Here is a 144,179-nt window from a genome sequence, read left to right on the forward strand (position 1 = left end):
GAGCCCAGAGTATTGCCCACTGAAATAATCATGTCCTGTAAGAAAAAAGAAAACCACTTCTTCCCAATTTCCTTATTCCCTTTCTCTCTTCTTTCTCTCTCCCTCTATACCCTGACTTCTCTCCAATGGAAGTCCTTACCGAGAGTCTTTCAGTAAATTATGACACATACTTCTGCCTAAACCATAAAAGGAAAGAAAGTGAATTGAATTTCCACAAGTGGGGTGAGGTGGGGAGTGGCAGGGAGCCATATGACTGGACATTGTTTGGCTGAAAGGTAGCAATGCTCCTTTCTTTGAACTTGAGAGTAATAAAGGCTCCCGTGTTTTCTGTACACACAAATGCAAGTAACGCTTACTTATTCTATCTTTAAAGATTCTTTGGAGTGGAACAATACTGTATAAAGTAGAAATGTGTCAAGGATCAAGGAGAACTAGCAATTCTAGACTTAGATTGTCAGATGATAGCCAAAAAGCACATTATATTCTCTCTGGAAAGTACAGTGATAGCAATTATTTCATATAGCTATAGGGAAATGAATATACAGCTGTTTTCAACTGCTGCTCTCCTAACAATCCAACAAAATTAGAGTTACAAGAACAAGTTCACTATCAGAATTCACATAGAAGAACAAATAGGCATTGGTATATTAATACAAGCTTGTTAACATACTTCCTATATTGAATGATTAGAAGTCACTTGCTAAACCACTAAAAAAAAAACAAACAAAAAAACTCATTGAAAGATGCATGACTTAATATTTTAGTATGTCCATATTGCATTATGAAAAGAGGCTACAATTTTGCATTAATTTTCTTAGTCTAAGGCAAAGAAATTGCTTTGTATATTAAATAAATGTATTCAGGCATGACATTTACTACATAATTGATATCTTGAACATTGTCATAGAAGTGACCACATTCTAAAATGCAATCTCCGAGCTTTTAATTTGTTATATCACACAGCAAAGAAAGTGGTAGAAGAAAATATAGGAGATGAATTACCCCAAAAAAGGTCAGTTATCACTCTATTGACATTTTTGGTCACCTGAAAAATACTATTTGATTTTTAAAAACAGCAAGGGGTGCCTGAGTGGCTCAGTTGGTTGAGCATCTGACTCTTCCTTTCCACTCAAGTCAGGATCTCATGGGTCGTGGGATCCAGCCCTGTGTCGGGTTCCTCACTCAGCCAGGAGTTTGCTTGAAATTCTCTCTCTGCCCCTCCACCCATTTGCTCTAGAGAGAATGTCTGTGCGCACGCTCTCTCTCTCTCTCTCTAAAATAAATAAATAAATCTTTAAAAACAATAACAATGACAATAACAGAAAAATCAACTGCACCATGAAAATAACATACTGAATACTTAAGGAAAAAAAATTCCTTTATGTGATATTTTTACCACGATTCCCAGGTAGAATGTAATTGCATTTAAAGCCTATTAGCAAAGGAAGCGTTGTATACTGCAGTGTGGCATTCCTGAAGAGCCAGACACGAGATAAAATTCCAGGGGCTCTCAAACAGCAGGAAAATAAATTAACCTAGTGGGTTGGGGAATCTCAGTTAAAGTAGACCATAATTATGAAATATATGTTATAATATTTTTATTTGCCTACAAGTGGGAAAAATGCTTTCATTAGAAATCATTGTTTAAAGCTAATCAATTGTTATGAAATAGAAACAAACTCCTTCATAGAGAGAGGGCAGGGGCACAAATGTATAAGCAAAGGTATGAGCTTCAACTCTTAGGGGACACATTTCTTTAAAAGTTTCTAGATCTGTTTCTATCATGTTAGACTAAAAGAAAAACAAAAACCTATAATTCCGAAAAAAAAAAAAACTTTTTTTATTCCAAGGTGGTTAAAGAGAAGATGTAACTTTTCAAAATATGTAATAGAGCTAACTTAGAAAGATTTCCAGTGGACTTCGAATTTTTTAATGATTAATTCTGAAAATGCATGCATGTGACCAAAGACTACTAAAAGGACTAGAGTCAATTTATGAGAAATGGCAAATATATCAAGAAAGCTAAACACTAAAGTTATGTTTGCCAAGAAAATGACAATATAAAATGTCAAAGAGAGAGAAATTTATTTCTCTTTATTATGTGAGTATAAAAAATTCCAAGAATGTTCTGGACCACTTTTGGGGAATGTGTAAAAAGGTACTTACTATAAGAAAGCAGAGAAAAGACACAACAACCCACTGTGGTGACAGAGAAAATGCCAACTGCTGAGTTTGTTAAGTTATGACAAGACACATCTCAGGATAGAATTAGGGGTCTTAGAGATTAGTGAATTCGCTGTCAACAAACATGTTCAATACTAGATAGTACCAACGGCAATATGAATTGTTAAGCTAGAGGAATTTTGAATTTCCTTCCAGCGTAGAGAATCTTTGCCAGTTGCATGATTATTGATTGGTTTTTCTGAAACAATGGGAGTGTTACAATCTGTAAAAAGAGCAGTTTCCAAACTCCCCAGGCAAATGCCCATAATGCCAATTATTCTGCATCTTAAATTAGGAAACTATCACAATCAAAGATGTCTCCTAACATAATTTGAGATCCTTAAAGTGTTGCTTAGTGAGCAAAATCTCTATGGACCACCAAAGAATCCCATATTTTACAGGAGTAACAAACTACAAGGTAGCAACACGCCTGAAAATCATGAGATAGAGAACCTGAAATTGCATATTCTTTTGGAATAATAAACGGCCTATACGTGGATTCACAGTCCTTCATAGATTAAAATTTGTCATTTCTAGGAATACCGCTCATTGTCAGTGAAAGGAGAATATTCACAAAATTTCCAAGTGCTTTTCCAGTGGCCCGACCATTCTGCGTTGGAAGAGCAGCTATGATAACATCACTAAGGTATAGACGTGGTGATGGACTTACTTTTCCTATTAACAAGAAGAGTAATCAACTTCAAAAAAAAAAACAAAAAACAAAACTGATACAGGAAAAGAACCAGGCTGAATCCATCCAATGGCTCCTAAATAGCACTTTCCCAGGGGTTTACGCTGCACCGATCAATAAACCAAGAGCGCCTACCTCCTGCAGAGCACAGAATCACACCAGACTCTCTTCCCTCCAGAATTCTAGGACTCCAGAGCCTAAAAAAAGCACTAGCATATCAGATCCACTTTAACCTATATTCAAAAGCAGAACAGTATTTGGATTTTTGAGACACATAACTGCTGCCAGCTGTTATTTACACTGTTCCCTATTTACACTTTTCCCTACACAGAGTAGCTGTTCTATTTAAATTAGAATCCTCTGCAAAGTTTCCCTTTTCTGTTCTCCAGATAATTTTGCCAAGCGCTATCAGGGCCACACCTGGCTAATGATTGCAAACAGCCAGGCTCTTTTCAGTCATAATTTTATTTCACGTGTTCATGCTTTTGAAAAAGCACATTATTTGCTGGCCTGCCATCATCCTCTTCCTTCTCATTTAATCCCATTTCCTTACCCCACGTTAGTTTCTTTTCACGATATTTGTGGTTTCCAGAATTATAACTGGGGGAAGAAATAAAATGAAATTACATCTTCTATTTTTAAATTTGGCAGCCAGTTAGAGACTATACCTTACCCTTGGTTACAGTCACCTTCTTTGGATGTTATTGTTATTTTTAGCTTAACTGTAATGCTGCTGAGGGCAGGAGTTAGGTTTTGCTCATCACTGCACGCCAGAAATGGTCGTAGCACCTGCTGTACGGTAGGGCAGCGATGCATATGTGGGGACTGCAAGGACAGATAAATGAACAGCCAAATAAGGGAACTGAATACTAAATAAGTGTATAAAATGAAAAGAATGGAAGTCGATAATCTTTACTACTTTTTAACATTTCTCATTTGTCAAACAAGCTCTTCACTGGGTATGAAACCGACTCTATCCGAAAAGTAATTTATAGCTTGTCACGCCTCAGCATTCCCAGGAGGAAACAACAAGACCTGCAGTGTTTTTATTTTGTATTTGGTCAACATGTCATCATAATATTTATCTAGGCCATCCTCTACTCAACACAGAAATTATTTATACTTCAGTTCTCCCCTTTTTTGTATCTTTACACTGTTTGACTTAACAACTTATAAAGACAGGAAATACAGCATAATAAAATTATTATGTCTTGCCATACCCCAGTTTATGTCCTTTTCAAAAGCATTTATTGAAGGCCTGGTCTCTCTAGGCAATACTCCAGAAGATAACATCTCATTTAGTTCTTAGAGAACAGTAGTTCTCAAAACTCTTCAAACAGGGTCTCGGGACCCCCTACACTCTTCACAATTATTGAGATCTCCAAAGAACTTTTGTTTATGGGGATTGTATCAATATTTGCTGGTAAATAAAATAAAAATAAATAAAGTCCAAATAAAATAAAACCGGTAAATACTTAAAATGTAATTTCAAATGAATTAATTAACTCACTATAGGTCAACATCATACAATTTAAGGAGACTTTTTAATAAAATAGTAATAATGGTGACAGTTTACATTTTTTTTTTAACAACATCTTTAATTTCTGGCTAAATAGAAGACGGCTGCTTCTACTTTCAGTTTGTTATACACGTCATAGAGCCATTAGAAAAATCCCACTGTACACTTGGGAGTGAATGGAAGTAAAAAGGGCAAATAATGTCTTAGTATGACCATGAAAAGAATTTTGACCTCAAAGACTCATGAAAGGGTCTCTGAAATTGGCCACGTTTCCCAATCCATGTTTTGAGAATCTTTATCCTAAAATTAGCTTTTGAGTAAACATTACCACACTTGACCTATGAGGAAATTGAACCTCAGCTACACCAAATGACTTGCCAAAGATGGCAAAGTAAGCGATGGATCCAGAATTAAACTGCAATCTCCTGATTCCAGGGCTTAATTCAATCCCAGTTATGACATACCTCCCAACACTTCTAACCACAGCTTTCATTTCTATTGGTTTTAGAGTATTCATTGACCAGAGGACTAGATTTTCAAATGGTTATTTTTATCTTTTTAAAGATTTTATTTATTTTTTTCATGAGAGACAGAAAGAGAGAGAGAGGCAGAGGGAGAAGCAGGCTCCATGCAGGGAGCCCGACACGGGACTCCATCCCAGGACCCTGAGGTCACACCCCGAAGCCAAAGGCAGATGCTCAACCAGTGAGTCACCCCAGGCGCCCTGATTTTCAATGGTTAAATCTCACACAACTGCATTTAACATTTTGGTTCCAATTTAATTACATATGTTCAAAAAAACAGAAAGGCCACAAGCAAGTTCTGTGGAAGGTACCACTAGAAAGTAAGTCCTACCCCTGATTAGCAAAAAAATCTTTAAGTGATATTCTGATTAGTAAAGGAGTAGAGCCCAGGACACCAAGGAATAAGCAGAAAAACATGAGCAATCTGTGAGAAGAAAATAATAATTTCTTTTCTGGGGAGACACTGAAAAATTCTATCCCTCTGAAACTCAGAGTCTACGTGGCCAGATAAGGCTACTCTGAAATAGAAGACCGATGTCAGGAAAGCAGATGAGATTTGCTTCAGATTCAGTCATTGATAAGGAACAGAGAAATCCCTAAGAGATGAGAAACTTGGCAGCACATAAAATGGAAGGTTCTCAGTGTCATTTGCTAAGCACTAAATTAATGATATATTATGTTAATTAATGTATTAATATAAATCTGTGGTAAGAAAACCTGTCTCTGAGCTGTATTTAATTATTCTCAAAAGTGCTATAAAGGACAGTGATATGCAAACTCAGCAATATTCCTTGAAACTAATCACCCAGGATTATTTTTCTAAGAATTAGCAACACAGATATTACATAGTTGCGTGTGTCAAAACTTCCTTCAAAGCTTTGCAGTTGAATTACTCAAATGAAAGATTCGCTTTTTAAAAAAAAGTCTATTTTGCCCAACGTAATAATATGTAAAATATCTAAAATATCTAATTACTCCATGTTGGTGTGTGGTAATAAAAGTTAAATACCGAAAAATTATTGTATGCTAGGCCTTGTACCACATCTTTTATATGGATTTGTAGATTTGATTCTCACACCCTGTTTATGAGGGTGGTATTTTATAGATGAGGAGTAAGTAAGCAGCTCAGGAGAGGAACTTGCCTGGTATCCGTCAGGTAATGAACGATAAGGCTAAAATCTGAAGCTGTTAACGGTCAGGCTTTAACTAATTTGACGATATTGAAGCAGAAGAATCAGCTATGATTTGATGGAATCAAGGTCACCTTTTTGGCTCCTATTTAGATCTCAGGACCTGTGTGCCCACACACTCCCTGCTTGGAGGCATCACTCTTGCTTGGTTGTAATGTTGAATCTTTATTTTCAGACTTTGATATATTACTTTTTTACTTTTTTTTTTTTTTTGGAGAACCAAAGATCAAGGTCTGTTCAGAAGCCTTGGTAAGCATATGTGTATGTGTGTTTCACCCTTTCCAAGACAAAAAAAAAAAAAAAAAAAAATGGGGAGGGCAAGAACCAATAGAAAAAAAATGCACAATACTTTTGATGTCTGGCATTTTAAAAAATGTTTCAGTCTAACCCCTAAGGGAACTAGTTTCTCCCACCTTCCCTGGTTCCGCCCCCTTTTTCTCCCCATCTCCTCTTCTTGGATAGAAATCCAGTCACCTAATCTAGATGTCTGACCATTGGCGAGTCACACTTCTAACTCATTTGCAAAATAGTTTGGTTAAACTAGATAACAATAATAATGATCAAGATGATAAGAAAGCTAACAGTTCTGAAGTATGGAACAAGTGCCAATTACACACTATATTTCTCTTTTTTAAAATATTTATTTAAGTAATCTCTATAGCCAACATGAGACTCAAACTCCACCACCCCCGGGATCACGAGTCCCTGCTCCATGAACTAAGCCATCCGGGCACCCCATACACGCTATGTCCTTCTAAGTGTTCACATATAATAACTAATCCTCACATTCATCCTATTAAAGATATCATTATGATACACAAGCTACAAATGAAAAAAATAAGGGACAGAGAGGTTAAGAGATTTATCCAACATCAAACAGTAAGTGGCCGAGCCAGGGTCAGAATCAGCCTGCTGTTTCCAGAATACATGATTTTAATGACTATGCAATATTGATTTAAAACCAACTATCTGTGCTAGTAATAAAATAAAAATTAGGGCTACACTTTTCTCGATCTTTCTAAGAGATTCTCTAATTTTTCCATCTAAGAAAATGAGTAAAAAACATAGAATAATGCATCTTAATAACCATTGGAAGTACAACATACTACAATAATGGCATAAATTTTTAATATGTCCTGGAGATATCTTACATTTAGAATTTCGGCCAAAAAATGATTGCGTGGAAAAACCACAATAAAATAGCAGAGTCATAGACAAGGGACATATAAACCGCAATGTCCGGTGAACCAACATTTTTGTTACAAATTTTCATTAGAATGAAAACGTAAGCTGTAGTTAGATAACATGAATCCATATTAATTCGTTTTCTCTGGTTCTCAGACACACCAGGGGCGTCCTCCTAGGACACCGGAATCCACTCTCATTGATCTCAGAATAGTGTCTAAGAATGGGTACAATTAAAGTAAAAATGCATTTGTCCTGTACACGAATAGCAGTAATTAAACAATCATAAATCACAACGGGGAGGGGGGGCACGGTAGCCATGCAGGAAAATAAATGTTATATACACAACAAAGCCCAGAAACAGGAATTAAAAAGCACTTGCTTTAGTTTGCCTTCATCAGTCTTCCTATTACAATGACATAAAAACTCCACCAGGTGGCACAATAAAAATAAACCCCGACTTCCCCATTTACAGTTTTTATTACCCTGACATTCACATTCTCAAACATATATTTGCAAAATCGAACTCTGATTGGTCCATGATCAATTTCAAGTTGCTTTTTGTTTGTTTACTTGCTTGTTTTTAATCTGTTTAGGTGCTCTAATAGTGCTACGCCCAGTGGTTTTCTCTCTCAAACATTTATGAAGTATCATTCCAGATACTTCATATATTTATGAAGTGCCCATTCCAGGGGCACCTGGGGGGTAGAGCATCTGGCTCAGGTCATGACCCTGGGATCCTGGGATCAAGTCCCGCACCAGACTTCCCCCAGGGAGGCTGCTTCTCCCTCTGCCTGTGTTTCTGCCTCTTTCTGTGTATCTCTCATGAATAAATTTAAAAAATTTTTTAAAAAAAGGAAATGAAGTATCACTACATTATGAAATTCAAGAGTCCACAGGTGACTTCAAACAAAAGTATGAGCTTAATTTTTGGTAACAGATTTTATTCCCATTATAGATAAATATATATTACTGTAAACTTAAAATAGATCTTGTGGAATTCACAATCCCTTTGTGCCATTGTCATTATCTTTGCTGACCTTGGTATATATATTTTAATAGCACGTTAATGTAGTTAGCAGAACCATTAGAGTCCTCCTTTTATATGTAGTATATAAAAACCTATATATTAATTATAAAATGACCATTTTACAAAAACAGCATTTGCTTTGTAGAAGTTTTTGAATTGGGTCCCTTTATATAGCAGTTTTTATAGGGTCCCTCCACTGCAATTTACATTCAATTGATACTTTTCTAGTTATTTAACTGTAATATATCAGAGTCCTATTTACTTGCTGAAATGAGACACATCTCTTTTTGGTTTGGGATTTAAAATTATTTTTAGTATATTATACATTCTCATAAAGATTATACATTTTTCAGGGCACCTGGATGGCTCAGTTGCTTACGTGTCTGCCTTCAGCTCAGATTGTGATCATGGGGCCCTGGGATCACGCCCCAGGTGTGTTGGGCTCCTTTCTTCTCCCTCTCCCTCTCTCTCTGCCCCTCCCCCTGACCATGCTCCTTCTGTCGCACAAATAAATATTAAAAAATAATAATAATAATAGGGCAGCCCGGGTGGCTCAGCAGTTTAGCGCCTCCTTCAGCCCAGGGCGTGATCCTGGAGACCCTGGATGGAGTCCCACGTCGGGCTCCCTGCATGGAGCCTGCTTCTCCCTCTGCCTGTGTCTCTGCCCCCTACTCCCTCTGTGTGTGTGTGTGTGTCTCGTGAATAAATAAATAAAATCTCAAAAAAAAATGGAGAAAAAAGTCATACAAGATCCCATCTGCCTACAGATAGTTACTCTTACTGGTAACTTCTAATTCATACTGAAAGTGTTGATTTTCATTTCTGAATCCCCAACATGACGATGGCCATCATATCTTAAAGCAATGTCCTACCATTGTCTCGCATTTATTTAGTAGACATTCCTTTAATATGACTGATTTTTATGATTCTTTCAAACTTAAGGTACTAAGAGGAGTAAGTTCTGTGTTGGTCTATATTGCACGTTGATTTCTTATAATAGCAACAGATACTAAAAGTCTCTCCTCGGTGTTAAGGGAGGCCCGGAGCACTTGTAATTTTTAGGCTTCCATGATGTTATTTGTAGATAACATCCAAGCATAAATTTAAATTCCTTCATAAATATCAAGCCAATCTGTAGCCCTTCACTAAATGGAGCAAATCTGTTCTAAGCCTTTGTCCTCAGTGTTTAATTTGAAAGCATGTACCTTATATTCAGTGTGGCTTCATTGAATATAAAAAGTTAGAGACACGTTCAGTGGTCATGCAACAAACTGTATCTTAATTAACCTTATGGTCTTAAAACTGCTTTCTCAGCCACTTTGTTGTAAGCAATTGAGCAAAATATGCCTGAACTGAGTAAACTTTTATAAGTTGAAACAACTGAAAAAGCTCAGATAGACAAGCATGAACCAGATACAACGTGCAGCCGTACCTCATCTTATCTTGCTTCACTTTGTCATGCTTCACAGATAACTGTACTTTTTACGAATTGAAGATCTGTGGCAACTCTGCAAAGAACAAGTCTATTGGTGCCGTTTTTCCAACAGCACCTGCATTTATTTCCTTGTTTTGTATACCTGTGTCCCATTTTGGTGATTCCATTTGGAAAGTTCCAAAACTTTCCATTATTATTAAATTATGGCAATCTGTGATCAGTTATCTTTGGTGTTACTATTGTAATTGTTTGGGGGCACCACAAACCGAGCCCATATTAACAGTAAACTTATTTGATAAGTGTTGTATGTGTTGTGACTGCTTCTCTGACTGGCTATTCCTCTGTCTCTCCCTCTCCTCAGGTCTCCTTTTTCCCTGAGACACTACAATATTGAAATTAGGCTGATTAATAATCTTAGAGTGTCCTGTAAGTGTTCAAGGAAAAGCTAGAAATGTCAACCCTTAGTGAAGAAAGCTTGCCAAAAGACAAGATAGGCTGAAAACTAGGCCTCTCATGCCCAACAGCCAATTTGTGAATGCAAAGGAAAAGTTCTTAAAAAAAAAAAAAAAAGAAAGAAAAAGAAAATGAGAAAGAAGAAAAGAGAAAAGAGAAAAAAAGAAAAGAGAAAAGAAAAAAGAAAGAAGAAAAGGGAAAAGAAAAGGAAAAGAAAAAGAAAAAGAAAAGAAAAAAGGAAAAGAAAAGAAAGAAGAAAAGAAAAGAAGAAAAGAAAAAAAGAAAAGAAAGAAAAGAAAAGAAAAGAAAGAAAAGAAAAGGAAAGAAAGAAAAGAAAAGAAAAGAAAAGAAACGAAACGAAACGAAAAGAAAAGAAAAGAAAAGAAAAGAAAAGAAAGGAAGAAAAGAAAAAAAGAAAAGAAAAAAGAAAAGAAAAGAAAAGAAAAGAAAGAAAAGAAAAGAAAAGAAAAGAAAAGAAAAAAAGAAAAGAAAAGAAAAGAAAAGAAAAGAAAAGAAAAGAAAAGAAAAGAAAAGAAAAGAAAAGAAAAGAAAAGAAAAGAAAGAAAAAGCATTCTCTGGTAAATACATGAATGATAAGAAGCCAATAGAGTCTTATCACTGATATGGAGAGAGCTGTAGTGGTCTGGATAGAAGATCAAACCAGCCACAAGATTCTCTTACACTGAAACTAATCCAGGGCAAGGCCCTGACTCTCTCCAATTATATGAAGACTGGGAAGGAAGCAGAAGGAAAGTTTGAAGCTAGCAGAGGTTGATTCATGATTTTTTAAGAAAAGAAGCCAACTCTGTAACATTAGAAGTATAAGATGTTACAGCAAATTCTGCTGTCGAAGCTGCAGTGACTTACCCAGAAGATCTAAGATCTTTAATGAAGGTGACCACACTAAATAACATTATGTTCCCTGAGGTCTTATATTGGAAAGGGATGTCACCCAGGACTTTGATAGCTAGAGAGGAGAAGTCATTGACTGTCTTCGAAACTTCCAAGGGCAGACTGACTCTTGTTAGGGTTAATGCAGCTGGAGACATTTATATTAAAGCCAGTGCTCATTTATTATTCTGAAAATCCTGGGCCCTTGAGAATTATGCTAAACCCACTCTGCCGGTGCTCTGTAAACGGACCAACAAAGGCTGGATGATGGCACAGCTCTTTACAACACGGCTAAGTACTTTAAGCCCACCATTGAGATCTGCTCAGAAAAAAAGATTCCTTGCAAAATTTTGCTGCTCACTGACAATGCACCTGGTCACCCACGAGCTCTGATGGAGATGTACAATGAGATTAATGTTATTTTCATGCCAGCTAACTCAACATCCGTTCTGCAGCCCATGGATCAAGGTGTCATTTTGACCTTCAAATCTTATTATTTAAGAAATACATTTTGTAAGGCTAGAGCTGCTATAGTGGTTCCTCTGATGGATTGGGGCAAAATAAATTAAAAACCTCCTGGAAAGAATTCACTCTTCTAGATGTCATTAAGAACATGTATGATTCATGGGAAGAGGTCAAAACGTTGACATTGACAGGAGTTGGGAAGAAGCTAAGTCCGACCCACATGAATGACTTTGACGGGTTCAAGACTTCAGCGGAGGAAGCAGCTGTAGCTGTGTTGGAAACAGCATGAGAACTCGAATTAGACGTGGGGCCTGAGGATGGGACTGAAGGGTTGTAATCTCATGACAAAACCTGAACAGACGAGGTCTTCCTTCACTTGGATAAGCAAAGGGAGTGGTGTCTGGATACGGAATCTACTCCTGGTGAAGATGATTTGAAGATTGGTGAAATGACAACAAAGGATTTAGGTAGAACACTACACAAACTTATCTGAGAAAGCAGCAGCAGAGCTCGAGAAGGTTACCTCCAGTTTTGAACGAAGTTCTTTTGTGGGTTAAATGCTATCAAACAGCATCTCATGATACAGAAAAATTGTTTGTGAAAGAATCAACCAAAGCAGCAAACTTCATTATTTTCTTATTTTAAGAAATTGTCACAACCAACCTAACCTCCAGCAACCACCATCCCGATCGGTCAGCAGCCATGGATACTGAGGCCAGACCCTACACCAGCAAAAAAGATTAGGACTCACTGAAAAGCCAGATGATGATTACCGTTTTTTAGCAATTAAATACTTTTAATTAAAGTATTGTCACTGTTTTTTATTTACACATAATACATTTAATAATCTATAGGATAGTATAAATATAATTTTTATTGAGAAACCCAAAAAATCATTTGACTCACGTTATTATAGTGGTCTGGAACCAAACTCAGAAGACTTCTGAGGTAGGTCTGTATATGTGATAAGGATATACTTATCCTCCAATAATATATATGTATGTACACACACACACACACACACACTATATATATATATATGTTATATAAATATACATACAATAAAAAATTAAAAATAATAGTTATTATCATATATGAGAAAACATCCTATCAAATGTAAAGAATAGGACTCTTCTCTGCTACAAAACTTTATTTCACTTTGTATTACTTTCAAGACACCTAAAGCCGTGTTTGTGTGTCTGTATCCATGTACACTCAGGTAAGTGTGTCCTGCCACATATATAGGAGTCAGCTCTGTGTTACCAACAAATGCAAAATGCATGTCTATCGACCACTGTCAACTTATCCATATAATAAGGTAAAACATACACCAAGACTGTAAAATCAAAATGGCAAAATCAATAAACTAGGGCAGCCCGGTGGCTCAGCGGTTTAGCGCCTGCCTTCAGCCCAGGGCGTGACCCTGGAGTCCCGGGATCGAGTCCCACGTCGGGCTCCCTGCATGGGGCCTGCTTCTCCCTCTGCCTGTGTCTCTGCCTCTCTCTCTCTGTGTCTCTGTCTCTCTCATGAATAAATAAATAACATCTTTAAAAAAATCAATAAACTATGTTATTTTGTTAAATAGCTCTTGATATCATACAAAAGGTAGCACAAGTATTAGAAAAGAAGCAGAAAATAAAGTGTGATTATGAGCCTACTTCATTATCACTCCTGGAAAACAAAGGATGGATTAGCAGAATGATATCACTCAGAAAATGTACTTTTGGGGGGCTTTATTTTTTCCTAAGCTATGTAAGTGTTGGGGTAGACAACATTCACATGATAATGAAACAAGATTGTCCAGCTCTAAATACACCTCTGAAATGCTACGTTTGATATTTATTTTTATTGAACTTATTTTTATCAGGTTTTCATAAGAATAAGGTACTATACATGATTGCTGCAAAAAAGTGGTATAACATAGAACATAAGGAAAGACAAAGTAAAAATAGTATATACCTAGTGTATGTAACTCTGTCATCTGTTTTACTCAAGACTATTTTATACGTTTACATAATTACAGTTATTTTTAATACAAACTATACACATACACACAGACACACACACAGAGATTATTTTGAACCATTTTTTACAGGTAGTAACAACAGAACCTTCATATTCTTATGTACCTAAGATATGAATAATACTGAAAATTATGTAAGATGTGATTGTATGTGTATACATACCTTAATTCCATATATATTCCACATATATACATACACATCTATGAAATATATATATACATTTCATATATATGTATCTACATCTCTATATGCATATAGATACATATAGAGGTAGATTTCCAAGGTATAGATATTTCCAAGTTTTTAAAATGGTGAATATTTAAGTTATATCCAGATTATTGCTATATTAAGCAATAGTGAGATGAATATTCTTATACAAATTTTTTTTGTAAATAACCGTTGTGTACTTACAAAAATATCTAAAAGAGACCATACTAAAAAAAAAAAATTGCTGGAACACACAATACAATGCTAATTACGTCTGGTATGTGTTTTTTATAGTTTCTTCATGATTTGAAGTTGTCTTTCAAGAGGCTGCACTCGGAAGGTAATTCTTTCCCCCCCACACGGCTTATGAAGCTTGGGTTTTATAAGCCACACAAAAGGGTTGAGGCCATTTTCCTAAGTTTGTGTCATCCGTCTTCCTTAATAACAGGCTTATTATATCTAATTGAATGATACATGCACTTAAGTGTGACATGTCTGTCATGGACATGGTTACAAATCTGATTTGTCCAGTTACATCTTGTTGGGAAAGAGAACAGATTCTTATTGAATGTATGTAAATACATTTCCATCAAAAGGAAAGTAACTCAACAATGGCGCTTTGTATGATATTTGCTTTAGCCTTGCTTCTCCCAAAAAAGTAGAACTTGAGACACAGATCCATGTCTATACCTACATTATTAAGCTGTGTACAGGTGGGCCGCAACGTTTTACTCAGTTTTGTTAAGAATATTGTCTATTCAAAGACCATTTTTTTCTAAACCCTTTTGTCATTTATAAATTTTCTTTGATTTATGGCTTAATTATTCTACGTATGTATATTAGATATCCACATATAATTAGGTGAATAAAGTGTTTAAAATATGTTAATCTTAATATACAAGACAATGCTTATACTACTGGGAATTAATCATATTAAATGTATAACATTTTGCTTAATATGTAGACAAAATTGTGTCCATTATATTTTTAAAGATTTTTTATTTATTTATTCATGAGAGACACAGAGAGGAGCGGGAGGGTAGTAGAGACACAGGCAGAGGGAGAAGCAGGCTCCACGCAGGGAAGGGAGCCCGATGTGGGACTCAATCCCAGGTCTCCAGGATCAGACCCTGGGCCAAAGGCAGCACTAAACAGGTGAGCCATCCAGATGTCCCTATTATTTTATTATGACTGAACCTATTACACTTTCAACCCTAGTATACTACTCAGACCCTCAGATCCCTGCTCGGTGCCCTAAACCTCAGGACACCCCCCCTCACCCCCATTTGAAGTGCCTGCCACCTTCTGCCTAGGCTCAGCTAAGGTCGGCAGTGGTGTGAGACAAGACGTTCCAAGGCCAGATCTGACAGGAACCAGTCTGTTTTCCCCATCCAGAGCACTCTCATACCCTTTACTCCATGCATGGATTCCAGATCCCTGGAAGATAATTCTGTGGTGTTCTCTCTAGGCTTTGTGGCTTGGCCCTGACAGTGGATTCCCTACCGTGGCCCACTACAACATTTCTTTCATAGAAGCAAACAAGACTGGATCACCAGAAAGGTGAAGACATTGATGATAACGGTGGTTGGGATACTTCTACTAACATGGGATGTGGCACATGTTCATATATTCCACTGTCGAACCTTGACTTCAAGCCACACACAGGGGTCTACTTACCAGTGTTCCCACTCTGGTACCACCACTTGTCTATAGCAGCCAAAGGCAGCAAGGGTGACAGGAGGCGTCTTTTACCCTGTGTGTCCACTCCTGCTCATTTCACTGGCACTCAGATTAGCCATTCATCCCCTCCATGGCTCCTCACCACATGTCAAGTTGTCCTCCAGAGGTGGTTGCACCCTTTTCCAGCAAAGACCTAAGGACTGTTGAGATTGTTGTTCTGCAATGCCATGGGTTCTTCCAATGACTGTCCTCTTGTCTTTAATCAAATGGCAACACCCTGCTCTCTAAGGTTGGTCTTAAGCCAAACCTGAGGAGGGATAATCATTCTTTGAATGAATGGTACTAATCTTGTTCCACCCATGGCCCCCTGCCTACCTCTCTCAAGAGGGCAGGGCCTGCAGAAGGTAGGGGTGTTTGTACATTCAAGACTGAAAGCGACCACAGTCTGGTGATGTGGCAATTACAGCCTAAAGGGACCAAGAAAAGTCATGATTCAATAAGAGGCCAACCTACATTTATACTATAAAAATCTGAATGAGAAATTTAACATGACCAGGAAACAAAGTCCATTCACATTTTGCTGCATTCCCTGGGCAAGTGTTGCATTTGTGGATATTATTAATGAAGCACAGTGACAATCAGAGAGAGTTATTGGAAGGCAGAGTTAATGGGAGGCACAACAGATGATGGATGGTGCAGCGTCATGAGTAACGATGGAGCCAAGTCTAAGTAATGGCATTGGAGAACTGTGGAGGCAAGATCTATGTTATTTCACTACAAGGTTTCCCAAGAGCCACGGCCTTGTAAGTAGTAACCGTACTGCTACCATTTTCATTTGCTGGGAGTTGGAAATTTAGCTATGAATGCACAATTGATAAAGAACATGGAGAGACAATTTCCGGATTTGAAGAGGAAGAGATGGTGCCCGAACAATCTGAAAAATCTTCACATCCACAGTCAGGAAATATTTAAGTGCATTTCTCTATTAGTCTAAATCTTTGTTGATAAATTACAATATATTATACCTGACCGGGGCCATGAGTTTTGTAATTCATTTTTTAATTAAATTGTATAGTTGGGGAGACTCACAGAACATTTATGCCCAAGGGCCCACATCTCTTAGAGGTAACCCTCCTAGAGGACTAAACTATGCATCACTTTTATATTTCTTAAAGTGAAAAAAATAAGTGTATGAACATCACTCTATTACTTCTCTGTTGATGTGCAGCAAATTGCCCCCAAAAGTAGCAGCTTCAAACAATGCACATTTATTATCACACAATTTCTGAGGGTCAGAAAGACAGGAGTGACTGAGCTGACTGGTTCCGGCTTGGGGTGTCTAAAGGAGACACCGTCAAGTTGTTGCCCTGTGGCCCCCTCCATGGGGCTGCTCACATAATATGTCAGCTGGCTTCCCCAGGGCAGATGGCCCCAGAAAAGTCAGTGTGTTCAAGACAGAGCCACAGATTTTGTATATTCTTCCCAGAAGTGATATCTCAACATTTTTTTTTCCATAGTCTATTATTTAGAGGTGAGTCACTAAATCCAGCTTATGCTCAGGGGAAAGAGAATAAAGACCTACTTCTTGAGGGGAAGAAGTTCATAGCATGTGTGTACATGCTTTTTTCCAGCCCTACTGAGATATAACTGACAAATTAAAAGTATATATATTTAAAGTAAAAAGTGATTATTTGATATACATCGTAAAAGAATTATTATAATCAAGTTAATTAACATTTCCATCACCCCACATAGTTAACTTTCCATGTGTCACGTGGTAACAACACTCAGAATATGTGGTGTATATATATATATATATATATATATATATATATATATATATGCAATGTATATATGTGTTTTTTAAAATGCTACAATGACTCATGCATTCTTTACAAGTTATTCAATAATGGTCAATTAACAATGCATAAAAATAAGAAAAAATAAGAAGCAAGGGTATATGTAGCTTGGCAATCCAGTGAGGTTTTGTTTTTATAGTCTCTGTAATTTTGGAAATTGTTCAGGCAGGCAAATGTTCTATGTGAATAAACTCAATTAACTAATATTCTACAGTGGTGTTATTAAGGATCTTGGGAGTTATCTTTTGGTCTTTATGGAAAAGCACTTATTATTGACATGATTTTGTTTGCAAGGTGATAATTTGTATGTTATCCATATATTATAAGTGAAATAAATATTTTATAGGATCTTCTATCCTAAAAGACAATACAAATTTAAACATACTTGTTTTTATACTTGTATTATTTTAAATACTTTTGTAAATGATTACAACTTAATAGAATCATGTAGCTATTATAAGGAATTTGGGAGTTCAAATTATGATTTTTATCAAAAATCACCCAAACTTTGTACAAATTATATTACACGAAGATATTTTTGCACTTTGATAAAATCAGAATGACATAAAAATTAGCTAACCAGATTAAGTATTCTCTTTGATTAGAATTATTACTTTCTAATTGCAATGTATGTTGTAATGTATGCAATGTTTCTAATCTAAACTTGAAGTTTAAACTTCAAGTTTTAACATTATCAAAATTCTCAATCTTCTTCTATTAATTTTAATTTCTTTGTTTCTTGTGCTGTATCCTGGCAAGCAGTCTATACCAGTCACTGGATCATTTCTCTGAGCTAATTTTTTTTTTAATTTTTGCTTTTGATTTTTAATTTAAAGAGCCAACACTTTTAAATCATTTGGATTTTTTTTAATTGCTGGTATTATTTTTTTTAGCTTTGATTTATGTGAGTACTTTTTAGTCTCCATAAGTCAATCAAAACAGGAACCCCAAGAGGCCTTATTATCTAATTTATTACTTTTCCCAGAGTTAGCAAAGGGATATGAATCCCTTCATCAAAGATTTCATACATATAATAGAAGATTCTTATTAAACTCTCAAATAATTAGGGGAATTTGGAAATCGTTGCTTTCTATAGGATGCAAGCCATTTATCACTGGGTAGAGCCCAAGTAGAGGTCATAGCACAGGTATAGAGGCTGTAACAAGAAAACCTCAATATGAAGATTTGCATTATTAGAAATTGTTCCATTGTTTTCTCTAGTTTCTGTACAAATAGGCTATGGATCAAGATATGGACTTAACTTTAAGGTTTAATGTTTATTAAACATCTATTTATTAAAAATTACTGTTAATTGGGGGATATGAGTGGCTCAATTGGTTAAGCATTTGCCTTAGGCTCTGGTCTTGATGCCAGGGACACAGGATCGAGCCCTGCATTGCGTTCCCAGCTCAGTGGTCTGCTTTGCCATCTGCCCCTCCTCCTTCTCATGCTCTCTCACTTTCTCTAATAAATAAATTTAATAAATTAATGTTAACAAATGTTTATTTGACATTTTATTCTTGTTAGCAAAAAAAATTTGTTTTGATCAGATCTTTATTTGTCTCATTTATTTACTTTACCGGACTTCTCCAGTTCTTTCAACGGAAAGAAGAGGAAAAAAAAAAAAATAACTTACACTTAGGCTAAAATCTTTGAACAAGCCAGCAGTGATTTTTCACAAACATAAAAAAAAAATGGAAAGAAAAAAAAAAAAGAAACCTGAAATTATAAAAACCAACATGAAAATATTTTTTTTGTGAGAAAAAGAAGTCTTTTTTTTTTTTTTTTTTTTTTTAACACCTACTCACATACTGAAAACTATCAGGCTCAGTTCTACAAGCTCAACCAAGGGTAAATGCAGCACACATAACTTTTTCAGCAAAAACTCACCTATTATTTGTTTCAGCTGGATGACAGCAAGGTCTGGAAAGCACAAAGGGTATCTGAGAGGCATTTGTTATGAGTTCCTTGACCCAACGGTTGCTCTCCACTCTAGTGGGCACAGAGCTTTGTTTTTAGGGGCTTTTGTTTGTTGTCTTTAAATGTTTTAAGCTCTTAATGATACACAAAAAGTCAAGCACCAAAAAGCATGCTATCAAAAGTTAAAAGACAAAATAACCTCTATATTAAAAAGAAAATGTGACACAGGCAACTTTTCAACCTCACAACTGAGACTGTCCACTGGTCCTGCCAAACTTACCTCCTGTCATGTCGTGTAGCCTAGTGGCAAGGATATGGGCATTCCTAAAGATAGTGATAGAATAACCAAGAAAGAGACTAGTGTAAATGACTATACCAAGAAAAACCTTCCCTTTCTGTCATTTGTTAACTGACAAAGACCAGTTAAACAGATCCCACAATCAAAACTAGGCTCCTAGTGCTTTATCACTAGCAGATGTCATAATTTGGCAACCAGCTACAAAAGAGAATCAAGGAGGAGGCACACTCTAGAAACAGAAACAGAATTAGAATCTGAAACAGTAACACAACCATCAAGAGAGGAACTTTTATCTGGGAATGATGAGATTTACTCCTCCTGGAGCTGGAAAAGGCTGACCTGCATATGAGTGGCACCTGAGCTACACATCTTGGACAGTAAGTGCCCACTCCGTGGTTAAATCTATCTGAGCGTTCTGGTGGGACCGACCTCCAACTTTGGATGGAAAACCCATAGATAAAATCACTAAGAAAATTTAAAAAATTGTATTTATAACTAAATTTGGAAGAAGTTGGAAAGAGAGTCCAGATTTCAGAACTGACTCCTTGACAAAAAGGTACAACAGATTAAAACACACACACACACACACACACACACACACACACACACACACACAAGTATTGTCATTGGGTTCATAGTGGGGGAAAGCAACATGGTGTTTGTTTTTTGTTTTGTTTTGTTTTCCCCACAATGTGATCACATCTGTGTTTTATCTGTAAGGACAGTCACACATCTGTAGATGTCAGTGTTGCAAAAGTCAGAGATAATGTTGTTTTTGTTAAGAAGTTAGCAACTGACAGACATGGGCTCAAATCTGCATTTACTTGGAAACTAGTGCTAGATAAGATGTGACGTATGTTTAGCTTCTCTCGGAATGTGAAAATCTTTTTTATTATTTTCCATTATTGCCATTATGAAAATAAAGGCAATCTCATATCAAATAGTGTTGGGAGGCCCTGAAGGGGGAGCTCCCATAAAGGACCACTCACATTTAAAAAAGCATACTTTGCATTCCCAAAATAAATTTACTTAACACACCCCTCCAGGAGGAGGAACCTCTCCTTGCCCAGCAACAGCTCAGCCAATGAGAACTCAGCTAAAGAACCCCTCTCAGTCTCCTTGTTTCCCCCAGAAAAGCAAGGCTCTCTCTCTCTCTCTCTCTCTCTCTCTCTCTCTCTCTCTCTCTCTCGGACGTTGTCAGGATATGCGAGGATTTGTCATAGCTTGCTCCTCCCGGGTTGCAATTTCTCTGCTATTCCTGAACTCATTTTGCTGATAAAATAATTGGCTCTTTTGTTTTTTAAGGTGAACATTCTGAATATGATATTCTTAGCTATAATGGTATGAAGGCAAGGTTCAGTTTTACTGCTTTGAATCAAACACATGCATTGAGCAATAAGCCTTAGTGGCTACTTGAAAAAGAAATGCTACAAATTAATCCTTCAAATCTGGTGTATTTTGACCCAAATACATGATCCTAGATTTAAAGGTCATAGGTATAACCTACCCCTGCAGGATCCCTCTCCTGCTTTCTTTAAAGTACACCGAATCATCAGGCTAGAAGTTATTGGACATACTGGCCAACAAATGCCATGATAAACTGTGGCATCACATCCATATTGTATTTTCTTTTTTTCTGTGAAAAAAGTGGCAAACAATATTAAAGCTTATGGTAGAAAAAAGCAAACAATTTTTTGAGTTTTGTAAAGAGATATATTTTAGAGTAAAAGTAGAATTATAGCTCAAAAATATCTGGTTTTTGACTTTAGGAATGTTGATTTTTATCTTTTTCCCCTGGGGCACCTCAGTCTCTCTCAGTTAATCTCCGACTCCTCACCTAAGCTCAGGTCTGGATCTCAGGGTTGTGTCTCAATCCTTGCATTGGGCTCCACACTGGATATGGAGCCTACTTAAAAAAAAAAAAAAAAAAAAAAAAGGGAATTTTTTTCCCCCATAAAGATATCTTTAATGTCTATGTAGTCAGTTTATTAGACTTTCATTCTTTTGGGCAACTCTGTAGTCTCAAAACTATTTTCTGAATCAACATGATATTGAAGCCATAACACTTCTGACATGGCAAAGGTTGTTTTATTTTCATCATAAATTGTTTTTTCAACCTGAAAAGTTGCTGTTTGAGATTACCAACTTTGGTGTATTATTCAAGTCAAAAACACCTGTGATGCTGTATCACAAATGAAGACAAGATACCCTTTTAACATCCTAGGATACTTCTGCATAATAAAGTCAACAAGAACTACCGAGTCCCCTCCAGGAAGTACTAGTAGTATCTGATAGACCAATGAGTAATTCTTTATTTAAAGAGATTTTTTTTAATTTTTATTTATTTATGATAGTCACAGAGAGAGAAAGGCAGAGACACAGGCAGAGGGAGAAGCAGGCTCCATGCACTGAGAGCCCGATGTGGGACTCGATCCCAGGTCTCCAGGATCGCGCCCTGGGCCAAAGGCAGGCGCCAAACCGAAGCGCCACCCAGGGATCCCGAGTAATTCTTTATTTAAAACAACTATTAATTAATCTTGTACCTTTTGCATCTCACCTATTATGAAAAAATATCTTTAAAATATTTGGCAAAATAAATCATTTTGTTAATAAAGGCTGCATACCCTTTCTGTCATTTATGTCATGAAAAGTCTAGTTTTCTTTTAAAATATATTTTAAATACTTTCCAATTATTTCCTCTGATAACTTTATAATGCTGTTGCTGTTTAATTGGAGCTATAAATTTCTCTTGAGTTTTTTAAAAAGTTAAAAATGTGGGACAAGGTTAAGAAAAACACAAAAGTAATTACTTTGTTCTTCACAAACTAAAAAAACAAAAACAAAACTATCGTTATTAATAAACACTATTAATAGGGGAAATGCTTCATCTAAACTGTTTTCAACCAACTTTAAAAAGCTAATTTTTTAACAAAAATCCTGAAATCACTCTTTTGGCTACAAGAAAAAGTTTGTTGAATTAGTATGTGCAAACTTTTCATGGCATACTATGTCACAAGCCAATATATATGTCCAGAAATTATTAAAATGCTAAATGTCCCCCAAACAGGACAGCCTTTCCACCATACTTCTATTGCCAGCTTTGCAACATATGAAAAAAAAAAAATGTCACAAATAAGACAGGACTCTCTTCCAACCAAAACGCAATATTAGCTCTATAATCATTTTCTGACAGACACATACATCCAATCCTATCTTCTCTGAAAAAGACCACTTTATCTGTGATTATCTGCACTAGGCTGAAACGTGTTTTCCCGTCGCAACCAGATCTTGTCGTCCAACATTTCTACTCATTCAATTCCATCCAATACCTCTATTCCACTGCTCAGCACCATTAGCTATTCATTTCTACAATAGGACTTCTTGCCAGTGACAGAAGCTGTCGGAATGAAGGATCATTTATCCCATCAGATGTTAACAGAAATTGGTTTAGAATTATAGTCTATCCAACCACACCACGCAGGGACATAAGAGTGAACCTAATACAAATATCATTCGATTTTTGCATGGAAACACAGGATAGGAAAGTCAGAACTACAATTTTTTTTAAAAGGTGCTAACAAACAAGAAACAAATAATAGCCCTTATAATTTAGCCATTATTAAAGGTAAGGTACAGATGTGAAGCAGAACCAAGGGGAAAAACAACAACACTGAGATGATTGAGCTAGGTCTAAGCTCGCTGGTTCTAGGAGCAGCAACATCCACATTACTCACAGGCTAGTTAGAGATGCTGAACTTACAGCCCTTGCACAGACAGGCTAAATCCAAATCTGCATTTCACCAAATTCCCCATGTTGTTTGTATACATAGGACAGTGTGAGAGGTAGTAAGCTAGATCAGAATTTTCTATGTGTTCTTTCTTTGGAAAGCATTTAAAATATATTTTAAAATAAAAAATAGACTTTTCATGACATAAATGACAGAAAGGACATGCAGCCTTTATTATCAAAATGATTTATTTTGACAAATATTTTAAAAATATTTTTTCATAATAGGTGAGACACAAAAGGTACAAGATTAATTAATAGTTGTTTTAAATAAAGAACTATTCATTGGTCTCTGTTTATCAGATACTACTAGTACAGTTATATTTTGTTACCTAATGCATTGGAGACTAAGTTTATTAGCTAAGTAGAAAAAAAAAGGTAAGGGCAGCCCAGGTGGCTCAGCAGTTTAGCATTGCCTTCAGCCCAGGGCGTGATCCTGGAGACCCGGAATCGAGTCCCCCATTGGCTCCCTGCCGGGAGCCTGCCTCTCCCTCTGCCTGTGTCTCTGCCTCTCTCTCTGTCTCTCATGAATAAATAAATAAAATCTTAAAAAGAAAAGGAAAGGTAAAAATGATCCACACTCCTAATTTAAATGTTTTAATATAAAATTACATGTGCATATGCATTTTAACAATATTTTCATGTAGACTCAAGATCTTTTCTTTGAGTACAGGTGTGTTGACAAGAGGTTTTATTTTTAATAATTTTTCTTACTTAAAATACATCTAAAATACAGTAGCCATTCTTTCAGTTTTGTTTTTAACCATAAAGTAGAGAGGACTTAAAAAGTTTTATTTAAGTGAATTTATCATGTTGGTAAAAATTTCACAAATCTTTTGCAATTAAAAAAAATTTATAGTTATTTCATACATACTTAATTCTATTACAAACTTGTTCAGTGGAAACAATACTCAGCAAAGAGGATTTTTCACATTCATACTTCATTTGCTGACATACTCTTCAATCAAATTATATAAATGCAAAAATAATTACAATAAACTGATACTAGGCGAAACACATCTGACACTCGGTAATTACACATAGTTTAGCAGTAGTGATAAACATGTAGGCATGCTCAAGAACAGACAGGGGGCCAGCACATTCCCGGGGAAGCCCAATCATACAGAGGTGAGCAAGAGAAGTTACTAGAGACTTCTGGGATCATCTCCTATGGAAGAACAAGAGACGGAGGGAAGCAGAATTGGGTGGATGGAGAGTGTGCTGGGCTGATAGTCTCAGGAAAGGCCTCGGCCAACCCCTCAGAGTGCTGAGGAATGGATGACACTTCAGAATAGTCCTGAGTTGGGGGAAGGGGACTTAACCTTACACCACCACCCCCCATTAATTCATTATTGGATGAAAATTGAGCCAGAAAGGTGGCTTTCTGGAGAGGACATCTGGGTGGCATAGCACAGGGTTCATGCATTATGACTGGTCAACAGTTAATCTGTTAATGAAATGTTATGATTGATTTTCCCCTATAAGCAAAGAAAATAAGGAAACTCGTATAATCCCGGAAGTCCACTAGGTTGAGTAGATTAAGAGCTATTTTGCTGTGATTCCACTAGGTTAAAAAAATATATAAAATTTAAAGATAAATCTTAGCGTAGTTTATTTTGTCATTTAAAACGAACTGAAAGAGCCATTTACAAGACACAGCTACTTATGGTAAGATTTGCTTTTCTAAGCTGTAAAAGTCTATAGATTTTGTTTTCAAAGAGCATTGTATTTCACTGAAGCAGAGGTTTATCACCTAAATACAACCCAAATCTTTAATTTGCTCATTTTTCCCCATGGACGGAGTTCAAAGTATTATTTCATTATATCTGAAATTGCATATTTCATATAGAGACAAGAATATATTAGAAAACTGTCAGTCTAAATAAATATTTTAAATTATTAAAATTTGAGCATTTTAAGTGTAATTATCTAAATTTATGCTTTGAAAATCAACACATCCAAGATGCCTTGAACGATTCCTTGAAAACCATTTATGATAAAATGAAAAAAAATACTATAAAAAAGAGAATTTCCTGTAAAAAAGCTTATTATGATAAATAGCTCTATGCCAAGGTTTACCCTGTTTAAAATGTCAATAGAACACTCACTGTTTTACTATCAGCATTGCTTTTACCAACACTGCAAACACATTAGGAAAGAATACTTTTATATCTTTACAATGTAATGAATTTCCACAGATTCCTTAGAGCTTATATAAGAAGTAGATAAACATCCCTAGTGTGTGGGTGCAGGTGCGTGCGCATCTGTGTGTCCCAGAAATAAACTCTAGTGACAGTTTTCCTAAAATTACTGCATTTATTTTCATGGTAAATAATTTAGAGGCTCTAACACCACCAGACATAATCTCTCTCTCTCCCTTTTTCTCTTTAGCTATTTAAACAAACATTTAATCGATACCAAGTAATATAAGCACTTATCACTATGTGAGGTAAAGACAATTTAGGAAAGACCTTTTCCTAGAGCTCCTAAACATTTTTAATTTGTGTGAAAAAGTATAATCTGGATAAACTGTGCCCTTTGAAACTCAGACAGAAGATCTTTAGCCGGGGAGATTGAGGATGATTTGAAATTTAGCAGCCCTAAGAACAGTGTTCTCTGCTTTCTCAAGTCACAGCTCCCGTATTCAATTCATAAACCCTATTTGCCATTCCAGGGACAAAGAAGGGTTTTGGGAAAGCTGGGTATTTTGAGTATCTGGAGAATAATTACTATTTATTAGGAAAACATCACAACTTCTGAATATCCCTTGGTCTCAAGTGAATATGGTATAGGTATACTGTTCACATGTTAACCCTAAATTAATTTAGATGTAGTACTCCATAATAGCAACTAAATAATTTAATCAGAATTCACAAACCATAGAAATACAAACATAGCACAGAGAGACTAATTCTATTAAAGCAATATGAAGTCCGGACCCTAGGAAAAACAAGCAAAGAATGGGAGGGAACGAAAATAATGAAATTGATTCAAGCCACATCAATTGAAACAAAAGACCTCTGTCCTTTGTGAGTTAACATTTCATTAAAAAAAAAAAAGGCATATCTAACTAAATGGAGAACCTATAAATTAAATCTGCATATTTGAAATAATTTATAAAACTGAATTGTTGTTTGTCTTTAACGTTGTGACTACAGTCAAAAGGCGTATTCGGCTACATTATTTACTGTTCCGTGAAGTTAGAGACACAGTTGTGACTGTAGTTTGCTTCATCACAGTCTTCTATGAGGACACACTTCTTACAAGCCCCAGTGGTAGGGAGTTTGACTCTTCCCAGACAATTTCTCGTTTTTAACTTAAGGACTGTAACTACAGCTTTGAAAATGATTGTTTTCTCTCTGCTGCCTCTATGCTTAGAGTCCAGTTTGCTGCCCATCCGTAGAAAAGGAAAGAATAACCTGCCACGTATTTTATGAATTGATTCTGTGTATATTTTTCACACAAGTTGAATCCCTTAGGCCCACCAGTCATATCACTATTTTCCCTAATATACAAGATGGGGCTTTTCCAAGTATCTTTAACCACCTGTCCCAGCCCAATCAGTCCATAAGCACCATGGACAAACTTGGCTTATTGACCAATTGCAATGAGAAGACTACACACCAAGAGAGATCTGAGGCATTTCATAAAATAAAGGAAAATATAGAGTTTTATATGACTAAGGGGAAAAGTGGAGTTCTAGAGAAATTTAAATAAAGCAGAATTTTAATAGGCATAAAGCAAGGTATATGTAAACATGTATGGCCTACGAAGTGGATTCCAAATCCTGTTTTCCTGAAAACAATGAACTATAATAAATGTAAAATGTTGTGTTCAGAAACTCCACAGCTGAGGTTCTATGACTGGATATCAAGCTTCTTTTCTCTACATCTAAGTGACTTAGAGTATTGATGTATTTAATTCTTGATGTGATTTCAAGCAGGAAACTGGACTGTCTATATAGGATTTTAGAGGACAAAATTTCTCAATGAGTGAAAAAGCAGTTAAAAAAAAAATGAAGGGGGTCATTATGACACTTTCTCACTGTAGTGTATCCTTGGGAGAAATACTGAATCCTGATAAATCTGGTAATGGTCTCTGTGTCTGTTATTCCAGCCCAATGAGCGGTTGGGTAGACTTTTACTTTGAGTCCAAGCTGAATTTTACTTTCTCCTATGTTTGTATGTAACAATATATAAGAATAAATATTAAGTTATTCTTTATTATGTTGCTGAATTTCATGAAAAGTCAAAACGCAAAGGAAAAGCAATTAAAATTCCAGAACAGAATTATCTGTTTTTAGTTTCACCAATTATACCAGATACATTAAAAAAAAAAATAGTAGCTATTTTTCCAATAAACTTCCAATTAACCCATACTCACCAATGCTATGCTTTTGGCCTCTCTCCTTCTTGTACTATACCATCTATCACTGGTTTTATAGGACAGAATTTGGGGACTTTTACCATCTGTGGGATGGCATTCATTTTTATGGGCAAGAAAAATAGGTGTCAGTTCACTGGAGGTGGGCCAACCCTGAAAACCTGCTTCCTGTACTTCAGTCTAATGTGTTTCCACTATGCAATTCAGAATATTATGTACACACACAAACACACACTCACCTGTCAGGACAGGAGACAGCATGGGAAGGGGGGTTGCTTAAATTGTACTGTAGGCAGAAGAGCGATGGACAATCTAACTTCATTAGTTAGGGTAAATGTAATTAAAGTCTGTCTTTATGACTCACAGCCATTTTCTGTAACAGAGTGTGTATGTTTCTGGATCCTTGCAGCTCTTTAATAAAAATGACACCATGTACCTCTGACCACTATGGACAGGCCTAAAATCTAGAAATACATTGGTTATCAATAGGCCACCAGGCTATTCTTCAGTGACTTTTCAAATAATGAACGGTAATAAGAGCTCTACTGACTTCCAAGGGATTTTAGCATGAAAGCAATGAAACACAATAACATCCCCTCAAATGTCAATGTTTAAGGAATCAAGCAAGGCTGGAGAGCTTTCTCTTTTTCTTTTGTCTTGAGTTCCACATGTTTCTGGTCAGTAGTTGCCTTAGAATGAGGAGACCTCATAAAGGTCAGGAGAGAGGCACTGTAGCAGTGCCTCAGACCCTGGATTTGGACTAGTGGGTTCAAAGTCTGCCTCCATCAATAGCATATCTGGGGCTTTGGGGAAGAGCCTTCATATTCCTAAGCTAAAACATTCAACACTGCAATTCTGCTATTTATGAAACAGTAACGATGATGGTATTACTGTAAGAAATTTGAGTATGTGTACCAAAGTTTTACACAGTGCCTATAATAGTGTTAACACTCAATAATTCTGTGCTTTATTTTGAAAACAAATACAAGTAGAAGTACAGAACAGTTCGTGTAATATGCTATATATGTGAGTAAAAGAAAATAAAACTATGTATTTATATTTGCATAAAACAATCTGAGAAAGACACCTTTGTAACCAATAAAAATCATTAACCATGATATTTTAGGAAGAAGTTAAGGTATTAGACTTTCTACTGTGTAGCTTTGGAGCTATGATTCTTGACCCATGTAAATTCATTATCTTCAAAAGTAAAAAGAAATATATATATAAAAAAGTAAAAAGAAATATATATATATATCCCTTTATTGAAAGTGAACTATAGTTTATTGATTATCAATTTATTCAATTATCAATTTACTTGGTTTTTGTCCACCATTTTACCAGGCTGTGTGTATTATATACAATGATTTATATTATATATAACTTAAATGTTAATAAAAACTTTAAGATATCAATGGTGTATAAGTCAAATAACTGGGTATCAGTGATATTAAGTAATATATTATCTAGGTTTGTTCAATTAATAATAGGAACACTTAACACACACTATTTTACTATCTAAACTATCCTATGAGGTGGCTACTATTACTTTTTCAATTTCGCACAGAGGAAACAGAGCACCATAAAGCTGTGATGTGCCCTGGGCCCAAGCTCGAAAAGTGGCAAACTAAGGTTTCAAACCTTGGAAATCTGGCTCTACAGTACATATTCTTAACCACTTTGCTATTATCTAGGTATTACTACTAAAGCCCAGGCTTTTCTTCGGCAGTGTGCCTTACTTATACGCTGAAATGTAAACACTCGAAAATTACCTTCATTGGTATAAATTCTGTAAAAAAACACTAAAATCATGATGAGCCACAAGGACATGGAACTTACTGTCTCCAATCAGCTGAAATGAACAACAAAGTCATTTTCTAAACAATAGTCGCTCTTTCTGAATGCACTGAGCTATGAGTTGGTGAGGAACTGAACTAGGGACTGGAGGGTTGGGTCCTGAAAGCAGTTTTGTCATGATGCGCCAAGTTGATTCTCTTCTTTTTCCTGCTTCCTCAAAAATAGATGGATGATCTCTTGCATCTGTCCCCAATTTGATACTCCATAGTTCCAAAATTAAGCAAGAATAGTCATTTTCCCAAAAAAACTGACACTACAGAGGAACATTTTCCAACAAATTTTTCTAGAATGTCCCAAGAAGGCCTTTTGCAAACTCATACTAAGCCTATAGCACCTTTACAAAAGCAAGTTCTTAAAAGCATGAGGTCACAGAACACCTGGTTCCTTAAACTGCGAAACAGTAAATTTTTATTCCATTCTCATGAGAGTGATTTCTAAGAGACTGGAAGAGTGTGAGATGTCAAAGCTGAGCCAGCCAGCAAGCAGCAAAGGACTGAGCTATAACTCTGGGTCCAGGAGGGAGACCGAGCTGTGAACTAGTTCTTCTGAGCTGCACATTTGTTCTCTACCAAATGACCTTACTGAAGAAAGCTGGAGGCCACTTAAGAGCACAGACTTCGAGTATTAAATACCATAAAAATTTCTGTGAGGTTTTTACAATATAAAAGCACTCCAATCTCCAATTCAGAACAGCAAAGGAAACATACCATCATTTTAGATGTTTGCATGTTATTTATCTTTGAATGAATATTTACAAACCATGGAATCCAGGGTTTCATTTTATTATAGAGTACTTTAATTAAATCCACAGATCTAAAGATTTAAGTGTTTGTTCCAGCCAGCTGCCAAGTCATAGCTGACACATCTAGAGGCAAGAGTTTAAAATGGGATTGCATGGTCACAGCCAAAGCTTAATGCCTGCTGCCGAGCAGGATGCAGGATGTTAATACTGCCGCCTCAGCAGACTACAGCTTAACTGCCAAACCCTAACAGAAAGGCTGATTTTCTTTAAAGGCAGCTAAGTGTTTTAGGGGGTTGCACTGGATTGAAATCGTAAAGTATCTACAGCATCTTTTCATTTGAAGTATAAAGCGCTATATGAGAACTTCATTTTAGATACATTCCAGAAAGAACCCAAAATATATGTATACAACACGTTAAGATTCATTCTAAAGCACTTTTGCGAGGAATTTTTTGGAAGCCTCTCAATCTGCACGCACTCTTTAAAAATACAGAATTATCATTTACCCTGAAAGTCATCCCTAAGTCAAGTGAATGGGTGACCTTGCTTTACACATTTTAGAGCATTAAAACTACAGCAGTTGAAAGGACAAAGAGTTGTCTTGGCAGTAATTGGCCTTTTGTTCATCAATAGTTAAAATCTGCCCCAAAATACAAACAGGAATAATTATTTCAGTCCTTGGAGACAGCAGGATACTAATTGTTAGACCTTTTATAAACAGGAAAGGAAAAGGGAGCAGTGAATATGGGAAAATATGCCCAATATTATCTGTTCAAATCCTGGTTTTAATATTTGTGCAAACTTAGGGAAAAAAATGGTTATTTTTTTCTGAAATAGTTGCTAAATCATACCTACATCTCTAAACTATGATAGTTAAATTAAATGTGAAAGCAATATGCATGGTGTCTGGCACCCAGATGACAATCAACAGACAGTGGTTGAATCTTCTTGACACATTTATCTTGTACTCATCACATACTCTTATTACAGCGTTAGTGGATAAAAAGTTTCCTTTTCACAAGTGATCATAAGTAACTTTCAAAGTTGTAAAAATAAAAGAACTGTTGACACATATCCACGAGAATAATGAAATTTCTATTAAAATAAATGCCCAGTACCAAACCCCTTTGACATCGGGGAACAGAAAGAATCTCATCTTTTCTATTTTAATGGAATAACTAATATCTAAGCTCTTGCCCAACCTTTTCCTCACTCTTCCTTCTGACATTTCTCAATTGTGGACTAACCCCATTTCTTAGTTTTACGCGGTTAGATATGCAGTCTTTGCTTCCCATCCTGTGTGCTGGGCTACTGTGATGCAGTAATCATAGACCCAAACTTCCACTTTAGGTAGTCTGTAATAAGACACAACAAGGCCGTTAGCTACACATTTAAAACGATATATTCTCTCAATCCTGGAAGTTAGTGTTGTTAGCAATAAAGCTGACGTACCTGGCTGACTCTCATCTGGTTCTGAATTCACTAGGGGTGATGGGTACTATTTATTGATTCCCTAAAATCTCATAGATGAGGGTAAATCTCAAGCCACAAGTGCAACTGTAAAAGCCTATTGAAAAATACTTGTCCAAGGTGCCTGGGTGGCTCAGTCATTCAAGCATCTGCCTTAGGCTCAGATCCTGGGATTGAGACCCCTCACTGGGCTCTCTGCTCAGTGGGGAGTCAGCATCTCCTTCTTACTCTGTCCCTACTCCTGCTCATGTGCATGCTCGCTTTCTCTAATAAATAAATAAATAAATAAATAAATAAATAAAATCTTTAAAAAAAGAAAAAGAAAAACATTTGTCCAACGTGTAGGCAGAAAAATGATGTCATCCTCTAGCGTATGAGAAAGAGTGAAGAAGAGGTCTCGAATGAAGAGAAATCCCTTATAGCATTCTCCAGGACTCTCTCATTTTTCACATAAGATAGACAGTATTGGTACATATTCATCTGTCTCTTCCATTATGCCATAATATCTTACAGGGCCAGAGTAGATTATCAGTAGAGCCTGTGGGTCAGAAATTTGGCAAGTGTTCAAGAACCATATACAGAAGAATTTCATTTCAGCTCAAGATGAAAAAGCTTATAAAACTCAGAGCCTTAAAAATTTTATGAATTATTTCACAACGAATGGCAAGTTCTCTGCCATGGAAGAACAGAGATTGGGCAATCATTTCATGGGATTGAGATAAAGGAACAAACTAGCAGATGAGTGGCTGGCTTTTAATCATCTTTCCAAGAACGGTCTCCTATGACTATAATTTTTTAATGATCAGTTCCTTCTCTTTCTAGGCTAATGACTATCCTAACTTCTTCATTGCTCCTTCAATTATTTCAGTCATTCAATTCTAATGTTTCAGGGAAGGTGGCGAATTGTTTATTAATTCTGACTTAAAACTGAAATACCAGCAAGGATAGTGCACAAAGCAGAATTGAGTTTCTGTAAGAAAGCTGAGGATGAGAATAATTATACCAACTACTTTATGATTCTGTAGAGAAAAATGAAAAACAGACTTCATCAAAGTGACAAAGCTTTATAGAGCAGCCCTCAAAATAACTGGTTAAATGCATTTTGTCTATAGTTCAGAGATTCTTTACTTATTAATATATACATTCCAGAGCAAAGCCACAAATTCAGTTATCTGCAGGTTTCTTTTTCCCTGAAGGTAAATGTTTAAAATTGGAACAATCTGATCAGTTCATCTGACAGTGGTAATAACCCTACAAAGGAAGGAGACACTGGTACATAGCCTCTGGACCATCACTATATAGTGTAGCCTCTTTAAAAATTCATGGAGAAAAATAATCATTGCATGTGGATGATGTCTTATCAGAATCTTCCCAGGTATTTGAATCAAAATTAACAAGATGGTGAAGCCTCTTTCTTGAAGATTCAAATTTGAATTTATAAATGCTTATTCTTCCTGCTTTCTCTCTTCCTTTCTGTCTTTCTGGCAGGAGACTTTTCTGATTTTCCTCAAAAAGTATAAAGATGTGCATACAGAGAAGTGAAAATTCTACTCCACGACTTTGTCAAAAAATTTTCTATAAAATTTTATATGAAATAAATTTAGGAGAGTTAAAATATTTCCTACTTCTCTTGTTATTTGAATACAGATTCAAACAATTACCAAGAATATTAAAATTCAGCTTTATGGCTTGATGGGGCACACTCCATGGTACTAAGATTGATGAAAATATAAAATTTTAGAAAAAAATTTAAATTACTATTATCATTATTATCTTCATAATTATTGAAAAGTTTAGAATAAATAAGTTGCACTGGGCCACAGGGCTAAATAGTGTAGAGAAATAATAGACTACTGTTGTCATAATACACCTAAGTATGTGCCAGAAACATTAAAGATAGAAGTTTTTAAATGTAATCATAAAGGTGAAAATTAATTTTAAAGTTAAAACAAATGGGGGGATGTGTCCTAGCAATATGTGTTTTATTTTTTCCAATTTTACTGAGGAATAGTTGATAAAACTATATAGTTTTAAATTATACAAATTATGATTTAATATACATCTACATTGTGAAATAATTACCAAGATCAAGTTAATTAACATAACTATCACCTCACATAGTTATTGGGAGGGGGTGGTTGAGAATGCTTAAAATATACTTTTAGCAAATATCAAGTATACAATATTGTATTAACTACAATCACCAAGCTATACATTAGATCCTCATAACTCATTCATCCTAAAACTGAGTTTGTACTATTTGGCCTACACCTCCCATCACTCAGCCTCTGGTAACCACCATTCTATTCTCTGTTTCTGTATGGTCAGCTTTAAATAAATAAATAAATAAATATATATATATATATTTATATATATATATATATTTATTACGCATAAAAGGGATACCATATAGTATCTGTCTTCGGTTTGTTTCACTTTTGATAACAGGATTCTAACAGACTTGAGATGGTTTCTCATTATAGTTTTAATTTATATTTCCCTGATGCTTAGTGATGTTGAATATACCTTTTCATGTACCTATTTACCACATGCATTCAGACAGGAAAATATCTATTTAGATACTCAGGTCTGCTACCCATTGTATAATCAATTTTTTGGTTTTTTTGTTGGGTTTTTGTTGTTGTTGTTTGTTTTCTGTTTTTTTGGCTCTTGGGTTATTTTAATTCCTTACATTTTGGATATTAACCTCTCATCAACTATATGGCTTGCAAATATTTTCTCCTTCTCAAGTTCATGGTCATAAATGCCTACATTAAGAATAAAGAAAGATGGCAAATAAGCAACTTACCTTATACTTCAAGAAAAGAGAAAAACAAGAATAAATCAAGCCCAAAGAAAGATCAATAAAACTATAACTTATCCATTCATTTATATAACAAGTGTTTAGTGAGCATATACTGTGCCTTGGAACTATCATAGACACTGGGGAAACAATGAAGTGTACACAGATATATTTCCAATACTCTTAAAAAAGTAAAGACAAAAGATTAATTAAGCAAATACAGGGATCCCTGGGTGGCGCAGCGGTTTGGCGCCTGCCTTTGGCCCAGGGTGCGATCCTGGAGACCTGGGATCGAATCCCACATCGGGCTCCCAGTGCATGGAGCCTGCTTCTCCCTCTGCCTGTGTCTCTGCACCTCTCTCTCTCTGTGACTATCATAAATAAATAAAAATTAAAAAAAAATAAAAAAATAAAAAATAATAATAATTAAGCAAATACAATGAGGTAAAGAAGAAGAAGATGACATAGAAAGAAGACTCAATGCAGAGCACTGTGGGCACACCCAAACAGGCCTAGGGAGTAAAGAGAAAGTCTTACAATGGTATTAACATTCTAGCTGAGACTAGAGCTATTATTCAGGCAAAGATCAGCAAGAAAGAAAGGAAGCATCTGTAAAGGCCCAAAAGCAAGAGAGAGTATAGAAATATCTATGGAACTGGAAAAGTTTTGAGAAGGGAGTGAAGAGATGCTAGAAATATGGAAGGATTAGAACATTAGTTCTATACAATATTGCACAGAACTTGGATTATAAAGATTACAGTATAATCCATCAAATGTCATCATCACAACTGTGCTAATAAAATCATTGTGCCTGCAAAATGGAAACCGTTTGGAAAAGGAAACTACTAGATACGATTTTCACTTCTGAAGCCACTGCTATTGCCCCCATTAGAGAGGCAAGCACTGATAGTGAGATTACATAATGGAGGGGCTAGAGAGCAATTCACAAGCTAGGACTGAGGGGTGAGGGAGGTAATAATTACAGTAAAGATACTAAAACTTAATATTAGTAGGACAATAATGATGTGTTATGCAGTTTTAAGACAGATAAATCAGGACTATAATTGGATGAGGAGAGGGAGAATCTTACCAAAGTTGATTTAAAAATATTTACAGATGAAATAGCCAGATATAAGTTACGGCCCTGATTTAATCAAACCAATACTAAAGGCCATGTTGGCAACAGGGGAAATGTGCATACAGACTGGGTATTCTAAGAAAACATGTTAACAGTGGGGATCATTATCTGGAAAGGGCGGCCCATAAAAAAGCAGATACAAATGTCATCTTTATAATAAATAATACACATATATTTACATAGATACACAGAGAAGATCTAGAAGAGTATAACTTCAAGTGTTAACGGGGTCATCTATGAGTTGTGGCATATTATATTTTCATTTCATTTTACTCTTTTGTCTAATTTTTAAGTTTCCATAATATACCAAAATTACCTTTGTAATTTTAAAAATATTAAAAATAAATAATAGAAAACAGAACTATGATTTTAGAAGATAGCATGTGAGCTCAGGGCCGATTATATACTAGTTCTACTCTATATCAGTACTTCCATAGAGGTACCCAAAGGAGATACATGTCCAGGCAAATAATCAGTACAAGCGATATATCACTTTATTATAATTCGTGGTCATGTCATAATGTTCCCAAAACAAAACTCTACTACACAGGTTAGGATTCCGAAGAAGCAGCCCCTGAGACAGAGATCACATTAAAGAGATTTGTCAGGGAATCCTCTCAGGATTAAAACTAGGGGAAGCAACAATAAAGGAAAGGAAGAGAAAGGGAAAGAAGGAGTGTTGGGCAGATGAAGAACTTGACTGTGATTCATTCTCAGGTTAAGACAACCAATCATATGGAGAATGTTAAAGATGTGGTGACCTCTCAAAGCCGTCCTGAGTTGAGTGGAGACAGCCAAGTCATTATAACCCTATAATGATTATCCACTGGGAATGGGCTATCCCAGGAAGTAGGCATGATATTGAGCAAGACTGAAGCAATGACCCAAGGGGACTAATAGCTGAGGGCTATCTGCCAGCAATACTCCCAGGAAATGGAGTAATTACTCTTTGATTTCTAAAGGAGGACACAGGCAATCCATCACATTGTTCATACAAGATGATGCTTGGAGCACTACCCTAACCTAAATGGCCTCCTGAACACTAACTGCAACCCTGAAAGTAAGAATATACAAGTGTACCACTTGAAAGCAATATCCAGAGTGCCAAAGCACAGAATGATGAAGCAAGAGAGAATATATTTGCCCTAATGCCCATTCCATGACACATAAGAGAATAGAAGTCCAGCTTAGCCCCCCCATCAAAATAAGATATAGGATCAATTTACCACTCTCGCTGCTTAGACAGAAGACAGAGATGAAATACTATGCCCGGTGCACATTAAACTCTATCCCTTTTGAAAGTTCTATTTCCTAAACAATCGAGCTCAACCTGTCTGTGTTTGCCCTTGATCATAACTCATTCAAGGAAGTATACGAAAGCTCTTTTGGGAGCAGAGAGAGGAGACATTGTGAAAAAGAACTTCATTACCTTTTCAAGTCAATGCTTAAATTCTACAGGGCTTTGTGATTAACTGGATGAAGGGGTAAGGAAAAGAGGAATCTCAAAGATAACATCAATATTTTTAACTGAAAAATGCTAATGAAAGAGGACATGAAAGATTATTCAACCAGTGGTGTTAGAATAATTAGCTACCCCAAACTTCTGGGGGAAAAGGAAGAGAAGGAAGATCCTAACCTCATCTCACCCACGAGAAAACTAGATAACACCTACAACAGTGTAAATAACCCAGAGACAGGCAGAACTGATGATCCACAGCTAAATGTAGAGAAGAAGCAACAACAAAAAAGGGCAGAGATGTGGTCCAGAGCTAAATGGACCCACAGGAGGCAGAGAAGCTGTGGGCGTAGAGGATGGTGAGAAACAGACCCTTACACCCAGCAACCCGGGCCTGGGGAATCCATAAGAAGATAAATTCCCATAACATTAGACTTTGAAAAACAGAGGGGCTAAATTTTGCGATTTCTTACAATTGTCAGGGTTTAACACCTGGAGCTTTAAAAAAATCAGTGGGCTTAGCTCTGGGACAGCCAGGAGGATGACAGGAAACTGAGTCCCTGCCCTTAAACAGCACAATACACAGCCCCAGTGAGATACAGCACAGAAGTAGCAGTTTGAACAATGCCTGGGCTATACAGGAAGGAGATTTATTTACAAATCTCACAGCATGTGCTAGAGGGGTAGGGATCTTTAGGAGACTTCTCCGGAAATGAAGGATCTGGCAGTTGCTATTTCCCTCCCCCAACCCCCATCTTAGACACACAGGTACATGCCAGAACCAGCTCAGTTCCAACATTCTCCAACTAACTAGCTAACAGTCCAGTTAACTCTGCCCTGGAGTTCGTCTACAGGCAGGCCCCCTCCAATAATGCACTTGACCTGAGGCCCTCCAAAGAAGTGCCGCCAGCCCAGCTGAGCACAAGCAGCCCCAACAGTGGCCAGCACCACTCCAAAGTGACTCCTGCCCCAAGAGGGGGAAGATAACCACATACACCAATATGACTGTGGCCCCAGCAATGGACTGGGGCAGACATCAGGTCTGACCCTGCCAACCAATGAAAGCTTCTCAGTGGACAACACAGGAAAACTGTGCTGCATGTTAGTGCTACTGCATGTCTGGCAAATGCCTGCCCTGACCTACCTCAAGTCCAAGGCAGCCCACGAACAACACAGGTATCAAACCCTGCCCCCAAAGCAAGCAAAGAAAGCCACTGCAGACTACTGGACTGAAGGCAAATGCACTCAGCTACAACTGTAGGATGAATGCAACACACATAGGAGACACCCTGAAGCACCAGATTCAGGGGACTTTGTACTGCAGGTCACTACAGGACCTTTTCTTCATAATGCCACTATTTTCAAGAGCAGAGGACATAGCTGACTTTCCTAACACAGAGAAACAGACACAGAAAGTTTGACAAAATGAAGAAACAGAGGACTATGTCCCAAATGAAAGAACAGGACAGAATCACAGTAAGAGAGCTAAATGAAATGAAACTAAGTAATGGGATCCCTGGGTGGCGCAGCGGTTTAGCGCCTGCCTTTGGCCCAGGGCGCGATCCTGGAGACCCGGATTCAAATCCCACATCGGGCTCTCGGTGCATGGAGCCTGCTTCTCCCTCTGCCTGTGTCTCTGCTTCTCTCTGTGTCTCTCATGAATAAATAAACAAAATCTTTAAAAAAATAAAATAAAATAAAATAAAATAAAATAAAATAATAATAAAATAAAATAAAATAAAATAAAATAAATAAAAAAAAGAAACTAAGTAATATGCCTGATTGAAAACTTAAAGAAATGGTCATAAAGATACTCCCTGTACTTGAGAAAAGATTGGAAGACCTCAGTAGACTCTCAACAATGAGATAGAAAACATAAAAAAGGACCAACCAGAGATGAAAAACTCATTAACTGAAATTAAAACTATACTAGATGGAATAAATAGTACACTAGAGAAAGCAGAAGAACAGATCAGCGACCTGGAGAACAGAGTAATGGAAAGCAATCAAGCTGAACAGGTAAGAGAAAAAATATAATACAAAATGAGAATAGACTTAGGGAACTCAGAGATACCATCAAGCATAATAACATTTGTGTTAATAAGGATACCAGAAGGAGAAAAGGGAAAAAGAGGACAGAAATTTTTTTTGAGAAAATAATAGCTGAGAACTTCCTGAATATGGGTAAGGAAACAGTTATCCAGATTCAAAAGGCATAGAGAGCTCACAACAAAAGCGACCCAAGGAGATCCACACCAAGTCACATTGTAATTAAAAGGGCAAAAATTAATGTCAGAGATTTTAACAAGAGTAAATAGGGAAATCCCATAAGGCTATCAGCTAAATTTCAGCAGAAATTGGCCTTTTCCAGGTCAGAAGGGAGTGGCATTATCTATTCAAAGTTCTGGAAAAAGAAAAACAAAAACAAAAAACCCTGCAACCAAAAAAAAAAACAAAAACAAAAAAAAAACAAAAACAAAAAAAAAAAAAACAAAAAAACCCTGCAACCAAGGACGCTTTATCCATCAAGGTTATTATTCAGAATAGGAGGAGAGATAAAAAGTTTCCCAGACAAAAAGAAGTTCAAAGAATTCATGGCCACTAAACCAGCCCTACAAGAAATACTAAATCGGCCTTTTTGAGTGGAAAACAAAGATCATAAGCAGTAATAATAAAAGTAGGAAGCACAAAAGCAGTATAATTAAGTACATCTATAAAAATCAGTTAAGAGATTCATGAAATAGAAGGATGTGTACTATAACACCATATACCTAAAACATGGTGGGGAAAGGAGTAAAGAATGGGTTCAAACTTAAGCAACCATCAACCTCATAGAGACTTCTATGCACGGTAAATATAATCCAAATTGTAACTACAAATCAAAAATCAGTAATACATATGCAAAAAAAAAAAAAAGAGAGAGAAAGGAATCCAAATATATGACTAAAGAAAGCCAGCAAACCATGACAGAAGAAAAGAGAAAGTACAGAGAATTACAAAAACGATCATAAAACAAGTAAGAAAATGAAAACAGGTACATAGCTACTAATAATTACCTTGAAGGCAAGTGTAATAAATGTTCCAATCAAAAGATGTAGGGTAACAGAATGGATAAAAAAGCAAGACCTATCTATATGCTTTCTACAAGAGACTCATTCATTTCAGACCTAAAGACACATGCAGATTGAAATGAAGGGATGGAAAAGCATTTATCATGCAAATGGAAATGCAAAGAAAGCTGTGGTAGCAATAAATCAGACAAAATAGACTTTAAAACAAAGACTATAACAAGGGACAAGAAAGACAGTATATAACCTGTCAAATATAATCAAAGAAGGGACAGTATATAATCATACAGGGAAAAAACCACAATAGGAAATTATAACAATTATAAATATGTATGCTACCCAACATAAGAGTACCCAAATATATAAAGCAGCTAATAACAAACATAAAGAAAGTAATTGATACTAATACAATCATAGTAGGGGACTTTAACACCTCAATTACATCAATGCATAGATCATTTAAACAGAAAATCCACAATGAAACACTGGCTTTGATATATTGGACCACATGAATCTAACAGATATATTTAAAACATCCCATTCTAAAACAGCGGAATACACTTTCATTTTGAGTACACATCAGACATTCTCCAGGATACCATTTGGGGCCACAAAATAAGTCTCAACAAATTCAAAAATTTGAAGTCATATTATGCATTTTTTTGGTCTACAATATTATAAAACTGGAAAACAACCTCAAGAAAAAAAATCTAGAAAGAATACAAATACATGGAGGTTTAATAACATACTACTAAACAATGAATGGGTCAACCAAGAAATCAAAGAGGAAATTTAAAAAAATACATGGAAACAATGAAAAATGAAAAAAACAGTGGTTTAAATTCTCTGGAAGGTAGCAAAAGCTGTTCTAAGAGGGAAGTTTAAAGCAGTAAAGGCCTATTTCCATAAGTAGGAAAAATCTCAAACAAGCTTTCTAGCTTTCACCTAAAAAAGTTAGAAAAAGAACAGACAAAATTCAAAATCAGTAGATTGAAGGGAACAAGGTAAGAGGAGAAATAAATGAACTAAAAAAAAAAAAAAACACACACACACAAAAAGAAACACAAAAAAAAACACATCAACGAACCCAGCAGGTGGTTCTTCAAAAAGATCAACAGAATGGGTAAATCCTTAGACTCATCTAAAGAAGAAAAAAAATGACTTAAATGAACAAAGTCAAGAAAGGAAGAGTAGAAACAGCAACCAACACCACAAAAATACAAAGAATTATAAGAGAATATTATGAAAAATTATATGCCACAAACTGGACAACTGAGAAGAAATTAATAAATTACCTAGAAACATATAACCTCCCAAACTGAATCAGCAAGAAACAGAAAATTTAAACAGACTGATTACCATCAATGAAACTAAATCAATTACCAAAAAACTCCCAACAAACGAAAAGTCCAGGACCAAAGAGCCTCACAGGGAATTCTACCAAACATTTAAAGAGGAGTTAATGCCTATTCTTTTCAAACTATTCTAGAAAAAGAGAGAGAGAGAGAGAGAGAGAGAAAGGAACACTTTCAAATTCCTTCTATGAGGCCAGGTTTACACTGATATCAAAACTAGATAAAGATAGAACCAAAAAAGGAGAACCACAGGCCTGTGATGATGCAAAAATCCTCAACAAAATATTAGCAAACCAAATCCAGTATATATTTTAAAAAAATCATTCAACATGAACAAGAGGGATTTATTCCAGGGATGCAAGTCTGGTTCAATATTCACAAATCAATCAGTGTGACACATAACATCAATATGAGAAAGAATAAAAATTATACGATCATTTCAATAGATGGAGAAAAAGCATTTGTGAAGTACAACATCCATTCATGATAAAAACCCTCAATACATTTGGGTTAGAGGGAACATATCTCAACAAACTAAAGGCCATAAATGACAAACACAGATAACATCATAATCAAGGGTGAAAAGCTAAGAGCTTTTCCCCTAAGATCAGGAATAAGACAAGGATATCCACTCTTACCACTTTTATTTCACAGTTCTAGAAGCCATAGCCACAGGTATCAAACAACAAAAAGAAACAAAAGGCATCCAAATTATAAGGAAGAAGTACAACTTTCACTATTTGCAGATGACATGATACTAATACATAGAAATCTCAAAGACTCCACTAAAAAAATTCTAGAACTGATAAATGAATTCAGCAAGGTTACAAGATTCAAAAATCAATATATAGTAATCCATTGCATTTCTATGCACTACTAATGATGCAGAAAGAGAACTTAAGAAAACAATCTCACTTACTATCACACACACAAACACACACACAAATACCTAGGAATAAACTTAACCAGAGATGTAAGTGAAAGACCTGCACTCTGAAAATTATAAAACAGATGAAAGAAATTAAGGAGAGCACAAACATACGGAAACATAGTCCATGCTTAAGAATTGAGAAACCCAATATTGTTAAAATGTCCATACTACCCAAAGCAATCTACAGATTTAATGCAATCCCTACCAAAATGCCAAAAGCATTTCTCATAGAACTGTAATAAATAATCCTAAAATTTGTGTGGAACCACAAAAGACTCCAAACAGTCAAAGCAATCTTGAAAAAGAAAAGCAGAGGCATCATAATTCTGGACTTCAAGTTATATTACAAAGCTGTAATTATCAAAACAGTATGGCACTGGCAGAAAAAAAAAAGACACATAGATCAACAGAACAAAATAGAAAATCTAGAAATGAACCCACAAGTATATGGCCAATTAATCTTTAATGAATCAAGAAAGAATATGCAATGGGAAAAAGACTGTCTCTTCAATGAATGGTGTTGGGAGAACTGGACAGCAACATGCAGAAGAATGAGACTGGACCACTCTCTTAGACAACACACAAAAGTAAACTTAAAATGGATTAAAGACCTAAATGTAAGACTCGAAACCATGAAAATCCTAGAAGGGAGCACAGGTAGTAATTTCTCTAACATTGGCCCTAGCAACATTTTTCTAGATGTGTCTCCTGAGACAAGGGAAACAAAAGCAAAAATAAACTATCAGGGCAACATCAAAATAAAAAGCTTCTGCACAGCAAAGGAAACAATCAACGAAACTATGGGACAAAATACCAAATAGAAGATATTTGCAAATGATAGATAGGGGGTTATATTCACAGTATACTAAGAACTTATACAACCCAACAGCAAAAAAAAAAAAAAAAAAAAAGATAATCCCATTAAAACTGGACAAAAAGCATGAACAGATATTTCTCCAAAGAAGATATGCAGATGGCCAACAGGCACATGAAAAGATGTTCAACATCACTCATCATCAGAGAAATGCAAATCAAATCTACTTTACCCCTATCAGAATGGCCAAGATCAAAAATACAAGAAGCAAGTGTGAATGAGAATGTGGAGAAAAGGAACCCTCATGCACTGTTGGTAGGAATGCAAACTGGTGCAGTCACTGTGAAAAAAAAAAAAATAGGGATTTCTCAAAAAATTAAAAATAGAATTACTATTTGATGCAGTAATTCCACTACAGAGTGCAATCACCCAAAGAAAATAAAAACAAATTCAAAAAGATATATGCACCCCTAATTCTACTGCAGCATTATTAATAATAGCCAAATTATGGAAGTAGCCCAAGTGTCCATCGATAAATGGATGAAGAAGTGATAAGAAGTATGTGTGTTTGTATATATATACATGCTCACACGCATGCGTGCGCACACACTCACACACACACACAAAGGGATATTACTCAGCCATAAAAAGAATGAAATCTTGCCATTTGCACCAACACGGATGGATATGGAGAATACAATGCTAAATGAAGTAAGTCATTCAGAGAAACATAAATAATGTATGATTTCACTCATATGTGGAATTTAAGAAACAAAACAAAGGAAAAGAAATGAACCAAATAAAAAACTCCTAACTGTAGAGAAGAAATTGATGATTACCAGAGGGAAGTGGGTGAAATAGGTGAAGAGGATTAAATGTACACTTACCACGATGAGCACTGATACAGTATAGAATTGTTGAATCACTGCACTGTACACCTGAAACTACTATAAAATTTTATGTTTACACTGGAGGTAAACTAAAAAGCTTATTTTTAAAGAAATGATTTTTAAAAAGAATAGTTAGCTATCCCTTGGGAAACAAAATTGAAGTAAATCCCTGTCTCATAACATACAAATTAATTTCATGTAGAGTTAAATACCTAAACATTAAAAATGGAAGATAACATTTAGAAATTTTGAGTAACCTTTCTCTCTCTCTCCCTCATAAACACACATTAACACACACACACACCCTGCCACATACTCCAAATGCCTATAAATGATAGAAAAAAAAAAGGAAAGATAAATAGATGCATAAATATTCTGAAAGTGAGGAAAAAACACGTTCATTTAAATAAAAAAAATACATATCGAGTTGCCAGATAAGAGACAGGATGCCCAGTTAAATGTGAATTTCAGATAAACAACAAATGTCTTTTTTAGTCTAACCAAGCTTCACGGAATATTTAGGACATACCTGGACAGAAGAATTACTATCAGCATTTAATATTTAGTATATTTAATGATTTAGTCTATTTTTAATCTTTAGAGTATATTTACTAAATCTGGCAAACAAAATGGGGTATTAAAAAGAAAATAAGACTGGATAAAACTTCCATAGGGACACCAACATGGGGAGACTCATATAAAAGGTATTATCTATACTGCCATGCTGGTTCTCGAGAGATGGTATATGCCAGGGACAGGAAAGTAACCCAGAAGTAACTTCCAGGGGACTATCGAGGTACAGCAACAGGGTATACAGATGGTTGTCTTTTATTGCATCCCTCTCTCCACTGGCTTTGTCAAGTAGGTTGATTGTATGCCCTAAGATGACAGCAGGGGAGGTAGGAGGTGGGTAACAAAGGCAAGGTTACACAAAACTTCTGCATACCTTTCGTTCTCACTTAAGAACTGGAACACTGGGGGGCACCTGGGTGGCTTAGTCGGTTAAGCATCTGCCTTGGGGTCAGGTCATGATCTCAGGGTCCTGGGATATGGCCCAGCATTGTCAGGCTTCCCGCTCAGAGAAGAGTCTGCTTGTCTCTCTCCCCTGACCTTCTCCCTGTTCATGCATGCTCTCCTTCCCTTAAACAAATGAATAAAATCAAAAAGAGGAGGGAAAGAGGGAAAGAGGGAAAGAGGGAAGGGAAGGGAAGGGAAGGGAAGGGAAGGGAAGGGAAGGGAAAAGGACTATACATCACTGAAAGTCCACGTCATTTATCTCCAAAACAACAGGGACAAGCATACCAGGTAAAAAAGAACTAGTAAGAAATCTCAAATACAAATAGAGTCCCAAATCAAAAATCAGAAAATATTTATAGAAACTCAGGACCTTTAGGGGAAAGCAATTCAAGAAGCAGAAATGATACCTGCGGGGCAAAGATTTAACACAGGAAGAAGGACAGGAAGTTAGTTAGTATAATTATTTTTCTGACAAGGTTGTGAAAAAAAATGAATTTAAAAATGGGAATCAACTAGAAATCATAATATTAAGAAAATAATCACTGAAGTTAAAACAAAAAGACAACCCGCAATTTATAGAATAAACAGCAGCTGGACCAAAGCCACAGAGAGGAGTAAAGCCAAAACATTCTCTGAGAATTAAAAACAACAGAAGAGATGGAACATAAAAAGGAGAGTAAGAATTATAAAGGGTACCTGAAGGGTCCTAAAGATACCCAAGAGAAAGTCCAAAGGAGAAAATAAGGAGAATGAAGGCAAGGCAATAACAAAAATAAGCATTAAAAAATTTCCAACAACTGAAGACAAAGGTGCTCAGGCAGTTCATTGAAAGATCCTACAAATACATACAAATATTTGCACACATGTGCACGTGCATGAAAAAAAAAATATGCTCCAGCCCAGAATTTAATGCTTGACCAAAATGGAATTCAAGGGATAGAGCAAATTAAAACATTTGGTTATTCAAACATATATTATTCATAGATATCTTCTGAAAAACCAGTACTGGATGCAACCTATCAAGTGAAAAAAAAAAAATTGGATTCAAGAGACAGTGTAGGATTCACATGCAATCAAATAATTCAAGATTACACTATAAGAACAAGTTTTGACTGTCAATTTTTAATATTAGCCTATAAATAAAATTTCAGGGGATAACCCACACGGGATCAATACATGAAAAACTATTTTCTCATATTTGCATAAGAGGATGAATATAAACGCTGGTTAATTCGGAGTTCTTGAGGAAAAATGTTAAGTACGTTAGCCATTTAAGAACAAGCAATAAAAAACTGGGTGCAAAATATTTAGCTTCAGAACATCTAGAGAGAAGGAATGCATAACTTCCCACCCATGGAGACCATGAAAAGTAAATAAAAGGCAAGAATAAAGGGCAAGAAAGGAAACCAGTAAATAGGTGGGGACATAATTCACTTATTTTAAAAGTGTAAATAAAAACCCAGCTATGTGCTATATACTAGGAGTGTATTAAAAAACAAATGACACCTTATACCAGACGCTCCGATGTTCCCACGGCCTCTAATTTGGGGCCACCTCTAAGTTTTCCTGAAGCTGAAGTGGGCTGTTCTCATATCTGATGGACGCTCTCTCTTACCAAGTGCCTGGAACTTTCTCCTCTGTCCCCAGAGTTTTTCTCCACCACCCCTGGAGCTTGCTCAGACTACATCCAGGGGAGCCCCAAAGACCAGAGGATTTCGCATTTCCAGGAATGACCTTCAAAAATATGGGACTGGATTTTGTGGATAAATAGACCCAACCTTCATCCCCCTCTGGGAGGAGTCTGAGGTTCCTTAGGGGATTGAGGAGCCCACAGTGGTAAACCACTCCTTGATACACCCTTTATTGAATCGTTCTCTTTCCCTGTGTGAGTTAGCTCACGTGCTGCTTGGGCTCCCTGGGATCACTTCCTAAATAAACTTCTCAGCACTGACCCCTTGTCTTGGGGTCTGCTTTTAGGGCAACCCAAAATGAGACCGTTGTTACCAGAGCTGGGGTGATGGTAACCTCTCACGCGACCTAACACTCCAAACACCAAGACTTTCACTGGTGGTGGGGTGGGGTGAGGCATGGGGGATGGAGTGCACATACTTACAACATGTGGGAGCGGACGTAATTATAAAGATTGTGGAGTTGGGGTGGCAGCTTCAGAAGCCTTGTAGGAGAGAATAACAGAGCTGAGGTAGCCAACGACAAATGCAGGGCATGGTGACAAAGGCCAGGAAACCCTAATGATAATACCTAAAGAACCCTTGCCTTCTGCAATAACAGGGCAGCTTTGCTGAAAACAGACACAGGATTTTGTACAGACCAGACAGATGGAGGGACTGTGAAGACACAGCCCGGCAGCTCGCCTCTGCTACATCCAGGGCCCCGAGATCTGGCAATATTTGGGTACGTGTGCCTGAGACAAGTAAATCTTTAGATTCCAGGTGAGCAGAAGTAACCTGCTCCCTGCGCTATAAAGTACCGTTTCTGCTGTTGCAGAGAGATGACAAAAGGACACCCCTTGGGCAAACCTATCATGAAATTATATTCACCCTTCTTATCAGAACTGAGTCCTGATATTAAAAAAAAAAAAAAAGAGCTATAGGAACTGACTCATAAATTTCAGCAGGGCCTGGGGAGTACATATGGGGGTGGAGCTTGAATGTTAGAATGGAGGAGAAAAAAATAAAATACTCAATAGGAGTTTGTCAATATGACCCAGAATATCATTTCCTATAAAAGGTCACATGGAGCCAATCTTGGTATGCTTTCAGGAGGCTTTTCAAACTCAGACACAGAGATACTCCTCAGCAAATTAGGTAGTGATGCCCCAAATGCTTTGGGAGAGGACCTGCGAAAGGGGTCCGAAGGCCCAAGAAGGTGGGCACGTGAAAATGAATTTACTATGTGAGACCAGAGAACCCACCACGAAGAAAGATAGCAAGGAGCAAGAAGTCAAGAAAGGGACAAGCAAACAAGGAAAGAGGAAAGCAGAACATCACAGATGCTCAATAAGCATGTGGTGATAAAAAATAAATGAATACCTTAAAACCCAAAATTTCAGTAGAAAAATTGTTACATGTTTTGAATAGCATAATTAACGGTAGCTTGATTTTTATCATATGAATTCATGTGCCTGTTTTATTTTTTTTTATTTTTTTATTTTTTTCTGACATTTTATCTTAAACCAAGTAACATACTAGCAATATTGACCATTGATTAGACCGCAGAAGAAATCTCAACAAATCCAAAGTTTCTTTTTTTTTTTTAATTTTTATTTATTTATGATAGGCACACAGAGAGAGAGAGAGAGAGAGGCAGAGACACAGGCAGAGGGAAAAGCAGGCTCCATGCACCGGGAGCCTGACATGGGATTCGATCCTGAGTCTCCAGGATCGTGCCCTGGGCCAAAGGCAGGCGCCAAACCACTGCGCCACCCAGGGATCCCAAATCCAAAGTTTCTGAATTATAACTGACCTCACTCATTAACTACAATGCAATACATTTAGAAAATGAAGACCAAAAAAAGAAAGCTCCACCAATGCCCGAACCTTGAGTCTAGAAATCAACCATATGTTAACAAATCACACGGGTGATAACAAGGACATCAAAATTGAATTATAAAGAATGTAGACCTGAATGAACTATGTATGAAAAACTAAAGTTTCAGAATACAATCGTGTGGTACTGGATGTATTTATTAAAGAAGAAATAAATGAGATTGGGTTTTTAGATAAAATTAAAGAGTCAGAAACATAACAACCCCAGAGGAAACAGGAGAAAAAGAAATAACATAATTAAGTCAGTAGAATAAAAATATTTTAAAAATAAAATAGCTCTTTTTGGAGGGGACGTAGACTACCTAGTAATAGCTAGAACTTCGGTAGATACTATCAAGAAGGAAAACATGAGAGAGACTGACTGCACAATTATAAATATTAGTAAAGGCATGTGAAATTAGGTATGGTCAAATGATATATGGAGACATTAGGAATACTGTTTTTAACTCTAGAAATCACTGGTATAATTTCTAATCAGGTCTTTCTCAAATTCCCTCTTCCTTCCCATAGGTCCCCTCGCTCACTTGAGGCAAAAAAAAAAAAAAATAAAATAAAAACCTTTAATTCCTTGACTCCATGTGGGCTTCTCTTTTGAGTATTGAGAACTCCTGGGTAAAGCAGAGGAAAACAGACCCTCCTCCACTGCCTCCCCACATCCAGGAGGCGATACACAATTCTGACAACACTCAGATTTATTGACAACCATCTCCATGGAACCTTGCCCTTGGCCTACACGGGAATGGTCTCCTTCGAAAATGTTCTCCATGATGCAATAAAACCAACATTACCCTTTAACGTAGTTCCCATGACAACCAAGTCTGAAGCCAATGGCATGTGAGCAAAGGTTATGTTGTCAACTCGCATTTTCCTATTCCACAGTGTTTGCTCATGATTAATAATAATAGCTACTTAGAAGTATTCTTTGGTCTGAGCAAGATAAATATTTTTGGTAAATGCGGTCGGAAACTAATACATTGGAAATTGATCAAGAAATTCTGCTAACTTGGCTTATTAACAACTTTAAAATCCTCCTGGAGTCTACTATTCTTTTAGCCTGAGCTTTTTCAAGGACTTCCCTTGGTCAGTATATAGCATAATCCAGGCTGTAACTATATACTTACTTTAAAAGTATCCAGGAAAATAGGCCCCGGCCCAGGACCAAGAAGTTCACTTTTTTCCTAAGAACAGTGTTGTTAATTCTAAGAATATTACCTCACCTCTCTTTTCTAGTATTTTACTTGTTTGTTTATAAGTGCATGTCAATGGTTAATAACACCCAACATTGCTCTCCCCTAATGCAATTATTGTGCTTATTTAAGATCTCTGCTCACAGTGGTTTATTTTTTTTTACATCGGCTCTGGTATTGCTTCCTAGAATGTAGTCCTGGATTTTTAAAATTCACGGAATGTTCTGTTTCAAGTCAAACAGCAGGATAAATTTTTGACGAAAATATTTTAGATGAACTAAAAAAGCAAAATACCAGTGTCTTAAGGCAAAATTTATCATATTGTTACACCCATAGTCTAGCAATGCTTCTCTGGGTTTTGTTGCCTTTTGAATGAATCTAAGTTTTCTACATGAATATGCATTGTGTTTTTAGAATATTTTTGGGAAAAAATCATCTAAAATATTTAACATTTTAAGCCTTTCTTCTTTCTATAATTGGAAGAGTCTTATTCTGAAATTATAGGTATTTACAAGTACAATTCAAATCAGAAAATATGAACAGATAATAATTACAATAAAATCATAAAATTACCAGAGACCAAAGGAACCACTGAAATAATATGTATATCTTTTCTCTTTTACCTTTCAGAGGAGGAAACTGAGAATCAGAAAGTTTATTGACTTGTTTCATTATACCTCTCTAATTAGTGGGAAATTTGACACTCTAGCCTCCTGAGTCTCATATAAGGTTCTGTCCATTATCCTCATGAATGGTTTATGTTTCCTAATTGTTTTTGTCCCATCATCCCCATTAGGTAATGAGTTTTTAAAGGCAGAACAAAGTCTCTTCTTAGCTTTGTTTCAATTCCCTGTACAGCAGTAACCTGAACGGTAAAAATTCAATGCATGTCAATTTACTAAATATCTGTGATCCTGAAGACAACAAAATGCTTTTTAAAGAGGTAGAGTGCATAATGACGAGAGAAGTAGTAGTAGTAGAGTTGAGTTGACTGCAATCAATTCAATAAAAAACAATTTTACAGAAGTATTTCTTAGATATTAAAAACAATCACTTAAAACTTCTCCATAAAACATTAAGCATGGAGACAGAAAAAGATAGAGCAATTAACATAAGCCAAAAATATTCTCCAAAATGTGAATCCTCATGAGCTTTAGGGATTTCTTGTTTTACAAATCCATTGCTTTTATATAAAAAAGATGTCCTAAAAAAAAAAAAAAAGATGTCTAAAGAGGTTAATTTCCAGATAGAATTCATCTGCATCACCCTCTCATACTTGTTTATATCAAATACCCTGCCTAAGGTACGCGTGTATCTCCCAAGCTTACATTATTGATGAATTACACTCGCCAGAAGTAAGGTCTGTGTATTGAGGCAAGATTTTGAAAAACATACTTAACAGGACGAAGACCTGGCCCTTAGCTATATCACACTACATAGAATAGAGATTTGCCAAACCATTTTTTTTTTTTTGCATCAATTCTGCATCAAATCTCAAAAATCAAATCTAAGAGCCAGGAATTAATAAACTATTTAACTTGGTGAGTAGGAGGTAATGAACGGCAACTATATAATTGTGAAATATGCCTTATTTGTAGTATGGAAATGTTAATTATAAATATGGAGAGTGTTTTTACTTTTCTTTTGATTCACATTATTTTACAAAAAAAAAAAAAAAAAACCTACAAAAACAAAACCTTCCCATATTCCTTGCAAGTTAGAGGCACTAGGATTCTAATAAATGTTGCTAAAGATTTAAACAATCTGTGACCAAGAGAAATCTAGTATGGTAAGAAGCCTCCTGGTTCTTCTCACTTTTTATTCAAGTGGAGCACTTGAAATAAACTCCAAAGATCTTTTCCCAATGACTTCTGGACAATCCAAATTTCTTTGTTGTGTTTTAAGACTAATTTATTTATTGGGAGGAGGGCGGTGACAGAGAGAGAGAGAGAGAACTCTCAATCAGACTCCCCACTAGGTACAGAGCTAGAAGCAGGGTTCAGTCCCAGGACCCTGAGATCATGACCTGAGCCAAAATCAGGAGTCGGAGGCTTAACAGACTGAGCCACCCAGGCGCCCCTGGACAATATAAATTTCTAATTAAAATCACTTACGGGTTTTATGTTGCATTTGTGGCACAGTGACTTCTCCCCCTCAAATAGTAACTAATTATAAATAAATAGATTGGCCAATTAGATTATGAGCTTTCTAAAGAAAACACACCTGCTTATTTATGCCTTAAAAATAATAGATTTTGGGGATCCTTGGGTGGCTTGGCAGTTTAGCACCTGCCTTTGGCCCAGGGCTGATCCTGGGGTCCTGGAATCGAGTCCTGCATTGGGATCCCTGCTTCTCCCTCTGCCTGTGTCTCTGCCTCTCTCTCTGTGTCTCTCATAAATAAATAAATAAAATATTTTTTAAAAAATAATAGATTTCAGGAGTGCCTGGTGGGGGTGAGGTATGCTTAGTTGGTTAAGTGGCTGGCTCTTGATTTTGGCTCAGGTCAGGATCTCAGGGTCATGGGATCGAGACTCACATTGGACTCTGAGCTCAGTGGGGAGTCTGCTTAAGAGTCTGTCTCTCTGCTCCTCTCTCTGCTCACTCTCTCTCAAAATATAATAAATCCTAAAAAAAATAATAATAATAATAATTGGGGCACTGGGGTGGCTTAATTGGTTAAAGTGTCTGCCTTCAGCTCAGGTTACGATCCTGGGATCAATCCCACATCGGGTTCTCTGCTTAGCTGGGATCCTGCTTCCCCCTCTCTCTCTGCCTACTGCTCCCCCTACTTATCCTCTAATAAATAAAAATCTAAATAATAATAATAATAGATTTCAGAGATGATAATTAGTAGACTCAGAAAAATAAATATTTTAAAAACAAAATTTTACCTTCACATGAACTGGTTAACTTAACAGGGTCTTAATAACACAAAATTAAAATGAAAATTTCATATTTAATGATCAATGCAATTGAAGAATTATATGGAGGCACCACATTTAGTTAATGATACTTATTTATCACGTCTCATCCTTCTTGTGATGACACCAACAGAAAGAGGGTTGGAACACTATCTTGAAACACCATCATTAGAATTAATGAAGTTACTAAACAGTATCCCTAATTATTTCAGGTGAAATCTAGACTGTGCCAAAATAGAAATACGGGCTTGACACTTAGATCACAAAGGGCTTTTGCTCCCAAAGGTGAGGCAGATCTTAGGAACGATTCTTAATTCTAACCCATTTTGTTGGGCCTCATGAAAGTTCTACTTTCTATGAAATTAACATTCCTCAACCGAACATTAGGGATCTTCCTCCCTGACCTAGTGTAAGAGAACCAGAAATAGATTCATTAACAAGTTTTATGGCTTGCACTGCATTTATCTCCCACTAAATAAATAATGGAATTATTTCTTTTACTTCATTACTTTCAACTTAGAAAATCATAACTTTGATTTGATGTAAAAAAGCATACTCTAATTCTAGAGCATTCCAGCTAAAAGATCCAAAGACCATCATAAATTTAATAGTGACTTCACTAAATCTGGTTGCTGTGAATATTTTTCAGGATGATCAATTTGAAGTAAGAGTCATAAAAAAAAAAGAGTCATCATTAATTTCCCTGATTGCAGAACACATGTTCATCATAGAAAACTCAAAAAATATATAGAACATATGGGAAAAAAACACCAAAAATGTAAATGAACAATAACAAAAATAGTCCAAATCCTCCAATCCTGCAAATGACAACAACTGCAAACATTGTCAGCCCACTTTTTTTCCACTCCTTCTAAGCACGTATATTTTCAATAAGACAAACTCATAGACCAGTTATATATACGTCATCATTCCTGCTACATTTCCACTTTTTACCTCTGTGAAGTTTGTAAGGAACACTATATTTCTTTCATAGTACACTTGGATTAATTTATACTGCAGAAGAAACTTCATGTCTCCATTTTTATCTAAATCTTTCAAAGATATTCTTATTATTAGATTGTGTGTGTGAGTATAATTTAATTCCCAGTGACTAAAGCTTCCAATGCAGCTCTTAGGAAGACAGCCGTGAAGAACGGAGTTTCCTCTGGATTGTTTTATGCACCACCTCACACAAAATGGCCAATGAGCCCATATTGGCAACCACGTCCTTCAAGCTTCTGAGAGCTTTCTGTTCAATACCAGAGCTCAAGCACCTGCAAAGCACGAGGAAAGCATCTAGGAGTTTCCATCTTTATAACCAACTACCTAACAGGTTAGCAAGGTTTGTGTCTTATGAAATTAATTGTATTCAAGATAGCATCCAGCTCACTCAGGGGTAAAAATCAAACTGCACGTACTACAACGAAGGAAGCAGAATGCTGTTTGACTCATAATCTACAGAAATACAGCTCCTTGTCCAAAAGACTATGATAATAGGTTAAATATTCAGTGTTTAATAGCTTGAAGTCAATGCAAACAGGCTGCCCTATTTCTGCTCAACATAAAAAAATCACTCTTACTGGACTTCACTACAATGTCTTGTCATCAACCAATCCAAAAGAACATTAACTTTTTTAAAGTTGTATTAAATTCATTATTTTATTGGGATGCCTGGGTGGCTCAGGGGGTTAAGTCTGACTCTTTGATTTCAGATTATGATCTCAGAGTCATGGGAATCAAGTACCATGTCGGGCTCCAGGCTTAGTGATTTTAAGATTAAGATGAAGATTAATTTTAAAATTTTCCCTCTCCCTCTGCCCCTCCCCCCTGCTTATGCTCTCTCTCCCTCTCTCAAAACAAACACCAAAATGCCTGATCATACTTATAAGGCTCCATTGAGTATATTGTCCATTATGTCACAAAGCATCTTTTAATTTTGTGCATTGTCTAGAAGATTTCACGAAAGAAACGTATTACTCATGAGTCTCAGTTCCATAAACACCTGTTTTCTCATTAACAGTAGGTTTAAATTTATCTTGCTAATAACATATTTTGTATTTTTATCTTGCTTTCAGTAAAACAGGGTTAAATGTGTGCCCCACCGCCAATAACTATGTAAGGCCTATGATGTGCATTTCTACCTGTGTTCTTTGAATCCCTGCTTTTGTTTTCTTCCTAACATTATTTTTCATTTACCTAATTTCTCATTTATTTATTATTCATGAGAGACACAGAGAGAGAGAGAGAGAGAGAGAGAGAGAGGCAGAGACACAGGTAGAGGGAGAAGCAGGCTCCATGCAGGGAGCCCGACGTGGGACTCGATCCCGGGTCTCCAGGATCACACCCTGGGCTGAAGGAGGTGCTAAACCGCTGAGCCACCCGGGCTGCCCTCAACTATTTATTTTAATCATTTTCATGGTACCCATTATTTTAAGCAGCTTCAATTCCTTTGTTAAACAAGTATAAATTAGTGTTATTTATATTATCAGACAACATTTTTAAAGGAAACTTTGTTCCTATTTTATCTACTTTTATCTAAATACTTTAATGATACGTATGTGCATGTGTGAATTTTAATACCCAATGAGTTTGTACAGGAATAAAGACACACTTAAAACTATTTTAATAGCATTCTCCTTATCTGCAATTTCTATTGAACTAGGCAACAAGAAAAACATTAAAAGCCCTTTTATTTTTCTTCTAACTCAAATACTCATAAGGATTTTTTCAAGCAAATGTAAGAAATAGATAAATAAAAAGATTTCTAAAGGGGATACAAATTAATAAACCATAAGAACTTTCACTAATCCAGTATAGAAAATTAGGTCTTAAGAAATCTCTCGGTAATCCACTTTCAAACCTCTCCAGTTTGTTCAATAATAATTCAAGTTTACAATGGTCCCAGAGTAAGTCACCTCTCTGTGCCATGATTTCAGTGTTTAACTTATAATTAAGCACTTAAAATGTTTGAGAATATACTTCTCAAGCCATCAACACATTGCATAAGTTTTCTCTCCCTCAGATAAATAAGTGTGTCAGCATGAGCCATAGAGTTACACAATGCATTATGCAGAGCAATTTGGTCAGCATTATCTTCATTCTGTTCTGCTTAGGAGACAAAAGTTGACATTACGTAAATTAAACCACTTTGTCATGTTTTGATTCCCTTACTCAGTTCTATCTGCCTAAGAATATAGTTATTTCTGAAAAACTGAAATAAATGACAGATTTTGCTCTATGGGTATATGAGCATTCATGAAAATATGAAGGTAATATTCCATTTATTTAGGAAAGCATGATATTTAAAGTGAAACTAATAGAAGCAATATGGCAGAGATGATAGCATTTTAAAGATGGAAACGTCTTTAGAAGTGATTTAATTTGGCCCCCTTATTCTGTAGTTGTTGCTGTTAGCCAAAAAGCTAGGTAATCTTCTCTAAAATCACAAAGCATGGAATTAAGCTAGAACTCAGGCCCTCTAATGGCCCAAATCTGCAGGTAAATTATCAATCTCTCTTTGAGAAAAATGCTTTTATAACTTTCAATCACAGAAAATATTTGTTATATAATCACATTTACATTATACTAAGTTCAATGTATGGGATATGGCTGGTCAGGAGAAATGTGCTAGGCTGACGGGTGGTAGGTACCACCTCCGAGCCCAGTGTGCCATCCTAACTCTTGATGTAACAGCAAGGGTTGCTTACAAGAATGTGCATAGAAACAGAGAGATCTGGTGTGAGTACGTGGAAAATCCCTTCTGTGCTGTGTGGCCACAAAGCGGACAATAAGCACAAGACAGGTAAGGCCAAATCTATTGTCTTCCACCCAAAGAAGAACCTTCAATAATACTAGAACATTTCTGCCAGAAGTAACTACAACTTTGAAAAGCCCTTCCTCTGTCTTTCTAGAAAACCATTTGGAGACTCTAACTTGGAGTCGGTTGCCATGACTGCTCTTGCCCCACCAGACGTTGTCTGGACTCAGCTTTGCCAACACAGGATGAGCACAATCTAGAGGTTGCTCAGACAACTGCTCACCCAGATGACAACCTATAAGAAAGTTACAGCTGGAGCCCAGGGTCTGAAGTCTAGATTTATAGGCAGCTGTCCTATGACGGGAGTGGTACACCATTTTGGCCACTTTATTATACAGCTAAGCAGAACATATGCTTAATCTTCGGGACGCTGAAGGAGATGAATGAGCTTTGGAGTGAATGTGGCAGTGTAAAAAGCTTCCTCTGTTTTTTGGATCTGCGTATTTAACTGTTTTGAAATGCAGTTGTCTCCTTCCTGAATTTCAAATCTAAGACCACGTTAGTCACATCACAATATCCAGGAGTGAAATTTTGTTTGTTACTGTCATTCTCTTTCCTTTTCATTTAGAATCAGGATAAACTGCGTTTTAAAAAGAAAAAAAAAAACTACTTTGTGGTAATTCCTTCCCAATTGTGTGCACCTTCTTTTTTTCTTTTTTAATAGGCATAGGCTTTATAAAGTTTTGCTAGATACTAATGATAACTACATAAAATGAAGACACTAATACTAACTAGTCAAGAAGCCATTTTGTAGTAAAATGACAAGCAAAAAAAAAAAAAAAAAAAACCAACAAAATCACCCAACCAAAACCATGAATTTCTTGACTCATCTAATTTGAAAGCCTTGGGGTATTTTCGGGCTTGTTTGGATACAGAGAATAAAATAATGACACAAGGACTCTCCACTTTCACCATTCCATTTTCTATATAGCTGGGCCTGGTTAAATTCTCAACTCCCCTCCACACAATGGAACAATGGCTGCCTATACTCGTCGACGTATATATCATCCTAACACCAACCCCAGTAAGGCAGGTAGAGAGGACGCTTTCTTTCCACTTGTTCCAACAAAAGTTCTAGAATAGAGTTTCCAGGGCTCTGATTCACCTTCTCACCCCTGAATTAATCACTGGGATACAATGTTTTGATTACTCAAGCCTGGGTCACATGGCCACAGAGTTTGAATCAATCTCACTCAAAACACATAGAATACAAATGGGGAAATAATGGTTTTGCCAGAAAATGTGAAAATAAGTGCCAGGCAAGCCAAAAAAAAAAAAAAAAAAGGACAGATGTCCTCTAGTGCTCTAGTGCACTGGTTAAGCATAAGCAGAGAGAAAAGTTTCGGGCCTCCAAACTTTCTTTACCCTCCAATTTATCCCAGAAATAGTTGCTACGGATTATCTTCTAATACATTGACAGGAGCACATCCTATCACAACGCGGTTCTACATCTTACATGGACAAGGTTCTCTCTCCAACTCCCACTCTGTCTCTCTGTCCACAGGACAGAAATAGTAAGTGGCAGCAAGTCCAGGAAAACCTGGACTTCTCAGGATTTCTCATGTTTCTCTATTCGGCTTCTCCTGTGCGACCTTAAATCATGGTGGGTGAGAGCCTAGCCAAGGCTTTGAGGTTGTAGTGGACGGGGAATTTGGGAAAAGAGCAATCTTTGCCATAGAGTTAGGACTGAAGCCTTTTAAGCCTAATTAGTTTAAGAAGAAAGAACACTCGTGTGATCCAGCCCCAGCTTGGATTGCTGCTATCAGCTCTCCACTCTCTCCCTGTAATAGAATTAGGGACTTCATATCCTTTTCCATTTGCCTCTGCAGTGCTTTCCTCTTGGGGTGGAGCATACTCCTCTGTCACTCCCACTTTGGGTTTATCTCTAGGATCCGACCAGAGCCATGTGAATATAACATGCGCCGCATCTAACAAGAGTGTCACACCAGCTGGCGTGGCCTGGTTTGTGCCTTTGTGCTTCTGCCATCTGCCATCGGAAGATCTCACCTGGGCCTCAGAATGAAAGATCTGCAGAGCAGATGTGAAGCTGACTTGCTGAATGAAGAACAGCCATCCCGCCCACCTCCCAGACATCAAGACCACGTCTCTCACCGTAAATCACTGGCCCGGCTGGGCTGTTTGTTAGGCAGGTTTATCGTGCAAAACTCACTAAAACAACATATTACACAGTTGTCTGCATTATGGTTTTTGACTAGACACAAATCTAAGAAAAGTGTTATTTTTAAAACATCAGGGCCATGACTCAGATGGTCTCTTCAGAGTACAGTCTTGGTATTAAAGAAAAAACATGAAGTCCGAAAGCCAAAGAATCAAACTATGGATCTTTATTTGTACGTCTCCAACACTTTGAGGCTGATATGTTCATCAATGCAAGGATTTTAATAATGTATCCTCTTTCTTCCATCTTCTCTCCACGCATGGTAAGCTGGCCTTACTACTGCTCACACCAAATATCCTTCCCTGCAAACCCACATACTTCGCCTTAACCTACAGCCTTTAATCCTATGCTACGCTCTTGTTTTTTCTTTTTCCTAATTTAACTGACAGAACAAAGAACCGTTTTGGCAAACAAGAATTTTCCTGCAGAACTAGGTGGGAGTTACTAGGTCAGAATGGAATTTTCCGTCTTCGTCCAGATTTTCCCCAGTGCTTTCCTTGGGAACAACATGGGAAGAAGTGACTGGTATGTGGTCATATTTGCTCCCCTGATTCTGTTCATGTCAGTCAGCAAATATCAGCTTAAAGTTTTTCAAGTTATTATTTGTGTGTTCCTGTTTTTATTAATTTTTTTAATTAAAGAAATATGGTTTTAAGAAAGTGAACAGTGCAGAGTTGTAAAAAGAAAATGTTAGTAATCTTAACTTTCCTCCTCCAATCTCACTATTCCTGAAGTAATCAGTGTCCCCTATAGTGTCTTCTGTTTGAAATATTTATCCATATAAATACATCATGATTTTCTATTCTTCTATAAAATGAATTCTATTATGTAGTTTCATCTAATATGGGTTCTTTTCCCACATATAATAGACGAATGACATCTCTTCATGGAAATATGTCTAATCTAATTTTCATTAAATCTAATTAAATCTAGCTTTCATTAAAACTAGTTATATAATATGCCATGTTATATATTTATCAAAAATTCTTCAACCAATCCTTCTTAATGCTTATTTCTTTTTTTGTTGTTTGCTTGCTTACTTTACCATTACATGGCAAAGCAAAGTCAATGAGTTAAGAGGTGCTCCATTACAGGGAAAAGAGAACCAATCGTTGAGTTGACCATACAATTACCATATATGGTCTTTCATAATATGTACATGTATGATTCTGTCCGGATCTTTGATCTTTCTTTTTAAATTCTTTTCCTTTACTGTTTCTGAACTTCCAGACTGCCCTGGGACCAGATGAATGCATGCTGCCCATGGGCCAGGAATATTAAGCAGAATAGGCAACTACTTTGTTTTCCAAATTCAGAGAATAAAGACTTGATTTTCACCTCAGATCTCTCTTAACTGGCTTGCTAATACCTGACATTTCTTTGTCTTAAAATAATTGCAGATATCACGGAGAGCTAACGCATTAAGTCTCATTAGGCTTTTACATATCATTTTTAATACTTTTGTCAAATCTTGCCAGAGTAAGTTTTTATATGAGAAAAACGAATTGAATAGCAATCTTAAAAAAAAAAATTGTCTAGCTAGAATAAAAAAATGAGTAAAAGGAGATTGAGTGCACTAAAGACAAATTTCACCTAAATTATAACTTTATGGAAGGAAAGACCTAAACAGATGACTTTGTGTTGAAGATATTTTAGAAATCAAATACAGTTCAACATTTTGTATCAGCCAATGGCCTGAGGTTATTGTAATATTCAAATCATGTTTTATGTCCTTCGGCCTGGTATCAGATTGGTATTAGAATTTCTAAGGCACAGTATACTTTAATCTTTAAGATGCCCTCAAATTTCATGGCTGAGAGAGTCAAATTTTGTGGTGTTTTTTTTTTTTTTTTTCCCCAAATGCAAGACATGGGATCACCACTTTCCTTTCCCATGGTAAGAAAGTAGTAAGTGTGGCAAAAACAAAGCCTAAGTTCCTGTTAGACCTTAGGTAAATTTCAAAACAACCATTCTCCATCTGGTTGTCATGAAATAAATCCCAGAAACGAATGTAAGATTGTTCCTTCCATCATAAAATTCTTGACAAATAGAAGAGGTCATCATTAACCAGACTAAGAGCATTCTTATTTTTAAAATAAAATTAAAAATGTTTAAATGTGAAGAGTTCCTGATTTTATGCAAGAGATTGGCTTAGCAAACTAACTCCTTAGCTTCTCTTAAAATATTAAATCTCTGAATTTTTATATCCTCTATGACTAGGTTTTCCCAAGGGCCTTGAAGTGCATTGTAGAAAGACCTAAGTGAAACTAGCTAAATAATACTTTCCTTCTATATCCGGTCAGAAATCTTTATAATTACTCTTAAAAAAAAAAAAAAGATGTATTTACATTAGAGAGAATGAGCATGGAAGCAAGGGGAGGGACAAAGGGAGAAGGGTCTCAAGCAGACTCCCTGCTGAGTATAGAGCCCATTGCAGGGCTTGATCTAACACCCAGAGATCATGACCTGAGCCAAAATCAAGAATGGGCTGCCTCACTAAGTCACCCAGATACCCCTATAATTGCTTTTATAATCCCATATTCATCCTTCTCAATCAAACTTTATCTTCTCAGAGACATTTCCTTAATCTTAAAAAAAAAAAAAAAAAAAAAAGGTCTCTTAAAGGCACTGGGCACTACTGTGGCAATGGATACTGTGAAATACATCCTCCGTGTGAAGGAAAGTGTAACACGTAACAAGCGTCAGGATTTCAAATAATCTGATTGAGAGATTACACACCAAAAATAACTGTGAAATGGAACATGATGAAAGAAAGAAAATTAAGATATTTTCTTTACTTTTTTTTTTGTTTAATGATCCTTTACTGAAATGCTTTGCTTTGTAGTTCTTAACTAGCTGGGCATTCTACTGCACCACTATTAAGGCCACCTATGACGTCATGAGGGTGGTGGCCATCAACATGCAGCCCACAGACTGGGCAGTCCCCAGGATCTCTTTAATGGTGCCAGAAAGTTCTCAGGGTAAGGAGTGGGGCCACATTTGTCAGGCAATGTTGACAATCTCATCAAAAGTGATATTCCCACTGTGCTTAATGTCTTTGTTTTGTTTTTGCTTCTTCCTGTCTCTTGGCAGGTCCTTGAGGGCTTTGATAATCAGGGTAGAAGCAAAAGGACCCACTTCAATCTGGGCCTGCCTGTTATGAAGAGTCTGTTTCACTGTACTCCTCAGACCCTTCCAATCGCTGGTTGCCTTGGTGAAGTCAAACCAACCTTTTTTGGAGGCAGACGCAGTTGGCCGATCTTTGGGGCCAGGAAACATGTGGCACCGGCACTGCCACCAGTGTCTCAGGTACATGCTTCGATCTCATGGAGCTTGGACCTAGGCAGCATGGTGGAGGCAGCTGCTGTCGGATGAACCCGGGTGCAGGATGACCCAAGACAGTTGCCCCTTTGCCTCCTCCGAGCCAAAAGCCAAAAGCAAGAAGATAGTCTCTAAGGATTCCCAGAGGATTACCAAAATCAAGCAAAATTAATACAACCCTATCATTATACAAGGTATTAATTAAAACAGGGTACTGTGGGGTGACCCTATGTGGTGAAAGCCAGTGGCCTGGGTGGTGAGAGAATTCACCTGAGGCAAAGGAGATAGAAGTTTACTGAATACACTGCAGAGAGCAGCAGGCAAGACAGCAGAGGAGACCTTGCCTGCCAGGAGACCGTCGGGAGGCTACAGTTAAGGGGGAAGGTGAGGAAGTAGGGAAACCTAGGGAATTTTCCTTTCTTGATAACTGTGTTTGGGTATAAATAACTCGTTGGTCAGCTAGAGCTTATGGATAATGGAGGTGGGTGCCCTAATGGGTCTGTTTGTATTCCAGGTGGGTCACCGTGGGCCCTTCTACCCCACTCGGGGTTCCGTTGTTCAAGCGGGTCACCTAAAAGCAGCCTCTACAGATACATTTGGTTTTAAGAGGGTCTGTAAAAAGGAAGGTTCAATGACTAACTTGCAAAGACCAATTCAAAAGTCATCGTTAAATAGAATAAAATTTTAAATATACTTTTCTAAAATAATAAAACTGCATTAGTGAAAGCTGGCATCAACAGCATTCAAGGACAACAATTTAACCTTTTTTTCTTTTTTTTTTAATCATAGCCCTTCTAACTAGCTCCACCAAATTATTTATTTTCTGGTAATAAAAATCCAGTCTGATCGAACAAATTTCAAGGTTTTAATTTTTCATTTACTTCTAAGCTTTCTTGCTCTCTCCACTTGGGGCCTGTGTTAGGATGGGAAATCTTCAATGTGAGAGGGCCATGACTGGATTTCCAGTTTCCCCACTCTGTTCTTCTCACCCTGCTCCCTGACTCATTTGTTTGACTTTTGGGTTAGAGTGAAGGAAAGAAGAGCAATATGAAAGTCACTTAGTGTTTCTAGTCCCTTTATTTTTTCATATATAAAACATATCAAAAAATTACATTTGGTCACCTGAATAATTACAATTCTTCCCTCTTTTATTCAAAAAAAAATAATGAGTCCCTAGAAGGCAGTGAAAAGCCAAATGCACATTTCACTAATCTGGCATTTTTTTTCTAGGGCTCTTGTCATAACAGCAGGCTTCAGATCACCGAGTGTGTGTATGTGTGTGTGTGTGTGTGTGTGTGTGTGTGTGTGATATATTCTGGCCTTACACACACAGTCTTCTCTCTGGCAAATTGGTTTTAATAAAGACAGATAGATTAGGACTTCACAGATCAACTGAGATCAACGTGAAATAAGTAGTGAGTAGCTAGTGTTTTTTTTTTCCTCTGCCCCATGCTTATCACCAAAAAGCGCCTACCATGGTATCAGGGGATATTCTATTCACTGTTGTGTGAACAAGAAGAGAGCAACAGTCCTGATCTCACAAAACTTACATTCTGTAGACTGGTAACAGACAGTAAATAATAAATAATAATAGAAAACAAACATCAATCAGGCTAAAGAGGAGACGGCACGTGCAGTTGGTGGGGAGAGGGATTAGTTGACAGGTTGCAATTTTAAATGGGATGATTCCCCCTTGGCCTCGTTGAGAAAGTAGCATCTGAGCAAAGGCAGGAAGCAGGTGAGGGAGCCAGCCAGAAGGCAGAGGGAACGTTCTATGCAAAATTCCTGAAGTTGGGGCTTATTCAAGGAGGAACCAGAGGGCCTGGTGGCTTGATGCTCCCTGAGAGAGGGGAGAAATAAATGCTACAGCCACAGAGCTAAGGCTGAAAGGGAGGAGGCCCATCAGAGGGGTCTACTCCGTCAATGCAAAACTTTGTCTTTTACTCATGTGGAATGGAGAAGCGTGTCAGAGTTTAAATGAGGTAAATTGGGCAAACTGATTCAGTCTTAAAAACTCACTCTCGCTGGGCGCCTGAGGGGGTTCAGTCAGTTAAGGGCCTGCCTTTGGCTCAGGTCATGATCCTGGAGTCCTGGGATCAAGCTCACCTGGGCTCCCTGCTCAGCGGGGAGTCTGCTTCTCCCCTCCGAGACTCTTGTGTGTACATGCTCTCTCAATTTTTTTTTTCAAATAAATAAATCTTTAAAAATAAATTAATAAATACTCTGGCTACTGCACTGAGAAAAGACTGGGTGTAGCGAGAGACGATGACTCAGTGTTGACTAAATTCTACTATAGTCGCAGACAATGCTACAATTTCAGAGGCTTAAAAAGCAAAGAAAAATAAGGGGTTTTTTTGTTTGTTTGTTCTCTCACATCACACAGCCATTGTGGGTCAGCTATAGCTCTGTTCTATGTTGACTTTCCTCTGATATAACAGTTGCCCTCTGAGACAATACCGGTCTTATATCAAAGGGGGAAAAAAAAGACAGGCTGGACCAGGAGCTGGCTCTTAAAGTTTCTGTGCAAAAGTGCTCTGAGTTACTTCTAATCACATTTCATTGGCCACAGCAAGCCATGGGGTCAAAAGACATATCTATAATCCTCACAAGTAGGGGCAAGTCCTCAAGAAAGGCATGCAAATATTTGGAATAAAAATACAATTCTCCAAAATATGGGAGAGAAAAGAAGGGAGATTATTTGGAAAGCTATCACAGAACTCTCAGTGAGAGGTGATAATGACTGGTTCCATATCAATTATATCCCCATCGGTGGAATCCTGAGATTGTCAAAGGTATCAAATGGAAAAGAGCTAGGGAAGTAGCCAAAAAGAGAGGCTCACATGAGAATAAAAATGGCATAGAGGCCTATAATCAGAAAAAGAAGATCAAGAGAGGGGTGGAGGGAATTCAGTGAGAGAAAAACTAGTGAAAACAAAACACAAATCATAGAAACAGTGTAATTATTACATCAAAGCGTTTAAAAAATGAGTTAGTTTCATGAATACTTACAACTAAAATTCATAAAGGGGAGAAAAAGATCCCAAATAAAACTTAAATTCTAGGGCAGCCCCTGTGGCTCAGCGGTTTAGTGCCGCCTATGGCCCAGGGCATGATCCTGGAGACCCGGGATCGAATCCCACATCGGGATCCCTGCATGGAGCCTACTTGTGTCTCTGCCTCTCTGTGTGTCTCTCATGAATAAATAAATAAAAATCTTTAATAAAAAAAAACTTAAATTCTAGAGAAAACACTTTGCTGACCTTTGTATTACTTTTTGTAGGTTCATCCGACCTTGTAAATCGGATGGAACAATTTGTTACTAGCCAATTTTCCCTCCTTTATTCAACTTGCTCTGTTATCTTAACTTGACAGCAGGATCTCTCTGTTAAATCAAGTATTCCATTATCCCTGATTCCACTAGATGTTGTTGAGGATGTGTAGAAAGGTGAGAAAATTCAACTTCTAATTTCTATTCCTACTCTTCCAACATCTTTCCTTTGTAGACTCTTTGGACAACAGTGAATCCCAAAGCTTAATGTCACTATGTCCCTCCTTTTATCTGCTATCATTGACTTATTCATTTATGTACATTGCTTATATATACCAAGAAATAATGCTAAATGCTAGGAATGCTAATCTAAAAAAGAACTACCCCTGAGTGATTCTTACAGTCCATCACTGAAGATAAATAAAATTTATTAAGGTAAATGTTATTTTTGGGAATACATGATATGCAAAGATGACAGAGAAAGAAGAGATGCTTTAGGTAAACCTGGAGTTTTTCATTAAAAAAAAAAAATGACAGTGAATGAAAGTTCAAGCAGAAAAAAGGCATACTAAAAAACAAGTGATAAAGTGAAAAATATTTGAGTAATAGAAATAAATGGATGAAAAATAACACATAAAAGGGCAGAAGATGTGACTAGTCCAGATAAAAAGAAGCCCTCGTGCCATGCCAAGAAATCCATTATTAAGCAGGGACCGAGGAGCCGTTGAAGAGTTTCCATGATTAGAGCAGTTGTTGGTTGCTTTAAGTAAATGATCACTGCCTTTTTTTTTTTTTTTTTTTTTTTTTTACTTATCACTGCTTATGAAACACACAAAAGCATCTCTGCAGAGAACACTCAGTCATGGAAACATACAGACTGGCGTTCAAATCTCAAGCCAGACTGAAAGGCCCACCAGCATCCTGGTGCTTTGCCAGTCTCAGAACTCAAGTTTTTCTCTGTTGGTTTCTAATGTCTCGGGACTTCATGGTGTACACCTTTCAGATTCCCTCTTCATTTCACAGCTCCCCAACTTACAGTTTACTGAGTTAGATCTTCCAAATTTTGGCACATTTATTATACAATATTAAAAAACCAGACATTTGTTAGTATCTCATCAGTGAAGTCTAAACTATTATACACTTTCAAGCTAACACTGGAAGATGCAAATTATACAAAATTTTAATTTTTTTCTTGAAAGCTTAAATCTTATGACAATTTTTTTCAAGAAATTTAATAAAAAATATCCAAGCTGAAATAGCTATAGTTTATCATTTTTCAAATGAGATGGTGTTTCATTAAAACAATGACTAGTTCAGCTCACAACTCCTCACTGGAGGGCTTTTCCTTGAAACAGGGATCATAATTTGGTACACAGTAGAAGTGCTTCCCATGCCATCTTATACACTATTAAAGCTTTTTTCTACTAGCTTGTCTTCTAAAAATTATATGTGGGAGTGATCCATACTTTATTCATTGGATACGGAACTCCCTTCACTGGATCTATGTTATAAACATCTTCTTTTACTTGCTGGCTTGCCTTTCCACTCTTTAAATATCTTTTAATAAGTGTTAAGTTTTGAATTCTCATGTGGTTTATGATTTTTTCTCCTGTATTACTGATTTTCTGTCCCATTTAAGAAATATATATATATATTTATCCTAAGATCATCAGGATGCTTTCCTACATTTACTCCTTAAAAAATGTTTTGTAGTTTTCAGTTTAGAGCTATTGTCTATGTTTAATCAGTTTTATTCTTAGGTATTATATATATATTGATGCTATGGCAAAAAAAATACCTTATTTTCTTACTTTATTTTGTTGGTCTTATTTAAGAGTATGATTTTTATATATCTTTGTATCCATCGACTTAATACATTCATAATTGCAATAGTTTTCTAGTCTTTTGAAATTTTTACATATGCAATCACATCACATGCAGATGACAAGTTTTCTTTTTTCATTTTCTTCAAATTATAAACTTTTTATTCCTTTGTCATGCCTCACTTTAATGGCTGGGAACTCTAGGACAGCACTGGATGAAATCAATGATAGAGGTATCATTCTTTCAAGAAGATTTTTTTCTTAAATATATTTTTATTCATAGTTTTATTTTTTGTTTTTGGTTTTGTTAGAATCATAATCAAATGGCATGGCCTATAAAATTTCTTATGTAAGAATGAACAAGTAGATTATGGACAACAGAGTACAGAAAGGAAAAACAAGTTATCTAAAAAGAAATCTGCTATTTACAAAGGGAGTCCCTAGGACTGGCAACCCAGTCTTACAGGTCTTAGGGTGCTGACAGTTACAGGTGTAGCAGAAAGGCCATACTGGATTCCATCCCCAACCCCTGAAAACACATCAGAACAAAACAGGTATGCATGTGAAAGAGACGTCCTAATAAACTGTAAACATAGAGGGCCAAATAAATCCCCGCCTAGCATCTCCATTTCCATCCTTAGATCACACTACCAATGTATTACGCTACTGACATATTCCTACCAACATGTCAATACCTATTTTTAGCTGGAATGAATCAGCAGGAATCAGGAAAATAGCAAATGCAGCCAAGTGCATACATTCTGATATGCTGAAAAATCTGTGGATGCAACTCCTTAAATTTGAGTCAAAGAATATGAAATTTTAATCATGATATATCTTACCAGGTTGTCTTCCAAAAAAGGTCATAGCAATTCACATTCAGATCTGCAATAGATTGTTTTTTCTTAAGTCCATCAGTATTTATGTTTGCAAATATTTTAATAGTTTTCCAATCTTCCAGATAAAACTTTTTCTTAAATTTGTTTCCCTGACTACTATGAGGTTGATCATGTTTTTATGTATTTATTGCTCACGTGCTTTTTCTCCTCCATGAATATCTATGGAGACTTCTTTTCTATGTTTATATTGAAACCTATTCCTCTTTAACAATGTATTTATAAAATTTGTTTATTAAAGATATTAGCCTTCTCCTTTATGACTTGCTTTAGTTGACTTTGTCAACCCTTTGCTATTTTTCTCCGAATAAGCAGTCAAATTAGTATATCTTTTGTATGTCTTCTGAGTGTACAGACATTCTTATGATTTTCCCACTCCTGAAGGGTCAAAATATTTGCCTTTATTTTCTCTGATGATTTTATATTTTAGTTTTTACAAAAAACAAAACAAAACAAAAAAAAAACCTCCTTAATGCATTAGTATTTCATTTTTGCCCATGATGTGGGTAGGGATGAATATTATGTTTGAGAAGCATAGGCCTTAGAGGTTATATAAAAAGAGGATATTCAAGAAGAAAAAGGATTGTAGTGGAGGAAAACCACATTGAAGGATTATTGGGTTTATCTCACTGTGCTCTATGCCGGGTTTTTTTTATTATTTTTTTCACCTTAAATTTAGCCCACAGTCTTTCCCAGGCCAAAAACTAGATGATGTGAGAGACTGTAGGATTAATGTAGAGTAAATACATGCATGTCCCACCCACATTTTATTTGGATACTAAATCCCCTATCTCATCGGGTAGATGTTGGAGAACTGTTTGAGGACAAGAGAAAGGTTGACAGAGGTCAGGAGTATCATTGGTGAGAGCATCTTCTCTCTCAGTCATTTCAAAAGTATAATTATAAAGCTGCCATAAAAATGAGAGCTCTCCCGAGCTCTAGTTTATTGAATACAAGGAAATGTTTGTCAGCTTAAATAACAGAAAAAAAAAATGTAATATATTCACCATTACTAGAAGTTGGAAAAACCATTTTAAAAAATCACTGTAGGGAAATATAAAGTAAATAAAAAGCTAATGTAAAATAGGCTCACTGAGGCATACAGCCATGCTCAACCTGTTCGATTAATGAAGGATTCATGGGGGCTAAAGGAGCAAAAAGACAAAAAGATTAATTGGTTACGATACCCACTGGCAGTCAAATATAACATAGAAATATTCTTTCAATTAATGGTTTTAGTATTTAGGGGAAAAAAAAAAACCTTCTTTCTCAATATATATGCTTACAGCAGAAAACTGCAGTGTCTGGTTAGATAATCAATCATTAGATGCAAAGGATGAAAACAAACCAAAACTGTATTAGTTTTCCACTGCTGCATAACAAATTACCATAAACTTGGTGGGTTAAAACAATGTACACTTCTTCTCTCTCAGTTGCTGTGGGTGAAAGGTCATAGTTTAAATAGGTGTTCTACTTACAATTCACAAGACTGCAATTAGCCCCATGCCGGGGCTGGGTTCTCATCAGAGGCTGGACAGAGGGAGCTGCTTCCAAACTCCCTCAGAGTATCAGCAGAATTCTTTTCCTTGCAGTGGTACAAAAAGTTGCTTTTTCGAAGCCAAGAACAGAAAGAAACTCTGGCAATCAGGCACTACAATGTCATGGAACCACCTACACATTGCCAGCACATGCTACCTGTTGGAATCACCGGTTCCACTCCCACTGTTGAGGAGCTGACAAACAAAAAGCATGAATGCCAGGAGACAGGGATTGTGGTGTCACCTTAAGGTCTGATTCTCACAAAAACTAAATTCAATGTATTTGGAATTCTCTTCAGTTTGATATGTGAGGCTTATCTAAGTCTATATTTTTCTAAATTTGAAAATAAATCAATTTAATGATTTTAAAAATACTTAACTTCATCACTAAAAAAGGCTTACGGTAAACTCATAATTTACATAACAAAGTAGTCAATCAAATACAACTAACCACACAGCATTACAAGAAAAGTATAGAATTAGGAGCCAAATTTGAATTTTGGCTCAGCTACTTGGGAGATTTATTTACTTAGGATATGTTCATGAACTTGTAGGGACTTCAATTTCTTTATAAAAGTAGAATGAAGTTATACTTACTTTACAAGGTTCTTGGGTCAACTAGACAAAATATTTATTGAAAAAATATTGAATAGGTTTGGTGGGTAAGAGTTATTCAGCAAGACACAAGTCAGTACTAAAATCACAGTATTTTTTTTAAAGATTTTATTTTTGAGAGAGAGAGCATGAGCAAGTGGGAGGAGGTACAGAGGGGTAGGGAGAGAGAGAATCTGAAGCAGACCTCATGCTCAGTGAGGATTCCACAATCCCAAGATCATGACCTGAGCAGAAATCAAGAGTCAGATGCTTAACCAGCTGAACCATCTAGGCGCCCATATAATTACAGTATTTAAAGCTCATTGTATATAATATCTTTGTGACATAAGGCTTTTAAAGAGTTTAATATCCCCTATTTCTGAAGAAAATATAATTTACAAAAGGAAATGAGGCAGGCAAACTGACTGAGCATGCACCAAAATAAGCAGTCAATAGATTTACATATATACACACACATATATGTATTAATACGTTCACTTGAATACCTTATATACATTAAACTTGAAGTTGTTTCTTTCCTTTTGGAATCTCATTTCCTCCAATAGACATCAAGCATCCTTGAATGAGTCTAAGAGTAGTCTTAACCCAAAGTACTTGCAGCGATGTTAAATACACAAATTCTCAGTCTTTCTGAAGATGGAACAGATGGAACAGAGTCTACATTTTAAATAAGGCGTCCTTATTTGGAAGCCTGGATTTTTACATGGAATAAAAGTTTAAGAACCACTGGTTTACGGTTAAACAATAGGAATAATACATACTTATCTTGAAGATCTAGGGAGTTAGGACATAAATATCACTGATGCTGACTGATCCCTCTTCTGATAACCAACCATTCTGATCCCCAACTCCAGTGTATGTCAGGAGAGAGAGGTTTTCCCACACCATCAAGCAATTTTGGACACCAGCAGGGTATCCCACAATTCAACTCAATTATAACACTACCTACCTGGAGATAGCATTAGGTTCCATGGGTTAAGAGCTCAGTTCCAAAAAAAAGGTCCTGCACACCCCACCCACTTCAGATGCCAATCACAAGTCCAGGTTGCCATCTGCACTTATGACCAATCGGCATAGAGCTGGGGTTCCAAAGACCTTCACCTTGGGTTCAATTGACCTACTAAAGGCAATTAAAGAACTCGGAACAACATAGTACTTTCCAGATAATCTGCTTGTTATAAAAGGATATAAGTCAGGAACAGCCAGATGGAAGAAATGCATAGAGCGAGATACAGGGAAAGGGCATAGAGCTTCTATGCCCTCTCCAAGGGCACCACTCTCCCAGAATCTCCACATATTCACCAACCTGGAAGCTCTCCAAACCAGGCTTTTGGGTTTGTTTGTTTTTTTTAATGGAGGTTTCATCACATAGGTATGATTGATTGGACTCAATCTCTAGCCTCTCTCTCCACCTCCCAGAAGGTCCTGAGATGGGACTGGAAGTTCCAATCCTCTAATCACACCTGGCAAGCAGCCCCATGCCTAGATGGGATTCAAAAGTCACCTCATTAACATAACAAAAAACCTATATAACTCTCATCACTGGAAGTTCCAGTGGTTTTAGGAGCTCTGTGCCACATTACTATAACAAAGACCAAATACCTATTTCTTATTATAAATCACAATTATCACAAGTATGTGAGTCCCTTTTCATCAGCTCACTTCCCTCTTTCTGATTTTAGGGACATTGAAATAAAATATCAGTATGAAGATGTGTATTAGTAAACACTAGAAAATATAATTTAAGTAGCATAAAGAAACTTAGAAATGGAAGAAAACTTAAGATCTTTAGGAGGAAAAATGGTTTCATAATATTTCAAAGGGGAAAAAGTGTGGACACTACTTACAGAACAAAAGACTATGATAAAAGTTCAGATGAGAGAAAAGATGGGGTTGTAGACTAAGGTTGAACAGACTACAATGAAGCTGTAATTAGAAAAATAATGAGTAATGACCTCCAGGTACAGAATGAGTCCCAGTGATAAACAACGCTTTTGATCAGGAAAGAGGTCTATTTTGCAAATAGCTTTACCCTAATGACTTGAAAGGCCACTTAGGCCTAGTCAAGTATTTCTGTGCAACCTAATCCTATTGAAATTAATTGTTTAATGGAACAATCTCTATATAAGCCTGGAGGTTAAAGGCAAACCTAAAAAGAATCAAAGGTTTTTATTAGATAGAACCATTTCAGGAATCAACTTATGGTTCTGAAGAGAAGAACAAGGTTGCAGAGAAAGTTATTAGAGAAATATGGAACAACAATGCATAATACAGATAGTAGGATGACCTAAAACAAAGATCTGTAATGTCATTGGTATATTTGAGGTAACAGGTTGCACAATCCAGGATAAAACTAGTAGCTGCTGAGACAGGAGAAAATGACTAGATCAGGGTGATAGAGTGAAGGCAATAGCTACATCAATTCAGTTATTTGTAAAGGTCAGAGACACCCTACATTTTAGATCATGAGGTCTGAAAATAAAAATAAAGATAATGATATAATATGATGTTTGGAAATGTTACGGTTCACAGGGGAATCAGCAAAGACTTGTTAAGGGAGTGAAAGCTTTAATTATTTATTCAACTTTTAAAATATTTCTTTTTTATGTTATATATGCAACAAATACAAGTTAGGAGGGGAAACTGGAAGCTATAATCAAACTAGCTGAGCCCTGATCTCTAAGCTAAAGTGAAGCAGAAATTTGAAAAGCTATTTTCACATTAATCCATTTATATTTTCAAACCCTCTTCTAATAGCTTTTGTTACCATTTTTAAAATACAATATAATTCTGGCCAAAGTATAGTCTGGAATTGAGCTCTATAGATTGTCTTCTAATTTCACTTCTCTGTCGAAGTCATATTTTTTTGAAAAATCAAGAAAAAAATGGGTATTTCTACCAGGCTGTGTATCAGGGAACATTCCAGGTAACGAAGTACAACCTGATTCTTTCACTATAATCCTTGCTCAGCGAACGTAGTCTTTTATTATACTAAATCAACCATTCGTAGTCCTGAAGAAATAATAGCAATGTACCATAATCCACTGCTAAGATTACTATGACCTAGAATTAGCTGACCCACTAGCATTACACAGAAATTATCAAGGTGGTAATTACTAAAAGCAGTTTGATACCTGATTAGTTACTTGATCATTCTTCATTATGAAACAAAGAAAAATGAATTTGAATAAAATTCACATCACTTTTTGGCAACTGCTAATTAATTTATTGTGCTTTCTATATGTATTTGGATCTTGTTTTTTGACTACTCCTTATAAACTTCACAAGTAATACGTTATTTTTTACTCAACCTTCCTCATGACAAGAAATGACCTTGTGTGGCAATTATTTCTTATTATACTTGATTTTAAGGGTATGTAATTACAGGCTGCATGCTGATTCCCATAAAATTGCATGGGGTAAAGTGTCAGAACAACCATGTAATTTCAAATGTTGCCTTCCTTTAAAATTCTTTTACTTTTTGTCCTCTTTATTACCTTTATTAGGATGACATATACGTGGTAGAAACTTATAAATATCTTAGAAAGTTTAGTAAATAGATAGTACTGTATTCTAATCTTATAATATCCATAGATATATTCCATCAAATGTTGAGTAATGTTGAAATTAGAAGTATTGGTCAGCAAATACATTTCTATCCAACTTGTTTTAGTCCCAATCATATATGTTTTTCATAAGGATTTTACATATTTTAGTGTTAAGAAAATAACCTGAATTACATTGATCCTAAAAGTGCTTTTAAAACCTCCAAAAATTTTTCCTTCATTAATGAAAGGTATCACAAATATACCACTTATTTTAAATAATTATCATTAAATAGTAATGATTTCTTCTTTTTTTCCCCAAGTCCCTAAGCGTGTGTGAGACCTTGAGAGAAGAGACTATGGCTACCATCTTCTGGAGCTGTGAGTAGCAAGAGGCTAAGGAACAGAAAATATAAATTATTTTAATCAAGCAAGTAAAGTCAAATGAAAATAAACCAGGCTCACTAGTAGACACTCCTGACAACATCCAGCTGAGAGCAGAATCAGCCTCCGAAGAGTATCAACCTAAATAAGATCACTCTGGGAAAATCACTGGGTTTTTCAGAGATGGAGAAGAGTCCGATAAACACCACAGTAGGGATCTACGCAAGTAGAAGAGGTTTTAAAGGGCGACATTGCTGAGAAACATGCTCTAATACTGTCTACTTGATTAAACCATTCAGCACTTTCATTGCGCCTTGAGGCTTAAATATAATTGTATCCCATCATTGAAGCATCACAGTGGTATTTGATATTTGGAATGTTGCTCAAAAAGAATGCAACTGATAAGAATCATTTCAAGGCTTTTGCATTCTCCTAGAAAACGCTTTCTAATCAGAGAGTCATTTTATAGCTAGATTTCATAAATGCAAATGAAATTATTCTCCTCTTAGGGGACCATAGAAAACCATAAACATATGTATATCCACTTATATGTAACAGCTATCCACTTTGGCTTGGCTTTTGTTATTCTCTATTTTATTCTACATTATTGTCATAGACTCTCTGTCCTTTGTGAGTTCCCACTGTTCCTTTCAACTTCACTGACAGTTATTTTTTCCCCTGAGAGCAATCAATGTTTACCATACCTGGCTACACACCTTGTGTCTTCCACTGATAAACAATGACTTAAACACCAATGTCAAGCAATGTCACTCAACACATCTGTTTCATTAATGCAAATTGTGATGGCAATCTGAACCCTCCCCTCCGATTTCTTATTACATAACTACAGCAGAGGCAAATCAAGAGGAAGGTTATCATGAGCACATAAATGATGTGGCCCTACCACAACATCAGTGAACACAAAACATTTTTTAGAAGTGTCCCCACTATTTAGCTACTTACCTGTATTGACGACTGTAGTCAATAATACTATAAAGTTGCTTTAAAAAGTGTTCCCAAGTAAAAACAAGTTGGAGTTTTGCTTTAAAAATAAAATGCCATAGGGGATCCCTGGGTGGCGCAGCGGTTTGGCGCCTGCCTTTGGCCCAGGGGGCGATCCTGGAGACCCGGGATCGAATCCCACATCGGGCTCCCGGTGCATGGAGCCTGCTTCTCCCTCTGCCTATGTCTCTGCCTCTCTCTCTCTCTCTGTGACTATCATAAATAAATAAAAATTTTAAAAAAATTAAAAAAATAAAATAAAAAAATAAAATGCCATATTCTTAAAACTCTATAGATAATATGATTAATAAAAGAATGTAACCTTATGGGTAAAATAACTGAATCTCAAATACTTGCTGTATTTGATTTTGTTAAAGTCTGGTGTCCTGATCTGCTTTCAGTGGTTGGAATTTGGAAAAAAAGCAGTCCCTAAAATTCAACTGGGCATCAGTAAATGTGAATCTGAGGGCTTTTTTTTTTTTTTTCACACGAATAAATCACTTCATAGTCCAAGAGTGGAGAACGAGATGAAATTGAAAACATAGAACAATTTTTCATAGCTTTCTCCAGCTTTCACCATTAGTCTTCACCTCTTTCAAATTTAATTCCCTGTACAAGGAAATATAGTCAATAGAGTTTTGTGGCACAATGTACCTGAAATCACTCATCCCTCTGTACCTGCATGATTCTCTATAGTATAGGGTATTTTGTTTGGGTATTTACATTCAAAACTCCAGAAATGGACATGTCTGGGGTACATATACATCAAGAAGAATCATTTTAAAATTTAGGCCCAGAGTTCAAACTGAAGATTAGAATAATCTCCCAATTGAAAAACAGGCTCTGCTCTTCTATTGTCACCGCTTTGTAATAGATCTGTTACCGTGTAACTGTTCATTTTTTTCTAATCTTAAAAGTTCTCAAGCATTTTATCTGACTACTAGCCAATAATGTCAGTTATGAAATAATGTATCTTGTCAGAACATAGGCTTTAAACCTAATGAGAGCATGATATTCATGTTTATTGGTATGGATTTGGAAGGCTAAAAAGTTCTGCTTAATCACAGGGAAAACAATTTTGGATAGTTCCATTTTTCCAATTATTTTTCAGCACGGTAATTGCTATTGAGCATTAATGATATATTAATGTTCAAAGGCATGGCCCCCATAGGCCCATCTAGGTGAAAGCCAGGCTTGCAGATCATTTTTAGTTCTCACAAGAGGAACACATCATGTCCTCAAACACCATCTCAGTAAGACTTCTGGCAATAAGGTGATTACAAGAATAGCTTTCCAACTCGTTTCTTTATATGACTTCTGAGGGAGGATTCTTATCTAGATAATCATCCATATATCTCTTGATGTAGGTTAAAAAGGAAAGGGAATATTTTAGTAAAGATCAAGTGAAACGTGATCTTGAATATTGCTTCATTTCAGATTTTCACTGTGAGCCCAAACTGATGGCAGTATTGTTCTGAAGTTGGTAGTTGCTAGGAAATGCCATGTATTTCACAGATGGATATACAGATGCATATGTTACAAGAAATTGCCCATGGGGCTGTCCAGCTCAAATGCACTGGCTTTTATATAAGATTATATTACTTTTACAGAGAAGCATTACAATTCATTGTATTCACATCAAAAACAGCAAAAACAAACCAAGTGTAATCAAAGTCTTTTGTGTCTTTTTTTAAAAAATTGTGAATCATGTGCCACCCAACATTCCTAAATTCCTCCATGCTTAACTCATGGGTAGCGAACCCAGCTACCTTATGAATATCAGATAAAAATTGATATATGCCACAATTTCCTCCATGAGTTTGAAACAGTTTTTCTGGTATGCTACTTTATCAAGTTAGAAGGTGAATTGTTCTAATGCTAAAAGTGGGTTTTCATTTGGTGTCAGATGAAAAAAGTCTATAAGATAAAGTCTATGAGATAACCGTGGCTTAAAGATAATTTAGAGGGATCCCTGGGTGGCGCAGCGGTTTGGCGCCTGCCTTTGGCCCAGGGCGCGATCCTGGAGACCCGGGATCGAATCCCACATCGGGCTCCCGGAGCATGGAGCCTGCTTCTCCCTCTGCCTGTGTCTCTGCCTCTCTCTCTCTCTCTCTCTGTGACTATCATAAATAAATAAAAATTAAAAAAAAAAAAAAAGATAATTTAGAGATAATTTTATATAAAATGGGGAGTAGAGGATCCTTCCTGTTTCCTACAGTCTCTAGTCAGTGTGTGTGTGTGTGTGTGTGTGTGCGTGTGTCTCAAGGCAGCTTCTCAGAGAGTAATAATAAACATATTTTTAAAGCCTCTTCCTTCTATCTCAACCCATTAAGTCAACGGTGCTCTAGAAACATGTGTAACATCTATGCTATGTATTGGGAGGAAGAAAAACTGTTTACTTTCCATGGAGTTAAAAACAGTTATCCTAATGGAAAAGCTAACTATAATACAGTCTAATAGTCGAGTCCCATGTATTTTATTGAAATAGGTAATAAATAGATGAGATACAGACAAATAGACCAAATATTATTATGTTTCTAAAATATAATAACTAGATAAAAAGTCTATATAGACTTTCAATTATAATAATCCATAAGTCTATATTAGACTCAATTAATAATTTAATTTAGAACATTCATTAGGTATAGACACTAACAAACCTTAATACATCAACTAAAGGCAAAAGATCTCTGAGATCAGAGAAGTTAATTTAAAAAATTATGTAATCTATTGGGGCTACATTTGAAATGAGAACAATATTTCCAGTTAAAACTCTGTAACTAATTACGGTAAAATTTAGCATAATCAATTTGTTAATCAATGAAGTAAAATAGTAAAGATTGATGATTGCAGATCTCTTGGAAATATGAGGATGTGACAGTGTTAAACCTATAGCAGCATCTGCTCTTAGGAACCAAATTTATATTCTCCTAGGCTGGACATTATGTAATGATCTTTCATTCCTTTTTTTCAGTTTATGCAAAATATGCAAATAACTTCATGAATTATCCTCTTTTGTTAATCACTTGCAAAATGGTTAAAGGTCATCTTGTATATTATTCTTTCTGGAAAAGTGAAAGGGACTGTACATTTTCTAGGCCGCCTTGCAGACTGCATGATCACCTACGTAGTTATCTTTATTTTTTAAAAGCATTTTGTATATCAAAATCCAAGGGAGAAGAAGATAAGAAAGAAGCTATCTGTACCACATAGCTATGGCAATTTTGTAAAAGTTTTGTAAAATTGATGCCACTATGGTCCTTAAAGTGCGTGTGACAGTCGACAGGGTATAGAAAAGACTCTCCATGGCATCATTATTGTGGTACCACAGTTATTTCTCCTCGGCTAGAACTGGAGTAACCAGTCTAACAAAGTCAACAGCTATGTTATGATGCACCTTAGGAGCAGAGGGCCATACCCCACCAGCAGTTATATTGTTTTGCTTTTTATATATAATCTACACTTTCCTTAGGACTAAAGAAGAGTATCTTGGGGTGAGCAAATAGTGTGTAATCATAAACCAATTCGGCTATGAGAGCTGGCTATTCTGAATCTAATCAAATAGGATCTTGAATTGAGGCCAAGTACATGGCCTCTGCCACACTGCCCAATAAACTCTATCCTCAAATCAAAGAGATAAAAAAGAATCCAAGTTTCTTATGGACATAAAAACAAGAATATAATTGAAATCCCATTCTCAGAACACTTTTTTTTAAAGTGTGTATGTAGGGCAGCCCGGGGAAGCTCAGCGGTTTAGCGCCACCTTCAGCCCAGGGCGTGATCCTGGAGACCCAGGATCAAGTCGCACATCAGGCTCCCTGCATGGAGCCTGCTTCTCCCTCTGCCGGTGTCTCTGCCTCTCTCTCTCTCTCTCCGTGTCTCTCATGAATAAATAAATAAAATCTTTTGAAAAAGTATGTATGTATGTATGTATTTATTTTTTTGAGACACAGAGAGAGAGGCAGAGACACAGGCAGAGGGAGAAGCAGGCTCCATGCAGGGAGCTCGACATGAGACTTGATCCAGGGTCTCCAGGATCACGCCCTGGGCTGAAGGCAGGAACTAAACTGCTGAGCCACCCAGGGATCCCCCATTCTTAGAACATTTCTTAAAATTTTTGAAGAGATGTCTTAAAGAGGAGTCTCATATATTATTATTGTATGGCTTTCAGTGATACAAAGACTCGCAATGCCTAACTGAACACTTTGGGAAACTGAGATACTCATTTTTTAAGCCACTAATGTCTTATTTATGAACTTTCTGTCTGAGCGAACCGATGTAGTTTAGCTTTCCAACATTTATACGATTACAAGTCAAATGTCTAAGCTAGCATAATTCAGGAGACATTAATTGGATTACATGGCCACGTTCTGTAAAGTTTTCTAGAAACTAGATCCTCCAGCTTTCTTCTATCACTCTTGGCGGGGGGCCCTCCGTTTTAAGAGTATGGATTTAGGAAGACATGCACATACCGGCTTCCATCAATGTCAACTCTCCATATGTTTGCAATTAACTTGCAGTAGACAGTCATTCTGGAAGACTCACTTATCAACATAAAATGTCAGAATGCTTCCGTCCCCAGGGGAGAGGCACGTTGAAAGACAGACTGCAACGTTTGTCCAGTTATATTTGCCAGTTCTCTGTAGCTGCCTTAAAGATGAGGTGGATAGGTCTTCCTTAGAATATAGGTTCTCAAGGAATAATTTTACACAGTACTCCAGCTGTGAAGCCACTGAATTAATGCAAATTGCCGGTGATCGTAAAGATGGTAAAGTAAGTGGGTTGGCATCTTGAAAAACTTAGCTTCCAATTTGAAATGGTGCCTAAGTGACTGCCTCGACACAGACCAGGAACGTAGCTTAGGCTTGGGCGTAGCCCATCAGAACGGTGTGAATTCACGTGGACACCCACCAAAAGTAGATGTGGTGACCTAGCTGAGCACTGTCCCTGGGGATGACCTAATTCTGTAAAATGTGCAAGCAGTGAGGGCTCTTTACCCAGCCAGGCAGGATGGCAGCCTGCTGCTCCAGTACATTTGCACCCAAGAAAAGTAATAATGTATTCTAGGACTATTTCTCTTTAATATGCTGCCTTTATGAAGTTGACCAGGTATTTCTTTTAATGAATGGTTCTATTCATTTAATCTTTAATTCACTAAAAAAAATATATTTATTGATAAGACAAGCACTGGGTGTTATACTATATGTTGACAAATTGAATTTAAATAAAAATAACCATATTTACTGAGCGGATTCCATGGTACACACAGGTGCTTGATATACAAGAGTTTGATTTTTCCAGGTGCTTGTTATACATAAGTTTGATTCCAAATATCATAAGTATATTGGCCCAGATTCCTGACAGAGTGGATGTTCAAAATTATTCATTGAATAAATATTATGAATCCAAATTAAAATTTGACAAAATTTGATAAAAAAATATCTCCTGAAGACAAGAGAGGGTAAACTAAGTCCTTTACCTTCTGAACTACTCTTCGATTTAGAAATATGGCAAAACTATTTTACAAAAAAAAAAATAAGTCTTATGATTTTTATCAAATTACTATTATCATCCCTATTTTATTTTGCTCAAAATTTCTTTTTGGAAATCCATAGCTATATATTTGCTAGCTTTTACTCTACCATCCCTTACAGGAAATTATATTAATGAAGCAATCTTGAGAAGTCACCTTTTCCACTTCCTATAAACCTCCTACTTATTGAATACATTTTAATTCAGTGAACTTCTAAAGACCTGTAAGACATATCACCATACATCATTTCACCTCTGACTCACTTCTGCCCAAACCCAAAAGCTTAATTTTCTTTTCTTTTTAAATAGCTAAATAGCAGACAAGAATTCATAGTTGGAGAAGTTTGAATTTTGCCTATGTTACCACAAAACAAAACCGGGATGCTATACAATTATGAATCCTCCTGAATTACAAGAAAACAGTAATAGGGAGGTGCAGGCCTCATTTTATGTCCTGATAATATATGAAGCTCTAGGTCAGGAGCTCTCTACATGTAATTCCCCAAAGGAGCAGCATAAGTATCCACTGACAACTAATTAGAACTCATTTCGGGGGAAAAAGCAATCTATATTTTAACAAATTCTCCTACTGATTCTGATTCACTGAAAATTTTGATAACACTTTGCATATTATCTCCCTCCTTCACCCTGTAGCATCATCTATCTGCTCTTTTAGTTTAAGGAATTATCACATATCAATGTTTAAAAAGAAAAAGAGCTACTACCCTTAAGTAATAATCTGTTTTTAAAAGCATTTTTCAATCACTCAGCGGAAGTCTACACACAAGGTCATTGGGAAGGTAAGATTTGGCCTGTGTAGAAGTCCTGAGAAGGAACCCTCGAGAGAGTCTGGAGGTGCATTACACAGTTTGTGAAGCAGAAAGTACCTTCAGTAGATATCAGTGAATCCGACAATAAAAAGTAATATATTATTAGTTAGGAGAGTTCAAGCACAAAGTGCATCAGTGTGTGAGATATCTTCAGATTTAAGTTTTTCTCATAATAATACAAGGCCCTAATGTGAATTCAGAATGAGCCAATGGAACACAGGAAAAACATTTCATTTCAGTAAGTCAGAAATATGTACTACGAAAATTGGTGGAAGTGTCCTATTGGTTCATTAAGAAATACAGAAATCACAAATTCAGCCTCTATTTTTCTGTGGACTATTAGCCTCCAGTGTCCTACAATAGTTTGGAGAGATATAAACACTATTTTTTCCCATCAATTCAGAGAGGTGACAACAAAAGCCTCAACAGAGAAACAACTGAATGCAACACCAGATTTCTAAGTCTATTTTCCAAAAACTTGCGTCAGCCTTGTATGATATAGTAGCAAGAGAGCATAGTGGTAAAGAACAGAGAGTCTACAGCCAAAATGACAGGATTTGCTTCCTGGGTCTACTACTTACAAGGCGGGTGACTCGAGCAATTATTTCACCTCTATCTACCTCAGTCTCCTCACCTATAAATTAATACTTACTGCCTCTTAGGTTTATTCTTTTGATTAAAAGAGTTAATGTTTGTATTTTAACAAATACTTAAAACATTTGTAAAGACTAGTATCTGGAACATGATATGAATTATGAAAATATTTATTAACAAACATATGTTCTACAGTATTGTAATTATAGTTTTAAGGCAATATGTATGTGAACATATCTTTGCAGTTAAAAATAAAACTATACAGAAAATTAAGACATATGTAAGATACAAAAATCTTACATCGCTTTTACTGACTAATCTTCCTAACAATTCTTTGCATTGAGACAATGCAATTTGTTCAAGACATTACTTCCTTTGCAAAACATTACGCAATGACTATGAAAAAGGCCAAGAATGAAAGTGTATTTATATTAATAATTAATAGATGATAAGTCCAAGTAATTAACGTTTCATAGAAGTGAAAATCCATTTATTAGTAGCTGGCCTTGGATTGCTAGTATAGAGAACTATAATGTCAACAGATAAAAAATTATTATTAAATATATATGTTAATCAAGTGAAGTACGTTGCTTGTATAAATTGTTGAGGTATGTTTCTGTTTGCAATAACCCATTTTAATAACAATGGAGAATCAGTAAATGAGAAAACTTACATGGAAGAAAGCATATTTTTAAAAGAATCACCTATAAAAAGTTATATTTGACTAAAATTTCTTTTCAGTGCCCCTATTAAATACTGCCCGTGGGATATATAAGAAATATGATATTGTTAACGAAGTGCTATCTGTAATAGGTGAAACTCAACCTATGTCCACACAAATGAATACAATCAGTTTGTTAATATTAAACAAGTTGACCATTCAAACTTCAATTTAATCTCCATTTCCCAATCTTAAAAAAACCTTGTTTAGTTTTACAATTTCACATGTCCAATTTACTTACCTGACACTGAAAGAGCCAAAACTCCATCTTTGTTACACATGTGAATCAGCAACTTGTAACAATGCTTCCTGTCAAGTAATTTGCTGATCTAACTACAGCAGCTAGAGAAAAGTCACACCTTTTGTCTTTCTCCCAGATAATTTGGGTTCCTCCTTGAAAGACTATCATCAATCATGTCCAGAGTAAGGCTCTAGGCATTCCTTCGCTACAGTTAAAGCGCCACCTTTATAAAATAGCCCTTTCTCCCAAGAGAGTCTAAAGCAGTATCATTGCCAGAAAAATCCAGAATTAAAAAAAAAAAAAAAACACTGTCCCCTTAAAACAATATTGCCACATACAGATGACAAAGAAAGAAAACATTGCTTTTGACTCACTGTGAGCTCTTCTCCTTGCTTCTACATCTTCTTTCTCCTATTTTGTTTCTGAAAAACAAACAAAAGCTAAAATCTTAAAATGAAGAAAAACAGTTGATGATGCATATTTTACACGATCTGCTCATGCAGATTATTTTCTATAATTATGAAATGATTAAACAGTAAAATGTTGTGGTGTTGAAACACAAGGGGTATTAGAGATACCCATGATTCCCCAACATAAGAGTGTTCACTTTAAGAACAGGCACACTTATTTTTTCCATCCAAAAGAAAGTCTTCAGGGAACCACTCCAGAGGGGACATAGCATTGAGGAAACTGGCATAGAAGAAACAAACAAAAAAGATCAGAAGAAAGACAAAAGGCTAAAGGACTAGACCTTAATTTAAGATGAAATCATTGATAAATAACAAGTAATTGGCATTAGGCATTTTGAGAAAGCAGTAGAGGAACTCTGATCATTCACAGAATTAAGATATTATTATATAAAAATATGAATTCTGAGCATATACTGATGCCGGGATTAACACTGCTGTGCAATCTGGGAAAACAACTAAGATGGTGATGACATTACTAATGATAAATGCTTTATAATATGTCAGACGTTGTGGTAGGCAACTCGCAGATATCATCATTTCAGTCTTCAAATATTTAATCCCATTCTACCGTCCCATCCTGCAGACACCATGGCTTACAGGAGACGGGTGGCTTGCTCAAGACCACCGAATCATTAAGGAAAGAGTCAGTACTAGGAACGCAGCTAACACCATAGCCAGTGCTCTTAAATCACTAAGCAACAGAAGCACTATTTTACCGTAGAATACTATGGGCTACCAAAACAAAACAAAATCACCAAAATCCCAACAACGAAGAAAGGAGATTGATACGAACAGATGGCACATTTTTACCCATATATAAAGAAAACATGAGAAATAAATATAAGAATCCCGGGTATACTATTTATAATTTGTCAGATAAATTGTGTTAAATAATGGTATACTCTTCTCATTCTTTACATTGGTAAAGGTTTACATTGGTAAACCATTCTTGGTTTATCCATTCCATTAATCTCTTTGTTAATTTGAAATGTCCTGAATTAATGGTAAGATTTCATATAGCTATCTGGATCTGAAGAACTCCGATTTACTCATCTTCAAAATTCTGGTATACAGAATTCAGAGATAAGTACTACCGGTTTTATTTTTTTTATTTATTTTTTTAAAGATTTTATTTATTTATTCATGAGAGAGAGAGAGAGAGAGGCAGAGACACAGGCAGAGGGAGAAGCAGGTTCCACGCAGGGAGCCTGACGTGGGACTCGATCTCGGGTCTCCAGGGTCACACCCTGTGTTGAAGGCGTGCTAACCCGCTGAGCCACCCGGGCTGCCCCCAGTACTACTGGTTTTAGAATGCTGTCTTATCAGGTTTGTAACATTAACATCACAGAGCACATATTTTATATTTTCTGAATTTTGTTAAACTTTAACTCCTTGGGGGAATCTATGTACATTGAAGGCAATCTTCATCAAAATTTTTTAATGTTATGTAGAGATACTAAGCTCACTTCTTTATTTTCCATCTGCATGGTGCCAGCACTGCAACTGTCCCTTCTCCTACTTGTCCTTTAAACCTCGATGGAAGAAACTACGTCCTGGACAGTGATTACAGTAACAATTATCTTTACAAGGAAGTGAAGTAATCAAACAAGCTTAGCCTACCTTATTATTTTTGCCTTGTGCCATTTAAACCCAGATTTAAACATTTTTAAAAAGATTTTATTTATTTATTCATGAGAGACACAGGCAGAGGGAGAAGCAGGCTTCCTGTGGGAAGCTGTTGCGGGACTCGATCCCACGACCCTGGGATCACACCCTGAGCCAAAGGCAAGCGCTCAACCACTGAGCCACCCAGGTGCCCTAAATTTAAACATTTAAACTTCAGTTTATACTATGAATTTTATCAGCAAGAAAAAAGTATAATAAAATAACCATCTATCTCCACTTATATGTCAAATCAGATGGAGGCTTCTCTCGCCTGCTTGCTCTAAATACTGGAATGAATGACCAGCTATTCCTAATAATAACATTGAGAAACAGTTGTTGGCAGCTTACCATGTATCAGGCATTGTGTCTTATTTTACTAAATTCTTAAAAATTGTAAGAGATGTCAATCATTATTATCTCACTTTTATAGCTGAGGAAAATGCGACTCAGAGAGAAAATCATTTGCTAAGTTGTCTTACCCAAGATCACACTATTAGTAAATTGTGGTGGAGACAACTCTTAAATCAAAGCGGTTTGTCACTGGGATTCATGTTCTTATCCACTCTGCTTTTCTGCCACTCATTTGAAACTCTTTTCCATTAATTTCTAGAACATGGCTCACTCGTGTGTTTAGCCATACTTTTAAGAAGCAAACTTACTACCATTGGTTCCACTTTCTGTACCTGTTCATTAAAAGCTGTAGTTATATATTTTTTATTACTTCACTGCTCTCCCACATTTACTAATTGACCACAAATTCTTCCATCCTTAATCACTTATATTTCAACAGTTCCACATCTAGATACCCACTCTTACATCCATCCTCAGTTTCAATATTAAATTCCTGTTTTTCTATGTATCTGTTTTTACTACTTCATATAGGTGTCTCAAAATAAAAATGTCCACGTCTGAACTTGTTGCATCCCTCCAACTATCTCTCGGCTTTCCTATGTCACTGATGGGATAGTAACACCTGTCAATCTATGTGATAATTACACCCAGCCTGGAAACATAGGAATCATCTTGGAGTTTACAAATTCGCCCCCAGTTTACAACCAAACTCCCTTGATACTACATCCCAATATCTCCTTTTCCATCTTTTTCAGTGACTTAAGATAGATTTAGTAGAAGTCTTCAATATATCTCACTTGGGTGACTAAAATTGTGCCCCAAGTTTTCCTCTCATGCCCATTCTTTGTCCTCTCTAATATATATTAAGGAGTAATATCAAACTCACATCTTAGTCATTTAACTACTGCAAAACACTGAAGTTCCTTAAGAACTACAAGCTATTAAGTTCCTAGGTTTGTCAGACAGAGCATTTCTGGATCTCATCTTTATTACTCATTTAGCATAATTCCTTGCCTGACACTCCTGCCCCTGAATCCGATACTTCATTCACACTGGATTGCTTGAAATTCTCTGTATTCAGTGTCTTTGCATGCACTGTTGCATATATCTAAGGTTTTTTTTGTCCTTTTCTTTACCTAGGAATGCATTCATTACAAGGGACCATAATCACATACGGTCATTCCATATTCTTTCTTTCATGACCATTACACATATCACTGTTATATCATTTCTCAAAATGAATTGTAATAATGTTCTTATTTTATGTTACTAGATATAAACTTCCTTCCAAGCACGGACTGAGATTCATCTTTATTTTGGCTGTGCCTACAAATGCCATAAAAAACACACAATAAATATTTATTGCATAAATAAATGGATGACTGAATGGAAGGGAAGTGTCATTTGTTCTGGACTTCAACATATAGGCAGGAAGAAATTGAATCTGTGTCAGTTCCACTGTCATAAATAAATATAAATGTATTTTGTTTCCCACTTTTTAAAATAATACTTGTCTTTAATAATGAGTTTTATTTTAATTTTACTGTATATTCCTTAAATTATTCTAGGTAAAAAAACATTGAATATGTCTATTCAAATAGCATCAACATATAAATTATGATTAAATAATCTATTATAATGACACCAAGTCAGGCACACAATAAGCTATCAAAAAATGTAGCTGAGTTGGGGTACCTGGGTAGCTTAGTCAGTTAAGTATCTGCCTTAGGCTCAAGGTCACGATCCAGAGGTCCTGAGATAGAGCCCTGCATTGCGCTCTCTGCTCATCAGGGAGTCTGCTTCTCCTTCTACCTCTCCCCCTGCTTGTTCTCTCTTTCTCTCTCTATTTCATATAAATAGAATCTTTAAAAACAAATGTAGTTGGATAATATCAATTATCTAAAAGGATACATAAAAAACTGGGATCCCTGGGTGGCACAGCAGTTTGGTGCCTGCCTTTGGCCCAGGGCACGATCCTGGAGACCCAGGATCGAATCCCATGTTGGGCTCCCAGTGCATGGAGCCTGCTTCTCCCTCTGCCTTGTCTCTGCCTCTCTCTCTCTCTCTCTCTCTCTGTGACTATCATAAATAAATAAAAAAAAATTTTTTTAATTTAAAAAGGATACATAAAAAACTTTAATTTCTTAAAGTATTAATTGAATTTAAGCATATTATTTTTATGTAAAATGTGATCATAGGGCTTGCTTTTAAAGTTCAATAACAAAGAGGAGATGTACAAGAAAGCACTTATCTTCAAACAGTCACTCTCTAAATTATCCAAATATCTTTAATACAGCACATGAAATAATTCTAATATACCAATGTCTAGCCCTCTATTGAATTAAAGTAGTATAGAGAGTCTAGGTCATTAAGCAGACATATATCTGCCACCAAATGTCACTTTTAAATATAATTTGATGCACTATACCAAAAGAAACATAAGCCATATGCATCAAATATTCCAGAAAGGTAGTCTCTTTCAACTCTGAAAATAATAAAACAGTAAGCTCAAGTGTTTGTTGCCTAAAGGATATCGTATAAAATATTGTTAAACTCTTCTGCAATAAAGCAAAATCTATATGGATGGAACACAAAAGTATAGTAAATGAATATTCAGTATCTGTATAAAAAATGATTGGATTTTCAATTGCATTAAAAAGGACTATTCAAATCAATAGCCTATTATTTCAGAGGACATACTCTATTTCATAAATATGGTGCATAATAATTAAAAGTGCTGCTGTCAATAGGCTGAAGGTTAATTGCAAAAGCAGCGGGAAGGCCAGTGTTGGCTGAGTAATATTCAAAATTAACAGTCAAGTGTAATGAACATTTGTACATCTGCAAGAAATGTTTCAAAATTAATCTTGCATTGAGTTGTGGGTGACTGTAAATGTTTTTCACAAATACTATGGACAGATATTAAAATATCTGTGAAGTTAACAGCAGCTAATCATTCAAAAGCTCAAAAATCAATAAATAACACTATTTATGTATGCCTATGTAAATTTTTTTACCAATGCAGTCCACTTTAATGTAATATGGTCTTCTACAGATTCGTTATTGTTCTTAAAAATTCATATTATCCACATTAACCTTTAAATAAAATGGATATTATGGGTTTTACCCAGAGCTAAATTAGAAACACATATTTGTAAAAGCCACAAAAAGGGAACTCTGAAAATAAAAGAAAGGATGTAATCTAACTATAAGGTTGCTTTTATTTATTGAATTTTTATAACTATAATAAACTATAATGTTTATACTTGCTTTATTGACATGTGAACTACCAAAATAATACATTTAGATCAGATAATACAACAGCTAAGGAACAAAAATAAATTTTCTTTCCTTCCTTTCAAATTCCGTAACCTATCAAAGGTAACCATCATCACAGTTTGGTATACATTCTGTATATTTCTCTCTATACATATAAACATTTGAAAATATGTGTGTATTTTTTTTAAGTAGGCTCCAAGCCCAGCATGGAACCCAACAGAGGGCCAGAACTAAGGACCCTGAGATCAATACCTTCACTGAGATAAAGAGTCAGATGCTTAACTGACTGAGCCACCCAGGTGCCCTGTATGCATATATTTTATATTTTCCTACACAGATAAAACATACACATAGCTCTGCCACTTGCTGCTTTTGCATTTAAAATGCACATCACTCCAGGTAAATATAGATCTGATCTAATCTGCCCATATAATCAATAAATAAAGATCCAATCTATTGTTTTAATGACTGAAAATACTTCTATACTATGGCTAAATCACAGATTTTTTTATTGTTCCCCTATTTATAAACATTCATATTATTCACCAGTGGATCTTTTTAGCATTAAAAATGCAGCAATAAACACACCTAAGTGGTAGGACACTTAGATCTCTAAGATTTTCAAAGGTGAAATCTCTGGGTCAAAGGATACACATGTTTAAGAAAATTATTGGTAAATATTGTCAAATATTTTCTAAATGTTTGTAAAAATGAGATATTTTACCATTACCATATATAATGTCCACTTTTTGTTCGAGTAATACTCAACATATTAGATAGATATAGATATTATAATAAGGCAACAAAATAAATACATCAAAAGAATAAATTACTGTAAATGATTAAGTAATATTTTAATATTTAATATTACATCAGTTTACATAGTTAGCAACCCCAAGAGATTCTATTAAAAACATTAGAATGACTGACTGAATTGGCAATGTGTTTGCATATAAAGTGAATATGGAAAAATAAGCTATTTTTCATTACACTAACAAAAGCCAATTGAAAATGGTATTGAAAAAATAACCCAAAAATAAAAAATAAAAAATAAAAAGTAAAATAAAAAATAAAAATAAATAAAAAGAAAAAAAAAGAAAAAAAAAACATTTATGGGGTCTCTGGGTGGCTCAGTCAGTTAAGCTCTCAACTCTTGATTGCAGTGAAAGTCATGATCTCAGGGTCCTGAGATGGAGCCCCCACATGGGGTTCCAGGGGCGTGAAGCCTAAGATTCTCTCTCTCCCTCTCTGCTACTTACCCTCTATCGCTTATGTGGGCTTTCTCTCATTCTAAAGAAAAGAAAGAGAAAACAAAAACCCAAATTCACAATGCAAACCAGAAATATGAAAATATCTAAGATTTAATTTTACAATTAAGGTAGGACTTATATGAAGAAAAAAAAATTAAATTAACGTAATTATACCAAAGATTTAAAAACGGATTGAAGATATCATGCTCTGACATGAAACAGAAATACATCCATCTTCAAATAATTTTTTTCATTAAGACAATTTTTATCTGAATCTAATGTGTTATGCTTAAAATGATTAACTGATTTAAATGATTAAAATATTGTATGGAATGATATAGGAAAAGTGTCAAATTTTTCAGACATAAGAGAGATGCTACACCTACCAGCTATTACAGGTCTTACAAGACACTGGAGAAGTGAAGTTGTTAACAGCTTTTCACCCACGATTAGATCATTGTCCATGCCAAGCAACACAACTTAGAACCAGTGTATTAAAATCATGCAAAATAATTTCTCTGGTCAAATAGACTCAATAGAATTCAGAAATTAAATTTTTAACTGTTTGGAACCAAATTACAATGAAAATACAAAATGCCATAACTGGTGGGATTTAGAGCTGCAAAATCTCCTTTAAGAAAGAAGCTCCGGGATCCCTGGGTGGCGCAGCGGTTTGGCGCCTGCCTTTGGCCCAGGGCATGATCCTGGAGACCCGGGATCGAATCCCACGTCGGGCTCCCGGTGCATGGAGCCTGCTTCTCCCTCTGCCTGTGTCTCTGCCTCTCTCTCTCTGTGACTATCATAAATAAATAAAAAAATTAAAAAAAAAAGATTTAAGAAAGAAGAACATATTACAAGACCACTGTCTTTACCATACTACACACACACACACACACACACACACACACACACACTTATTAGAATAAGAATAAGCAAATAAGTAGGACAGACTAACAACCAGAAATACAATGATGGATATGGAAATATACCCATGAACACAAGGCAATTAGGGGTAGAACTTAAAATAAAGTTTGATTTTATTAGGAAAAAATAATTAAATATATATATTATATATATATGGCCTACAAGAGCTATGAGTTAGGAAAAATATGTATACTATCATATAAGTATTTAAGTTCAGTAATTATTTTAAAAGAATATTTGTATTACATTGTGTTATTCTTAAACAATATAGAAAAGCCAAAACTCATAAAGGAAAATGTTGATAAACCAGACTGTATACAAATTTTAAATCACTCAATGATAAAATATATCTTAAGCATCGCTAAAGACAAGTTACAATTATGAGAAAAGATTTCTAATACGTCTCAGACAAAATACAGACCTCTAATATACACAGCTGGTAAAGTAATTCTGGAATACTAATATAATGATGCGATTCAAAAGGGGAATTTTCAACAAATAAGAAAGTTGTTTAGTTTCACCAGGGGCCAAGTAAATGGCATTTAAAACCATGATATACTTCTGGTCCAAAATATTGGCAAATTTCAAAAACGGATAAAATCATGTGAGCACGACTGCTTACAAGTGTCTTTCATCAGCCGTACCCACGTGGAAGGTGAAGGGTCACAAGTGGCACCTGAAGGAAAATAAACTGGGGAGCACAGCGAGGGCAGCTAGATCTTAAGTGACTAGAAAACACAAACCAGGGGTTCACGAGACCAGCAAGAATAAAGGCAGAAAGGACAACGGAGCAGAGGAGCAATCACAGCGGGAGCGGGTCACACTTGGCCTCAATAGCAGCTGTTTAAAAATAATAATAAGATGCAGGGACCCACCACGCGTCCTGGTAGGGCGCGGCAGGTGCTAGCTGCCTGGGGGGAATTGCACTGCTGGGGATTTGCCCCAAAGATGCAGATGCAGTGAAACGCTGGGACACCTGCACCCCGATGTTTCTAGCAGCAATGTCCACAATAGCCACACTGGGGAAGGAGCCTTGGTGTCCATCGACAGATGATGGATAAGGAAGCTGAGGTCTATGGATACAGTGGGATGTTCCTCAGCCGTTAGAAACGACAAATACCCACCATGTGCTTCGACGTGGATGGACCTGGAGGGTATGATGCTGAGTGAAGTAAGTCAATTGGAGAAGGACAAACATTATATGGCCTCATTCATTTGGGGAATATAAAAAATAGTGAAAGGGAATAAAGGGGAAAGGAGAAAAAATAAGTGGGAAATATCAGAAAGGGAGACAGAACATGAGAGACTCCTAACTCTGGGAAACGAACTAGGGATGGTGGAAGGGGAGGAGGGCAGGGGGTGGGGGTGACTGGGTGACGGGCACTGATGGGGGCACTTGATGGGATGAGCACTGGGTGTTATTCTGTATGTTGACAAGTTGGACACCAATAAAAAATGTATTAAAAAAAATTAAACCAGGAAAAATAAAAGAATCTCAGGGCCCCCGGGCTGCAGCCCACTCCCCCCACCCCACCCCGGGGAAAGCCTCTAGACACTTTCGTCTGCCCGGAGAAGCGAGGTGCAGCCGAACCTGCCCGGCTGGGACCACACAGATGGCATCAGAGCCCCGATTGCTCCCGGCCTCACTTTCCCCATCTAAAACCTTAGACCCGATCTACGTTGTGAGAATTAAATAAAAGCGCAGGGAAAATCAATGGCACCGTGCCTGGAAGGGGAGAGCCGTGTCCCCAAAGTCGCCCCCCTTCCCTCCTGCCCGGGCATCAAGGATGCTCTACCCACCTTGCCTTGCAGGTGAGTGAGCCAGTTAGCAAGTCGCTCGACGGAGTCATCTGACAAAACATCAGAAATGCAGGGCTTGGTAATGGGGCTGACGTCTTCTTTTTGTTTCTAAATGCTAAGCAGTTCTAGTTCCGTCTTACTTTTACTTAAATCTCATTTTTAGGTTTATTTTCCTTATTTCATTTTAGGTTTATTTTTCTTATTTCATTTCCTTATTTTCCTTATTTTATTTTTCTTATTCATTCTAGTTGTGTCTTACTTTTACTTAAATCTCATTTTTAGGTTTATTTTCCTTATTTCATTTTAGGTTTATTTTTCTTATTTCATTTCCTTATTTTCCTTATTTTATTTTTCTTATTTCATTCATTCTAGTTGTGTCTTACTTTTACTTAAATCTCATTATTTAGGTTTATTCTCCTTATTTCATTCTTCAGTATAGGGGCAAAAGCCTCACAGGTGGAAAAACAAAACCCCATTGGAGTCCCCGCCGTTCCTTAGGCCCAACCAGCTACCATCCCTCACTTGTGACCTGTGCAGCGAGAAAGGGGCCAGAAGAGAAAACCCACCACGGGATTTCAATAACCAAAAGAAATATTGTCTGTAAAATTCTTCTTTTGGTCACATATGAAATCCTTTCCTCAAGCGGGGTTTTGGCCTAGAGCTGATGCTGAGATAAAGATCCGAGGGAGGGTCGTTTTTGGGTGATGGGAACAAAAGCAAAAGGAGATCCTAGGAGGGGACCCACCGGGGCAGGGCAGTGGGCCACCAACCCCGCTCCCTCAGCCTGAGGGGAACAGAGGGGGCATCCTAGGAGGGGACCCACCGGGGCTGCACAGGGATGCTCGTCCCCTATTGAGCCCAAGCCTAAGGCACTGGCAACCTGCACCGCCTGGTCCGGCGCCTGGTCCCCGGCGTTCAGCAGCCACGTGCGGGCCATCACCTTGCGGCCTCGCTGGCAGGGCCCCGGGCTGTGGCCCCGTCCTCCTGCACCTGCCCCAGCAGCACAGCCACGCACCCCCACCTGCTGCCCAAGGAGTGGGGAGCAGCTGGGCTCGGCCCAGACCTGGGGTTCACAGCCGGTGACCTGCAGGGCACCTGCCGCTCTATTAAGCCAGTGACATCTGGAGAAGTCCGTCAGCAACAGGACGTGCCCCAGACAAGAGCCCCAGACCCCACACCCCCGGGGATACGCGAGGCCCGGTCCACGGTAGGATTCCATGGGGCCCAGCCCCCCCGTCTTCTCTCCAATGACCAGACTCTACCCCGCCTGGTTGGGATTCTAGTGCTGGTGGTGCTGGTGTTTAATCAGCTCCTATAAATCCTAAAACAGGGATCCCTGGGTGGCACAGCGGTTTGGCGCCTGCCTTTGGCCCAGGGCGCGATCCTGGAGACCCGGGATCGAATCCCACGTCGGGCTCCTGTGCATGGAGCCTGCTTCTCCCTCTGCCTATGTCTCTTCCTCTCTCTCTGTGTGTGACTATCATAAATAAAAAAAAATTAAAAAATAAATAAAATAAATCCCAAAACAAAACCCACCACTATCCCCACCAAAACTGAAACAAAGCTATAGATTTTTGCACCTGCAAACATTTAGTTCCCCAACTTACTGCCTTGAATTTTACAACGACTAAAAGCCGATGGTCATACTTATAAATAACTACCAATTAAAAATGCTTGGAACTTTTTTGATTGTCCCTTTGGGGGTTGCTTCCTTGCGTTTCCTTGTATCGTCCAAGTGGTCACGGCCGCAGGGCCTACAGCCAGCTGCCACAGGCTGTCCCTTGAATCTCTGCCCCGCCACGTACTAATTCTGTGCTCCCTGGAAACTATTTAACATTTCTGTGCCTCAGAAATATTCATTATTGGTACAAGGAGGGAAAGTAATATCATTGTACTTGCAGAAGGACTGTGAGCATTGAGTAAATGATTCAATACAGGGCACTTGGAATAGTGTCTGACGTACTTGGGCAGGACCTCCATAAGCAGTAAAAAACATTATTTACAAATCATGAAATGTAGAGATGACATAAGAATCTACATTTGTCAAAGGACTATCCGGAGGCCTGACTAAATTACAATTCCTTGTTAGGTCTTTCTGCCAACGTATCTAAGCTCTTTATAGAATCATAACTTTCTCATAGTAGAACGTTCTCTAAGGTTATGCCTCAACTTGAACACAACTGTTACGTGCAAAAAGCACTGGAAGGAGCGAGAGAATGGCATAGGTCAGAAGGGTAGGTGATAAAGAGCCCTAGTGTAGGCATTTTGTGCTCATTTGGATGCCATCTACAGACTCCTCCTCTGTCCAGGAACCATGTGCCCAAATTTCAATCAGTAACTTACTCATTTTTCTTAGGGTAGGATCTTGCCCTTTAGACTTCCCACATGAAAACTGGAGAAGACGCCAGCAAACAAGCAGTTTTACACTTTAATGAACTTATTAAGCAAAGTCTTTTTATAACCCAGATTCTATCACATGATTCAAAATTACAATTCTAGCTTGGAAAAATGAACACCTTTGGGATCAGCTAGAGGGGCGGGAGAAAAGTGTGGAAATCACATTCTAACTTGATTGTTCCCCTCTCTTAAACATGATATTCTATAATTAATGACTGCTGTTCTCTGAGTTCCCGTTAAAATTTCTGCTGTCCTCTCTTCCCTGCTGGTAACTTTCACAATGATTTGTATCTCAAGTCAGAGGCAAAAAAAATACTACTACAAATTAGGCCACCTGGTCCTAAATGATGAATTGACTTTTTCCACCCACAACAAAGGGAGGAAAAACCTAGCCAGTCTCTAGTATTAGCTTGATCCTAACTCTTTACTTACGCTCAAGAACAATCCTGAATATGAATCAAATGGTCTCTAGTGACTCTGTCATTAAGCCCATTAGAACCGATCATGAGGTCAAGGCTTGATATTACTCTTCCCACTAACACTTTTATTTAACTGCCAGGTGCCCCACTGCTCTGGCTCTCTCCTCCTTCTGCACAATGCTTATTACTATTGAAGCTGGGTCACATCTTCAAAAGTGTTCGTTTCACTACTTCCTAATGAATGCTTGAAGCTTTCCATAATACATTAGTTAAAAAAAATACTAAAGATATTATTATTCATCTTTGTTTTTCACCAGAAGTTTTATTCAAAATTTTTTTCTGCTAAAAAAAAAAAAAGTCTAAAGATTTTTGGACAACTTATCGACCCAAGAACGTTTTAATAATTATTCACCTCTTTCTCCTCTCCTGGCTGGTAAACAAACATATGGATGGAAAGGATAATAATGCAAAATGCCGTAATGTCTCCTTCAGTGTGAACTCTTATCAAGCAATGGTGAACTTTTATGTTGGACTGTCGTAACTTGAGCACTCCTCACCGAATTTACCGTTAGATGTCTTCCCACCACTCTAGAACGTGATAAAAGTGAGTCCACGTCACTGCAGTGAGTTGGCAACGCTTTATAAAGATATGTCTAAATTCAGTAAAGCTAAGCCTAATGTTTTCTTTCCCATTACTTTTGCTTCCAATCCTTTCCTTCTCCATGCTTCCTTTTAACGTGGACTTGGAAAACTTAAATAACTTTGGAATATGGAGTCATATTTCACACAGAACTCAGGTTCTACAATTAATTCATTGGGTAGAGTCAGAACATTCCATCTTAACACAGATTGCAACCCTGCTTACTAAGATCTTTAAATCTACAAAATAAACACAAAGGCATATATTTCATCACATAAAGAAAAAGGAGCAGAAAAGATAGACTAATGGTAGGATAAAATGCTCAGTATCTACAAAATTGTCTAAATTAACCATATCCTTGCTTCTCTCTGGTTTTGACTTTTGGGGACACACAAGTAACAAAGCGCCTCTCTTTCTTTTTCTCTTTCTCCATTCTTTCCTCCCTTCCTTACTGGCATGCACAGAAGAAAGGAAGGAGTGGAGAGGTATAATTGAATCAGTTTAAGTTAATCTATGATATATAGCTTTACGACATTATTATTTTTATTTTTTTTCAGTTGAACAAAAAAATCATTTTTCAGAAGTTCAAAGACTGTGCATGTGAATCCTCCTCTCTTCTCTACTTGCAGTGTAAAATATAAGGTCACATACCACCAACTCATCAGTGCTTGCATAGGCCAGATCCATGAGACAATCATTCTCATTTTATCACTAATGTTCTGGGATTTTTCATTTTAATTTATCAAAGTAAGCACTCCTATCACCTAGTTGAGAAGTGAATATTTGCTTAAGTAGATCAAACAAGAAAGAAATATGCCAGAGTTAGAGTTAGAGTTCTCTTCATTTGGAAGGATCTCATGGTGACACAAAAATCTAAAGAAGTGCTACCAGTTTTAGACCTCAAAAATCTTGAACCAGGATCTAGTCAGCTGCCAAAGATATCAGACACACATCTCAGAAAATAAAGCTTCTTTCCCAGTGTCTCAACATAGCAATCCCAGACAAACAGACTTTGGTCTCGCTTGGCTCTGCAGCTTAGCTCTACAATATTTATTATTCCTTAGAAAATGAATTACTACAACTGACCAAACCAAAACACACATCTATACCTATGGCCAAAGGGCTAGATCTCTTATCAGAAAAAAAGAAAATGAGAGAAAAAGTACACTCAACAATCAGATACAATAGCTACCTGTGGCCCTTGAGATTTTCATTAGGTTCAAGATCAGCTTTGCCATATCAAACACTTTTCTTGTAGTTCTCTATAATGTGTATTATAAACACGTCCACAAGTCAGTCTCTAAATAGTCCAGAGATTTGCATTCTTAGGAAAAAATAATCACTTTTATTTAAAATTCTACATTTTGCTTCAATGCTAATTTGATGAGCTAAATATGTTTAGATAGATAATTGGGGCTGCACACATCTGGAATCTTAAACCATGTACTCAGAAAGGAAAGGACAAGCTTTTGGGGTCTATGAACCATGAAATGCAACAAATAAGAAAATAAAAGCATTCTCCAAGAGAGAGTAGAAAGTTAAAGGTGATAAAAATAATTCTGACCAAATTTTTAATTCAATTTCATTATACTTTCCTAAAACTGGTCAATTAAAGAAATTATGTCAAAAAATTGGGCTAAGGCAAAATGGACTAATTGATACAGAAACTTAAAAGAACACAAATCGATAGTCTAGTTCCTGTCCCAAACCAAAAGCCACAAAACTAAAACTCATCTCATTTTTGTCAATAGTTGTTTAAGAGTACTTTGGAAAACTATAAAGGAGTGTTATCAGAGAGGTGAATAAATGGGCTAAAGTCCTGACTAATCAATAGCATCTTTTTTCTTAAATTTATAAATATGTTTCGGATATCTTCTGCGAGATCCAAAAATGACTGGATATGATAACATAGTTAGCTGATTATTCAAAATATGAAAAAAAACTAATCAATCTTTAAATTCTTAAAATGAAGCCACTTCATGAAAATGTATAAGCTATATACATTTGTGTAAGGCCAAATATAAGTGCATAAAATATTCAGCTTTTTGAATTTAACATGACTTGTTTATATTGCTATTTAGTTTATTACACTTCCAATCTCACAGATGTCTAAGCTTCACTCTTTCCTGTCTAATCAAAGTGTACACTGAAAATCCAGATAATTACTAGAGTGTCCATAGATATATCTATCATAATCATGCCAGTAAGTTAGTGACATTCCCATTGAAAAATAAGATGGATTATTTTCATATGGTTTAAGAAATGGTAAATTGCTGGGCAGTTACTATGTGCCAGTCATTTTTAAGGCCATTTAAAGCATAAATGTTTCATAACAAAGCATTTGTCATAGAAATTAACATATTTTATCAATTAAAAAAAGGTCTAAAACTTAGAGACAACCACTAATCAACAGAGCCAGAATTGAATCCGGTTCAACTCCAAAGCCAATGGTATTATTTACTAGAGTAAATTGTCTCCTAATTATAGACTTACACTGGTGGGGAAAATGCTTTCCAACTATTTTTTCATTCCAACGGGATGAGACAGCTCTGTCCATTGCCACGTGACTTATAGCAACTCCCTGCAAATAAAATACACTTCCAAGTGCCAGGCTTGTCCATGCGACTTACCCTGATCCCTGGCTGTGAACACGTGTGACACATGTTGCATCTCACAAAGTTCTAAGAGATACTGAAAGCTTCTACCACTTGTTCTTTTCCTTGTACCTTGAGAAAAGCATGTGGTAAATATAGTTTGCTCCTCTTACCTGACCCTCAGGTGAAAAGCCATGAGTAGCAGAAGAACAGCCGGTGACGTTTAGCATCAGGGAAGAAAACAGTGTGTGTTACTGTAAACCCATGCGATTTGGGGTTATAGTGTCATTGCAGATGGCTCATGAACACAGCCCCGTGAACACTGATGAACAGGGTCTTATCGTTTCAACAGCTATAAAACAAATAGGATCTCATCAGAACATTCTGCTTTTTATTAAAACTAAACTTCAAGCAGAGAAATCGTTTCGCATTCACCACTCACTACCGGTAAGTAATTGTTGTGCTTCGCAGCACGTCTTGGGCTGCAAGGTGACACATGAAGACTAAACCACTTTAAGGGTAGAGTAAAAAGACAGGAGAAATCTGGAAATCCTGTGGCAGCGCTGAGTTACCGTCACAGGCCTGCATTACACACCTCCAGACTTCTTCTAGAGGGAGAAAAATTCTCAACTCAAACTTCTATGGTTAGGAGTCTATTACTTATGGCCAAATGTACTCAACTGTAGCAAGAGGTCTTTCAACTGCCTAAGAGTCCTTCAGGTAATGTCTTTGGGGTGAAACAGTGAAGAAAAGAAGAGGGGAGAGAAAGCAGAGAGGAGAGAAGAGAGGCAGAAACAGGAAGTTAACTAAATAAAAGACACCAGCTCAATTATGACACACTCATTTCTCCCAGATGCATATTTTCAGGAATTTCCACAGTGTAAAATGATGGGCCATAAAATTACCATCCTTCTGCAAAGAGATTGATTAGACTTGCCAAATGCTCCTTGAGAAATACTGGTTTTATCCCTGTGGAATAAAAACTTTACGCAAGTTGATAGAATGTCTCAGATTAAATCATTCTCTCTCTCTTGGTGATAAAATTTCGCTTGGTCATAGTATATTATTACACAATATATTACCAATATGTTATAATATATTCCTTAAATAAATTGCTATACTCATTTGCCAATGGTTAATGTGATAAATTTGCTCTATGTTCATAAGTGAGATTTGTAGTTCTTTTTGAACTATCAAGTTTTTTTCTAGAACTGTCCATTCTTTCTCAAATAGAGGGATTTCCAAATTGTTTTGACTTTACGTATTTTAAATAGCATGTACATTACCAATTCAAAACATCAGATAAAATTAACATGCGAAGCTACCTGTAATACCTGGTGTGTGTGAACGTCCCACCTATGCTATCGTCAATTTTGGATACTTGTACTGACGATTGTGTCAGCTTAGATTATTTGGCCATAAAATTTGCCCCTTCCCTCTAGGTTTCAATTTTCTTGAGTTGTTTTTCAGAACAGTTTTAAGGTGACAAAAAAACCAGAATGGAAAGCATAGAGTTCCCATACAGTTCTCTTCCTTTCCTGCCACTCCTACCTCCTCCCGAGTTCTCTATTATTCACACCTTGCATCAGTGTAGTACATTTATTATAACTGATGAGCCAATGTTGACACGTTAACCAAAATCCAATTTACATTAGGATTCACTCTTTTTTGTTGTACAGTCTATGGGTTTTGACTAATGCATAAGAACACGTATTTGCCACTGCAGTATCACATGGTATAGTTTCACTGCCCTACAAATCCCCTATGCTCCAATCATTCATAATTCCCTCCTTTCCCTAGGTCCTGGTAACAACTGATCTTTTCGCCGTCCCCATAGGTTTGCCTTTCCCAGAATGTCATATAGTGGAATTCACAGAGTATGCAGCCTTTTCACTTTGTCTTCTTTCACTTAGCAAGATGCATTTAAGTTCCCTTGATGTGATTTGTTTGTTTGTTTTTCTGACATGAGGCCTCAAGCAGCCCAGTGAAGATGCTAATGAAGAGAAACCAAGGCCCCATGACAAAAGTCAGTAACATCTGGCTTGTCACATAAGAGGGCTACCTTGTAAGGCTGCCTTGAGCCTTTGGAGGACCTCTTCTCTGGCTGGCAGGTAACAGCAACCTCATGAGAGACACTAAGCCAAACTGTGCACCCAGGCCACTCAAACATCTTACTTAGAAAAACCATGAGAGACGATAAAGGTTTTAAGAAGATGAGCTAGGGCGTATTTCCTAAATAGCAACAATAGATAGTCCAGGGCTGTAGAGTGTCCTCAAAGAATAGTTTTTGCTGTGCTCCACAGGTTTGGGTAGGAACTTATAAAACCATTGCACTGTTCCCTAAGAATTTGTATTGTCTCTTCTCATTTTCTTCGCTGCTACATAGACGAAGGAGGTCAGAAGGCTGGGTGGCAAGAGGAATGGACGCGATTCCTGATGCACACGCTGCTGGCTGGGCTGTGAACACAACACCTGGCACGGCTGGCACGGCTGTCCCGGGTGCCCCAGGTCCCCTGCCAACCCCGTGCTCCCCGTGGCAGTGCAGCGCGTGGGCTCACAGGGAAGGCAAAAATCTCAGTCCCGCTGGAGCTCTGATACAACTTTACAACCGCATTACAATTACTCAGCATGTTAATTCTTTTTCTTTTATCTCTTCTCAACTGAATATTGAGTGAAGGCAGAGATATGGGATCAAATCAAATCTAACTTTTGAATATAGTGCCAGACAGATTGTATGGGCTAGCCCCCCCGCCCCCCAGGATGCTGGCCAAGTCCAGGCTCAGAGCTTACATGCATTGCTTAGAGTTCCCGCAGAATATTACTTGATAAAAGCAGAATAAAAAAGATACGATGGTGGGTTAAAGCCATTATTTTCCAGTGTAGAAAAGAATACTCAATATTAGAAAGTTCACGATGACAAATAGAAAAGTGATTATATCTGTTAATACCGCAGCTATTATATTCTGTTTCTAAACTGACCTCTCTTTTTTTTTCCCCCAGGTATTCGATGGTGACATAAGCTAGGTGAATCCCAAATGATGAGTTCTCTTCTCCTTTTTCTTCTTCGCATCATTCCCCTACCTCGAGTCCTAGTGGTGATTCCTGAAGTCTGTAGTCAAGGTCTTGCCCTAGCTTTCCAGTCTACTTAACCAGAAGAAGTCTCCTGACAAAGAAGAGCCAACAACGTAGCTGACTTGGGCAGGTAAGGATGGCAGGTACGCAGTCAGGACTAAGTGGCACATGTTAGGTATTATATATCCACTACAATAAAAGCCTTCTAATACATGGCGAGCTTCACTGATTTGTGAAAATTTCTAACTCTTCAATAATCTATTACTTATTATTATTTCTTACTAGAACAGATGTGAAAACTGGTAAGACATTCCTGGAAAATAAAGATTTGACTATGACTCTTAGAGTCACGCATCTATAGTTTTATGACATCTTCAAGACATCATTATTATATTCAGACACATCTTGTCGATGGTCATTAAATTAGCAAGAATTGCCTACATTATGGCTGGTCTTTGACAAGAACCCCCTGGACGAATGTCAGTTTCCTGCTTCAGAAAGGTACCGGGACAACTTCACAACTATTAGATAACAATGTACATTGGCTGTCACATGTGATAGAGGTGACCTCCGAAATTTAACTATCTTCTAGTTTCTAGACTATCAAGAAGATGTCTTGAGCTTCAAATTGGAAGCACCTATCTTGTAATATATGACAACCCAATGTATGTACAAAGCTTCTAAAATCTTGAACATAGTTTCCTTTTTATTAGTAGTATAATTTTCTAAATAATACATGCTACTTTTTAATTTGTTCTATTTTATGTTTATAAATATATTTTACCTTTGTGATCATTGAAATGACTAGTCTCCATTTTGCACAATTCCTTGGGCCATTACCTCAATGCTTGATAGCCAATACCTCAGGAATTTTTAACTGATTACTATCCTATACATTATTGCATTTATTTTATAGATCATAATTAACGCCAAATGTTTGAAGTAATTAAAGCAATAGAGAGACTTAGTTTTTTTCTTTTTCTTTTACATTTTGTCAATCATACATTCAATTAAACTGATTTTTTTTAAATTACGGCGGTAAGGTTTATATGAGTTCAACTCTTCTAGAAGTCTGTTCTATAAAAGTAAATAATTAAATAGTGAGCATGTATCATTGCTAAGCAAAAAAAATTATATATATTTGTAATGATAAAAGAAAGAAGTCGCTAAAGGAAGATGAGGTAATCATTTAAGAGTGTGCAAAACTAAAACCTATTCTAAGAATATAAAAGAAATATTTCACTAAATTTTTGAAGACCTTCAAGTAAATACGTTTTGTTTAGCAGATGATACTGGTTATAAACAGGCTATGTCACAATAACAAATATAAGCAAGAGTTTTATTGATTAGATGAATATTACTCACTTACAAAATTTAATATACTGGTAGCTTTTAAATCATGCAGCAGATGTTTAAAAGGATAATTCAACTTACATATGAGAAATGATATGGCTTCAGAAACTTACACATTATAAGTATAAAAAAGAATTACTTATCCTTTTGAAAGTATACATATATTATGACCTCCTCATGATTATATTTTCCATTCTTTATATATATATATTTTCCATTCTTAGAAAAACATTCTGAAGAAAGCGGTAATGAAAAGTTTATCAGGGCACTTGAAAGGAGGGTTGTTAGTCATGCATGTTTCTTATCACTAGCTCTAACATGGAATATAAAAATAACAAGTATTTTAACTTAAACATGCTACATCCACATGTTATATAGAATATTTAATGCAGTTACTCACAAGATCCTATTCTCATCAAGCTTTTTGCATATTTCATAGATTTATGCAAGCAGGTAGTAGAAATATATTTCTGGAGCTCGAGAAAGCTATCTGAACCTCAGTAGAATTCAAAGCCTCAAGTGTACTGTTTATAACTGAAAAAATTTCCAGCTGAAGAAAATGAGCCTATGTTAATAATAGCTATAATAAAAAAGAGAGTGAAAGAAAAGGAGAAAATCAAGAGAATCCTGGAAACTTGTAGTATTTAAAGGATGTATGAGCCACAATATATGAATATGAAGGAAGGGATGCAGAAGACACTGGCTGGAGGATATAACTAGAAGGAACTTCATAAATTCTCAAGGTATCTTTTAGCTTGCAATTATCTTTACATAAGAACTATCAAGACTTATATGCCTTATTCATAGAAAAAAACCTAAGAGCAGCATTTTAGGCACTATTGCAATTCTAATAGGAAAGACTAATATATGGAGGCAGCAGTAGCTTTCAACATCAAAGTATACCACCTGGGCAATGACGGATCCTACTTTCCTTATCAATTGTTTCAAATAAGAATAATCTATGTGAAGGTTCTATGTGATATGAAAATCATTCTACAAATTTGTTACCTCTGCATCCAAAAAGATATGCATGGCAAAAGAAATTTGAAGTCCCCTTGGAGGGATACAGAGGGTCAGAAAATGACTTTTTTTAATATTCAGCCCCATCTTATTTTGTGTCAGTATGTTAGCTTAGAAGTGTGTATGGGTGTGTGTGTGTGTGTCTCCATGCACGTGCGTGTGCCAGGGGTTGAGGGATGGGGAGATAGTTATTCCTTTCAGGTTTTTCTTACTTCTATCTAGAAATGTATAGGATATACATTAAAAATGAACATAATCTTTTCCCAAATCTTTAACAGATTGAGTTGAGTTTGAAGTATCTTTCACCAGGAGAATCTATTCAATAGCACTTTAAGATAAGGTCATCAGAATTAGCTAAGCAGAAATAAAAAGCATCGGAGTTTGTACAGTTTGGCCAAACTCTGAGCAGGAAAAGAGAGAAGGAAAAGGAGAAGCAATACACAGAACTGTAGAGAGCAGGGGTTGACCAAGGACCAAACTGTTCTCTGAGCAAATGGAGTTAAGTGTCTCTGTCTTGCCCTTGCAAAAGACCTCCACCTAGAATATTAGAATTATAATGGAAAAAAAAAAAAAAGATATTTCAAGTGTGTTCAAGTGTGTCTGGTTAGCTCCATCTTGTGGGAAGTATGGGGGAGGTGTTAAGGGAAGTGATGGCACCTCAGGTCACAGTAAACTGTGAGTCTGCCTTGCTCCAGACCAGTCTACTCCATGTGGATCGTACGTCAACACACTGGGCATCGCTTGGAAGATTGTCAGAACTTGCAATGTTTCAGCCCCACTTGCAACCCACTGATCAGAATCTGCAACTCAACAAGATTTCAAGGGGATGAGTGTTCATATTAAAGTCTGAGAAACATGGCTCTAGAGAAGCATCTATAAACTGCTAAGTGCCACCGACACTGGTCAATTCAGCATGAACACAAAATTCTGTAGTTATTTGATGTCCTCCTCCCTAGCATTGATGCTGATGAGTCAAGCAAGACCAGGATGGGAAAGAAGTTCTCCCACGCTGGTGTCATGAGGACTGGCTGCTTGCCAATCATCAAGCACACCTATGGGTTGTTGCAACAGAATGTGGGTGGCCCCTGACGTACAGTGATTTAATGATTTTTTTTACTTTATGACACTACAAAAGTGATACATATTCAGTAGACATCATACTTTGAATTTTGATTTTGCAGGCTATGTCATACAATATTCTCATGATGGACAGTGGCAGTAAGACACAGCTCCCAGTGAGCCACACAATCACAAGTGTTAACAATGATACGCTTTGCAACCATTCTGTTTTTCACTGTCAGTACAAAATTCAATAAATTACATGAGACAGTCAATACTTTCTTATAAAATAGTCTGTGACAGATAATTTTGCCCAACTACAGGCTAATGTAGGTATTCTGAGCATATTTAAGATAGGCAAGGCTGAGCTATGATCATCAGTAGGTTAGATATATTAAATGCATTTTGACATGATATTTTCAGTTTATGACACATTTATCAGGACAAAACCCCATCATAAGTCCATGAAAATCTGTATTCATCTTGGCTTTAAAGTAGCAATACTAAAATGTTTCATAAAACATTTTCTAAGAAAATACTGCAAACTTAAGCAAACTGAAATGCTTCATTTTTTTGTAAAAAAAAATTAATGGGTAATAGAGCATTTTCTTTAGAGATCAAGAAAAATGTTATTAATACACTTATATGAATCACATGAATAAATATGTAAGTATATTAATTAGATACTGTTCCTTGGTTCTAAATAGAAATATTATCCTATTAATGTTTAATGCTCTATGAAAGAAAATAATTCACAACTAAGCTGTTTAATTTCTCATTTTCTGCTTGCAAGTTTTAAGTAGGTTTTTACAGGTTATAATAAAAGATCTTGTCAGAACTTATTTCCTGGGGATTTAGCAAAAAGATAATGAATGCACTTTCCCAAAAGTTTCAAACTATAGTTACCATATTTAATAAATTATTTTTCAGTTCCCTCTTAGTCCATCTACCATATTCATTAAAGAGAGCTTGCATATTGAGAGCCCAGAAATCAATCCAAATACATTCCCCTAAATCAATTGCACCCAATGGGCTGATCTTCAGATAGCAAATACTTACACAGATTGTATGATAATGGCATTGGGGCCCATTATTAAACAACCTTTCCACTTTTGGAAAGATACTGGTCTGGAAATTTTCCGGTAGAGGGAGATTTCCAGAATAATGCTTTTTCATTGTGAGTAATTCTATGTTTTATGTAAAGCTAGAAATGAAAAAACATAAATCATTTTCTACTTACTTGTAAGAATGAAGGTTGTGTTAAACTTAGTTACTCTAGAGATGAAAATGTTTTATGCTAACTATAAAATGAGAGGAATTGTAAAAAATAAAACAAACAGCTTTATTCACTTGAACAGACATCATTTTTAAGAGTCTAAAGGTAGTTATTAGCTGATTCAGAAATTATAGTAATCATTTGAATATATAAAATTTAAAAATATTATACTTACTAAAAACGAGTGTTTGAGGTTAAAATTTTTATTGTGTTTGCATCCCACAAATTAATAAATATATCAAAGATGACTTCTAGGATTAATGTAATTTTTTGAGAATAATTTAAATTAATGCTACATTTAGGAATAATTAACAGGATATAGACATTATCTGAGATTTTTAGAAATATATTTCTGAATAATAAAATTATCATTGTAACAAATTAGCATTTTTTTTTTTATTTGACAGAGAGCACACATAAGCAGGGAGAGCAACAGGCAGAGGGAGAGTGAGAAGCAGGCTTCCCACTGATCAGGGAACCTAATGTGGGTCTCGATCCCAGGACCCTAGGATCAGGACCTGAGCCAAAGGCAGAAGTTTAACCAACTGAGCCACCTAGGAGCCCTACAAATTAACATTTTTCAAGAATGGAAGTGATAAGAATATATATAAAATTGCATAGGCTAACCAGAAGTTCTTATACTAATAACCTTCCAGTGTTACTACCATTGTTGACTCTCAGTACAAGCTAACAAAACACAATAAAATAATGCAAAAAATAATAATAAAATAATGCTTTCCAATTACACTACATAAACTGATTTTTTCTAGAAAGCTTTATGAGTATGTAATACAGACATTGAACCTCCTACTTTAGATATTAAATAGGTAATGAAGAAAAGCTGGGAACTCTTTTATTGAAGATTTTTAACGTTAGCCCCCAAAGACGCCTATGAAATACTCCTAAAATATAAAATCTACATAGCCCTCTTGTAGCATTTGGTAGAAGAGATTAGCTATCATTGCAATAGTGCTAAATTAAAAAGAAACAGTAATAATAGAACATTAACATTTCTGGAAATAATCTATACAGTTCAATGAGGTCTATGCAGACTAGGAGCGCATGTATCTTTCCCCTAAACCCACCTAAGTGTTTCAGCAGTTATGAGGTAGACTCTAAGATGGAAGCAGTAATGATGATAAGGTTGAAGCACTAATAGTAATAAGGTTGCAGTAGCCTGAACTAGAAGAAGTGGGCATCTGGTCCTGCTTCATTCCTAAACTTCAGTCTCTATCATGACCTGAAAAACTCTAAATATAATACAGTTCATCCCTGGCCCAGTCTCTTAGACTACCAATAACATAAACCAGAAAAACTTTAAGAAATTCCAGCCTGACACGGAGGGACAACACATGATGAACTTACTGCCTACTAGTCTTACTAACTGGTCTGTGTGGATAATTAGGCTTCCGATCTGTTACAGATTTTGCCTTACCTGTACCCCAGTGCTTATCGCTAAAGTATAAAGTATAACTTTGTTCCCTGTGCCTGAAACTCTGAATCTCCGCACTGAAAATTGTTTTTTTCCCAGATTCTAGGGTTGTCGTCCTATCTTATCGACTGTTAATTCCCCAGGGACTGAATCCTGTCCTTGAATCCTAGTCCAGTGGAAGAGGGTCTCTGCTACTTGACGTTTCCCTTAAACCCCTACATATGTTCTACTCCTGACTTCTCCATTCCTAGACTTTTTGACCTGCCCAATTGGTCTGTTGGTGAAGATACACACCACATATGTATTTTTATGCACTTAGAATATCATACCAAACTTGATCATCTGCTATGAAGTTGGCTATTTCCTTCAGTAAAATATATATATAACTTTGATGCTAGGTTTCATACTATCTCTTCCAGGATATGTCCTCAGACACAGGAAGCCTTGCCATGTTTTAGGCTCTATTCTATTTCATAAAGAAAAAACATACAGATGCTTGGGAAATTCTAGGTGTGTCCTGTTAGATTAAGAAGATTCTAACAAATTAAAAATGGTACATGCAGGCCATGAAAATGTGCTTCAGAAATCTCAAGAAACATGATTGACTACTACCCACTGAATTTACGTAATATTTGTGCTGAGGCCACGCTTTGCACGGGATGCTCCATGCCAGTAACTGAGTGCAGCAGGGGTACTAAAGCAAACACACTCCTGCCAGCAACTTAGCCCCTGAGTACTCCTCACTGACCAGGCAAAAGATTTCTTAGAACTGAACTACAATCAAAGACTCTTCTTTCCGACCTTCCTTTCTACATCTCCTTCAAAGGTGTCAGTCACACATTGCAGTCTGATGTGCTCTTCTGACTTCCCTCATTTTTTTCTCCCATAAATTTTCCCCCAAAAAATCTCTTGCATTTTTAATCCTGCTGAAGGGTGTACAATATGCCACCCAAAAATACACCTCTTTGGCATAAGGATTATTTTGAACTGAAGGCACTTGGAAAACGGCAAATACAGGGAGAGACTTTCTCTGAATTCCCCTTATCTGTCCCAAGATAGAACCTCCAGAAGGAACACAATTGTCATAAATCCCTACCCATGAGTTTCATCAACCAAAGAAGAATGACTTTTATCACAAGAGAGGAGACTATAGGTCAATTCCACACTCAGATAAACTTTGTCACAAATTATCGTCTCCCCCTCCCATACTCGTTCTTCTAGGGACCCATTCATCTTCCCTAAAAATCATTTATTTTCCCTTAAATTCCCTCCCTCATTAAAAGACAATGTATAAGCTCTCAAAATTCACCATTTGAATATTCATTTTTTCCTGTTATCCTCTCATGATATAATATTAAAATTAGTAAGTTTGTATATATTTTGCCTGTTAATCTGCCTGCTGTCATTCCACTTCATAGATCCAGCTGTTGAACCTAGAACAGTGAAGTCTCTCCTCCACTACACTGCCTTGGTGTCTGCTGCTCAGATGACCCAAACAAAGCTATAACAATGATGGCATTTAGATAACACATTATATGATTTTTATTTTTTTTACAGATTTTATTTTTTATTTATTCATGACAGACATAGAAAGAGAGAGAGAGGCAGAGACACAGGCAGAGGGAGAAGCAGGCCCCATGCAGGGAGCCCAACGTGGGACTCTATCCCGGTTCTCCAGGATCACGCCCTGGGCTGAAGGCGGGCACAAAATCATTAAGCCACCTAGGCTTCCCCATTATATGATTTTTATATGTTACTGCTGAATAAAAATTTATCTGCAGTAACATGAACCTCTAAACAAAATAAAATTTGATATTTGGATCTCTTTTTTTCAATCTTTTTAAAAATTTTTTTCTTAAAAATTTTTTTTTCTTTTTTCAATCTTGAGAAGCTTTATTTTTGGTAATATAGTCATTAATTTCTACTAAAGCACTTATCTGGTTGGACTCTACTGGGAATATAGACTAAAAGCCAATAAATATTTCAAAGAAATACATCAATTTTTATGATATTCTGCTCTGCTCTAAATCATTTTTTAAAGCAGTGAAATGAAGATTATGTTTTAAACCTGGCTATTAAAAGAAAAAAATAGTTCTACTATATATTACAACTATAAAACAAATGTCCTAAAATTAAAGGAGAGATGGCTTCTAAAGATAATTAAAAACATCAACTCATTGTTAAAAATATGTCAGAATACTTGCTTAGGTAAAAGGACTTTAAAACAGAAAAGCATCAGAAAAACATTCAAACAGTTCAAACATGATATGCAACTGAACTTATTAGCATAAAAGTAAAAGCAAAGAAATGCTAAAATGTCTCTGAGCTACTATAATAAATTAATGCTTCAGTTAGGAATAATTAACAGCATATAGACATTATCTGAAATTTTTAAAAATGTATATAAGAAGTATTTAAAATTTACAGTGTATATCCCCAAAGGTATAATAAGGGCGTTTCAAGTCAAGTAGAAGTAATGGGATTTCAACTGGAATTAGTCAAGAGAAATCAGCTGCGAAATTATCTGTAAATTTTCTAAGTATTGGAAAAAGAACATAAAAGGTAAGATAACACCTTACTTTTTGACCCTATCCTTAAGTATCCATATAATAAATTAAGCAGTAGAAAACACGACATATGTTATGAAGTATAGTTCTAAGGTTGGTCTTATTACTTCTATTTTCTGCAGCTGAGGAAACCAGACAGGTATATATTGTGTTTTTGTCACAAAATTAATCTTCAAATTTCTAATCAAAGGACAGAATGTGAAAATTTAAATTCAATTCAGAAAAAAAATTACATCAGACTTTTGTAAAGCCAACTCAGAAATCCATATCATTTACCATTTTCTAACATCAAAGAGTCAAAGTTGTTTTCTATTCCTTGCAGAACAAATTGTAATAAGACACTTTGTGGTTTGACTTCTTCTCTTTTCCCTACATATGACTGATATAAAAGCTCATATCAATGATACGGACATTTTCCTGACTCGAAATACCTACTTTGAACTCTCCTCCCAAAATAAAACATGTTGTTTTTATTATACTCTGGCATTTGTGTTTGTGGGTTATTCTGTAAGATGCTTTTATGTGTGGTTTCTTTAGACCATGTCTTTGATTTTCTACTATCTACTTTTGAGTACCTAATACAGAGGTTTTCAGGCAGTAAACATTCATAATATGTTTTTCATCAACAGCGTACAGAATAATTAATAGTAAGACTGCTGGAAGATGGATTTTTTATTAATATTTGTCAATGTAATAAATTACCATACAGAATCTACATCTCAAAGGGATATTCATGTAAGTCATAGTATCCCAGAAATCCCCATCTTTTCAAAATATTGTAATCATATTAATCAACATGATACAACACTCGTCAGTGAAAAACAGGATGAAATTAAAAGGGGGAAAAAAAGCTAATAGCATTGACAATGTGTAAAAAAGAGTAATGTAAAGAAATGAATCTTCCACAAACTTGCGCTCCCTCGACTACTGCGACCCAGCACGCTGTAATCCATTCTAAAGGTTTACGCTACAGTGACATGACAGCTTGTTTCTAAGTCATTACTCTGGGGTTTACAAATTAAAAATGCTCTTTATTGTCATCTTAATGAGATGTAAAATTATAAGTTCCCTGTCCTCTCGAGTAGTGAGCTTAGAACAATAGTTAACTTTACAACAGATACAACAGACACTGATGGATTTCTTAAACTCCTTCATCCTAAAATACTCTATACACCAAGGTGCCATATTTGGGGGTAGCATATCTTGAGACCCGTCACCTCCTACATGAGAATAGAAAGCTCTAGTGATATTCAAACATTTAACAACATCCACGGCATGATCATTTCCCATATGGATATGATGAGGGAAACAAATGCAAAAGAAATGTAGCTGAAATAAAATCTCCTTACAGCTTGCAGCCCACTGATACCTGAAAGATGCAGAGTGTGATGGTCCTTGAGGAACTCATGGCTGCCTTAATGTTGGTGTCTTTCTAGAGACTAAAGCAATCTTATCTTAACGGCAGCTAGCCCCTCATGGTCCTGAAAACCTTGCTTCAAAACTCCTTAGAAACTTACCTGATCACTCCCCCCTCTCCCTCCACAAACTTAAAAGTATATACCTGGTCACCCCTCACGACACCATCACAGCTCTTTCTGCCCACAGGCCCTGTCCCCGTGCTAGAGCATCAACACCTTTTTGCACCAAAAACGTCTCAAGAATTCTTTGAGCCATTTGCTTGCGAACCCAACGTCAAATCACATCATTCCGACAGATAGTGCCTAATTATGAAAACAAGACGACTGTACAATGGCCAGCAGGCTTTACTGGCAACACCTCACTGAATTCACGTCTGCATAAGAGCAGCAAGGACCACTCTGGAGTGAGTGGCCAAAGAAAAAGGGGGAAAAAAGGCAGAGAATCAAGTTAGACATTTATCCAGAATTACCAAACGGAGACACAATGGTAGTTCAGGGTAGGATACAGGAGAGGAGTTGAGAAATAGCCAGAAGTTTTAAAGTACATTTGAGGAGAGGACATATGATGGCAAAACATTTGATAAAACTGTAGCCTTTGATAATTTGGAAGGCAGATCATGGGCCTTCAGAGTCTACAGTTTTGAGGGAAGGATATAGATAAGGTCAGATTGAGGAGCGTAGAAAAAAGCAAGAAGATGGGAAAAATTCCTATTTAGGGCGCATGACTGTTAGCTGTTGCCACAATAATGCTGCTGCCTAACCTCCAAATGACCTAAATTCTACATAATAAGTGCTTATGAGTCAAGTAATGTCCAGACCGACTGTGGGGCTCTTTCAAGTATTCAGTCAGCGAGGGTGTGAGCAGGGAACCTTCTGGGCCAAGATGGTCTCTACTGGGAAACTCAGCACAACTCCCCGAGGTTCTCACCCTCTCACAGGTTATGCTAAGTTTGCTCTCACGACACCAGCAGAGTTCCCAGAGATAAAGCAGAAATATGCAAAGGTTTCTGTGAGTCTTTGTATATATGTTTGCTAACCTGTCACTGGCCAAAGCAAGACCCGTGAACAACTCGAGAGTCAATGTGGGAGGAGGATGAAAAGTAAAACGGCAGAACATGGATGTAGGGAGGCCACTGATGAGACCAACACATCAGAGGGTCTCGGGGGTTGCAAATAATAAGGGACAATGAGGCATGATTTTTGCCCAAATCCTTTCTCAAAAGCCAAATAAGATTTCTGGAACAAGGACTTTGCCTTCCTATTGTACCTATTGTTAGATATAGCACCAAGGCAGCTGTACCAGACGTAGTTTGCTAGAAAGGTTCATGACTCAATAAAGCTATTATTTATATTCATGGTTATTTTTTATTACAGCAAAAGGAAACAAATCAGCAAAGGCAAAAAAAAGTGAATAGGGCAAATTCCAGGAAAAACCAGATGCAAGCTTCTGAATGACCTTTTCCCAGGGGAATTGCATGGATGCACCTCATTTTCTGAAAAATGATGTATAGCAGCACATGCAAAGTATCATTAGCCAGGGAAGATCACTCACTCCTAGGCATCCGGGGTTCTTACTGGAGGTGACTCATGTACCCATATGGCACCTGAGGGACTTTGGATATCCAGACATCAGTCCCAGAGAGTAAAGACAAGAGTACACCATTAATCACATTGTTAGCATAAGCTCTCCAATCAAATGGACACCTCATGGCCCGAGGCCTCACGCATACAAAAACAGGTGCACACTGCGAGTTACACTGTTGGCATAAACCATCTGATAAAAGTGGTACTAAGCAGGCATCAAATCGCAGGCATACAAAAATGCTCTTATAGGGCCGAATGTTATAAGGGCACAGAGCTCATCTCTCAGGAACTGGCCAAGGGCCAGTCTTGATGACAAGCCTTTCTTGAGAACGTGAAGGGTGTAAGCAATCCAGGCCTGCTGGATTAATACTTTCCAGTACAAAATAATAATAATAATAATAATAATAATAATAATAATAATAATAAATAATGGGATCCCTGGGTGGCGCAGCGGTTTAGCGCCTGCCTTTGGCCCAGGGCGCGATCCTGGAGTCCCGGAATCGAATCCCACGTCGGGCTTCCGGTGCATGGAGCCTGCTTCTCCCTCTGCCTGTGTCTCTGCCTCTCTCTCTCTCTCTCTCTCTCTCTGTGACTATCATAAATAAATAAAAAAATTTAAAAATAAATAAAATAAATAAATAAATAAATAAATAAATAATAAAAAAACCTCTTTCCAGGACAGTAGTAAAAAATAAAATGAGGATAACGGGGTGGGGCCAAACACTATAAAGTCCAAAAAAAAAAAAAAAAAAAAAAAACCCACAAAAACCAAAGCAGGCAAAGATCCATGGAAAGAACTAAGGATATAGAAATTGGTACAAGTCAACAGCTCAGAAAACTGCTAAGTACTTGAAGGAATTACTTTGATAAAGAAAGAAAAAATAATGAAGAGGGAAAGGGCCTGCATGGAAAAATATCTGATAATTTTCGCGTTTCTAAACTAGCCCCAACAGAAGGAATACTTTCCAACCCCTCTTGCTGATGAATGACACACATGGACTGTGCAAGAGAAATAAATGTAGCTGTTCCATATGTCATCATGGTCCTGGACTCCAGGGTGACAGCTTAAGTCTCATTCTAAGTAAAATACTAAAGATAAACCTACTAAAATACGTTCATATCTCACGTGTAAAACCATACAGAGTTTACTGGAAGGCAGCAAAAATAAATCAGGAGTGGTGTCGTGGTTTGGGGTAGAAGGATAAGCATGACAAAGAAGTCAGTTTTCTTCAGAGGGACCCATCAGTACTTTGTTACTCAAATGGGGGATGCAAATGGGACAGTTCTGGGAGACACAGATCACACGTGCGATTTGTAAGATAATGTATATGATTACACGTGTAGCAGATGATGTACCTGCCTATGTGTATTCAGTGTGAGATTTTACACATATACACACCCATGAAACCACCACCGGGATCTCGATGACAAACTTCCCACACACTCAGAAGTTTTCTCCTCTTTGTGATCCGTGTCTTCTCAGTCCCTTTCCTCACAAGCAAAACAGTGGTTTGCTTTCCGACAGTACAAAAACAGTACGTGCTCTTTAGGTTTTTATGCAATTAGAATCATACTGTATGATTTTATTCTTGCACTTATAATTGGAGATCTGTGCATTTTTTTGTGTGCATTAATCTTTTTTATTGCTAAGTTTATTGCTACAGATACACCTCAAATTATCCATCCATTGGCTGCCGAAGGACATTTTTGATTGGTTCCAGGTTTAAGGATTACAAATAAAGTGGTTGTACCAGGGACGCCTGGGTGGCTCAGCGGTTGAGCGTCTGCCTTTGGCCCAGGGCGTGATCCTGGGGACCTGGGATCGAGTCCCACCATCGGGCTCCCTGCATGGAGCCTGCTTCTCCCTCTGCCTGGGTCTCTGCCTCTCTCTCTGTGTCTCTCTCATGGATAAATAAATAAAATCTAAAAAAAAAAAAAAAAAGTGGTTGTGACCATGTGAGTGCAAGGCTTTGTGTGGACATATGCTTTCTCTTTGCTAAAGGCCTAAGACGAGGTTTGCTCTGTCATAGGACAGCAATACATGCAACATTTTAAGAAAATGAGACTTTTTCCCAAGATGCTTGTATAATTTTACGTTTCAACCACCGACGCATGACCATTCCGGTGCCATCTCATGCTAACCAACACTTGTTTTCACGGGTCCTTTTGAGTTTAGCCACTTTGACAAAAGCCATTTAGCCATTAATAAGCATGTATGGAGTGATGCTGATTTGGGGGTGGGGGGTGAGAGTCATTTGTTTTTAACTGAGAAGAGGCTTATAAGAGACTCCAGCACATCAGTGAATTTTCGTGAATGTCACCACTTTTTAAAACTTATAATTGAAGTACAGTTGGCATACAATGTCAGGTTTCAGGTGCACAATGTGGTGATTTAACAATTCTAGACATTTTTCAATGCTCACCAAGATAAGTGCAGTCGCTTCACTGAACTATAGCTTTAATTCACATTTCTCCGAAGATTAGTGACATTGAGTACTTTTTCATGTGCTTATTTCCAATCTGTGTATCTCGTTTGGTGAAGTGTCTGACTCTTTTGCCTATTTTTTAATTAAGTTGTGTACTTATTGTTGAGTTGTAAAAGGGCTTTATATATACTAAATATAAACCCTTGGTCAAATAAATAGTTTGTAAATATTTTCTCCCAGGGCATGTCCTGCCTTTTTATATTCTTAGTAGTGTCTTTTGAAGAGCAAACACTTGTAATTCTGACAAAGCCTCATTTATTTTCTTTTTTTTTCTGTTTTTCTTTTTAAAGAAACCTTTGTCAAACAAAGGGTCATTAAGATTTTCACCTACGACCCCTTCTAGAAGTTTAGTTTCTATACTTAGATCTATACTTATGTCCATTTAATTTTGTACGTGGTTTGAGGAAAAGTTTGTCTCTTGTTTTTAATGACCATCATTGCTTCAGCATCATTTGTTGAACAATGCTATTTTCCTACAGAACTGTTCCGGAACCTTTGCCAAATTTCAATCAGCCATATATAAATGGGTCTTTTTGTGAGTTCTCTATCCTGTTCCATTACTCTAATTGTCAATATTATGCCATTCTGTTTACTATAGTTTTATTCTAAATCTTGAGGCCAGGTAATATAAATCTCCAAATTTTGTTTCCTTCCCAGTTATTCTAGGTGCACTCCATTTCCAGTGTAAGTTTTAGAATCACCTTATCAATTTCTAAAAAAAAAAAAAAAAAAAAAAAAAAAAAGTGCTGAGATTTTGATTGGGATGGTGTTGATTCTTTATGTCAATTTAGGGAGAAATGACATCTTAAAATACTATCTTCCTTTCTAGGAGCGTGGTGTATCTTGCTATGTGTTTAGATAGTTGTGGTTTTTTTTTTTTTTTCTCAACAGTGCAATTGTAGAATTGTGTACAAGTCTTTTGAATATCTTCTGCTATTCTTAAATGTTTCATAACTTTTGATAGTACAAATAGCACTGTTTTCAATTTCAACTTCTAATTACTAGTATACATATAGAAATAAAATTGATTTTTTATTTTCATTTTTTGTTTTAAAGATTTTATTTATTCATGAGAGACACAGAGAGAGGCAGAGACACAGGCAGAGGGAGAAGCAGGCTCCCTGCAGGGAGCCCAATCCCAGGACCCCAGGTCATGACCTGAGCCGAAAGCAGACGCTCAACCACTGAGCCACCCAAGAACCCAAGAAATAAAATTGATTTTTGAAGATTGATTCTGTATTTTGCATATGTGATAAATTGAATTACTTCTAATAGACTTTATAGTTTCCTCATATTTTTCTCTGTAGATAGACCATATCGTCTGAGATTAGATTTTAATTCCTCCATTCCCATATTTATGTTTCTATTTTTATTGCCTGATAGTACTGCAGAAACCTCAAGTAAGATATGATGGGATCAGACATTTCTATCTTGTTCCCGTTCTTAGAGAAAAAACATTCATTCTCACCATTAAGAATAACTTGAGCTACAGTTTTGATGTGCAAGCCCCTTATTGGATTGAGGTTTCCTGTTACTAGAATTAGTTTGCTGAGACATTTGTTTTTCATGAATAATATCAATGTTTTTTTCCTAAATCTGAGAGGATTATAGTTTTTTCTTTTATCGTGTTAATATGAATAATTACAGAAATGAACATAACCTTGTATTGTTGGTAGAAGCTAGATTTCTATGATTTTATATTCTCCCCTATATATTATTAAAGTCAGCATTAAAATTTTTGTTTAAGCATTTTATCTATGTGACAGCTGGTGTTACTGTACTTTTCTCCCTAACAATCTTTTTCAAGTTTTTTATATTAGGGAGATGCTGGCATCATAGTAAGGTTTTTAAGTATCCCTTTCTCTTCTATTTTCTGGAAAAACTGATACAGAACTATTATTTCCTCCCTAAATATTTGGTAGAAACCACCAGCACAGGAATGTAGGCCTGGAGATTTCTTTATGGAAATGTTTAATCTACAAATTCAATTTCCTAAAAATAAATTATTAGGTAATCTCTTAATTTTTATAAAAAAATATCAATTTCGTCTACTTTGACATTTGCACCAAGTTGCTCATAATAGTCCTCCTGTGTTATCTGTAGGAACTACAATGATGCCTCTTCTCTCATTGTTAATACTAACCATTACTATCTCCCCCTTTTTTCCCCAATCTTGGCTATAGTTTTATCAATTTTAATGATTCTTTCTTAGTCCATTTGGGTTTCAATAACAAAAATACCCATGACTGGGTGGCTTAAACAACAAATATTTACTTCTCTCAGTCGGAGGCTGCAAAGTCCAAAGATGAAGACACCAACGTATCTGGCACCTAGTAAGGGCCCACGTCCTTATTCACAGGTGAATTCTTGCTGGAAGGGACAAGGGAGCTCTCTGCAGCCTCTTTTATAATCCCATATCCATGAAGGCTCCTAATAATCTCTCAATGACTCCATCTCCAAACACCATCGCATTGGGCATTAAATTTCAATATATGAATTTTGGAGAGACACAAACATTCAGTCTATATCATTCAAAGAACTAGTTTTTTTTTTTTTAAGAACTAGTTTTTATGTATACTAATTTTCTTTTTGTTTATTGATTACGCTCTTATCTTTATTAATAACTATCCTCAAGCTCACTTTTGTTCTAGTTTCTTAAGGCAGAAAATTATGTCTTAGGTTTTGAAGTTATCTATTTTTCTAATATGTTTTTTAACCATATTAACTTCCTTTAAGCAGTGTTATAGATAAATCTCACAAATTAATATGATGTTTTAAAGTTTTCACTCACTATAAAATATTTTCATGTTTCCTTTGCAATTTCATCTTTAAACCATGGATTACTTAGACGTATGCATGCTTTGGGGTTTTTTTTAAGGTTGCAAATATTATGAGACTTTCATATCATGCAATTATTGATTTCTAATTTAATTCTATTGTGGTCATCAGTAATACTTTGCATGATTGGAATGGTTCTCAAATACAATGAGGCCTTTCTTTTATGATCCAGAATATGATCCAGAAACATTTTTATACTTGAAAATAATTTCTTTTTTTTTTTTCTGTTGGATGGAATGTTCTATCAATGTCACTTAGGTCAAGTTGGTTGATTGATCTATCCAATTGTATACCTGATGATTTTCTCTACATGTTATTTATATTACTGAAAGAGGGGTAGTGAAATCATCTGACTCTAATTATGAGTTTGTCTATTATTCTTTGAAATTCAGTTTTTGCTATATATATTTTTTAAAGATTTTATTTATTAATGAGAGACACACACAGAGATTGAGAGAGAGAGGGAGAGAGGGAGAGAGAGAGAGAGAGAGAGAGAGGCCGAAGCAGGCTCCATGCAGGGAGCCCGAAGTGGGACTCGATCCCGGGTCTCCAGGATCAGGCCCTGGGCTGAAGGTGGCACTAAACCGCTGAGCCACCCGGGCTGCCCATGCTTTATATATTTTGAAACTTTCTCATTGTGTTGTGCAAAGAGTCAGGACTGCTAAATCCTCTTGATAAATGTACACCTTTATCATTAGTAAAAGACCTTCATCTGAGGTACCATTTCTTTCCTTCTGATAGTGGTACCCACATATGCAGAGTGCTCTAACCACCTATTATAAATCTCTAATAGTAGGCATCGATTCAGTACAGTCCCAGGATTGTCAATAATATCTAGGGCCCCTTTTGCAATCTTACCAATGGGAATATTCTTGTTAGAAATTGATTAAGGATTGGATGCCTGGGTGGCCCACCCAGTCTGTAAGCCACGGACTCTTGATTTAGGCGCAGGTCATGAACTCAAGGTTGTGAGATGAGCCCTGCATCATCAGGCTCCATGCTCAATGCAGAGTCTGCTTGAGATCCTCTCCCTCTGGTTCTCCCCCCATTCACATGCTCTCTTTTTCTCCCTATAAAATAAATAAATATTTTTTTAAGAAATGGATTATGGAGACTTAGGAAAATTTAATTCATATAGATAGGTGGTAGGGTAGGTGGGTGGAGACTTCTACAGCAGAGATCAGAAGACAGAACCATTGAGAGATTAGACTGGAGATGGTGGCTGGAGTTTAGAAATAGGATATACCTTTGTGGGGACAACCTATAAAATATTATGCTCTTCAATGTCTTTTTCCTTTAGCTCTTAAAATAGTTATATTTTGTCAATAACTGAAAACTAGTGTATTTATGTGTTATAATCCCCTTTGGGTTTTTCCTGAACTTAAAGAAAACAACTTTACTATGTCAAGGTTTTGTGGGATAAAGTAATTCTTAAAACCAAAGTGAAGTTATTTCTACCCCAAATTAAATAGCCATATCTGTCCCATACCCTTTGGTGCCATCCCTATAGAGCCACACCAGGAAGGTGCAAGCCATGGTTTCCAGACTTCAATGATATGAAAATACAGTCGTCCTTGAGAAAAATCACACTTAAGAGAAAAAGACATGGGTTGTATTCAGCTTATAGTCTTTCTAATCTCTCACTATACATACATAGTACATGTGTGTATAATATCCTTTCACATATACACAAACATGCTATACATTTGAGGATATATAAAATGGTATATAAGATGACATGTATATGATGGATATGTATAGCATGTACACAGTAAATTATTTAAATGAATAATCAAAATATGCAGACAAGAAGGTTATAATGGGCTGCCAAACATATAATTGCAAGTATTTTTCACAACAGAAACAAGTCACTGTATGAATGAATAAAAACTATCTCATAAAATTTCATAAGTTAATGGTTAAAAAAAGTTACTCAGAATAGTTCTTTAGTTATGAAGAGTCCACAATTAGAAATAAGTCCTCAGTGGTATTTCTTTATTTCTCTCCTGGTCTAGAATGACTATTCAGATAAGGCCATTGCCAATAGTAACAGTGGTAATAATCAGGATCTCTTTTATGCTAATAAAACTGTGGGGTAAAAGAGTCAGACATTTAAATTAGGTCATACAATGATCCAACTGAGGGAGATTTTAAAATACTCTTATAATAAGTATTTTTGCAGCCCAGACTCAATTTGAAAGTAATAATCCACTTCTGAAAGATATTTTAAGAATTTTAAAACCTAAAGCCATATCTCTATTTCCCCCATGAAAAGATTTTTTATAGAAGGCTTTGCCTTAGGATTCACACATGGAGAAGTGAGCACTTTCAGTGAGCTTGGTCAGTTCTAGGTGGTTCCATGAGATTTGTGTAATTACTTTCCCATTTTATAGATAAAGAAACAAGAAGAGAGAAACTTAGTGACTTGCCACAAAGATAGTAAGAGAAAGAATACAGATTGAAAAGTCTGACTCTAATGCCCTTGAACTTATCTTAAAATATTTTCTGATACTCTAGTGCTCATTCCTCAGTACCTTTAATATTTCCCTTCAAATCTTTTTTTAATTTATTTCCATTCTCTCCTACAATAACTGTAGACATACTTAAAGTCAAAATCCAAATAATAAATTAAAAAATACTGATAGCTAGTATCAGAATCAAGGGGGTACTCTAAAATATATAGTATTACTACAATTCAACAGGTAAAATATCAAAAATTAATAGAAACAGAAAAATAAGGATTTGTTTGAACAATTAATGCTTTAGTAAGATCCATGTGGTCCAGAAAAATATATTGCCAAATCAAACTCTGTTTTTTATATATATATAATTATATATATAACTTATATATTTAATTTAAAATAATTTATATATATAAAATTACATATATACTTTATAGAGAAAGTATATATAATTATATATTATATATAATATATATAATAATATACACACTTTATATATAATTATATATAATTTTATTATATATATAGTTTTTTTAGAGAGAGATATTGAGAAAGTATGAGCTGGGGCAGAAGGGGCAGAGAGAGAGGGAGAGAGAATCTTAAGCAGGCTCCACACTCAGCATGAAACCAGATGCAGGATTCAATTTCCCTGAGCCAAAATTGAAAGTCAGATGCTTCTGGTAAAATATCTTAAGAAAATAAATGACTTAAAGTAACAGAAAGAGCAGGAACATTACTTAGATCTAAATAAAGGTTATCCCTACACAGACTATGAGAGAAATGGAATCAATAAACATGAACTTTTTTTTTTTTAAGTGGATGAGCTTATATTTTGTCTGACTTTCTAGATGTTTAAAGTGGATAAGTAATTCCAGTCCTTCTTACCAGAAAGATAAATCTAGTCCCTCTAACTTCATCATAGCCAAGACTGGAAGTATCTAATGATACCTACTGGTGGACAGAATAGAGCAGAAAATGGAGATAAATTTTTATAAAGTTCTTTCATTAGTCAGAAAGTGGTTCAGGTACAAACTTAGGGTAGCTTTTCAAAATGAAAGAAAATTATCCAAGAAGAAATCATTATATAAGCTAACAAAAATTAATTTGAAAAAGATCATAAATTCAAATGTAAAAAATATAGTTCACAGAAATAAATGTATGTGTGTATCTCTATAATCCTGGAATAAATTAAGTTTTAAAAAAAACAAGACACAAACACATGAATGTAAAAGAAAGAAAGACACATACATGGGACTTTTTCATTTTTTTTAAGCTTTTATTGATTTATTCATGAGAGACACGGAGAGAAAGAGAAGCATAGACGCAGGCAGAGGGAGAAGCAGGCTCCATGCAGGGAGCCCGACGTGGGACTCGATCCCGGGTCTCCAGGATCACGCCCTGGGCTGAAGGCAGGCACTAAACTGCTGAGCCACCCAGGGATCCCACACATGGGACCTTTTTAAATAAAAATTTACACCATCAGATGATTAAACTCTTAGCCATAACAAAGTGATATTCACTTATTTAAACAACTAGATTCTTTGACAAAATAGATGAAGCGATGGTTTTGAGACCATTGGACAACTAGTAACAAAGCCATCCCTGACAGAAGAGAAACAGATGAGGTGGGGTTTACAATGAACTCAGCATATTGCCCGGAGAGGATTTCCAGGCACAGCAGAGAAAGAAGGAAGTAGGCTTCATAAATTATAAAAGCAAAATGTGAAATTCTGAGAGGGCAAGTTGGCTAGAATTTGAGACAAAAGTAGACAAGAGGAAGGAGTGAGAGAGGAAGGGAGAGAGGTTGAAGGGAGAAAGAGAGAGAGAAGGTGAAGGGGAGGGAGGGAAAAGGACAAGGGACCTGCAGAGGCATCCCTTCAGGCCTTTGGCTGAATCTGTTTGGGGCATGCATGTGAAAAAATGACCCAAAGCCAGAGAAAGAATAACCATAAAATATTAGCAGTACAAATTCTGGAACTACACAAGTCTGACAACAGTGCATGGTCCTCCCCCAGATGGAGTCAGAAATCCATCTAATTAAGAAGACATCGTTGGGTAAAGCCTCAGAATAGTTTTTCCTTTAATAGTAAGATCTAAATAGCATGCTTCTATCGGGGTGGTACAAATCTACACACTTGATACATTAGATAGAGCTAAATACACACAAACACACACTCACTTATCTACATACTTGTAAAACAGGTAAAATCTGAATAAAGCTGATAGATGGCATCAGTGTCTATTTCTTGGTCATGTTGTTATACTACATGTATACTATACAGCATGCTACCAGTGAGGGGGGAACAGAGTGAAGGGTACATAGGATCTATCTATCTACAATGACTTCAGAATAAAAAATAATCATTAATTTATAAATTAAAAAGGAAATTTAGTCTTAATTATATATAATTAAAATATGCTAATATTTTAAGAACTGTGTACTTAAACTGTGTTTCAAGAACTGTCTACTTCTCATATTCCCTTAGAAGGAATATATCTACGCACAAAGGCCAACTTTGTTTCTAGGTTTTTAGGCTTAAATCACTCCTTTTCCCTATGGAGCTCAATATTATGAGATACTTCATGAGATAAATCAAGCACTTGAGAGATAAGGCCTCATTGCTTCTTCTCCCCTTCAAACATCCAGAGATGCAGCATCCTCAACCCCAAAATTTCCCTTCCCTTTCTCCAGAAAGGAAAATCCTGTTATTGCTTAACTTCTTTTAGTAAGTAATAAAGGACTCATAAAAAAAACTCTAGAAAACTACCTTGGATAATGCGGATTTGATCATTTCCTGCTAAGTCCAAGCTTACTGTGCTATCACATATTAAATTCACCATTTCTTCCCAAATTGCTGAACTAATTGTCCTCTGTCAAGCACACTAGTTAAAAATAAAAGAGATGGACTATTTTCCTTATTGGAGACATACATTTCCTTTGAACTATTATTCTCTAAACCTTTGTAAAGTCTTGCCTTATACCTAATACTTCAGTGACCATCAATTTTCCTCAATCCTGCTATATGCTTAAAAATGTTATCGTTAGGGCATCGTAGGTTAAGCATCTGCCTTTGGCTCAAGTCATGATCCTGAGGTCCTGGGGCCAAGCCCCACATTGGACTCCCTGCTCCGAGGGGAACCTGCTTCTCTCTCTCCCTCTGACTGCCACTCCCCTTGCTTATGTTCTCTCTGTCAAAGAAATAAATACAATATTTCTTAAAAGAGAGAGGGAAAAAAGAATGCAATCCCTGTTCCTGGTCTCTTTTCTATTGCAAATTTAAATGGAAAAGGACTCATATGATACACAGCTGATCTGTAACATACGAGCTAGCCTTTACAACATTTCCTTAGCCTGGATCTGGTCATCTGACTGCGTTTTCATGACTCTTTATAAGCGCTAATAATCATTTTATTCCTGATACTTGCCTGGACTGCAGTTTGCTAGTACATCCTATCCACAGTCTTAAATGACTCTTCATAGTTATTGTCACATCAGATAATTCACAACATTTCATACTTAAATGAAAAGAGGTGGAGGGAGTAACTCCAGTACAACTATAGATGATATTTTCTAAACAACCTCTTATTCAATAGAACTCTGGCAATGGCGCAGTCCTGACACCATAGATTAGTATCATGAAGCCTTTATCTACCTTTCTAGCCCTATCTACCATTTTTATCAAATGACAAACTGAGAAATAACACAAATACCCTGATAACTGGAGGTTGACCCAAAAATAACAGCAGCCCATGGTGTCCCTCCTGAATTTAAGTAATTTAATAGAATATCGACATCTGATGACGTTACTCCACAACCATAACAGGACAAAACAGACTACAAGGACATCACCCAATGACAAAAACTACTAAATCCCCCGCTCCCCTGACCAAACAACTAACCACTACTTCAACTAAGACAATTCTAGCTCTACTTTTCCATCTCACCTCCTAGATTAAAAATTATGACAATATGCAATTACTACTTTGCCATCATTCCATGACAAGTACTAATTCAGAACAGAATCCCCTTTTCTTTTCCTTCTCACAAAACATCCAGGATAAACAAGAGTAAACAGCCCATGTTATCCTCTACCGAGACAACCTACAATTCCACACTTGCTCCATCACCCTTGCTATAGCGAGTTAATAAATAGTGTTGGACTCTAGGTGCGTTCCTGGTGATCTTTAGACATTGTGGTCTATCAAGCTCACATACAACAAGAGAGATTGTTAGATTCCTAACATTGGTTAGCCTGTGGATTAAATGCTATTTTCAGGGTTTGTGGATGTAAATGTAAACTAGCACAACCACTTCAGAAAATTCTCAAGCTGGATCTACCTACCCTGAATACATAACTGTCCCATGGTGCCCAAGAGTTCCATCCCAGGTTTACATCCAAGAGATAAGGAAATCCATCTCCACTAAAAGATAAGCATGGAATGTCCGTGGATGCTTTATTCATAACAGCACCAAACTGAAAGCAAGCTAAAAAAAAAAAAAAAAAATCTATCCAAAAAAAAAAAAGTAAATCACTTATGTAAAGTAGTACACAGCATGTAAAGTGAATGAATTACAATTACAGTTAATATGAACTAATCTCAAACACAGAATGCTGAGCACAGAAGCCAGACACTAGATGTACATACTAGAAAAATCACTTTATATAAAGTTCAAAAAGAGGTTCTAATGCAGCAAGAAGTTAGAATATTAGTTACACTTCAGAGTATAGTCACTAGTAGCACAAGGAAGATGTAGGAAACCTCTGTTTCCTGCACTGGATTACATGAGCATATAAATTTGTAGAAATTCATTAATCTGTGTATATAAGTTACGTACACTTTTTTTCTTTTTTACAATTTTTGCTTTGTTTTGGGAATTGGCAGTCATCTGAGGCTTTATTTGGGAAAAGATACTTGAATTGGGTTTTAGTTTGGGCCGTGGGCAAGAGGGGATAACCAAGGCAGTAGACACCACCCCCCAAAGGGTATGCTAAGGACTGAGGCTGAGCCTCAGGTATGCTCCTGTCCCAGACGCATCCCTGCACAGCTCCTTCCCTCAAAGGCTCTATGGCAGCCACAGGAGCGGGGAGACTGAGGGGCTATGGTGCTTATTCAGTTGGACAGGAGGACATCAGAGGACTCAAATACCAGCTTCCCATCACGGGTCATGATCTTCTTTACAACTATGGCGTTGGAGGAGCGGCCATGGATGAAGGAGCTGGAGCCCCCACTAGAGCCCAAGCTGGACTGGAAGGAGCTCAAATTATAGTTGAGACCAGGGCTTCTGAGGCCCCTGTAGCCGAGCTCAGCCCACCTTAGAAGCCAATGGTGGTCTTAGTATGGATATTCGTGTTCTGCCTCCCAGCCTCTAGCCAGCTCGTGTCACCCTTCAATAGCTTGCAGAAGATGGTGATCTCAATGTCCTAGGCCAGCTAGATGTTCATGAATTCCTGGTAGTCATGCAGCTGTCATGCTATGTCCTAGTTGGCTTGCTGCAGGGCAGCCTTGGCCAGCTTGGCACTGGCATCCTTAATGTCTAGCTCCTTGTGCTCCTCAGTATCAACTCTAGCAGCCTCCAGGGAAGCCCTCTGGCCTTTGAGGCCCTTTAAATAGGCCTACAATCAGGTGATATTCTGGTTCATCTCAGAAATCTCCATCTTTGTGCGAGGGAGGTTAGCCCCGTGCTTCCTAGCCAATGTCTGCAGCTCCTCATACTTGATCTGGTACGTGGCCTTAGCCTCAGCCCAGCTCCAGCTGGCAGTGTCCTCATACTGGGCCTTGACCTCAGCAATGATCTGTCCAGGGCCAGGGAGTGGCTATTGTCCATAGACAGAACCATGGACATGTCTGAGACCTGGGACTATGGCTCATGGATGTCCTCTTCATACAGCTGCCTTAAGAAGCTAATCTCATCAGTTGGCACATCCAGGTGGGATTCCAGCTCTCTCTTGTTTATGTAAGCTTTCTCCACATCCTTCTCAATGAGGACAAATTCATTCTCCACATCTGCATGCACTTTGACCTCCCTCTATCTATTCTTGAAGTCCTCCACCAGCCCCTCCAAGTCCACTGCTACCTTCAGCTTCTCCTGGCCCAGTGTGTCCAGCTGCTGCCTAAAGTTGTTGATATAGCTCTTCACCATGTTGTCCATGTTGCTCCAGACTATTTTCTCCTGCTGTAGAAGGCTCCACTTGGTCCCCAGAATTTTGTTCTGCTGCTCTGTGTGCTGCATCTTGTTGATGAAGGAGGCAAATTTCTTGAGCATCTTGTCTGCAAATTCTGGGTGCACACAGTCTGGATGTTGAGGTCCACCTCCAGTTTAAGGAAGTTCAGCAGCTCTAGTTTACTGAGACATCTGTGATGCCCCCCATACTCCTAGCCCCACTGCAGCTCCCAGCCATTCTCATGCTGGTGCCCAGTTCACCCCTAGGAAACTGCTAATACTGACCATTTGGGAGAAGGCAGAGGAGCTGATGCCAGCGCCAGGGGCACTCATGTGCAAGCAGTTACTAGAGGCCCAGGGACTGGAGGTAGACACTTACAGGATTTTTGGTTCACCCTGATGGACATGGTGGAGATTGGAGGGGAGGCGAGCCGGCTACACCTTATAGAGATTTGAGAAGAAGCCAAGAAGCTGCTTGTAGGTAGGCTAAAAATTCTGAATTTACTGGTTTTCACAAAAATGCAGTACACACACCAAAATTTAACTATCATTCTTGCGTAGTAGGATTCTATTTTTTAAAAAACTACATTAAGTACAGTTACTATATCATTCAGAGTCCACTATTAAGCAGATGGCATATCAAAAGCTTAGTTGAAAGAAGTTTAAGGAAGAAACAATTTCTAGAGGTGTAGGCAGAGCTCAGTAAACCAACATGCCGTGGTGATGCACCCAGGAGCTAGCAAGAGTAGGAAGTTCTTAAGCCTCATCACAGAAGGGGAAGGAGTCACTATAAGCCAGCAAAGAGCGTAGTTGCAGATAATGAGCACCTCAAAGAAAACAGCCACTGACTAAACCTTAGACTGGCAGAGACAGGGAAAAGGAAATAATTACCTTGACCTTTCTTTTCCTTCCCACAGTCAGCGCTCACATGGTTCATCCAACCAGAACCAGGGGGAAAGGGATTTCAGTAGGTGTAAGTTGAAGAAAGTAGTTTCCCAGAGCACAGAGTAGAGCAGAAAAGAGGATGGAAAGAATCTGCAAGGGGAAATGGAAAAAACTAGCAGTTGTAGAATCTATAAAATATTTACAATGGACTATTTCAGAGAAATGGGTACTATCTGCCTCAATCACAAAGGAAAACACGTACTTTTCATTCTGCCACAAGTTCCTTAATTTTTTTCAACTTCCTTTCTCTGAGACCAATTGCTGTTTGATTTATATTTTTACTGCTTCATTTTTAAAACATGGGATCTTTATATTTTGATCAAAATAAAATAGTATGATGAATCAGGAGAGCAGAATTTTTTTCCCAAATTTTTTCCCAATTTTTTCCCCAAAAAAATATTTTTTAGCAAATAGCAGTATTAAACATTTTGTGTGGATCTCAAAAACATCATTCTCTGTTTAATATGTGTTACAATAATTGTCTTTCTAGACTTTTTGATTTCCAACCCATATTCTAGACAAGTTGTAAGCAAATACTTAGTTCAAACTGCTCTAGTCAAGATAATCCTAAAGTAGCAAGATAATTGAAGATTCACTTTCAACCATTTATTCTTTGACTTGGACTAAATAGTCTTATACAAAAAACTCAGTTTGGGGACGCGTGGGTGGCTCAGTGGTTGAGCATCTGCCTTTGGCTCAGGACATGATCCTGGGGTCCTGGGATCAAGTCCTGCATCAGGTTCCATGTGGGGGGCCTGCTTCTCTCTCTGTGTGTTTCTCATAATAAATAAATAAAATCTTAAAAAAAAAAAAAACTCAGTTTGTATTTTAGGCTACTTTGAGGAATATATGTTTTACTTGTAATCTCCCTCCCCAAAAGAAAAGCATTTCATATTGTTAAGCAATAATATAGTATTAGCAGAGGTTTTTTTCCCCATCAGCTAAAAAGAATAATATACAGCTAATAAATTATTGTTTGCATAATGAGTAAAAAAGATTTTAGACGTTGATATAAATAATTAAAATTTGATATCTACACAGGACTAAAGATTATCATCTCAGATATTTTTAAACTTTTTAAGTGACATTTTTTATGTCTTTAAAATCTGATTATTGGCATATGCATAAAACAGTTTTAGAAAACCTAAATGATTATCATTATTTAGTTAAATATTGCTTTTAAAAACTTTCCAAATAAGAACAGATAAAAAATGTGATCACCCTAATCTAAATTCTAATCAAATGTCTATAAAGGGAATTCGGTACTTTAAATTAAAACTATCTTCTGAATGTGTAAATCAAAGTTATGCTTATAAGTACTAATTAGATTGTCTTTAATTAAATCTCAGTTATTCATAATAGAAATTTTAAATATCATTAAAATTATATGCCAGAAGTAATTACTGAGAAAAAAAATCTAATTTTGACAATCTTGCAAAAATCCCATACAAACATGACTTTTATTTCACTCTTCAGAATTTCACTTTACATAGTATTTTTTAGATGGGTAAATTTGGGCATTATTAACATTTTACAAAATAAATATCCTTCTCTCTTGTTACAAAATAAAAATTTTGAATACCCTCTATTCAATTCCATAGCACAGGTTGAAGGCAAGCCTTAAAAATCAGAAAAGTGTGGTAGGATATTCATAATGATCTCCCACCCCTCTCCCCATCTAGTAAAAAGAATGGAAACACAAAGTCTCAAAGGAAAATCTCACATAAAATAACATTTACAAACTATAAGGCAGATCTTAAAATGGTAGTTTTGTAGCTGTATTTTTTAATTAGACAAAAAAAGAAGATTCATGTGTCCAAAATAATTAAGGTGTTGTAGAAGTGTCAGGTACAAGCTATTCTCTATTAAAAAGCATGTATTTTCCCCAATGTTTCTTGTACATTAACATAAAATGAAACATACATTCCCATCTCCACATCTAATGATAATTTATTTTTATTGTAACAGGTCAGTGATGAAGAACTGACTTCATGTTGGTGACTGTTGGTACCACTACAGAATAAGCAATCATGGTTGCTGAGCTGATACGAAGGAACATATCATCAAATCACACTCACACCAATCAGAACCCTTATCCAGTATCCAGCTTTACTAGGAATTTCAGAGATGCAAGCAAGGAGGAGACAAAGCACAGACAAACAGGGACATCTCGCATGGTTCCCTAGGTCTTTCTGTCTCTCGTGGGGCATGTGCTCTCTAGTCCAGATTAATAGGGGAGGGGCTGAGGTAGGACAATAATAATATTTCCCACAGAGGTTACTAAATATCTAGTGTCCTCAGCCTCAGCACTATTAACATTTTGGGCTGGGTATCCTTTGTTGGGGTTGGGTGGGCTGTTTTATGCAGTATAGGTTTACCAGCATCTCGGACCTCTATTCAACAGTCATCAGTAGCAACTACTTTGTTGTGACATGCCTCTAGATAATGTCAGAGACATGGTTCTGGATTGCCGAAATGCTCCCAGTAGAGAACTGCTATTTACCGAGCAGTCTCATCTGGCAAACCTAAGAAATCTTGTATACCAGACCCCAGACCACTAAATTTAAACAATTGCAAAAGCCCCAAGATCTTTCATTATAGGTTGTGCAAGTTGATCACAACATTTTCAGATTCTAGGACTTTCTATAAGGATAAATTCAGCCTCCCAATCCAAGTATTTTTCATGCCAAGTCACAATTCTCATGAAGAGACCGTAATTTCTCTAGACTAGAGTAGAATGAAATGGCCACGGTGCTTTAAGTCATAAAAGTGGGTACACTGTTCTTCAAAAGTCATCTAAATGCACTCCTTCAGTTGAGCCAGCATCATTTCCTTCTCCATGTTTGCGTGCCTCCTCGTCATGCCCTCTTCTTTATGTGACCTGGATCTTTCATCCATCATGTGTCCTACACACAGTAACTGAGCCTGATAGTCATTACCTCCTCCTGAATATTCCCTTGAATTACTAAGAATTAGATTACAGAAAGCATTTAAGATTAGGAAGCCCTCCAGATCACACATCTTACAATCTGTATCAGTGGCATTTAATTAAGTGTGTCTTTCTGGTCACGATAAAGGAAGTTCAGGTCACATATACTTGTCACCATTCCAACTGCTTAGGAAGGATTATTCTATTTAAGGATAGGGGGAGTTGGTGGGATAAAAACTCCTCTCAGGGGAGTTCTGTTCACCCCTTGCCATTATCCACTGTGGCAAATTAACCATAAGAACATCCAGATTTATCTGCTAGCAGAATTTTATGACCACTAAGAGATCAATTGTCAAAACAAAAGATTCCTTCTTTTTAGTGGAATCGAAAACTAGCAACATTGCCCCTGTAGTAGTTTTCTGGGTCTTCCATAACAAATTTCCAAACTATGTGGTTAAAAACAAAACTTTATTCCCTTGCTGTTCTGGAAGCTAGAAGCCTTAAATTAAGGTATTGTAAGGGTATGTTGTTTCTGAAGTCTCTAGAAAAGGATCCTTCCTTGCCTCTTCCTAGTTTCTGGCATTTGTCGGCAATCTTGGTGCTCTTAGTTTACTGATAACGTTCATTATTCCAGTCTCTGTCTCCATCTTTACGCAGCTACCCTCTGTGTGCCTATGTCCAAATCTCCCTCTCCTGATAGGATTCTAGTCATTGGATTAGAGCCCATCCTAGTCCAGTTTGGCCTCTTGTTAACTTCTTTACATATAAATCTACCGCCAAGAAAGATCACATTTGTAGGTTATGGGTGGCCATAAATTTGGGGAGACAGTATGCAACCCAGTATACTCCTTGATCATTAATTGAGGAATCCTTATCAAAAATAATTCAACAGACTTTGCTTAGTATTTCTTGGTAAAATGTCTAAATTCTCTATCAGATTACTCCTGGTATATTTAGTCACGTGAACTTAGCCTACTACTGGCTGTATGGTCTTACAAGCAATGAGTTTACTAGGGTTATTATGTAAATGAACAGGGCATTTCACTACAAAGCCACAGAGGCATAAAGGAAACTTCCAGTATCAAGAAAATTCAGCCTTAAAGCCTTTCCTATTATTATCTCCTGCTAATCAGACTGTCTTTTTCCCCCAACAGTGCTGCCAGCAAGAGCCAAAGAAAAAAATTTTTGCTATGTTTTCTACTACATGTCAGTCTCTGTCAATCCACCTAGCCAGTCCTTCCAGTTCTAAATCTATTTCCTCCTTATTTTAATTGCAAGATTTTCCCTTGTAATGTGCCTCCATTTCTTTCTTCCCTTCATAAGAATGAGTAGCAGTTACCCAAACATCAGATTTTCACCAGATTTTTTTCATCCTCTCCTTTTTCTTGCCAAACTGCCTTAGCCATTCTTTTTCATGATTCTGAAAGCCTGGTTTATCACACCACCTAAGCTAACACAAAGGACTTGACTGTTCAGATTCCTACAAAAATATCAAGCTTTACTAATGATCTTAAACATATAAACAATTAAGAAGTTCAAGCAAAGCAGAAAAAGGTCTCTGATATGTTGTATTCATCTCTCAGTCCTTCCAAGGGGTAACTATCCTTCGATTTCTGGCCCAGAGTTATAGATTATTTTTTAATGAGGTTGGCACATTAACATACAGAATTGTGTGTTCAGACGATGAAACATCTCCATTTTATACTCTACAGAGTTGTGTGATCTTCTTCTTGGAGTCCTTATTTATACACCCATTAATTGTAGGCTTGTTTACCAAAAGCAACTGTAAATCAGGACATCACTGCTAAGACCATTCCTCTACAGAGACTCGTCTTCTAGCAAATGAATGGGCAAATATGGACAAAAATTGCCCAAAGGTTCAATACCATAGACCATGTCATCTGCGTGTTTTCTTTCCTCAGGACTGAATCCTTATTTAGGGGGACAGGGATGGATCACAAGAAAACTACTTTATCCCCTTCTACCCTAGATATTTTTCTAGGGGTCATTACTGCTGATGATGCAATATATAATGATAAAGATGGGGGGTAAAATCTTTTTTTTTTTTTTTTTTACCTTACTAAAGGAGGAAGAAATCTGCTAATGGTAAAAGAAGTCCATATTTGATGCTTTCCAACAGATAATGTTATGGAAAAAAAAAGTCGTCATGTTGTCATGTTTGAGCCTATGTAAAAAAATAATTGAGATACTTAAATATGAACACCTGAATGTATCCATGAAAGTGGGAACGTCAATAAACAAGGCTGCAGAGAGTCATCTACAGCCCTAATGATATAAAACACTGTATCAGATCTTAAAGAATAACAGGATCAAAAATCCAAAATTTTAGTCTGTTGAAAGATTTAAATATATTATTTTATTAAATTATTAGAGAGGAGTTATCAAAAACTTTTTAAAATATTATAAAATTTTAAATATCTTTAAAATACTTTTAAAAGGAAAAAATAGACTAAGAGGAAAAATAACCAAAACATGATTTTTTACAAGATCAAAAGATAAAATAGACTAAGAAAGGGTAGTGTAGTATTTAATTGGAAAAGATATGTCGAAGAGCACGAGCTAAGAGCCATACATAAATGACAAGATCATTAATGAAAACAAAATGAATTTTAAGAGCTGAAACAGTGCCTACATCATACCATTGCCTACAAGAGAATTTATTTTATTATTAGATATATGTTTGATGTTCTTAATGCCAAGGAATTCTTCAGTTTCATTGGCAGATTCCTCAGTTTCCAGGAGACTTAAATGTGCAGTTATATATAATATGTCCTGAAAGAATTTTATATTCTCATATCTATGCACATGCGTATCTATACTATAAATGGTGAATGTACCTACTTTTTAAAACACTGATCATATATAAAATGATCCATAGAATTAGATTGCTTCCATTTTCGAGATTTAAAATCCTGATATTTTTACATTATAGAAAAGCATCTTCAAGTAAAACCCAGCTTTAAATTCTAACCTTTAAAAATAACTTTTATTGGAAAGCCTACAAGACCATTTTTCTTCCTTTTATTTTTTAAAGTAATGGTAGTCCAACAAAATAGTTGTATTTTATCCTTAGACCTCTGTCTGCCACTTATAGATAACATCATATGTGTTTTTAAAACTAAACAAAGGTTAAACTGATATGACTTAAACCAAAACCTGTTGGGTATATTGTAAAATACAGGCAGTAGAGGCTCTTATAAAATACGTAAGAGAAAATTTTGCTCACTTGTTCAGACTTTGAAATTTAATTAGTACACAAATGATCAAGCTTAAAGAAAATTTCTGGTATTGATTTCTCTCAGTTTAGAAATTTTTCAATGATTACATTGTTTTCTTTAAATATAGCCAAACATTCTCTCAATGGTTTACACAGAACCTGTTTCTCTGAAATAAATATAATTATGTCAAAATTCCTATTTAATGATGGTAATTGTAAAAGCAAAATAACAAAAATAATAAAACCTCAGATATCAAAAAAAACTTGGACAATTTTCCAGTATTTATTATAAACTGATTGACCTCCTGGCATTGTTCTATAGAATCATGATTCAATAAATAATCCTAGTGGTGCTATCCCATCCCTCTGAGGAACAGCTGTATTTCAAAACAAAACCTGCTGTTTGGAGCATTTGCCCTCACTATTCCTTTTTTTTTTTTTTTAAGATTTATTATCATTATTTTTTTATTTTAAAGTGAGAGCATGCATGAGTGGGAGGGTCAGAGAGAGAGGGGGGCGGGGAGAGAATGTCAGACAGACTCCATGCTCAGCACAGAGATCCTATGACATGAGATTATGACCTGAGTCAAAACAAGAATCAGAAGCTTAACTGACTCCACTACTCAGGAACTCGTCTTTATTATTCTTGACATAGCATTCATCCTGAAGCCACCTGTCTCCTCTGTGCACTGTGTTTATTGGTCAGGCCTATCTCTCCTATGAGCTGCTGTGTGGGCCTCTCTTAACACCTTGATTTCAGCTGTCCTAAGGACAAAATAGGATGATTTAGTTAAGTTCACATAACTAATTAAAAAGCAACAAATTAATCATATATATCTTTTATTTCAATTAGATCACTCCAATTCTAGAAACTGGAAATTTGGATTTTGAAATTTATAAAAATTCATTTAACCAAAATTCATTTAACTTAGTGATAAGCTAATATTTTCATTTTTTTATAATGAAGCCAATTCATTACACAAACATACTATGTGTAATGAAGTTCTTATATGGCTACACTTTGTAGAAAAGGAAAAAAAATACCAGAGAGAACACATTACATTTTGTCTCAATCACGCATTATTGATTTAAATACATGAATTTGGGGGAGCCTGGGAAAGTAGTGGAGTAAAAGGACCATAAGCTCACCCTGTCCTGTGTTCACAATTAGGTATCATTCACATTTGTGTAAATAAACCAAGAAGGAACTAAAAACTGACAGAACAAACTCCACAACTAAACAGAGAGGAAGCTGCACCTGAGAGGTGATAGGTTGGATTTTTTTGTTGTTATGTATGTTAATTTTAAATTTTTAAAAAGATATGTCAATTTATATGCAAAGTAGACATGATTCCTAGACAAAAGGGTACCTTCTATATGTTTCACATTCAGACACTTCCCCCTTTACTTCACAGTTGTCCAATTACTTAAATGTATTCTTTGGAATTTCTGACTGACCATGGCAAATCTTCACAAAAAAGTCTCTTTTTCCAATTAATCAATCTCTCAATAATATCAAACCAAGAAGCACTGCACTAAGGCACGCAATAATTGGCAAGAAAAACAGTAATAGAGAAACAATTTTAAAAATTGCAAGAAATAAAGAAGACATCCATGTACAGGGGAAACCTCATAAGGTTATCAGCTGATTTTTTAGCAGAAATATTGTGGGCCAAAAGGAATGGCATGACATACTGGAAGTGATTACAGGGAAAAGTCCAGGATACCTGGCTGGCATGAATAGAAAACACAGAAATAAACTCATACTTATATGGCTAATCTTTGACAAAGAAGGAAAGAACATACAATGGGAAAAAGCTTCTTCAACAAATGGTGTTTGTTGGACAAACACATGCAAAAGAATGAAACCGGATGACTAGCTTATACCAAACACAAAGATAAATTCAAAATGGATGAAGGACATAAATATGAGAACTGAAACTATAAAAGTCATAGGCAGTAATTTCTCCCACATTGAACATAGCAACTTTTTGAGGCAAGGAAACAAAAGCAAAATAAATTATTTGGACTTCACCAAAATAAAAAACTTCTGCACAGCGAAGGAAACAACAGAACTAAAAGCCTATAGAATGGAAGATACTTGCAAACAACATTTCTGATAAAGAGTTAGCATTTGAAATACATAAATTACTTATACAACTCAACACCCAAAAAACAACCCAATTAAAAATGGGAAGAAGACATGAACGGACATTTCTCCAAAGACGACACACAGATGGCCAAAAGACACATGGAAAGATGTTCAAATCACTCATCATCAAGGAAATGCAAATCAAAACTAATGAGATATCACCTCACACCAATCAGAATGGCTAAAATAAAAAATAAAAGAAACAAGAAGTATTGGAGAGGATGTGAAGAAATAGCCTCATGCACTACTGGTGAGTGCAAATTGGTGCAGCCACTATGGAAAACAGCATGGACGTTCCTCAAAAACTCCAAAATTGAACTACTGTATAGTCTAGTAGTTGCACTACTGGGTATTTACCCGCCAAAATATACAAAAACATTAATTCAAAGGGATATAAGCAACCCAGTGTTTATTGCAGCATTATTTAAACGGCCAAATTATGGAAGCAACCCAGGTGTCCATCAGTAGATAAACAGATAAAGAAGTAGTGTGTGTGTGTACACACAATGGAATATTATTCATTTCCATAAAAAATAATGGAATCTGACCATTAGCAACAACACAAATGGAACTAGAGACTATAAAGATAAGTGAAGTCAGGCAGAAAAAGACAAATACCATGATTTCACTCATATGTTGTATTTAAGAAACAAAACCAAAGAGCAAAGTAAAAAGAGAGAGAGAGAGAGAGAGGAGATACAAACCAAGAAACAGACTTTTAACTATAGAGAACAAACTGATGGTTCCAGGGCAGGTGGGGGGGTGGATGGGGGAAATTAACGATGGGTATTAAAGAGCACACTTATCATGATGAGCACTGGGTAGTGTTCAGAATTGTTAAATCACCATATTATACACCTGAAACTAATGTAAAACTGTTAAGTATACTCAAATTTAAAACAACTTAATTAAAAAGGTTTATATATAGTATATATAAAATATATATAATTAAGATATATAAAATATATTTTTTCTAGAAACTCAAGGTAAATCCATGAGGCCTTATACCTCCAAACTCTTTTCTATGATATCTCTTTGAAGTAGGATTATATAACCCCTCAGTCCCCACCTGGAGAGGACATATTTGATAAATATGTATTGGTTTCCTACAAGGCATATACTAGGAGTTAAGCTCTCATGATGCACAATGAACCAAAGAAAAGAATCCTGCTTTCAGGAAGCTTGCAGTTTAGTGGAGGATATACACTAAAAACAAGTAAACGAAAATTAAATAAATAAATAAATAAATAAATAATAAATAAATAATAAAAATAAATAAAAATAAAAACAAGTAAACGAGTAAAAATGACCAACTATAGTAAGTGATATAGAGAACAAACGAGGGGCACCTGGGTGGCTCAGTCAGTTAAGAGGCTGCTTTCAAACTCAGGTCATGATCCCGGGGTCCTGGGGTTAAGCCCCATGTTTGGCTTTTCTGCTCAGCAAGGTATCTTCTCCCTCTTCCCCTCCCACCGCTCTCTCTCACAAATAAGTAGAATCTTAAAAAAATAATAATAATAAAAAACAAACTGGATACTAATCTGGAGAAAAGAATAAAGTGAAGGTGAGAACCTTGTCAATAGGATAGTCTGGAAGGGTGACTTTCTGGTTGAGATTTCAAGGGCAAAAATGGATAATTCCACAAAAAGCATGGCAGAAATGAATATTCCAGGCAGTGCAAACAACCTGAGCAAACCTTGAGAGCCACAAAGAACTGGGTTTATCCAAGAAGCTGAAAGAATCACAGTTTGACTGCATCTGGAGGTAAAAAGGAGAAAGTAGCAAGATAAGAGTTTGGAGACCTCAAGGGCCAAATCATGAAGGAACTCAGAACACACAGTAAGGAATCAGGACTGGTTTTAACTGCAACGAAAACATTGAAGAAATTAAACAGTGAATATTAAATTGTATTCAGGTAACTCTGATGGTTAACGGAGAAAGGGTTGCCAGAAGGTGAACGTGAAAGGGAGACTAGTTGGTTCTTCTGGGAGCCAAGAGAGAGGTGATGACGTTTGAGACAAGTATTACGGTAACAGAAATACTTGCTGAATTTCATACGGGAATGAAGTGACAGAAAGAATCAAAGATAACTGAACAACCCACTGGTTTAAACAATTAGTTGAACGTTCCTGCAAAATTATGAGATGGAAAAGTCAAAGATCAAGCGAGGAAAGGAGTAGAGAAAAGGATCATAAGAGAGTTCCATCTTGAAGTCTGAAATGTCTCTGATAAACCAAACCTGAAACATCTCTTAAGGCATCAAAGTCTGTGAGGTTAGTCTGGAGCATAGAAAAAGTTCCAAAATCTACACATGTAATTATATAAAGAAGAATTACATCCACTCAGAAATCCCTGCCTACTCATTAGGTCTTACTCACCATTACGGAGTTTACCTTGAGGTTATTGTATTCTCTTTACCTGGAATTCAATGTTTTTCATTTTTACTGATTTCCATCTTGTCTTTCCCACAGCGAGGAATCTGGTACAATGTTTATTTTGACCTAACATACTATGTGTTACCTAAGACCTTCTCTGTGTCTGGAATTAATACCTAATGTCTACGTTCCCACATCTGTTTCCCAACATTTTTCTCATTGCTACCTTCCACAGTGGCATTTATAGACTATTTTTTCCTAATTTCTCCCCAGGAAATTTGACTACTATTGATAGGTTATATCTGTTGGCATAATGTATGTCTATCTGAGCTCTGTCCATAAAGAAGAATAAATACAAATATTACTTTTTATTCAATATAGGACCAAGAATGACTAAAAACTTTCAAGTAAAAATTTAAAAATGTAAAGCTACTAACTTAATATTGTTTATGCTGAGTAATTTTTAATGTAATTCATTTACTTCAGCAAATTGTATCAAATTATACATGCAAATTAGCAGCATATATAAATACATAATAGCAATGTAATGAAAATTCTAAAATTAATAATTCAAAACTTATTTTCCAGCAAAATAGCAGAAAAACTAAATTAATTGCTTAAAAATTACTTTTAGTGAACTTAACTTTTAACTTTTGCTTTATATGAGAAAATAACTTAATTACCTGATAGTCTGATAGTCATTCAGATATTATATTTTTCTTTCTCTTTTTGGTACCTTATTTAACTAATCTGGGTTGACTAATGCTATAGAACTAAATAATAAAATATAAACTATTTTTTATTCAATTTCCAGAACCAACCAACACACAAAAGCAATGAAAATCACACATAAACCACCAGAACCATAAAGCAGACAATGACAGCCAAAAGGCACCTAAGGGTGACCTTCCTACAGGACTTTGAGATTGAGCAAATGACCAAGATACAGTCCTCCAGTTGCACCATCTATTCGCTATAATTTTGTAGCAATGATCTTGCAAACATTTTGCATATCTTCCAAGAACTCAGTGTCAATCAATGCCATTTTTGTGATACCTAAAAAAAATCCCATGAAAGAAACTGAATATCAAGAAATAAAACTCTGTAGGGTATACAGTTGAGCTTTAGATGGCCACATACCATGGTAATAAAAACATTTTTTTATCCCTTCCTCTCCAAGAACCAATTTTTGTTACTTTGAGGGTGCTATTGTCCTGAGAACCAAGGTCTGAAATCATCCCAGGTCCAAGAGACTGTAATGTTGCCCCATTTCCAGCTCTATAGCTGTAGACTAAACCCATTCACAGATAGGTTTCTAAGAATTTCAAATTCCATACATCTGGCTTCTCAAGACATAATTATTTCTTTACTATTAAGTAACATACATTAATAAATGTAAAAATAATTAACCAAGTCATAAATTCAAATCTTACTTAAAATGAATTCCAGAATCTCTGGCATATAATTAGAAATATTATATATATATATATATATATATATATATATATATATATATAATAGCAATAAACCACTATGACATTTTGTTTTAATTCTATGTTGACTGCCACATAAACAAAGGTGTCAACAGAAGATGGTCCAAAAATATAAACGGTATGTGGAAAAACTATTTAACGACTGGCACAGGTTTAAAACGTATGCTTTTATTCATTTCTATTTCAGGATACTTTGCCCTCATTTTTTTTCCTTACAGAAACCGCTGATCCATGCATGGATAACCTGGTCCAGAGCTGTCTGAATGCCAGCAAATCATTTGACAAAACCAGGCGAACTTCAAGATAACCCAAAAATCTTGCTGGCAAAAAAAAATCTAAAGAAAATTACTGTTTAGAGAAAGCTCTTTTATACACAATGCTACAATTTGGAAAAAAGAAAACGGCAAGTAGCTAATAATCACTACCTCGGCTCTTTCTTTTCAATCTTGGGAAAATTCGACTCCCCAAAATACATTTTTAAATACAGCAAAAATACAAGAGAATTATCTCTGAATAATTTTCCTTAATTATTCAAAGATGAAAAGTTGTGTGGTTAAAAATAGCAGGATTTAAGTAAATAATATTTTTAAGTAATCGGCAAAAAATCTCATCTGGAACAGAAAGAGTCTTATTATCAAATTTAGTAAAGTACAGAGCAAGACACAAGTGGCAATTTGCTGATCACACGGAGAGGGATGCGTTTGGCAGAGATGAAAGAAGTGAAGACAGCCCTGGAGTAGGGAGGCTCCCCAAAATTACATCTACACTCTGTGTGACCATAATAGGCATATTGTACCTAATAATCATATCTCCAGAAATCTCTCTAGTCTTTAAAATAGCTAATGAATAGTCGTCTCGATCTGCCAGTGATTGAAATAGCTTAGGACACACTTACACAAGGAAAAAAATGCCCCACCCAAGTTCAGCTTGGCGTGCACTGCGGAAGAGGAGCTTTCAAAAATCCCCCCCACCTCTCTCCGACTTTGAAGCATTAGACCTGTAGCCTAATGTTCTGAAAGCCTGTATTTTGTTTAAAAGCAAGGGTTTTGTTGTTTTTCTTTTTTTTTTTAATTTGAACAGTTTGTCACCCTCTTAAATTTATAATTCTCACTTTCTTTCTAGCTTATTGTTCCATCTTCTGTTTTAAACGCCTCAAACGTAAGATCCATTAAGTTTTAACTTACTCTGAATAGCACCAACTATAATGCCTTTTGCAAATAGGTGCTTAAAAAGGCTTGAGTGATAGAATGTTGATGTCGACATAGGGCCCCAGCAAAGAACAGAATTGTTAAAAAGTAAGAGAAAAGTATGAGCTTGGCACAAACAGGGTTTTTAATCTATAAATGTTGATTAATTCGCCTGAAAGACATGTTTTAGTAGAGTTGAAAATACATCAAAATAATTAGCATGGTACCTCCTAACAGTAACAACTTTAAATAAAAATCTAAAGTCAGAAGGATTCGGTCTTTAGAAAAATTACAGTTAAGTGCCTATTCCCCAGAAATTGAGTTGGGTTGGGGTTATAATCACTGCAACTATCAAAACCAAGTTTTGACATAGAGTTTTTGGCTTTATTTTTTTTTTCAGAAATATACTTTCTGATTATGATAATGCCAAAAACCTGAAGATCTTCATCAATGGATATTTATAGCTGCTTCTTAACAAATGACTGACAACTACCTGTATTCAAAGCACTCCCCACGTTAGCAGCTCAGAAAGCTGGGTAATCATCACCACTGAGTAGCCATGTGACTTTGAGAAGGTCATTTTATTTCTCTTAAATTTAAAAGTGTCTCCTTTATATATTATAAAAATGTTTTCCCGTTTCCTCCCAGCAAATTTCAAATGAATAAAAGGGTTTTATAGCATCAGAAATACCATTATCGTAATCTTGGTGGTCATGATGATACCAACCATGAGGACAATGAATTAGACTAGTTTTCACATATATTTTACACAAAGGGCTTTCATCAAAGAGATGTTATCAAAGGGAAAGAAGATGACAAAGTTCTAAGTTTCTAAACGTTGTCTCTCATCACTCTCTATAACCCTAGGTTTAATGGGATCATGTGGTATATATTGTTTTACAATTATTTATTCTCAACACTATATCTATATTCCACATCAGAGCATATAGATTCATTGCATTCTTTCCAGTTGCTGTATAGTGTACCAGGACTTAGGAATACTAAGGTTTATTATTTAATAAAACTACTCTAATGGATAAAATTAAACATTCTATTTCTAGTATTGTTTATGCACTGCCTTATTCCTGTGTAGAGAATTACCTAAGAATAAACCCCAGGAATGACATAGCATGTAAAAAGTTATATTTTCAGCAAAACACGTGTTTTCCCCATGCATACAATAAGACTACCCTTTGCAGCTCCATTGCATCTGAGTGGGACCATGTGTTCAATTCTGGAAAAGGAAATGTTGGCAGAAACAGTATAAAACCCATGTTCGGCCCCTAAATCTCCCATGAGATCCTCCGCTCATTCTCTGCTTTTCAGTCTCCTAGCCAAATGAAGGATGCTAAATAATTCTATGCTGTGGAGTCATTTGTATTTCTTCTTCCATATCTTATTCCTATTTTCTTTTTTTTTTTTTTGTATCTCATTCACTTTTATTTGTAAGATTTCTACATCTACTTGTGAAAACACCTTTGTGTCACATATGAGGCAGATAGCATTTCTGTGAGTCTACTACATTTTGTCTACTGGTCATTTACAATATTTTTTCATTTATAATATTTTTAAAGATTCTGTCATCAAATCTATTTCTTCACTTTTCGCTTGCGGTTGTTACACTGTATTTTGAAGAACCTCACTCCAATCCTTCACAAAACACTCCTAGAAAATTCCCCAACCCAGGGGCAGCTGGCTGGTTCAGTCAGTGGAACATGTGACTCTTGATCTCTAGGTTGTGAGTGCAAGCCCCACATTGGTCCTAGAGATTACTTTAAAAAAAAATTTTTTTAATAAATTTTTTAAAACTGTTCCACCTTTATTCATGGTAGGTCTTTTGTCATTTCATTTTTAAAAGTAATTTTACAAAGTTGCTGAATTTTTTTATTCTAAATCTTTTATATTTTCATTTTTAAAAGTAATTTTCATCCATTTGTAGCACTTGTTAAGGGAAGCAAATTAGGAATTCAACACTTTTATTTAAATAACCAACCTTTGGCAAAGTATCATTTATTAATAACCAGTGTTTTATCTAACCAGTTGAAGTATGATGATT

The 144,179-nt window shown here is 36.4% G+C and overlaps 1 pseudogene; it reads right to left on the bottom strand.

Annotated features, from left to right (window-relative positions):
- Nucleotides 1-126,753: 126,753 nt before the first annotated feature.
- LOC140624437 (keratin, type II cytoskeletal 8 pseudogene) lies at nt 126,754-128,211 on the bottom strand (annotated as a pseudogene).
- Between the last annotated feature and the right edge of the window lie 15,968 nt (nt 128,212-144,179).

The sequence above is a fragment of the Canis lupus genome, chromosome 34 (assembly GCF_048164855.1).
Source record: "Canis lupus baileyi chromosome 34, mCanLup2.hap1, whole genome shotgun sequence".
Classification (NCBI taxonomy): Eukaryota; Metazoa; Chordata; class Mammalia; order Carnivora; family Canidae; genus Canis; species Canis lupus.